This window comes from Amborella trichopoda, chromosome 10 (assembly GCF_054954075.1).
Source record: "Amborella trichopoda isolate Santa Cruz 75 chromosome 10, AtrichopodaSantaCruz75HAP2 v2.0, whole genome shotgun sequence".
Lineage (NCBI taxonomy): Eukaryota > Viridiplantae > Streptophyta > Magnoliopsida > Amborellales > Amborellaceae > Amborella > Amborella trichopoda.
The window spans coordinates 45,003,860-45,106,553 of NC_142345.1; the positions used below are offsets into that span (position 1 = coordinate 45,003,860).

Below are 102,694 nucleotides of genomic sequence, written 5' to 3' on the forward strand. Positions count from 1 at the left end.
GACGTTTCAATTTGAGACGAAACTCTGGGATACATATACTCCTATGACACATGAATGCCTCTCCATTAGATATTGGAAGAATTTTGGGTGAGATCTTTTAACCCAATAGTTAAGAATATGAGGTTTTATCATATAAAGCATAAGGGAAACCTAGCCATATGTTGATATATTGAGGTAAATCCCAAAAAATATATAAGCCAGGGTCTCATATGCCTTAAAGTCCAAGAGTGATATAATTTGGACAATATTTGGACTTTGGCTTAACCTGTATTCACATTCGCCGTCCGTTAAGATATGCGTTGACCGACACCCCAAAAACTTCATGTTTTTGGGATTAAGCTGAAACGCTCAGGGAACCATGTTTGAAGAATTATAACTCTCTCCCTGAAGTTTCATATCAATTGGAAGGGGTTTAACCCATCATCCGCATCACTCGGCAGTTGGAGTCTTAAAAGATTTATACCCCATGAGTAATAGCCATGATGATACCCGGTCACCAAAATTAAGATTTCTCCTTCGATATGAGGAATTTTCCCATGAGCTCAGAACCTTTTGATTCGTGATTCAATTCTTTATCATACTTAAGAGGTGTACCACCGTTTGATATATGCATTAAAAGTGGTTGCATCCGCAATCCAATGATTATGTTGATACAATTTCCAATAGGAATACTGTAACTTGGACAGACCATATCTTTCTCATTTGAGATCCATTTCAAGTGAGACTTGGACAATTGTTTTCTTGTATGGGTCATCTCTCACCTCTCCAAATTTTATACTCAAAAGATTTACCATTTGAAAGCGGTTGTACCCACAATCCATTGGTCTTGCTGGCATAATTTCTAGCATAAATAAGTTAATTTAGACAGATAAGATATCTCTCATCTATGATCCATTTAAAGTGAGACTTTGACTATTGTGTTCATATATGAGTCATCTTTCAGCTCACCAATTTTCAAATTCAATGGATTTTCCATTATGAATCGATTGCACCTACAATCTACTAGTATCATGCTAGCTCTGTTAATGCAATTTTCAGAAGAAATATGTTAACTTCGATGAATGATATATTTCTCATCTGTGATCCACTTAAAGTGAAACTTGGATGGTTGTGTTCATATTTGAGTCTTCTTTAATCCCTCCAAATTTCATGATAATGGATCTACCATATGAAATATATTAAAGAAATACAAAGACATGTCGAAATTACGCTGCAGAAGCTTAACTTAACATAATCCGTGATTTTGCTCATGGGGTGCCCTTTCTGAATCTGGGAATCATGAATTCAAATTGACGATGAGCATTGACTGAGATATGTGATTTTCATCAGTAGATACATGTACGAGCATTTGAAATACATAGTTATCACTATAAAAACTGGATTAAAAAGTTGAAGATGTATGATCAAAAGATGTGTGAAGATGGCACTTTTCGTGCTTATCACTTTGTGATTTTGAGGATGTAGACCAGTAGATGGATAAGGACTGAAGATTTCATGGTTAAGAGTTGATAAATCTATATAAACCCCTTTCCTTGAAGTAGAGAGTGGTTCGATTCTTTTGGATTGAGAGGATTGAACCAACGTAATAATGTGAAAGAGAGATAAAAAGTGGTTGTATCAACAGAACTAGTTCCTTCTATGACTGTTTCCTAAGCCATATATGATATTGAGAGATATATTATAGTTTTGTGAGCCCACTTGAAGCCCGATCTTAAAGAGGAGTAGAACATATGACAGTACCACTGTGTTTAAGGCCAGGTACACGGGCCCATATGCCTATGGTATTGTTTTCATTCATATATGATTGTATATTGTCCTTCCTAGAATCAAATTTATAGGTTTTAAGGCCCGAATCAAGGGTGTTCGGCCTAAGTCAGGCTGATGTAGATTGTAACAGATGATGAAACCTCTGGAACTTGTCTATTCCCAGTATATGATATATGAAAAACCAGTGTTTCTATTATATGGAATACATGGGCGAATTTGGCCTCGAATGTATTGTCCTCTGATTGTTCACTTGGAGTTTTGGATTTTCTTAAAACCATGTTTTTTAGTTGATTAAATATGGCAATCCACTTTTCGGAGCGGCCAGGGCTTTGGCCTTTGGATAAACTAAAAGTTCGGGTCCAGGCACCCGTCAGGTCGAGTATATCAGGACCGTACCTAGAACCGAGACTATCTGGGTATCCTTTATTAGACTCGGACCCTACTCATGGGTCCAAAACCTATGTCGGTTATACCCGACAGGTATGGGTTGGGTCGGGTCCATTGCCTCCCCTAATTTTCTTGGTCTGGGAGAGAATAAGAATGTTGACTAATTAATGAGTGTTCACGATGTAAATCGGAACAATCTCAAGATGAGATTCGACTAGATCCGAACCACAAACTGATTTTTTAAAAATGTGATAGAGAGTAAAGACAATCAAATTCTGATCCAATGCCATATCTACTAAAAAATGAGCAGATATGCTCTTAGATCAGTGACGGTGCCAGCATTGATCCAAAATACGAAATACAACATAAAATACAACATAAAATACAATAAAATTAATTTAATTCTAATAAAAATAAATAAATAAATAAAATAAAATAAATGCATAAAGAGTTAGAAAATACCAGACCATGCCAGTTGGCTCGGTACTCCCGAGGCTTCGAGGCCTCGCCTGTATCATGATCGATTGAGTTTATATCGTGTATTTGTCTCTCTTCAGGTTTTGACCAGGCCTTGGTTTGGTTGAATGACTTTCTTAACCTAAGGGCTGCAGATTTAATGACCTAAAGCTAAGGTTTTCATAGATCTAGGTTTTATCAATGTATCAAGTTTCTTGGCATACAATTTTTTAAAATCTAAGGAGTCTAAAGTTACACCCCATAAATGATCTTTTAATGGCTGAAAATCGGTTGGAGTGGGCAACTGCCAATTTCAAATGGATTTTCCAACCCGAGTTATTGTGGGTCAACATACCAAAGGGTCCATATTCAATGAATCTGCCCAGAAATGGTCGGGGAGTGGTTGACATGCAGAAATTGTCATTTTTTGGGGCAGTTGGGCTAGACGGTTCCAGTTCTATTGCCTAAACCAAATCTGCTCAGAATTGGCAGATTCCAGTTCTGGGGTGAAGAGTGATTTATGGGCTCTTGTGATGTTGTCTGTCAAAATTTGGGTCAAAGCAAGGTATTTTGCTATTTTTAATGATTTTTTTACAAAAAGATGGTGTTCTGCAGGATTTTGGATCACAGGGCAGACTGTATGGGCTATGGTGGTCTATGGTCTAGGGGTTTACTGGGATAGTGTGGTTCTAAGGCTGTCTATGCTTTAGAAAAACCATTGAATTTGCCAATTTTTCAAAATGGGGTGTCTACAATGAGATTATAGTATTCTTGTAAATAAATAAAAAAGTTTCTAAGCATGCACTTTACGTGCATGAGTGAAGCACCATGGCTCCTACCTAATCCGTATTGTAAAAAGATTTTGCAACGATTGAAACTAATACTAAAGAGTAGAGTGCTAATGGTGCGAGGGACTCTAAAAATACCAGCCAATGCATTGAAGAGCAGCTGAGCAGCTACTCCCCTGATAATTGAAGTCTATCCAAAATTAGAAATATTGTTGGGAACTAATAAATTTTCTATAAGTATTTTTATTTTAAAAAAATTTTATTTCAAAATGTTTTTATTTAAAAAACCGTGATCTTTGAAAAGTGTAACTTTATATTTCATAGATAACAAGTTATTAGGTTTTAGGCAAATTATCTATAGCCGAGAAAAAGCCATTTTGGTAATTTGTTTACATCCTTTAAACTTGAGAAATTGAGCATCAAACTCTTTTTTCCATTAAATCCTCTTATTTACCCATATTTTCAACTTTCAAGGAAAGCAGCAAAGAAATAATATCAAGGTGAAATCCGTCATTTTGTACGTCAGCCGGTCATAATGGAGAAGTGAGAGACTAAAAAGATCCCCAAATAAATCATAAATAAAACATTTTGAGCACAATACATGGGGGTATTTTCGTCATTTAAAGAGAGACAAATATTCTTTTTCTTTGATATTTTTAAAAATCTTAGGTCTGAATTTTAATTCTTTTCAGGCTGTCTTTGAATCTTTGGCAATTGACATACACTTTCAGTTTGAGCCATTAAGTATGGCGTCACCTAACGAAAGATGGATACGTGGCAGTCCATCAGTGGGCAAGGGGATCCCTTTCAAACGGTTCTCCTAACGAAATGAACATCACTACACAATGAATGTGTCCAAATGACTGAGCCAGGTTGGTCAAAGATATTCATCCAAAAAACCAAAAAACAAAAAATGTCGATCTAAGATGAATGGTGATGATGCACTGATGATTTGAATAAAATAGACCACTATTTCATAAAGGGTGCAGTTTGTATAAAGCCTTAGGATATGGATATCTCGAGTTCACATTGATATACATCATAATATTAGAATATGGATATCTCGGTTAATATTGATATACATCATTACGGATGTATGGATATATATTTCTTGACAAAGTTAAGTCTCTAGAAGATAGAGACCTAATTACTTGGTCATCAAGTTATCATACCATATTTATCTCATGTAATTGTCATCTATATATAGAGGTAAATATTCATCTAAAATAATGAAGATGTAGCCAGTTAGTCTTTGGATCCATAGACATAATGCTTCGGCCTAAACCTCTTGAACTAACCATTAACCACCTGAACTACGTAAATTTTGTGTTCTCTTCTTTTCTCTCCATTCTCTATTCAATGTTAAGCCTTTTCTTTTCTCTCCATTCTCTATTCAATGTTAAGCCTGAACCATGTGAATGTTGTATTCTCTTCTTTTCTCTCCATTCTCTATTCAATATTAAGCCTGAACCACGTAAATGTTGTGTTTTTTTCTTTTCTCTCCTTTTTTTATTCAATGTTTGTGCATGTATTAAGTGTTCTCTTTTCTTTTCTTTTTCTCTCCATTCTCTATTCAATGTTTGTGCATGTATACTCCCACAAATTCTAATTTAGTATCAGAGCATAAGAAATAGATCTATCTTCTTGTTGGAGTAACCCTAGCGAACGGCTAAGTGTAAAGAGAGGGGTGGCTGAGCGAAGAGATCTGTCTTCTTGTTGGAGTAGACTCTAATGAATGGCTAAGTGCAAAGAGAGGGATGGCTGAGCGGCATATTTTATAAGCTCTTATTTGTTCAGAAACTCGTGGTGGTGATGGTGCAATATAGGTGTAATTGATATGGGAGAGAAGGCTATAATTGGTAAGTTTCTCTCTCTAAAAAAAAAAGTTTCTCTCTCTAAAACTCCAGGAGCCTGGCTTCCATCGCGCAACAAACTCATCTTGCAAAACTCTAGAAGCCTGGCTTCTATTCCTCCGCCATCTGAAATCAATTTACTTGATAAAGTTGGGGGGCTTTATTTCCTCCATTCTCAAAGCAACCTAGTGTCGACTCCTCCCAAGACCGCCCAACTTCCTCACATGGATATTGAGCAAAACCCCAATAAGAGAAATGTTAGAGAGAGAAAGGTCAATTGAAGAGGCACCCTTTCTCTGGTCATGACATGCTGCTCTCTTTCCTCTTCTCTCAAGTGGGGTTTCCAAATCAAAGAAAGTGGACTTTGGCCTTCCTTGTTTGGGTGGATAAGATCCAGTTTGTTGGCAATGTCATCCAAATCCGTTTGTGGTCATCCAAATCTGACTTGTTGAATGAGTCATTTCCCTGAACCGAAGAAGATTATTGAGGGCGTGGAGGCGGCAAAACTGTGATCTTTTTGCTTTTCAAGTAGAAATCTTCCTCTTTTCTGTGACTTCTGCGACAAGAAGTTTCAGGATACTCCTGCTGCCAGGAAGCGCCACCTGGAAGGCCTCCACCACCAAAAAACCAAAGTCAATCTCTCTCCTCCCCACTCTCTCTCTCTAACTAGATGTGAGAGAGGTTGGAGAAGGCTTAAAAGACGCAGAGTTTCTCTCTCTGGTTAAAGATGAATCCAACGTGGTGGTAAAAGATAATCCAAAGCGGTGCAAAACAAAAAAAAAAAAGTGAAAAAATAAATAAATAAATAAATGAGTGATTTTTTTAAGACGTGGGTTATTATCTAGAAGCCCAATTTCATGATCAAGAGTTGCAGTCTCCAGATGAGGAGATGAATCGATCTGATTGATGATCAAGAGTTCTGTCTCTATATGAGGAGATGAAGATGATCGAATTTCTCAATCCTAGTTGATGATCAAGAGTTCTATCTCCAGATGAGGAGATGAAGATGATCGAATTTCTCGATCTTGGTTGATGATCACGTTTTTAGTTACTTGATTCCGTTTGATGATCAAGTTTTTCGTTATTTGATTTCGTTTGATGATGGAGTTTCCCTTTACTCCATCATGTGTGATGATCGAGTTTACTCGATCCTGTTAGTTCTAGATGCTTATGTTTCAATGATTGAGTTTTTCGTTACTCAATCATATTGGATGATGGAGTTTCCCGCTACTCCATCTTGTGTGATGATCATTTTCTTTTAGAGAGATAAAGCCTCTAGAAAGAAAAGAAGCTTCTGAGAGAGAAGATCTTCAAAGAAAAAAACCCTAGAGAGAGAAAGTCTCTAAAAGAAAGTAGAGAGCCCAAGAAAGTTTGTTTCTTGGAAGACCAAAGAATGTTTCTAGAGAAAGTAGAGAGCCCAAGAAATGTTCTTTCTTGTAAGACCATGGTAACCCATGAAATTTATCATGGATTTGATCATTACTCGTTTTTTGTGAAATTTATCATAGATTTGATCATTACTCATTTTTTGTAAAATTTATTATGGATTTGGTCACTACTCATGTTTTTGGCAACTTAGTATTGTTCAAACTTAATATTGTTCAAACTCCAGTTGCTTTAACTCAAAGCATCTTGAATTTGAGGGGGAGTGTTAGGATATGTATATCTCGGGTTCATATTGATATACATCATAATGTTAGGATATGGATATCTCAGGTTCATATTGATATACATCATTATGGATGTATGGGTATATATTTCTTGATAAGGTTAGGTCTTTAGAAGATAGAGACCTAATTACTTGGTCATCAAGTTAATAGAGACCTAGTTACTTGGTCATCAAGTTAATAGAAACCTAGTTACTTGGTCATCAAGTTAATAAAGACCTAGTTACTTGGTCATCAAGTTATCATACCATATTTATCTCATATAATTGTGTGATCGTCCTTTATATATAGAGGTTTAATGTAAAGATTCATCCAAAATAATGAAGATGTCGTCGATTAGGCTTTGGATCCGTGGCCATAAGGCTTCCGCTTGAACCACGTAAATACTATATTCTCTTCTTATATTTATGCATGTAGGCTCCAAAAAATTCTAATAAAAAATAGTATATATCGACTGATCTATGAAAACTTGAAAATCTTAAAAATTGACAGTCCAAAAATACGTTACAAAATACACTATTTTCAAAACCTGAAATCCAATTTTTTTCTCATGTCTGTGCATCTTGATATCGAGATGATCAATTTGAGGGTATTTGGGTATCAAAACAACCTCATATAGTGAAGATTTTGAGGTAGGCTCTAATTTGATTCTTTCGAGCCTCAGCGCTATATAAACTTTTCCCTTGCATAAATGGAAAATTTTATATAAGGTTGCAACTTTATACTATAGAAATAAGGTGTACTCTAGAAAATCCGGTAGAAAAGTGTTATGAAGTCAAAAACCTTCTAATTAATCACTTCGACATCGATATGTATGGATATAAAGAAAAAAGAATGGAAAATAATTTGATAGGGCTGCAGCCCTATCAAAATAAATAAAACATCACCTCATAACTCATCGAAAATTGCAGTTCAAGTATTAGAAAACCTTTACATCGATCATCTCATCTTGGACATTATAGTTGTAAAATAAGTTGGGATTTCAAGCTCTAAAATAGTGTGTATTATAACAAATTATCCAAACTGTTCATTTCGCCCTAAAAATAAGTATTCACAGATCCGCATGATCTATACCATTTTTTATTGTCGGTGTTGGAAATTGATTTTAGAGTCATCATGGAGATTTTTGTTGCTGAAAGTGCTTTCCAGACGAGGATTTGTACTGAGGCCTTATCTTGTTTTCATAAAAGACTAGGCCTTATAGAAACTTATTTCAAAAATAATTTCAAGTATTGAAAATATTATGTCTTGTAACAAGTTATCAAAACCATCAATTTTCAAGATTAGCAATTGTTATTAACATGTTTGATCTTCACTGTTTTTGCAATTTACAATTTTATAATTATAATTGAACATAGATTTTCAAGTCATTTTAGGTTTTCAGACTCTAGAATTAAATCTTCCCGCAAAATTTAAAAGTGTGCCTTACATATATGGTACAAAGTGGGTAACTTATACAAAACTCACCTTTCATAAATGCCCTGAACTAGCAATTAGTTTTGTAGTGATATTGTATAGTAAAAAATTATTTTTATTTACTTTAAAAACATAATAACCCGTAGTCATCAGATGTGAAATCTTACAGCATAGGGTGTATCAATTAGATGTTTTTCCAATATCAAAATAGGCATTTCCAACGGACTTTTGATATGCGCCTTAATTCTACAATTTAAGGTATCAACCTCATATCAACTTTTTCCTTAATTTTATACACTTCCTTTATTTTATATTGTCCCTTTGCTCTTTTCTGATAGGTATATACAATGTACGGTTTACATTTCCACTCGTTTGCCTAAATTCAATTGAAAGGGAAAACTTTGAAAAAAAATTACAAGAATTTGATTGGCGAACCTCAATGAAGTATGTGCTAGCATGTTCGTTTGGTTTAGATGTGATGGTCACTTCATATTGCAATTTACTTGTAGCACAAGTGATTTTTGCCAGAAAAAGCCGCCAGAGTGATCAGAATTCCAGGTTGCCAAAAAAACCCTCAAAATTGTCAGAATTTTATTATATTTTAGATATATTATTGGAATTGTCTATAAATAGATTATTTATCTTTTGTACAAGGAGGTCACAACTACTACCACTCATTATATGTCAAATTGGATGGTTTAGGGTAAGTCATGAAGTTCGAGTTTTTTTTTTTTTTTTTTTAGAACTTCGTATATTTAATAACACTCTTAGAACTACTCATTTTAAAATTTAAGGGATAAAAGTGATTGTAACCTCCTTGTACAAAAGATAAATTGTCCATTTGTAGACAATCCCTATTTTATTTTGTCTTTTTAAAATGTAGCTTAGTTCAACTCAATAATCGCTCGAGTCAGACCATGTAAATCGGAATCAAAACACTAGGGAATTCAAGTCTCATTTTGAGATTTTTAATCACTTACGAGAAGTAATAAAAAAAGGTAAAATATACAATGAGACTATTTATCTTTGGTACAAGGTGGTCACAATTAATATTCACCATTAAAGGTGAAATTCGATGGTTGTATTTATTCCGTTGACCAAGTTCAAACTTCAAACAAAAAAATCCAACTTTGTGACACACACAAGCTATCAGATGTTATATCAAATAGTTTTAAGTAATTATGACTTCTTTGCATCAAAGACAAATGGTCTCATTGTATACAGTCCTATAAATAAATAAAAAAAGGATTGTATTATATGAGAGTCTTTTATCTTTGTTACAAAGCAAAGCCATCATAATTGCTGCTACTCGTTTATATGTCAAGTGTTTGGTATTTTATTTTGTAAATTTTGAGTCTAGTCAATAAATACTATATCAAGAAAGATTGTGATATCTTTGTATTAAAAGAGTAAATGGTTTTGCACACTTTTCCATAAGGTAAAATACCATAAAAAATAAGGAGACAATAAGAGGGGTCCCTCTTGATGAATCAAATAAAGTTCACTATCTAATATGTTAGTTTCTTCCACTTTCTATATAATTTTATGTTTTCATCATAATGTGTATTAATCAATCAATTAATAGCAATCAAGCCAAGGAAAGTCCCTAAGCAAAGTTATTCTACTTATATATACTGTAAAGCTAGGGGTGGGTAGGATTGGGCTCGGACTTGGACCCAGACCCGACCTAAAAATAAAATAAAATATATATTTAAATATTATATTATATATGTGTGTGTGAATTATTTAAATTTATTTAAATATTTATTAATTTATAAAGTATTATATAAAAAATATTATTTAAATAATAATACCATTTGGGTCCGGTCCACATGGACCCGGACCCGAATAATGTTTTTAGATCCAAACCCAACCCGCAGGATCCAAACCTATATCGAGACCCGGTCCTGGGTCGGGTCCATTACCACCCGAAGCTAAAGCACACAATTTAAGAAGAAAAGCCTTAAACACGGAGTGCTTTTATGACAGAACAAAACGTGGATACAATTGGGAAATGCAACAAATGAAATGAGTGCTTGAAATCTTTGTCTTATATAAATCCATTCAGTCCCACCTCCCATTTCTTTCTAAAGCATATGTACTCTACTTTTTCACATTAACTATGTGCACTCCATTTGTTCTCTAGCACAATTTGGGCATGTAAGCAACTTTTTCAAAAAAAAATATGTCAAATATATGCTCACTATGGAGCACAATGCAAATTTGTCCCTCACAGGAAAAGCCCTGGCTATGCGTATTTTTAGAACTAAATTTTTTTTTTAACGATATGATAGTGTTTACGCTCCGATATGTACCAATCTTTGATATGATATCTGCTCAAATATTTACAAATCTGAGTTAAATTTGAAAAAAGTAGAGAAAGTGGTATCTCTTAAATTATGGGCTCAAAAAAATCCCTGATTTATATAGATCCGGTTTTTTTCTGAGTCCACTAGCTGCGCCAGCTCCAAATCCGTATTTTGACCTAAAAAACGCTTCTAAATTTAATCAAATATTGTGTCGTTGGAAAGCTCTCGGGGTTTACTTTAACTTGAGATAGGTTTTGGGCAGGTTTAGGTCAACAACATTGGGTCTAGATTGCCTATGGTCTACTAAGATATGTATGGCCCTTTAGACTCAGAATCGAAGTTTGTAGGAGTTCCCTTAACCAAAATTTCGAGAGGGTGTCTACGAGTAGAATAAAGCGGAATGGTGGAACATGAATCGTATAACCAATCCAAAATAGTTGGGATGAGGTTTGGATGATGACAATGACGATGACAAACTACTGAATAAACATATTGATTTTGGCTAAAATACTATAATCTAGAACTGCATAGATTTTTAGTTTTTGAACCAGATCAAAGTGTTTTAAGTATTGATGTTTTAAGTATAAATATGTATCCAAATCTAAATGAATTCTCTTCAGTCATTTGCCTGAGGGAGTAAATAAATGTTTTGCTCTTGCTGGAGCAAAGTGCCAACTCTTTGTAAAACTCATAACAAAATTTAATTTTTTACTCTATATCACTCTTTGCATATAGTGTGCTTCATCATTTAACAAAACAAAATGTATACAATGAGACAATTTACTTTTGATACAAGGATGTCACAATCATCATTGACCATTAGATTTGAAAATAGGTGATTGAGGATGTGTCGTTGTTTGGATATAAAATCCAAAATAAAATTTATCAAATATTGTGACACACTTTTATCTATTAGATTTCATATCCAATGACTAAAAGTGATTATGACCTCTTTGTACCAAAAATAAAAAGTCTCATAATATACAATCCCTTAACAAAAAAAAAAGGTGTTTTAACAATAGATAATGATAATGCTTTTCCACGCATCAACTAAGAGATAAGAGAGAATTAACTGAGCAATGGTTCATGAGCACTACGGGGTAATAATAGGAGGTCTAATTTGTTATCTTTTAATTCATCCCCATGACTTATTATTTTCTTTAATTGTCTTAAATTTCTCTAATAAAATAAGTTTACAAGTCCTGTATATCTCTCTTATCGCATAACATTCTCACTCTCTATTTCTAAGAAAAATCAATAAATATAGGAGGTCTAATTTGTTATCTTTTAATTCTTCCCCGTGACTTATTATTTTCTCTAATTTTCTAAAATTTCTCTAATAAAATAAGTTTAGAATTCCTATATATATCTCTTATCACATAACATTCTCATTCTCTACTTCCAAGAAAAATCAATAAATTTTATACTTATATCTACATCCCATCAACTGCTAGCATGTCTCTCAATAGTGTAGGCGAGGTATGACTCTCATCTCATGGCTTGCATAAAATTTTAAAGGAAATGTATATGATGAGACAATTTATTTTTTATTCAAAAAGATCACAATCATTATCAACCATTGGATATGAAATTAAATGGATAATGATATGTCACTAATTAAGTACAAAATCCAAAATAAAATTTCTCGAAAGTTTTAATACATTATAATATGTTAGATTTCACAGCCAATGACTAAAAAAAGTTGTGACCTCCTTGTACCATATTTCTTCTCCTTCTCTTCTTTATTTTTTCGGTGCACTTCATAAGTAGCCAACATTTCTCTCCAGACATTGGGTGGTACCATCAGGCAAGAGGGTGCATCTCTGATACCAGTTATATGCTTATTTATACGCTGCATATGCCAACATTATGCATATTATTACAAAACTTGTATGCTATCTTATTTCTATGGGTGTAGTTTGTATAAGGTTGCAACCTTAAACAATCAAATTAAGCCGCACCTCCAATTTTTATTATAATATGTAATTTTGGTGTCAAAAATTCTTAGGATGACCTGAAAATCCATTTTCATCTCTAATTATAAAATTGTAAACTCTAAAAATGGTTAAAATCAAATAGATCTATAAAAATATATATTGAAAATGGACGGTCCAGATAATTTGTTGCAAGATGTACTATTTTTTGGACTCAAAATCTTTTATTTTTTCATAGTCATACATCTTGATGTTGAGATGATCAATTAGAGGGCTTTCCAATATTAAAACAATATTTTCCGATGGATTTTTATGTTGCACCTTAATTCTATATTTTAAAGGTGCAACCTTATATAAACTTTTTTCCTATTTTTATTGTTTTTATTAGTCAAAAAGCTATAATTCGGACCCGATCGACTTCGTCCATTTGAACCGGAAGATGTGCTCAACAAATGGAATTAAGTACTTAAAACCCAAACATAAAGAATCTACAAAACCAAAATCAAATCTGGAATACATACAAGATGTAAAAATTCAAACCCAATCTTGAATAAAGTGCACAAACTAGAATTGCAATATTGAAAAAAGTTACTAATGGAAAACCCAATAAGAAAAGGGTGCGTTTTGTATAGAGCCGAGGCTCTAAACAATCAAAGTAATGCATACTTTCAAATAGTGTCGAGAAATGTGGTTTTAATACTAAAAATCTTTGTGATAGTCTTAAAATATATTTGCATCTCTAATTATAAAATCTCAAGCTTAAAAAATAGTGTAGATCGAGCATATCTATAAAAACTTAAAAATCTTGAAAATTGACGGTCCAAAAATGTATTACAATATGCACTATTTGTAAAACTTGAAATACATTTTTTTCTAATTTTCATGCATCTTGGAGTAGATATGATCAATTTGAAGATATTTGGGCATCAAAACAACCACTTCTAGTGAAATTTTTGAGGTGCACTCTAATTTAATTGTTTAAAGCCTCGCACTTATAAAAAATGCCATCAAGAAGCCCAAACACATAAGAACAATCACCAAAAAATTGAAAAGGAGCATTAATCTGAAAATCAGAAAACCTAAATCCAATCCTAGAAAAATGTTCATAAACCTAGACTGAGACGCACTATTGAAAGGGGCAGTGCAAACTCCAAACAAGAAAAACACAAAAACAAACATCAAACTTGAAATAACATATCCAAAACCTAATATTGAAAAGTATCAACAAACCCTAAAGACAATAAAATAACCTTCGGAAAACTAATCGAAGTTGGTAGGAATCAGTGAGTTGTAGTTGTGAAAACACCTCCTTGCACATCTCTTCATGTGTCATGCGATCTTTCTATCCTCCTTGATTTGCAAGAATTCACAAATGCCTAAAAAATATCGATCTTTCAAAAATAAAAATCCCTGATCTTATTCTTTGAGGGGCTTTTCTCTCACCAATAAGTTCACAATGCCTTAGGGATACTAAGGCATATATTGACTCCTAATGCACATAACAGTTTATGAGCAAGCATGCTTATACTATAGGTTAAACATAAGAACTTTAGAGGTCCTTTGGACCCCAATTCAAGAAAAAGAATAGCACATTTATAGAGCCTTGAGATTCTTGACAAAAGAGTTGTAGCTACAATAATAGTATTATCCAATTGTGTTGAGATCAAATGGGGTGAAAGTATGTTGAGATGTGGTTTAGCAAGGTTCATTTTTATTTTCCACTTGTGTTAGTAAAGAGGGTTCAAAGATGTGAGAAATTTTAGGGAAGTTGGAGGAATTTTTCTGTGCCATTGAAAAATACTGATAAAATAATTTTAAAAGTCAGCACTTCTATTCATTCATCCTTGATAATATGAATGGATATCATAGTTATAATTTATAAATGTATATAAAACAATTATGTGGTATATATTCACTTGGTATCCTCCCCTTGATTATTTGGAAATAATGATACCATCTTTGGAAAATTGAGTGCATTAACCTATGATTTGGAAAACAGCAATCCGGCCTGGACTTGCCAACAATCCAATTCGGCTTCCCGATCCAACTCGCACCTGTGTAGAGAATACTTTTGCCTCTCCTTGAACAAAGGCTGCCTTTGCTTCAAAAGCATCTGATTGTAAATGCAAAGATACAATGGTTATATCCATAAGATCTAAACCAAAGAGCACCATTTTTATTGGTTATGGTTATATTCATAAGATCGAAACCAAAGGACACCATTTTCATTGTTATGCCAAAGAGCAGAACTTTTATTGTTCTATGAAAGAAAAAGTGACATTTCATGACACTGGTATCTCAAATTGCTCTCCATTATTAAAGCAAATGAAAAGGTAGTTGCAGGAAGCAAAATTCGAATTCTTGCCCCAGTCCAACTCCTGTAGATGATCCCTAGAAATTATGACCATATAAGATGAAAACCAAGATTATTAGAACCACGAATGAAGAGCTACTAAGTGATGTTTAATCCATTTGTATAAATTTGGGGTTTCTTGCATGGAAAATTGTTTCATGCGGGCTGGACCACATATCTACAATATGCGATCCCAATGTATAAAGCATCCATTTAAAGATGGATGCAAATAGGTGGTCCATCTAAAAACAATTGAAACTAAAGGTCCAAAGGTTTTTTTTTATAAAGTCATTATTTTTATTTTGTAAAATTTATTTATTCATTTTATATTCATGATTAGAGATTACATGTCCTTAAAAATTGGGTCTGAAAATCTATCTCAAAAATAGATTTTGAAGAGGCCACTCATTTCTACATGGACTCATAGAAACCGGGTCCTGCTTGTATACAACCTATACAACTAGATATTTTATTTCTTTCCAGCCACATATGGCATGGAGCTCCCCTCATCGCAGTTCGTGGTTCAGTTTCATTTCCCCAGCTTGTTAAATAATAATAAAATAATAATAATAAATAATGATGATGATGATATTGTTACTAGTAGTCATTTTCAGATTCAGCGCAAATACAAAAAAAATGGAGGCAGGATTTAGTATAGAGCAGTTCCGGAAATACCAGTTCTTATGGTTTGTTGCCTTCCACTACAAAGAATCCTCAGCTTTCAAATAACCGAACAAAATGGGAAACCCCCTGTGATGACCAAAACATTTAAATGTAATCTTCAAGTTCAAGTTTTCCCAAAATTTTTTAATATAAAACAAATAACAGAAGGGCGATACTATGTCCAAGTAAATATATAGGTCAATTAACGGAATAGGATATCCAAGGGATTTCAGACATGAATCACAACATAAAAGATAATTCAAAAGAAGAGCAGTGTTGGAGAGGGTTGTTGGAGTTTTGAAAAGTAAAACAAATAGTCTATAGTTCTTCGAAACGCTTGTTATTATGATATGTTTTAGGAATCGGAATTGCATAATGTATCACATAATTCCTAATCTTGAAATCGTTGTCCATACAATTCAAATCATCGAATAGTATTTCGCATTATATCGAAATTGCGATCCAATAAAATAGGAACTATGTTTTCTATTTGTAAGAATCGGTATCCCATCAGGTTGGAATCGAGTTTCATACCTTTCAAGAATGGCACATGACCCAACATTTTTTAGTGGCTTCTGGAATCGCGATTCGATGATATTGAAATCGGTGTACCATCATGTTGGAATTGAGTTTCATACCTTTCAAGAATTGCACGACCCAACACCATTCTATGGTTTCTGGAATCACGATTCGATGAGATTGAACTCATGATTCCTAAATTTTTGGAATCATTGTCCCATCGACTTAGAATCGAGATTCTTACTATTCAAAAATCGAGATTCTCCCATTAAAAAGTCGTGCACCAATCCCCTCCAATACATAAAGAAGTACTAAGAAAATACTCAACCTTGTTTGCTATCTTTGTCAACATATCCCATACCATGGACTTGGTTTGGCAATTCCGCCTACTAAAAGCCCTGGACTTGGTCTATGACATACAACTAGTGAGAACAAAGGCGAACTCCCTCTATCTCCTTTCTTGAAAGTATAAAATAAGTACATGAAATAGAAATTCTCCTTTATTAAATGTACTTTTGAAAATTGAGTTACTCAATTTACAATATTTAAATATTAATTTAACCTAAAACACCATAGGATATCTTAGATTTAGCACACATCATGTACCAAACAATATTGCATTAGTACCCACAACATTTAACAAAAACTATTAAATTTCAAGTAACAAATTTGTTTTTAATAATATTTATGCTTGGTAAGTTGGAAGAGACTATTGTACATAGATTCATCTCATAAGTTTGTAAGGATTTTTTTGGCGCTAACAACATCACAGTCACAGTCCTGAAACCCAACTCATAGGTATTTAATTTTAACCTTGAAGAAATTGTACCATGATACAAATAAGATCCTGGAACACCTCCGGTAATATAGAATGGGTTCATAGAACTCCTCCAGCAACATACAATTTGTGAATACATCTCATTCATCATTTTGTGTTTAAATCTTGAATCTGTGTCAATAATTTGATTCGATATTAATCGAAACACTGTTCAATACATTTACGAACCATGCTTTTTAATGATGTGGAGCTTGCTTCCAAACAACATGAATTCGCAATTCCTAAATAATTGGAATCAACATCTCGCACACATAAAATCACATTGTTGTATAGCTAAGAATCACAAATTCTGCGATATGGAATCTTGACTCCAAGATTCCAGGAATTGAAATTCATATACTCAATTGAATCGCGTTTCGAAAAACTTGAAAACGTGATTCCTTTCTTCCAAAATCAAGATGCATCTTGGGAAACGCAAAACCATAGTTTCGAACCGGAATCGCAACCTCAGTAGGTGATTCGGGTAACTATAGTCTATACCGTGAATTTCTGAACTGTGACAGTGGGCATGTATATCATTTCTCTTCCTCATCAGAATCCGACTCTGCAAAAACAGGTTCTGGCTGTGTTTCCGCATATGCAGGAGCAATAAACTTGGGATCCTTTGCTGCAACATCTGCATATTTCAGTATAGCTTCTCTTGGATCTTCCTCCATCCATGTCTCCTTGATCAAACCCCCTTCCTGCAATTCATTGCATGTCAATGTATTCAGCAAAGAGCGTATATTTGATGGCATTACTTCTCAGCATCAGTTTATAAGTTTCAGACGGCATGATCGATATAAAAATAACCATACCTTGAGAAGGTATTGGGTCAGCAAGCTTCCTTTGGTAGAACCAACTCTACCACCAAAGCCAGGACCAGTAACAGGTAGATCCGGCCTTTGCGACTTGATTGGGTCCTTCAAAGATTTTTCACGTTGTCTTTTGCGGCTAGGCTGGTCTCTGAACAAAGGCAGTGCATGTGGGTTGTGAATAGCAGGCTTTACCTCGAAGTCATCGATCGACTTCTTCCTAGGTGCACGAGCTACACAAACAAGAGCTCCTTTCTCACTAAGAGAAGGATCATAGAGTATGTGAGTTCCTCCTTGCTTTTTGTCTCCCACCGTGGCAAAGACCTTCAAAACCCACGGGAAACAATTTGGTTAGAGTTGGAGTTAAGTATTGCAAATAAAAAACGAAGTAAAGTTTAAAGAAACAACAAACATAATGCAACACAAACATCCATATTTTCTGTGAGAAATAGCACACCCACCAAATTTTTTTTTTATTTACTTTTTTTTTTTTATAATGTTAACCTTAAATTGATAAGAAAGAGATTTTTTTTTTTTTTGAAGCTGCTAACTGTGCACACCCACCAATTGAGAGAGGGTTTTCATCAAACTCTAAAAGAGCCATGCAAAAAATTCAAAATGGAAGATAGACAATTGACAGAGCAAAACTCATATCCATGTGCTTCCATAATAAACACAAATTCAGAATTGAATTTTCCGATACATATAAAGAAAGTAACATGCTTCCTATATTGGAATGTGAAAGTAGGTCAGTGATAATTCAAGTCAAAATTCAGAAGTTCTATTTCAATTCTAACTTTCACCTCTGAATTTTGACATGTTCTAAAGTTCAGCTTCAGGCCCAAATCAGAAATTTAAAATTTTAACAAAAAGCTAAAACCATCCCTCAGGCATTAGACTAGGCAGACATCCCAACGGCATGAGCAGGAAGTCAATGGTTTTAACACTTTTAGGTTGTCTCCTAAAATAAATCAAAGCTAACGTACGCATTTTTCAATTGAAGTTCCAACCATGTTGGATCTTAACAAGAAAGAAAACCAAGACTTTCTCTGATGGACGTTTAATCTTTGAGTAAAGATACCTCAAAATTGTGCTGTTTCAGAAACATCAATGTGATACAGAAACAAAGTTGCGAACAATATTTGTTACCTGATTAAGCTTTGGATGCCAAGCACAACGAACAACACTACAAGTTGGAGAGATCCCCACCCTCGATACAAGCTCGAGTTTCTTCCTATCATAGAAACACAGCATGCCTCCACTCTTGCCATCCCTTTCGACAGAGGTTCCAGTGAAGAACAATTCTTCATCAGGACTGAGTTCTACATTAGTGTGGGCATAGTTATTTGGAAGATCCGCAAACACATGAACAGGTTTTTTAATCTGTCGCAAATCCCATACCTGAGCACAGGAATATTTTGCACATTATAATGTTGCATCAGATTTCAGGACCTCACAAAAAATTCCCAACACCAAAATTGAGAGTTTCACACTAATCAACAAATACACATACAAGATAAGGGGAAAGACCATGGTCCGTGAGGTCATCACTATCGATAGAATGATGGATGGTGATGAAGCGAGTGGGAACCATCAGAACATGACATGACTTCATGATGGTAACAATCAAACATCATCCATTTTAATGGATGTTGACAACCCCATGGATTATATCTCTCCAAAGCCCAAAGGATCATAGCATACTTTCCCATAGAAAAGCAACTAAACGAAAGATACCACAAAAACCAAAAAAAGAGGAGACAGATACCTTCAATGTACCATCAGTACTTCTTGAGAAAAGAATTTTCCCATCACTAGAGAATTTTAATCCTGTAATATCATCTGTATGTCCTTTCTCAACATAGATATCTGGTCTGCTTCCCCATCCAGGCTTCAGGTTCCATAACTGCATTAAAAAAGAAAACATTATGAAATTACAGCTGCTCAAATTCAAAGAGCAAATCCATTTTCAAATTACCATTTGGTGCTGAGTAAGAAATAATAAAGCTAAGCTCGAGATATGAACACCAACAGTGAAATACCACTTACCTGGATGGAACCATCACCGATACCACCAACAATGCATTGGCCCTCTCGATCCCAAGCACATGTAGTAACAGGGATTCTTGCAGGCCTTGCAAGCTTGGGTTTGATAACCTATTCAATACAAGGTATGAGGCTTTCTATCATTCACATGTGTGTGGGCACAACCTTCCATCATATCTACACTAAATTCTACCCATTACAACATCACAGAGTGGAAACTTCTAGAAATTTAGAAGCAGCATTAGAGCTACCACAATAAGTTACAGTTGGATTGTGAAAAAAACAGTCTAATTTATTCACAAATCACAATCAGTATTCCAATTATAACTTTTTTCAACAAAATGTGTGCCTTTTAAAGAAAGCATCCCTGTTTCCTTCATAATGAGTTATCCCCTACATTAGTTATTATTTGCGACTAAACATTCCCGTATAACCATAGAGATATTTTAGTTTTTCATTACTGAGTTCTTACAATTTAATAAATAATAACTCAGTAAGAGCACATTGATGACACAAAATTTTGGGTTAAAACTGCACCAAAATGCTGCATGTCGTCATCTGTGAGCACTATCCAAATCAGGATGTGAAAATAGATAATAATAAATGAGAAGAAAATGATTAAAAATGCCTAACTAATAAGAAAACCTACTGACCTGCAGCACTATCCAAATCGGGATATGAAAATAGATACAATAATAAATGAGAAGAAAATGGTTAAAAATGCCTAACTGATGAGAAAACCTACTGACCAGCTTCTGACTTTTGAAGTCAGACACATCCCAAGTACGCAAGGATCCATCTTCTGAGGAAGTTAAAACTGTCTGCTTCTCACTTGGGTGCCATTCTCCGCAGGTTAAACCTGTTATATGCCCTTTTGTATTCTTCAAGTCACGTATATACATGTCCCCCTTTACAAACTCACCTAAAGTGAGCCCATCGCGGTCATAAATCTGTGAGAAGAAGATATTAAAACCTTCAGCACCATGTGTATTGACAAGAACAAATTTTAGAAGGCATGGTATAATCCACTGTTCTATGAAAAGACCATTGTCCATTGCATAGTCACAGTCTTTTTTTTTTTTGGAGTAAAGTTCTGTGTATTTCATAAACAAGGAAATATACAAGAAGTGTGGTGACCCCTAAGGGTCACGAACGATATACAAGCTTAAGGATATACAATATGAGCCCATTCAGGGTCCGAACGATATACAAAAGATTAAGGATAGCAGAAAGAGCCAGGGAGGCGAAAAAGCCTTTAGCTGGAATCCCCCTCCTTCTAAATGGATGACAATAAAAAGAGAGATGGACCCAACAGAACAAGACATGACTAAAATGATGTAAGCTAGATTGGCACTAATAATGGGTGCTTGGATGATGCAAGCTAGAATGGCACTAATAATGGGTGCTTGGATAGGAACCTTAGCCTGCGCAGAGCCTGTTACACAGAGAAATCGATCTGCAGTTGGACTCCAACTTAAACTGCGGACTTGATGGCCCTCAAATGGCTCTAGCTGCCTGAATGAAGACAATCGAGAGTTCATCCCTTGGAAATCATACATGCGAACAGTATAATCATAACTGCCTGATAGAACTCTGGACCCTGTATGGTCTACAGCAAGAGCTGACACGACCTGCATTGAGAAATCACCATGAAGATCAAATTATCACTAAAATGCAACTGAAATAAGGTTATCAAAGTGTGAAATTAACTAAAAATTTCCAAAAATTTCATACTAAAAAATCGTTGTCTCAATTAAAAGGGGCATTCAAAGGCAACACACAACAATATTTATACTCCCCAATCCAAATATAGTTTCATAGCCAACAATACGCATTCTTAATAAAGCCAAAATTAGCTATTAATTGCTTCGCAAAGATGTAGCCCGATTGACATTTTCTCTTTCCTAGCTGAAGCTCTTAGATTATGTAAATAGAAGTTATGCTTCTTTTTTTCGTCTTTTTTGAATGTTCAAATGGGCTTCATATTGAATCCCTAAGAATGTATTGAAGAGTCCTATGAAAGAAATAAACGGTTAAAGGGATAGATCACATCCCTTCTAATATTTGAAATGGAAGCCCAAGATATAAAACTGCAAACAATGGTACAATTCACTGTGCTGGTCAAGCTGGAAACCGATTTTCAGCTTACAATGATACACTTATGTTAACCCAAAGGTTCACAATCACGACTGAAAGTGCAATCGTCTATAATGGAAGTCGTGGCTTAATAGTTCAGGTCACAAGTCAGCAAAAGTGCAAAATGCAACTGGTCAGCATGCAAGATCTAAATGCAGTTAGATGGATGCTTCCACGATGAAAGGAGGTATAACATATTTAGAATAGGAGGCAATAAGGAAACAAGGATTGGATTGGACAGTTTCTCATCGGCAATACATAAGAAATATTGTGGGACAGGACTTACAATTATGTAAAAGTTCAAGAGGCATTCTACCATAGAGAAAAAAAAAACAGAGAAACATATGCCACCTGTATCTCTCTCATTCCAAACATGGAAGGGCAATTTAAAAATGGGTGCAGTTTGCATACGGATGCATCCATAGTGCACCTTCAAATTTTATCATGGTATGTAATTTTGATGTAAAATGTTCTTAGGATTATCTCAAAATCTATTTTTATATCTAATTATAAAATTTTAAATTTAAAAAATGATTAAAATCAAGTAGATCTATAAGCATATGAAAATCTTGAAATGGACAGTGTGGATAATATATTGTAAAATGCACTATTTCTGAGACTTAAAATCGTTTTATTTTTCACAATCACACATCTCGATGTCGAGATGATCAATCAAAGGGTTTTTCAACATTAAAACTACCTTTTCCGATGGATTTTTGAGGGGCATCCGTAGTTCTACATTAGAAGGTAGCATCCTTATATAAACTTTTTCCTTTAAAAATATCCAGCAGCTTAGACCAATTATCCAAGAGGGTAGATTGTGGAGAATTGTTGTTAAGGTTAATGCATTAGGTAATGCATGGTGCAGCAGGAGTAATTTTATTTGAGTAAATCTATTTGTAAGTATAATACCTGCATTTTCTATATTTGTATGTATAATACCTGTATGTTTTATATATTAGTTTCCATCTAAATATTATGTAAAAAATTGTGAGTAATATTTTATTTTTAAAAATTTCTCCATTAATAAATTTTGTATCGGAGCTTCCAAACTTATGAACTCCTAGAAAGCAACAACCCCCTGCTCCCACTTCCAACAAGTACGATTTTGAGGGTATTACGACACCCAAAGTCGTCATGAACATATTAGAGAGAAAGATATAGAGAGAAACTCCTCAAAAAACAAGATTTGGGATTTCTTCTTCTTCTTTTTTATATATTGAACATTTTTGGGTACTTTTGGATTCTTGAGAAATTGAAAAGCATAGTGACTGTTTATGAGACATGAAGAGGTGTCAAATGAGGTGTTTTCACAATCATCGCTCACCAATTCGAGCAAACTTTTATTAGTTTTCAAAAGCTTAGCTTAAGGTTTGTTGATAGTTTCCAATATTGGGTTTTGTAATTGTTTTCATTTTTTTCAAGTTTGGTTTTTGTTATTATGTCTTTTTTATTTAAAAAAAAAAAGTGTTTGGCTTTGGATTCATTTTCTGATGATTGTTCTCAATACTTAGTATTGGCTTAGTGAATTTTTCCAATATTTGGGTTTTTGTTATGTGATTTTTTCTCGTTTATGTTTTGTAAGTTTTCTATGGTATGGATTTGGCTTTCTTGATGACATTTACTAAGACTGGGTTTTAGTCTAATAACTACTTTAATATATGGATTTTAGGTTGTTTATTTTCTTCAAGATTGGAGATTCTTTTTTTCTTTTTGTTTTTTTGTTTTTTTGCATCTTATATTTATCCAAGTTGTAAATATGCCATTTAACCTTATATAAAAGTGATATACATAGGGTGGCATGCAAATTTTATAACAACATTTACAAGGCTGGTATACATCGAATAAATAAATATTTGACCAGGCATTAGATATGAAGTAGCCTTACGCACGAACATATGGCCCAAGCTAGGAAAGAAATGTTGACAAATTTGGATATCAGTGCACGAAGAAAGAAGAGAAGAGGAAATATGAGAATATTGTGAGGTTAACGAGTATTTTTGAAGAGGAACAAGAAGCTTCGAGCAAAGGGGCTTATTGATTCTTATATTCCACATGATCCTAGAGATAAAAAGCCAACTTAGAAAGAGCTCCTTCAAGAAGGAAGATAGAAGTAGCATGCTTCGAGCAAAGGGGGTTATTGATTCTTATATTCCACATGATCCTAGAGATAAGAAGCCAACCATTAGAAAGAGCTGCTTCGAGAAGGAAGATAGAAGTAGCGTGTATCAAAACATAGACCGACGGATGTACTAAGCAGGCAGTTCTTCCAATGTTGCTAGCTTGAAGAGCTTCCAAGCTATGTTGGAAGCCATCACCACCTGACCCTCCCTCCCTTGCAAACAGTGCTCTATTTAACGAGGTGTGAGTATTTGTGGTTCGGTTGGTGTCCCCACAGAAAGCTTGTTGGGATATCTATATAGTTTTTATTGTGGCAAATGGTAGTTAGAAAACAGCGCACCAATGATTGGGGATGGGGTCAGACAAGATTAAGTAAAGTGAGGCGAATGTGGTATGAGAGAATTTCGATTTTCCATCCTTTACTTTGGTTTTTTTTTCTGTCGAGGGGTTAAGAAGATTATGGGTTAGCCTTCCTTGAAATAGTAGGAACCCCAGATAGATGAAAGGTAGATCCATAATGATTGCATTTTAAAAACCCACCACCCCAGTTTTTGTTAGAAGTGATGGAGCTGAAACATGTTCGCTTGGTTGAAATTTTCCAAGACCAGAATAGGATTGAAAGCATAAAGGTGTGTTTTAAGGAGTGGGTTACAAGAATTACATATATGTTTTTCCACTCTGGGTGAAGGAGACCACATTCTTCATGTTAATTATAATGACAAAATAACTTGGTGAGATGAGAATGGTCCAAACTACAGGTCTCTGGTTAAAATTTCTTTTTTGAGTGGAAAGGCAGAAAATATTCTAATAGAAGGTGGAATTTCTTAGAAGGCTAGTTGTGTGCCAAAGGCTCAAAGCAGTGTAGATATTAGAGGAGACAAAAGTCATAATTTCAATAGACTAAGCCATGAACTGTTTCTTCGAGTTTTTGTGGCAATAACACACACTGTACATGAGATTTTTCTACATTATTGAGATGTAAAACACTAACACAGATACACACAAAGCAAAATTTCCAATCTATAAGCAAACAATAACAAGAAAAGATAAGGAGGATTGCGGAAAAGGAGGATCAAAGAAAATAATCTGGCCTTGCTATGGTGGTGGAGGTTACAACTGGAAAGAAGAATCTTTGGGAGGAGGTCATTGAAGCCAAATGCAGACTGGGTAATAGTGGTTGGCTTCCCAACTTCCCTAGGCATAGAGCTTCCAGGGCCTGGACTAGTATTGCCAGAAGTAGAATTACCTATAAAAATAACATTAGATTCAAGGTCGGCAGCGGGGAGAGAATAAGATTTTGGAGAGACCACTGGTTGGGGAATCAGCATTTGGGAATTTCCTCACCTTCTCTCCATTCCATTGCAACTAATGAGGAAGCAATAGTGGCTGAGTATGTAGAGCAACGGGGAAACTCCTTAGTATAAACTCCCATTTTCAGGCAGGGACTCACAGACACTGAAGCTTCATCCCTATCCACTTTACTATAGCCCTTACAAGAAGTTTTTATCCCTATTATTGATGATGATGTTATGGGGTGGTCTCCCTCTCCCTCTAGTATATTCGATTTCATTCTTTTAATCATCCCTAACCTCTTCACTCGGCTCTTGTCCATTATTAATAACATTTGGTTGGCCCCTGTGCCACAAAAAGTCCAAGCTTCTGCCTGGATCTTAGTGCAAGGTAAGCTCCTAACTGTTGACCAACTTCAAAGGTGAAGTCTTCAACTCCCCAATTATTGTTCCCTATGACACAATAATAAGAGTCTACCAATGTAACCAATCACCTTTTCCTCCATTGCGAGGTTACCTACTCTATGTGATCTAGACTGCTTCAGCTTTTTGGTTACCTTGGATTAACCCATTGTCCATACCCCAACTCCTTATGGCCTTCTCCTCTCCCCCTTTTTCTAAAAATCGTAGGCGTCTTTGAGTTGCAGGAGTCTTTGCTCTTCTTTGGAGGGTCTAGAAGGAGATAAATGTGTGGATCTTTCGCAACTCTCCAACTCAAACTCAGTCTCTAAATGATTTCATCATAGCAGAATCTTTCTGGGCCCAAAAACTGCCTGTCTGCAACAACACAGGTATCTCAAGTTTCCTCAACAATTGGGAGAGTTTGTTATCCTCTCGCCCCAATTTCACTTAGATTTGAGAAGTATGGTTGCCCCCCCCCCCCCCCCGACAAAAAAAAAATCCCCCACCCTCTTCCTCCTCCCTCGTTTGCTCAAACTCAACAGGGATGGCTGCTCCCTATGTAACCTTGGCCCCTCTCGCTTTGGGGGTACCCTTCCCAATAGTGAGAAGGTTCTCCTCTCATTCTCTGGCCTCATTTGTTTTGCATATTCAACTACTGCCAAACCGGTGGCCCTGCTAGAGCATCTTAAAAGGTCCATCTACCGAGCTTTAGAACACAACAGCCCAATAGTCGAAGCAGATTCCAGAAATATCATCACTTGGGCATCAAAGGCTGCTCAACCTTTTCGAGACTAGCTCACATATTTGAACACGTATTCTTCTTGTGCAAGGTTATCCCAGTGACCTTCAGTCTTCAGACTAATTCCCAGAGATGCCAACACAGCTGCAGATAGCTGGTGAAGGATAGTGCTTCAGGAATGGTGGGATTGGCAGAGAAAACCTTGTGATCTCCCTCCTTTCTCTGGTGCCAGATCTCTCCGCTCTCTACTTAACCTCATTTCCTCTGGTGCCAGATCTCTCCTTTCTCTACTTAACCTCATTTTTCGCTCCCCCTCTTTTCTCTAATTTTGACTACTTCTATTTGTGTTCTTCCTCTTTCAGCAATACACCTTCCCAAAGCTTTAAGTGTATTTCACTCTCCTAACCTCTTTGCCTAAATACACTCTCTACATAAACTCTTCTACACTCCTTACACTGCGCTCTTCTCACGACCTCTCCGCCGCAATCTAGATTTCTTCTTTTACACAATATGGACCATTCTTGTCTGGCGTCGAGGATATTTTCTTCCCATTCACCCCTGTAATCTTTCTAGAGTTCAAAAAGGTAACGAAGAAGAAGAAGATAAGCAAAAGGGGGAAAAAAAAAAAATCTTTTGATTGCTTGATGCAGGATAGCGTAACTGTCCAACCCAATACAGGTTCTTTGCTATACTTCGAAGCCACACCAGAATTTTGGCTCACCCCTATTTTGGAGTCCTGGTGCCCAAGAGTTAAAGGGATCACTTCTACGGTGAATTGCTAACCTATTAGACACGCTTTCTGTTGCACAGGAACCAGGTCGTGAGCGCTGACTCTTGCTGTATCGCCTGCACTTCTTTGTCCCAAGACTAAATGATCTTTCTCTTTACAAGGGTCGTCTCCTTTATTCTATCTCCCCCTAATTTTACCTCGCTCATCTCCACATCTCTTGCACTCTCTCTACTTTTCTATCTCTCTTTACTTTCTATGACTCTGCATTTTGCTCCCCTCTCCCTTGCCGGCTCTCCACTGACGCTCCAATATTCTTTCTCCTCTCAAGCGCCTTTATCGTTCTCACCCCTCTCTCAAACTCTCAGCTCACTCAGCTATTCTTTTTAAGGCTATCTTCTCTTCCTCCCAACCTATAGCAGACCCCTATTTTATATGCTGTCGTTTCTCATCCAAAACCTCCTTCTCAGCCTTTCATCCCTCTGCCCATTAATCCCTACTCCTTTTGATCTACTCTCTCCATACCTTTTGCTTATCTCTTTTAGGTAATACAGTTATTCTTACTGTCTTACACTTCTTTTTCCTTAGTTTTTACAGTCTGAGCACCTGAGGTGTGGTTTGCCTATATCCATTTCTTTAATTCTCCCTAATTTTTGCTTGTACAGTCTGAGCACACAATGTGTGAGTTGCCTGAACCCAGTTCTTGCAGTTTCTGTAACTACAATTATACTTAATAGAGTTATCCTTCTGTCTCAAAAAAAAAAAAAAATACTTGGGCCGTATCCTTACATATTGTAACAAAAATTTAAGTTTTCATATATTAAATAATAAGGAATATATCCAATTACTGATTCACTCTCAAACCAAACTTATCAGAACACAAAATTTCAAACTTATCGTAAATTTCCCAACCAAGCCAAAATAACATTAAAACCCAATATTTCAAACAACCATATAAACCTTGCTATCCATTATAACACCTAATTATCACCCTGGAAAATGCAGAAAGTCAATATATTTCCAATTAGAGAGAGAGATTGAGTACCTTTGTATGCCCCTTCAACACAATTTCATTACTCAGAGGAATCCTATAAGTATTCTCATCTTCTTCATCGGATTCTGACTCTTCCAAATCCGATGGCCTTGGAGGACCGATCATAACCCCATCATCATCATCCTCACCATCCCCACCGTCCAAATTCTGCAATCCTTCATGCTCAGAAACATGTATCTTCGACTCCATTTGTTCCTCCCTTTTAAAATTAGGGTTTTTCTGCTCAGGCAAATAATTGGGGTTCCTAGCAACCTGTGAAAACTCATCGTTTTTTGGGTGTTTCAGAGAATTAAGGTTCCTAAGTTCACTAGAAGAACTGGGGTTTGGCGAAGAGGCTTCTTGGCGCCTGGTTGCTCGGTGAATAGCCTCTAATGGAGTTAGCGTTTTAGATTGCTTTCCAAAAGAGAGTGGAAATTGGGCCCTAATTCCGTCGTATAAGTCGCCTTCATCCATTGAAGCCAACCTGTTTTCACCTTTTTTTTTTTTTTCTTTTTTTTTTTTTGAGAGAGACCTGCAACTGGGTTGAGAGAGAGCCTGGAATAAGACGCGGATCTGTGGAGAGGGAGAGAGGGAGAAGCGCGCTACCGCGTGGTTTTGAAACACGGAAAAAATTTATGCAAAGTGCGAGGCTCCGAACAATCAAATCAAGGCGCACCTCAAATGAATGCATGGACATAAGAAATAAAATAAGATTTCTAAGCTTTGAAAATAATACATTTTTAGATCGTCAATTTTTTAAATTTTTAAGTTTTCAAAGATGGCTTGATCTATACTATTTTAAAAACTTTGAATTTTATAATTATAGATGGAATTTTTTTTTTAAGGCTATCACAAAATTTTCCCATATTAAAATTACATCTTTCGACATTATTTGAAGGTACGGTTTACTTTAAAAGGCCGTTTGGATACCTGGAAATATATTGTCCGTGAAATATATTACTGGTATAATATATTATTACGTAATACATTATCGATAAATATATTGTTACTATTTGGGTAGTATTTAGATGCAACTTGGGAAATATATTGTTATTGTTTGACCATATATGGAAGAAATATAGGAAATGCATTACCAATATTTTATCAGCATATGCCTATATACTATCATTTCTTTCTTTTTTATCACAAAATTCCACTAAAATACAGAATTTTCATTTCGTTCTTTTTTGTCACAAAATTCCAATAAAATACTGAATTAAAATCATCATCACACCATTTTAAAAAGATTTCTAATAATAACATTATCACCATTCCAAAAAGATTTTCTAATAATAACTTGTACCATTTTACAGTCATGGCACTATTTCCTACTTATTTTAAGTGTTTTTGGTACTTATATGCAATCACATGTTTTCTAACACGATATTGGTTTCAACATGATAAGTCATTGGAATAATATGATTGGAATAACATGATTTTATTATGATAAGCCTTATTTTTATTCATTTTTTATGGAAGTCTTCTAAATGTCTCTCTATATAATTTCAAATAAACAATAAATTTATGATACTAAATTCAAAATCTATAGGGTAAGAGTTAAAAAATGAGAAGAAATTTGATTAGTAAAGTAGAAGGTTTGGTATTTGCATATAAAATTTTGAGGTATTAGAGGAGAGTATATATGTTATTTCAATTGAGATTTTAGTAATCTCTTATGAGGATTATGTTGTGTGAAATTTTTTATTATGATTGTGTTGTGTAATTTATCATTGATTACTGATTATTATTTTAATTATTTTTGTTTTTATATGACACTGATGCCTATAAATGAGGACGAGCTTAAAAAAAGAGGGATCACATTATGTTGTATGAAATTTTTTATTATGATTGGCTTGTGTAATTTATCATTGAGTACTAATTTTTATTTTTATTGTTTTTGTTTTTATATGACAGTTGATGCCTTTAGATTAAAGGACAGGTACGGATCAGAAAAAGCTTTGAAAATTTTTTAAATCAGGGATAGGGTAGGCAAAAACCTATGCAAATGATTTCCCAAAATTACCCATCACTCTCGTAGTGCGTCATGGATTTCCTGATTTTTTGAAAAATTTCTCGTAATCCTTACTATATTTCATTGTAATTTATTGACACGTAATAGATTTATTGATTGTGTAATCTTTTCCCATTTCCTTACTATATTTCATTTTAATCTATTGTCATGTAATAGATTTCTAGATACCCAAACGGTCCTAATTGTTTAGAGCTTCAACATTATACAAACCGCACCCTTTGAAAAAATGGTTTAAACAAAGGGTATATTGGAAGTGGAAATATATTTAAGGTTATTACATAATTTATATATGGAATGCGAACAAACGTATATTAAAAGTGGAAATATATTTCAAGTTCATTACATAATTCATATATGGACAAAATTATATATGGTTGACATCTTAAATGGTAGATTTGAGAGGCACCTCAAAAATCTATGGCAAGAAGCTATTTTAACGTTGGAAAATCATCTCATAGATCATCTTGACATTTAGATGGATGGATATGAAAAAAAGAAGATTCTAATTTCTTAAAAAATAGTACATTTTGCAACGTATTATTTGGATTGTTTATTTTTAATATTTTTATGTGTCTATAGATATTCTTGATTTGAACTATTTTTAAAATTATAAAATTTTATAACTATTCAAAACATTTTCGACATCAAGATTGCATCTCATGACAAATTTAAGAGGCATGTCTTTGATTGTTTAAGATTGCAAACTTATGCAAACTTGACCCTTTATATATATAGAGTAATGATCTTATATAGCTCTCCTCCACTCATGTGTGTAGAACTTCTAAGGATCATAATTAAAGTTAGCACGGATCTCTAAAAAAATTATTATATGGATGTGGGATTTGACTTTTTATAGATCTATATCAAATTTAATGATGATCATTTGAGGTTCTATACACATGAGTGGGGAGGGTTATATATATATATATATATATATATATATATATATATATATTTTTACTAATTTAAGGTTGACTGGCTATATAAACTGTACGCATCAAAAAGGTTGAAGGCTTGTAACGGAGACCAAGGGCACTTCTATGGAGAGACATGGTCATTATTTAAAGGAAAATTTTCATATAAGGTTGACCCATAAACAATAAAGCGCATCTTAAAAATATACTAGAAAAAGTTGTTTCAATGACGAAAAACCCTCAAATTTGATCATTTCGACTTTGAGATATATGAATGTGAAAAAAATAGACTTCAAGTATCGGAAATAGTGCATCTTGTAATGCATTATCTAGACCGTTAATTTTCAAGATTTTGAACTGTTCATATATATGTTTGATCTATAATATTTTTTAAGCTTTAAATTTTATAATTAGAAATATAAATAAATTTTCAAGCTAGCATAAATATTTTTGGCACTAAAATGATATTTTTCTATGTTATTTGAAGGTCTGTCTTACTTTGATCATTTTGGGTCTCAGCCTTATACAAAACTACACCCTTATTTAACATTTTAATTATTTTTTGGGTGTGATTTCTATAAGGTTGCAACTTTAAACAATCCAATTAAAGTGCACCTCCAAATTTTATCATAATATGTAATGTTGGTGTAAAAAAGTATTAGGATTATCTTAAAATCTATTTTCATATTTAATTATAAAATTTTAAACTTCAAAAATAGTTAAAATCAAGTAGATCTATAAGCATATGGAAATTTTGAAAATAGACTGTCTCAATAATGTGTTGCAAGATGCACTATTTTTCATACCCAATTTTTTTTTTTTTTTTATACAATGTCGAGATGATCAATTAGAGGGTTTTTCAACATTAAAATAATATTTTGCTATGGATTTTTGAGGCGCATATATAATTCTATATTTTAAGGTTGCAACCTTGGATAAATTTTTTCCTTCTTTTTTACATTGAATTTATGTTAAATTGGCATAGTATTCGGGAAAAAATAAATAAAAATAGACCGCCATTAAATTTATTATTTAATGCAATATTAAAAGCATAAGTGTCAAAATTGAGGGATATATAATTTTGAAAAAATAACTAAAATATCTTTGAATGTTTTTAGGGCATTTTGGGTAATAAATTTTAAAAGTTATGTTTCAGGAGCGTGCCTAATTGAGAAACATGGTTATCCAAAATTCTAAACTAATCCAATTGGTAAAAAAATTAAAATTCTTCTCATCTAAACAGTGTAAGTACACTTTCAAGATGCCATATAATATGTCCACCATACTTCCCTCTCGAGCATTTTTTATTATTTTTCCATTTGTAGGTGGGAAAGTTCAAATATTGCATGCTCGAATCCGCTGCTTAAAGATTTTTCGGTGGGAAAGTTCAAATATCGGATGCTTGAATACGTTATTTAAAAAATTTCGACTTTGGACATTTAATATCGGACCCATCTTAGTGTTCGAATAAATTTATAAAAAATATCACATGTAAGCCCTTTTATTTAGGGTAAATCATATTTCAACCCTTGAAGATGGAATCCCAAAGAAAAACATCCATTGATTTCAATTTCAAGCGGCCTCCAAATTTTGAACCTTAGATCTTTTTCTTTTTCCTCAAAAATTACCCCTCAAGCCAATTCCAAGCCCTAAATCTTATCAGCACTCTCTCATGCCCTCTCTTTCTAACCACCACTTTTCTATTTTCTCTTTTCTCACCATAGCCATCTCTCTACTCCCCTTTGCTTACCATAATAATTGGGAATATTTTTTGAAGTCTTGACTGAATCTAGAGTGAAAGTATTGAGGACCATCTGTGAAATATTTTGAAATATTTACAGTGTACTTCTTTGATTGACAAAACTCATTCAAGAAATTCATCTAAGAGATGTACTATGTACCATTTTAATCCAATTTAAAAATCCTATAAAAAAAATACATACAAATATGAATTGGAATAGTTGAAAAAGGATAAAAGCTACATGGTTGAGAAGTTCATTGTATTTTGATAAAACCTCATTCAATTTGAACCATAGAAGACCAATTCTAGGGTTACATTCAACTGGAAGTTGGAAAACTAGGAAGTCTGGAGTCTAGAGGCTGGAAAATTTGAATCTGGATATCAGTGTTTAAAAGATGTGTCGATTTTTAAAAAATCAGCTGACTAACCCGGGATCGGTCATTGGTCGATCCCGATCTGGCCCGATTCCAATGGTCATGTATGTAGGAATTTTTTTCAGTGTACTAATCAACCGACTAATTTGACTAATCGGCCTATTAGTGTACTAACCGGCAATTTGTTCTAAAAACCAGACGATAAGTGCAATGTCACAGTGCGCAAAGTTGTCCTAATAACATTTTTTATATATTTCTCCTTTTTTTTTCTTTTCCCCACTCTTCTATGGACATGGTTTCTATGCGGCCAGCCCGCCGCATATTGTAAGAATGCGGGCTTGGAAATAAATATATTTTAAATATAATTGGATCCTAATTTTTAAAAAATACATAATCTTTAACATGGAGATCATGCATATGAAACAAAAAAATTGAAAACTAGAAATAATAATTATATTAAGAAAATATTTGGACCATTAGTTACACTTGTATTTAGATGGACAAGATGGATGCATATGGATGCTTTATACCTCTGGATCGCATAATGTAGAAATGTGGTCCAACCTACATGAAACAATTTTCCTTCTTCTATTTCTCTATTTAAAACTTTATATATTATTCTAAATTTTTTATTTGCTAACTACAAGATTTGCTGCCTTGGGTGAGTAAATTCAGACGCACCAAAGTTGATCAGGCCTGACAAGGTGCCAAGCCTATGGGTCCCTAAACTCTGGGGGATATAAAATTTATTTGTTGTTCATCTGATTTGATCTTCAATCTAATACCATCACCACCAACCCCCGAGGGGCACATAGACATACACATAAACACAAATATTAGAGAGAGATGGAAATTTATCAAAATTGTCACAAAGAGACAAACAATTTTATATTTTACCTACATTTTTAATTGAATTCCAAAAACCCCAAAAAACAAACATGGTCTTCAATAGAAATATTAGAAAATTTTATAATATTATATCATATTGTATTATATATTTATATTTATTTTTTTATTTTTAATGTAATTTATATTGTATAGTATATATTGATTTCATATTGTATATAATATATGCTATTAATATATAATGATCACTGAAAATTTATTACTTTACGTGCCTAAACATTTTTTCCAAAACCCAATTGTGCTTATGATATTTACTTTTTTTTTTACTTTTTTTATGTGACAATATAGAAAAACAATACATATAAATTTTAAATATTTTTTACAATTTTTTTTGGAATTTTTTGGGATTTTTTTTCACCAAAATTGCATTTTTTTTAAAAAAATCGGTGCACCAACCAGCCAATATAGTCGGAATCAATTGAACTAATCACATCGGGCCAAGACCGAATCTTCGGCCCAATCCATTATTTTGAACACTGCTGGATACAGAGAATATCATGTCTCATTGACCAACAGGTGCAGAGGCAATTGGACATATGTTTTTTTTTTGTTTTGGTACTCCTCGAGCTGCACTCTAACCTACCCGATATGTTTAATATTTAAACCCAAACCGGTTCAATGGATTCATAAAATGAATCTGAACCCAACCCGGGTAAAGGCAACCTAGAGACTCAACCCCATTGACAACATTATGTTAGAAAGAGGCATTAGAGAGGGGCTGGAAGAGAGGGAGAAGGATGCATGAAATAGGAAAAGAAAAGAGAGCAGCTCTATCACCAATTATCGCTCTGGAATAGATGGGGATATTCAATTTCTTCAACTCAAAGTTGAAAAAACTTATTAAAAAAAATGTTCTTAACATAGAGAGAACTCCAACCACTAGTTTGATTTTGACATTAAGAGCATGTTTGTTCGTCAAAAACCTCTCTTTAAAGAGTTAAGGGCATGTTTGTTTCACCGGAAAGCTCTGTTCATTCCAGAGAGAGCTTTCTGTCACAAGAGAAGATTAAAATGAAAGAAACAAGTCCTTGGAAAGTATCAACAAACAAAAGAAAGATAATTTTTGAGACCTAAGTTTCCTCTGGCCACAAAAATTCAAGTGGCGCTGCTTTACAAGTTATCAACTGAAACATAAATAAATTACAAGCCCCTTTCTTCAAAAACTCTTTAGTTGTCATTTGGTCATGACGTATGTGAGAAACTAAATGAAAAATAGAAGGTACGAGCTGGTTCACTTCATCAAATATGAAAGATTAACAATCTCTTTTCTTCTGAAAGATTAACAAAGGGCATAAGAGTTACATCAAGTTACATGGTGCAACCAAAGGAACATTAACTACAAAAAAAGAAGAGAACATCATCTTCAATGAAGTGAATGTTCTGGTCGTAGATCATTCTATTTACACATCTCCCATCTTCCAGAGGCTGTTACAAATCTGGAAGTCAGATGCCTCTGTGGGATGAAATTGGAATCTCTCCACAATCTTCTTATCTCTTTCAACAACATCTGAAACGACTTGTCAAGGGAACATAAACAAAACTAAGTCTGCCATTTTTCAATATCCAAGTTATGTCATGAATTAAGCCCATTTATTCAATCACCATTTGCTCTATTAACAAAAATAAGCTCACTTGGTAAAGGATACACCCAGATACTCTTGATTTCTCCTCAAAATTTGGTAATATCCTTGTGACAGAAGCATACATGGAAATCTCACTCCTGCATCAAGAAAAAACACAAATTTCCTACTCATTTGAGAAACCAAAATGCTTCATGACAAAGTAGATCACTTCCAAACTCAATTACATATCATCAGTATATGATTGAGAATGCTACATATCAACATTGCAAAATAAAAATACATCTAGGGCCAAAAGAAAAGCCAAACAATTCGTTACTGAAGTAATGCAACCCAAAAAGAAGCCTTTACAACATCACGTGAAATTTTCTTATCATTATTTGGCAAGCCTTAAAGTAAAAAATTTAAACCTAGAAAAGGGATAAGGGCAGGTGCTTTCTCAAGTTTACAATATTTCTTGTCACACACCCTTTGGATACACCAAGAGAAGCTTCTATGTCTGTGTATATCATTATACTATATAACTAAACAACAAGGGCTACTCATTTGAGCTATGCGTTTGAACCCATCAAATCATGTATGTATACTATGTGCCTGTTCATCCCATTATCAAGAAGGCAAGAACTATAATTCTATAAAACTTTCATGATATGCAAACTATTCAGTGGTTTTCCTCTGTGATTTGATCTTGTCATAGGAATAGAGTACTCAACGAATTTGCAATGCAACATTTGTGCCTTATCATACACATTGGCTGAACGCACCTTTCCATCTCTCTTTCATGCACAAACATGGCACATGGAGACACACACACACACACAAAACTAAAACGAACAATCTCTAACATAAAGTAAACCTTCTTTTTTATTGGTAAAAGATGGGTGGCTAGGGGGGAACAATAGCCAACATAGGTGAACCCTAAGACCAAGTGGAAAAGAAATACACCCAATAAACTACACAGGGTAATCTGATTTAAGGCTTTAAGCAACTTCTTCAGAAAGTGAGCAACTCCATCAAAGGGCACATCAATGGGACACAAGCACACTGAAGGGCCTGCCTCAAGAACCCGCTCAAGGCTTCAGCCTCATAACGCCACTGAAACAGAGCTATGACCTCTCTTTTGCATTGTAGCTTGTCTGCTGGACCCTCCGCTATCAACCATGTATAAGATGACATCCATCAAGATTGATCCTATGAACTTGTCTCCTCAAAGGAGCAGATGTTTCATTTTATTCAAAGCCCATATGCTCTCAGGGCTATCATGTTCTTCTTGTGCAGCAGTCTCCCCTTATATTTGTAGAAACCTTCCTATCTGATAACCCAATCCAACCAACTATAATGAATAAGTACCCAAAGACCAGATCCAGTTCCAATGACAGTGGTTGCTCTCAGATGGCTGGCCTGTCGTAAAAACATTCTTAATAGGGAGTGGACACTCCAGGTGCAAGGCCATGGCTTGTGAATCCCTTATATGTGACAATGTGTCAGGAAGAGGCTGAGTCTTTAGACCATCTCCTGATTCATTGAGCATTTGAGAGGCCAGTATGGTCCCTTGTCTTGGATCACTTTGGGTTTACTTGGGTGACACCTATATAGAATTACAGATTGCTAGTTTGTTAGCTGGTTTATTTATGCTCCCTAGCAGGGCCTGCTTGGAGCGGCGGCTCTGTACTAAGGAATTCTTCAAGGATTTGGAGGGACAACAAAAAGGGATCGTGAAGGAAGACAATGGAAGCAAATTCAAGACCAGGTGATAGTCTGGACTTCAAGTAGAATGGATTTTCAGTTTTTTTTTTATTTTTTCACATTGGCCTTTTTGCCAACAAGGGCATGGCGTCTGAGACCAAGGTGGCTATATCCACCAGCAGGTTGTTTTGAGCTGAATTTCAATGGGAATTCACGAGGAAATCCGTCTCCAAGAAGGAATGGAGCATTTTATAGATGCATTGGGGAGGATGCTATTATATTTATCTGGATCCTTTATCCCTGTTTGGTTAGACCATTTACAGCAACGCTCTCTGTGTATTTAGTAGTGAAGAACAGTGCAGCTTGCTCCACTCTACTATCCATGGGTAAGGCCCTTCCATGACCATGCTTATCAACAATACCATCCACTAAAAAACAACTGTTTTCACATACTCAGAAGCAGATCTCTTACATGGTGGAGTTCTTGGGATGACCAAATGGGGTGACCTTAGCTTTTTGTGACCCTTCCATAGCTGAAGCGATGACATCATTGGCAGGCCTAAATTCGTTCCCTCAGGACCTAGAGATGGGGAGACTCAATGATGTTATGTAGGGAACTGGGTCTGCCCCTCCATGCTGGCATCCAGCTGTGAACTTTGAAGGTATATCAAATGTGGGTTCTTCTCAAATGTTCTTCCGTCATGTTAGGAGGCAAGCAAACTTTGATGTGGATGCACTTGCTACACCCTACTGTGGCATAACATGTTGCCACGTCCACTTTCCCCCTTTGCATTTGCTTTCTAAGTTAATGAAGTTAGCAATGAAAAAAATAACCGCGAGGTACCCAATAACAGAGCACCTTCCCACTTATTTGGCTCAGCTCCACCATCATGCATAAGACTAGCTTCAAGGTGGGCTGAAAACCGATGCGAATATATGTAAGAAAAAAAAGGGATGGTTCCTTGGAGAAGAAAATTAAAGCCCTTTAGTTCTATGGAAATGGGAAATGCAAATAGCAGCAAAAAAAAGTGAGGGAGAAAAGAAGGTTCTACTCAAAGGATAAGAGAAAATAGCCGGTGTTGAAACTTTGATATCCTCAATCTTCAATATAGCAATATTTTTGTCCTAGGAACCTAGGAACTACTAGTTCCATTAATATTTTTTGGAAACTTAACTTTATTATCTATAAAGTTTATGAAATAATTGCATAAATGTTTTAAACAAAAAGATCATTGAAGCAGAGAAAGAGAAAATGGTTTTGCACTGGATATTTAAGGATTACAATAATACATTTGCAGGTTGGACACCATAAGGATGATAGATAAGATTGAGAATAGGGTTTTGTACTGCATAATTTAGTTTTACTAGACAAATGACAGGTTTATATTTTAGAACATAATAAGGTAAAATTTCACAGCACATGAAAATACGAGGCCATTAGGCAAGAGTAAATGCAGTCCTAATCTGGGGTTTAGGAAGAAAGAAGCTGCATCCATGAATGCGTTCTCCAGTGATCCCATGTATGAGAGGTGTAAATACTTAGAGAGGTGTGGGATCCTTTCCTTTTCAATACGAGATTATCTGACAGTTTTTGTACTGCATAATTTCATGTATGAGTAAAACACCCAAGCATCCTTAGTTACATATAAAAAACAATAATAAAGTGAAGATAACAAGTAGTACAAGAATTTGTCTCTTATCATTGTTAGAACAATCCAGGCACATGCACATACCCTCTTTTTTCTTTGTCGTTAGCAACTTGAGATGTACCATTGCTAACATCAACTATTAACAGCTCAAGCCTAAGCCCAATTCCTCACATGCACATAACCTCAAATAGACAGAAATATGATCTGCATAGCAATAGATTGACACGTTATTCATAGGTCCACAGGCATTTGACACGTTTCGTCTATCATAACCAGGATTAGCTTTGCATCATAGATCATACGAGCAAGAGGCATTTGAAATCCATTTAGCATTTGCACAATAACAACCTCGAAATCTGGTTTAGAAACAGCAGAGGAATGGAATAATGAAGTTTATTATCTGCCTTGAGAATACATTCTCAAGTACCCTTCTGCAAGAAAATTTTGCAAGGACATGAGATTTTGCCATTTGACACCACCAGAACGATGAACTGAAGAATCTGATTACAAGTATGTCACGTGAACTTTGCACATGAATGGAATGTCCACTCCCAAAACTAGCATTCCCTTGGTAACTTATAATCCATTCCTGAAAGAAAAGTGTCTATGTGGCAATGTGTCCATGATCATTCTTGTCCTGCTACATGTTCCCTCGGTGTTTTGATAACTATAACCAAGAGAAAATTAAAAGATATACTCCCATACTCCTAGAATGAAGCCAAAACCACAAGAATGTCAAAAACATCAAATTCAAAATCATTGAACAACCAAGACATTACCCATCAAACGAACTTTCCCTATATCAACTTTGTAGAAAATAGGACAAAATTTTTCTTGGGTCAGAATCTTCCACTTTGCATAGCCATCTAGTTGATGTCCACTAAGATGTAGTTTGATGCACCATCCTAACCAATATACTATTACCATTGAGATTAAGAGATATGGATATATCATATGTCGAAATATAACTTATTTTCTTAAATTAAACAATGTTTGAAGTTTTATAAGTTCTTAGTATAGTAACAGACTAATTTGTATTGGATCCAAAATTTTATGGGACAGGGATTTGGCATCAAGCTTGAACTTTACATCATAGATCCGAATCCATTTCTAGCCTACCCTAAAGAAAAAGTTGATAGCACACATGTAGAGCACCGAGTACTGAGTTATCAGACAATGGAGAATAAATTGTTGCACGTTGACGGTAAAGAACAAACATAGGACCATGAGTCAGAATCTTACTGTGTCTTTTGTAATTCTTTCTTCATTTTCTTTTGGATCTCCCGACTCCCTTCAATACGAATCCTTTGGCGATCTAGATCATCTATTTGCTCTCTCACCTTAGTGTTTAGAGACAATATTAAATAGAAATAAGGATGTCAACAAAATCCTGAATGTAATCCACTTATGAAGGGGAATGTACACCATAATCCAATGGAGTAGTTCTCCAAGAGGGCAAGTACCACCCCTTCCATTGACGAACGGGTGGAGATTAGCTGAACCTGAGCAAATGTCAAGGTCAATGCCCTTTGAAGTGAGGTATATTGTACTCCTTTGGATTTTAGTAACCAGACCCTCACTAATTTTCAGATATGTACTTATCTAAGTTCCTGATGCAGCAGTTCTTCATTTTGTAGTTCCTGTTGGAGTTCTTTTTGAAGAGATTCCACATCAGGTATGTCACTCTCACTTTCCGCCTTTATCTTTTCCTCGCATATAGCTATCTTTTTCTGAATTTCTGTGGATCAAACAAATAGGGTTCACCAAAAACTCATATTGTGTGTGTGTGTGTGTGTGTATAGGAAAACACTTAGAAACATTCATGAGTGAATTTCCACAGTATTTTACTAATGTCTCATCACTACCCAAAGTCCATCAGACGGTCACCATTGTTTGATAGTGTTTGAATTTTAATAATTTTTCTACATATTGTATTAACCTCAAGTTTTGAAAGCATGTGTATCTCAATGAGACGCAACTAAATAAAATACAAAAATAATTCAAATAATAAAACTGACCAAATCACCCCTAAAAATATTTCAGGGTTATTTATTTTATTTTTATGAGAGATGGTTAGATATACACACATCCCAATGAATCCAACTAATAGAAAAATTATTAAAATTAAAAAATTACCAATACCAGACAATTAGAGTCGTCTAATGGACTTTGGATGGCGATAAGCCATGATTTAATTATTGTATAAATTCACTCATAAGTGTTTTTTAAGTATTTTCCATGCACACATATACCTATCAAATTACTTTTTGCTAAAGAAAGTATATATATATATATATATATGAGTAAACCTTACAATAGCTGGACAACTATAATGAATAGTAATATAGGTGGAATCCCAGCCGTCAGATCTTCATCACATGGTTCAGAATGCCTATTACTATATGAATTTTAATTTTTTTTCTGTAAAAACATTATTTTCAATCATTTAAAATGACCAAATTACTTCCATCATTTTCAGGGGTATTTCGATCATTTTATATTTTGGGAAATATTTTTTAATTGTGCGCCCTAGTTTTTAGTACACACATCTAAAATTTCATTACAATCCGATTTCTAGAAACAATATTAAAATTCATAGAGTGATATGCATTCTGAACCACATGATGAAGATCTGACGGCTGGGATTCTATATTACTATTCATTATAGTTCACACACACACACACACATATATATCACACAAATGAAATTACCTTTTGCTAAATAAAGTGGTACAAGAGAAACAATCAAAAGCTAAGCCAAAAAAAGAAAAGGCAGTGAAAAACATAAGAAACCATATAAACTTCTTGATCTAGTAAGTGTCTTTGAAGGTGAACCTTTCCTATGGCAGTGATAAATTTACCTTAAATTTCCTACTCGTCTTGTAATACAGCAAGAGGATATATGCAGAATGAAGTCCGATTTCGTAACGCATAGTAAGTGGGGTTTTACAGTTTACATCAAGATCTCAAGATTAGCCTTTATCCAAGGGATTAAATTTACTTATAGGTCCTGCTTTATGCTTTCAACGTTTGAATTGTGGTTCATTTGTCTCCCTTCTTATCCAAGGCCAAGTTTTGGTTCATGTCCTGATTATAAAACCACAAGTTTTGCAAATCCTGTTTTGTGGAAGAATGTTGTTTGGATAGCTTTTGGATGGAACCAAGGTTATACATATCCCCTATTTGGTTCACTTGTCTGTAAAACCAAGATTTTCTGTTTCAATATATTTTCAGGCCAGTTTTTTTTTCTTTTTTTTGCTCGTATAAACTCATATTCTACATGTTGGGACCTACTTAGAAGGCAATCATTTTTATATTAAATTTTCATCGAATACAAATAAGAAAGGGTATGTCAGCTTGTCTGAAATTATTTATGTACATTTTATAAGAAAAATTGGTATTTCCTCAAACTCAAAAGGAAAAGGCAACCTATGGTCCTGTTTAAAGTGAATATTGTTATATGTTTATTACAAAATATATATTATATACTTCTTTTTGGTTGTAAAGATATTATAATCCATCGAAAAACCGCTAGTTCATAGAGCACAGATACCAATAATCCATTCAATCTCATCCTATGTAATCAACTTATTTGGCACATCAGTTGGCATATCAATATCATGTTTCACGGACACACATCACAATACATGTCAAATCACCATAGTCCCGCGTCTTGTTTGTATCTCAACAATAACTCTCTCTCTCTCTCTCTCTCTCTCTCTCTCTCTCTCTCTCTCTCTCTCTCTCTCTCTCTCTCTCTCTCTCTCTCTCTCTCTCTGTATAGAACATCAACCACATTGTCATGTAAATTTTTTCCAAAGATAGAGATAAAGTTAATCAAATTGTTATGGAATAAAGATAATAGTTATCAAATTATAGCGATAAAAATCATGAACTACTTTGCAATTTTCCAGGTTGTGAATGATAGTATATAGGAACATGACCGGTTGTTCTTCCAATGATACCCCAATGGTATCATGTATGCTCCCTCTCTCGCTTAGAATGTACATCAATCGGAAGAAGGCCTACATACCAACTGATCTGTATTTGATTACAACAAAGGACATCGCTGGGGATTTGAGTTTGTTGGATAATTTGAGGAAGTCTTCTTCCTCTTGGCACAGAGAGGTGGAGGTTCAAGAAGCTTCAATGGGAAGGAGAGAGAGAGAGAGAGTGACAGAGAGAGTGACAGAGAGAGAGTGACAGAGGGGGGGGACAGGCAGTGCATGTGACAATGTGCTTTTGCCTTACATACCCAAAAAACAGGGGCATGCAAATGACCTCCTTTATATTGCAAATATATTGCAAAGCTATGACCCCTTTTTGGGAAACCGATAACATGATTCGGGGCAAAAAATTGTGCCAAGCATGATTTATGTCAGATATCCTAGATATGATAAACGTGAGTTTGCACCCTATGATCCAAATGTCCTATTGTGGAAGAGAATCAAAAAGTCATTTTCTTGCAATATTTTCAGGAACCAAGTGAGATACTAACTCTTTCTTTCCAATGAAGGAAAACTGATTTGTACAAGGGACAAAGTTCAAGTTCCTAATTTCATGATGAACTCAGCATACTCTGTTGGTCCAAAGACTACCATGAAACAAGAAAGAGAGAAGGTTTGAAGCTTGGAATTTAGGAATACATTATTCAGATGTAAATTGTGGCTTTAAGCGAGAGGTTGAAAATAAGGACTCCAGTCGGGACTCACTAGGGTCCCGAGCCCGAGTCAGAAACCTTGGGCTTGGACATGTATGTTAGAGAATCGGCAGAGTCCTAATAAATTAATAAAAATTTATTGGGGACTGGCACGACCCTACTGAGGACTCACTCGAGTTCTTGGTTCTGGACTGGGCAGCCTGCTGAGTCCGAGAACTCACTTAAGTCCAAGTTGAACTCCCTGAGTTTGATTTACTGCTTCAAGCTTCAAAGAAAGAAGCATTATTCTCCCCTAAAATGGATCATCCAAAGATTGAGTACGAAGCACAAACGATTGAAGCTTCTCAAGAAATATGAAACTTGCAACCTCCAAACTTAAGACCTATGATTCACAATCTCTACTATAATATTTTCCACACCAGAATTAAAGTCAAATGCCATGAAAAATGAACATCAAATGGTTGAAAAATAATAAAATAAAATAAACCTCAAACTTAGAATCAATCTCTCCTTTCTTTTCAGCTACAGAACATGAACCCTGCTTCTCACTAAACTAAATATAAAAATTTACAGATAAATGGGAATTTTGATACATATATTGACCAAAAACTATTAAAAAAAAAAAAAAAACTGCACACAGAAAACGGTCCACAGAAATGATCATGGGTAAAGTTTTCTGTGCCATTAAATTAAACATATAAGAGGAAAGCTAAATAAGTAATTTTTATCGAAAAAATTTCCTCTGATAACACAAAAACAAACATTGTTCCCAATTATTACCAAGAATACTACTATAGGATCATATTAAAGCACCCATCACATAAGCTAAAGAACCAATCAGAGAGCCATGTATTCACATAGATACTGAAAAAAATCAAAAAAAAAAATCGGGTAAAAATCAAGAGGACCGACCATGTAAATGGGACAGAGAATCAGAGAGATCTTTCTGAGTGGAAGAACGAAGGCTGCTCGCCCCTTCCAGTGAATGTGTCAATATGGTAATGTCCTTCTTGCTCCTGAGAACCCTAACAAGGTCATCAGTGTATGAAATTAGGGCTTCAATGTTTATCTGACGAGACGAATCCGCCATTTGTGAGCACTTGCAACAAAGCAGATAATGGTTTCCAAACCCTAAACATGAAGCATACCGTAACCCAAACGAGAGAGAGAGAGAGAGGAGAGGAGGGAAAGTAACTTTCAAAACTCGAAAGTATTGAAAAACCGACTTTTTAAAGGAAAATGGTTTGATAGGGCTGCAGCCCTATGATAATAAGTAAAACCTCACCTTATAGTTCATCGAAATATAGTTCATCGAAAATTTTATAATTCAACATTGGAGAACCTTTACAACTATCATCTCAGCTTGAACACATTACTTGTAAAAAAAATTAGGATTCTAAGCCCTAAAAATTGTATATATTGTAATATATTATTTAGATCGTTCATTTCACCCTAAAAATAAGTATTCATAGATCCACAGGATCCTTGCCTTTTTTGAGTTTCAAAATTTATTTTTGTTATCGAAAATTGATTTATATCCACTAGGGAGATTTATGTTGTCAACAGTTTGCGGTGAGGTTTTATTTTGTTTTCATAAAGCTTAGGCCTTCTAGAAACTTCATCATTTTTTAAAAATGACTGTACACAATAGGATGATTTATCTTTAATACAAGGGGGTCGCAATTACTTGCAGGTATCTAATGTGAAATTTGATAGCTTTGATGTATTACAAAGATCAAGAAAATTTGAGTAAAATTGTAAAAGTGGTCAAATACATTTAGCGGTTTGTTTTGTTCGACAGCTGGAAGCTTGTTGTTATCTAGGACTTGGAAGTTCCTACTCCCTTCGAAGCTGGATGATTTAGATACTAATATTGGAAATTTTTGTGGTTGGTAATCCGTTTAGAAATTAGAGGGAGCCTGGTCATTTTGTCGAAATTTCACTTTGTATTATTGATTCTACTTCCCTTTTAAAAAAGGAAAATATTTCTACACTCCCCTTACAGCATAGAATATCTATGCTTCCCCTACCATCCAGCTGTCCAAATTTTGTTCAAGAGAGCAACTCACCATTTGATCTTAGATGATATCTTAAAATATTTTATTTTTAGTTTTTTTTATACAAATTGTATGAATTTAGAATTTGGTATGTGTCATCTTCTCATTGGGGCACATCTATAAAAAATATTAAAACTAATTTTTCGATAAATTATAATGACCAAAATACCCCTTGAAATTTTCAGGGGTATTTTGGCTATTTTTTATTGAAAATATTTTTTTTTTTTTTTTTGCCATTGCAATTTTAATAGATGATTGGGCGTCCAAAATTTGGTGTCAAAATAGTTTATAAAAAAAAATTTAAAAAGAAAATAGTGTAGTGACGTGACATTGTGATTGGGGCAATCTTATTCCTCGATTTAAAATGGACGGTTGGATAAGGGGAAGTATATAAGTTTTAGGCTGTAGGGAAAATATAGAAAGCTTGCCCTTAAAAAAATACTTATCACATTGCTTGAGAGTATTAAAGTATAAAACTTGCACTTTTTTAACTAACTCGCAACCCATGAGAGCATTAAATTATAAAATTAAGTCTGCTATAACAATTTAAGGGCCGTTTAGATACCTGGAAATAAATTGTCTATGAAATATATTACTGACGTAATACACTACCTGTAAATGGATTGTTACTGTTTGGGTAGTATTTAGATGTAACATGACAAATCCATTGTTATTGTTTGGCTATGTCTAGAATAAATATAAAAAATGCATTATCAACATTTTACCAGCACGTGCCTATAAACTATCATTTATTTCTTTTTTGTTATAAAATTATACTAAAATCCATAATTACCATTTATTTATTATTTGTTACAAACCTCCACTCAAATATTGAACTAAAATTATCATCAAACCATTCTAAAAATATTTATAATAACAACATCATCACCATTTCAAAAATATTTTTTAATAATATCTTGTACTATTTTACAGCATCGTGACACCATGTCTTACTTATTTTACATGCCTTTGACACTTTCATGGAATCACATGTCTTCTAACATGACATTGATTTCAAATGATAAGTCATTGGAATAATAAGATTAGAATAACATGATTTTATTATGATAAGCCTTATTTTTATTTATTTATTACATAAGTATTTCAAATGTCTTTCTATATAATTTCAAATAAACAATATCTATGGTACTAAATTCAAAATCTCTATGGTACGAATTAAAAAATAGAAAAAAGCTTGATTAGTAAATTAGAAGGTTTTGTAATTGAGGTATAAAATTTCGAGGTATTCGAGGAGACTAAAAATGTATGTTATTTCAATTGAGGTTAGAAGTTTCACAGAGACATGAGAGAAAAGGAAATTCATAAAACATGAGAGAGAATGAAAAAACACGGAGGAGGAGAGAGAAAATGGGTAATATGACGAGAGAGATAAGGGGTTTGAGAAGAGTCATGTTGGAGAGAGAAAGAGAAATTAGGGAGAGTCACAATGGAGAGAGAGATAAAGAGAGCAACCAAGGAGAGTCACGATGGAATTGAGGAGAGTCATTGAGAGTGGAGAGAGAGAAATTAGGAATAGTCGCGGTAGAGTTGGGGAGAGTCATGGTGAGAAATAGAGAGAAATTAGGGAGTTAAAGTGGAGAGAGAAAAAGAGAACAATTATGGAGAGTTACGGTGGAGTTGGAGAGAGTCACGGTGAGAAAGAGATGAATTAGGGAGAGACACATTGGAGAGAGAGAAAGAAAAAAATTAGGATGCGAGAGACAGTGAGAAAGAGAGGAATTACGAAGAGACACATTGGAGAGAGAGAAAGAGAAAAATCAGGACGTGAGAGAGAGTGAGATATACGGAGGGGGAAAGAGAGAAAAATGGGAAATATGGTGAGAGAGAGAAGGGGTTGGGAAGAGTAACAATGGAAAGAAAAAGACAGAGAAATAAGGAAAATATGAGAGAGAAAGGATTGGATTTACAAATGGTTATTTTTAAACAAATTGTTTAGATTAAAAAAAAAAAGAATAAAGTGAGTAAAATTAGTATAGAGAGTTAAAAGATATAAAACTTAAGTTTTTTATCATTCAAGATATGTTTTAAAATCTTGAGTGTATTGAGATATGAAACTTAAAAATAAAGGGTATGGAGATATTCTCCTTTTATTATTTATGAAAACAACCCAATTAAATTAAAAACAACCCATTGAGATTAAACAACTAAAATATAAACATGCCCATGCCCTGAAATGTGAAAGCTTCTGAATAATAAAAAAAAAAAGACCCACAAATAAATCACTTGTAGATGTAGAAAATTACTATAAGGTAAAGAAATCGACAAGGAAGAGGGCAATTTGGCAGGTTAGAGAAGAGAGCTAGAATAATAAGTACAAATTATAGGGGTATTTTAATCCTTATAGTCATCTTATTTATTTTAAATTATCATTTTGTATATTTTTTTTTACAGGTACATGATAATACAAAGTATGGATATAACAACTTTAAATTTCCAAAAAATACAAGGTATAATTATGTAAATATTCCACGAATTTACAAGGTGCAGTGTGAGAAATTATCCAAGGGGTGATATTATCCAAACAAAATAAAATTAACGGACAAATCATGAATCCTTTTAAGAAAATAGAAATATAAATACAAGAAGGAAACTCTTTTTTAATTTAATTGATTTAAAAATTTGGGTCCATTTAGAAACGAAACTCTTTTCGATATTTAAAGACACGACAGATTTTATACAAGAAAGAGGTCCCGAGAGTGAAGCTTTCATGGGAAGTGAAAAAAAGGGAAGTCTCACTTCAATACAAATCACTAGGCTCTCTAACTAACTGTGTAACACCAACCAAAAGAAAAACAAAATGAGCTAGATCAACATTGAATGAAGACATTCAGTGTGGGAAAAGTTTATATAAGGGTAGGAAAAGGTTGTTTTGATGCTGAAAAATTTTAAATTCGATAATCTTGATCTCAACATGTATGAACACGAGAAAAAATAGATTTCAAATATTGAAAATAGTGCATCTTGTAATGTATTATCTAAGCCGTCAATTTTCAAGATTTTAAAGTATTCATAGAACTATTTGACCTACATTAATTTTGAACTTTAGAATTTTTTTTTATTAGATATAAAAATAAATTTTCAGGCCATCATAAAGTATTTTATATTAAAACAACATACTTTGACCCTATTTATTTTGGTTGTTTCAGGCCTCGCCCTTATACAGGCCACAACCTTTCATTATCAACCAACAAGATCTCATGCTCTCTTTGAGAAAAATGACTTCTAGGAGTAGTTTTGGGACTTCAATTGTTTGGTAACCCACTCAACTTAGAGACAAACCTCAAGAAAGAGAAACCAATATGTAGATCACAAATGTCTAAAAGAATTAACATCCTAAGATTGAATAGAGATAATTCATTATCTAAAAGCTAAGCTTTTAGGAACTCAGATATGACTTTTAATAAAACAGAATGACGGATCATGACTCGTACAGCCCACACTAATGAATTAAGAAAAGATTTTCATGATGATGATTGCGATTTTAAATGGACATCAATATTTCATATTGAAAAGATCCTCATAACTAGTTATTTCGCTCGAGTGAGCAAGTGTATAGTATGCTTTGTGAGTTCGTATCCCTTTGGTGTTTATATCCTCTATTTTTTAAGACCAAAATATTGAATAAATAGTCAAATAAAAAGAGCTTACTACATGTGAACATCAACCAGTTTCACACGATTACTCTTTCTTTTTCAAGGTTTATCCACGCTTGAAGTATACGCTCGTCAATTTTCAACTTTTTCGATCTTCTAACCATTTAAAATTCAGTCTCAAGCTACCTTATTGTACTGATTATTAAAAATGTACCTCACCTCCAAATTGCTTAATGAAATTTATTGAGTCTCGTACCTATAATTTACCACTTTCTGACTGTTTTGTAGTAAATGAACATGTTATTGACTCGGGCACCCACCAATCCGAGTTGGGAGCTGATTCTTGAGTCGTCTCGTCAAGTATGTTGTGAGATTGTGAGGGAAAAAAGCGAAAAAACCAAGGAAAAAAAATCAATTGGGACCCAAAAAATTGCCCAAGGTCCAATGATGAACTTGGCAATCCATTACCATGGACCCTGGGTTTTGACAATTTTGGGCAATTCCGCAATACAAGGCCATTCAGAAACCGGAGGATCTCAACGTTTGAGTTGGCTCAGGTGATTCTGAATTCAGCTTATCAACTATTATTTCTGAGGCCTCCATCAGGGCTAGCAATCGGCTGGGTTTGCCCTGGTTGGATCGAGCACGAGGAGCCCTAGAATAATAGAATCAAAGAAAAAAAAAAAACATAGGGTCAGTGAGGTCGGCCATGCCATAGCCTTGCCCCAAGCCTGACTCTCAGACTATAGTGGCCCAACCCTTGGACACAGTTCATCACCCAGGACCTAGTTTTGCATGCCCAAGCCGACCAGTCCGCCCTAACTTCTACCACGCATGAAATTGTTTTCAACAATATGCTTCGATATGGTCTTAAATCGAGTGATCTCTTAAGCTGTGCCATCCTTTTATTCGCCCAGAAGGAAAATGGTTTGATAGGGTTGCAGCCTTATCAAAATGAATAAAGCCTCACCTTATAACGTATAAAAAATTGCAATTCAAGTGTTGAAAACACATAGATATCGATTATTTGAGCTTGAAAATTATGGTTGTGCAAACAAATTAGGATTTCAAATTCTAAAATTTTTTTATATTGGAACAAATTATCTAGACCATCAATTTCGATCTAAAAATAAGTATTTACATATCCACATGATCTATACCATTTTTTGAGTTTCAACTTTTATTTTTGGTATTGGAAATTAATTTTAGATCTATCATGAAGATTTTCGATGCCGAAAGTGCTTTATGGATGAAGATTTGAGGCGAGGCTTTATTTTGATTACATAAAACCTAGACCCCATAAAAACTTCATCCAAAAAGAATAGAGGTATCTCAAATTTCCTTACATTCAAACAAGAGATTTAGATGCCCTTAATTTCTCAAATTTTCGTTATCGACGAAATTTCGGCGATTAAATGCCGACCTTAGTGGCGCTAAAAAATCGGGCACATGCATTTCCTCGTCTTACGAGCTTAACCCATCCCCGTGGTTAAATTAACCACAGGTGTTGAACCCGGGTAAAGAAATCAGTTTAGTGTTCTATAATTTCCTCGCATTTTGGCTGACCGGTTGCTCTCTCTAGTGCTCACATTTCCCTGTAAAATTAGGGCTTCGTCAAATTAGGGTTTATTTTGGGGGTTTCAGACTCGTTGAGATCGATTGAAGTGCTGCGGATTCAGGTGAGTATCTGAAAACCCTATATCTTTGATTTATTGCTCAGAGATCTGATTGATTTTTTATTTTTCCTTTTTTGGGTTCACATTTTTCTGCTGTTTTTGCTGGTTCAATTTATTCAATTCTTGAATATAGATTTTAAAGGTGTCATTTATTGTTAATGCAAACAAATTTTCAGCATTGTTTTTGTTTTTGCTATTATTTGATTTTTCATGGAATATTAAGGGAAATATCTTTGCGGTTAAGTTATACGAATCCGACGAGTGTTTTGGGCTTATTTGGCCTAAGTCAAATATCTTCTACCATTTTAGCCCTTTCTATTTGGATTTCATGAAATATTAATAAAAATTATGTTTTACTTCGTGTTATGGGAATCCAGAGAATTTCGTGCCCCAGATCTGTGCTTTGTATCCAAGAGATCAGTTGTCATATTTTAGATTGGGTTTCCATGGTATAAATTTGGGTTTCCATGACCTAAGTTAGTATTTTCACAGTACAATTTAGGCTTCCATTGCTTGATTATGGTATTTTAATCTATTTGTGTTAGCTGTGATGCATTTCTCATGAAATCAGGACATTTAGTAAGTATTTAGTTGCAGATACTGTGTCCAGAATTTTGTAAAGTTGGATATTTCATGGTTTTTTGGGGTGAATAAAAGTGGTATGTCCGTGGGGATTTGGGCCCCTACCCTTTGATGAGAATAGAGTAGGAGACCTCACCATGGGGCTCAGCAATACTACTGCCAAGTCACCAGGCCATTCTCAATATTTCATGGTTTATGTTTGTCTATTTGTACAACAATTCAAGTATTTTGAACACGACACTTATTATTTGAAGCTCAAACATAGGGTTTTGATTGTTTGATTTTGGATTCGGAATTAGTTTATTCTAATGTAAGTGTGTCGTTTGATAGTGCTCTTTTCTGTAATAATATCAGCTTTATATTGAATCTGCTGCACCTTTTTTTTTTGTGTGGGTGTGTGTGGGGGGGGGGGGGGGGGCGGGGCAGGGGGGTTTACAAACCTTTAAAACCTGGATCTGTTAATATGATGTCAAATTGGAGCTTTCATGGCTGATTTCTTTTGGATTTGTAAACCATGTTCCATGTAAAAAGTTTTTTGGTTGATACTGTTTCAAAAAAGAGTGTTCTTTGGTTGGTATGTTTCTGCATTTTGTTCTGTATCACGTGAAACTGTTTCAGTTTGGGTCTTGCATTTCTAGGGAAAGTGTGATTTTCATGGAGGTAGTAGGCATCTGAAGCTTGTTATTTAACCATAGATTTGTCTTTGAGTGCCTTTTATTTATGGAATGCATTTAGTATCTTGGTTGAATCTTTTTTCTGTTTTTCACATTTCTTATGTTGAACTTGGTCTAGTTGTATTAAGTATTTGAGCTATTCATGTTTTGTAATAAGTTCTATGACATTTGGTGAGAGCATTAGATTTGCTGTCATACTGTTGTTCAGTCATTATGACTGACATCAAATGCAACTGAAGGGAAAGCAAGTTTATTTTGTTGAGGTTAAATGGATTCAGGGCCTTATTTCTGGCATTTTCAAACGACCGAGGTTAAAAAATAAGCATGGAAAAATGAACATTGAATAGTTCTCGCACTAGTGTGTTAAGAAACTAGAACTAAATGCGTTTAGTGGCCCAAAAAAAAAAGACTCAAGTCTTTAAATTAGTCAACATTATGCAATGTTGGTGATTGTAGAAAATAGAAAGAAACATCCCACAATGTATGATGATTGTTTTTTTACTTGTTTATTTTTATTTATGGAATGTGTTTAGTATCTTGGTTGAATCTTTATTCTTTTTGTCACATTTCTTATGTTGAATTTGGTCTATTTGTATTAAGTATTTGAGCTATTCAGGTTTTGTAATAAGTTCTATGACATTTAGTGAGAGCATTAGATTTGCTGTCATATTGTTGTTCAGTCATTATGACTGACATCAAATGCGACTGAAGGGAAAGCAAGTTTTTTTTGTTGTGAGGTTAAATGGATCCAGGGCCTTATTTATGGCATTTTCAAACAACTGAGGTCAAAAAATAAGCATGGAAAAGTGAACATTGGATAGTTCCTGCACTAGTGTCTTAAGAAACTAGAACTAAATGCGTTTAGCGGCCCAAAAAAACAGGACTCAAGTCTTTACACTAGTCAACATTATGCAATGTTGGTGATTGTAGAAAATAGGAAGAAACATCCCGCAATGTATGATGATTGTTTTATTACTTGTTTTTTTTTTTGAAATTATATCATATGTTCTGAAGTTTTTTTATATTGTTATAATGACTTTTTCCTGATATTATGGGATCTCAAAAAGTGCCATGAATTGTGAATTGTGGTTTCAGCATGTTTTTAGCTAAGACATTGAATGTTCTGCCAAACCATAGGATCACTTAAATTTAGTTTTGCTGAATCTATTTTTGGCTTTTTAATTGATTCGTTAACGATATGGTATTATGTGTGCATGTGCCATTGGCATAAAGATCTAAAGTATTATCAGGTTTGGCTGTTGATGACTTGTTTAAAATTAATAATGCAGTGTATACATCTGTTTGATATCATACATTCATGCATAGTATTATTTCAGTCCTATATCATTGAAATATATAGATTTGTTTATTCATGGTTGTGATGAATGTTTTGAATATAGGATTGCGCATTTAATTATGAGGATTGCTTTCTTCGCCAATTTAGAAGTTGGGGGTCATATTTTACTGATGTGAAATTAGAACTGAATACCAGCTCAAGTACCTGAGGCTTTTTCAGGCTGTTGCATAGGTTTTAGGAGACACCCTGGGGATCATGCTACAATTTTCAGGACAGTCTTCATCTGTAAATATGATGCTAACTTCCTTTGCCCATTCAGTTTTTATTCTGTTCATATCATATGCCTGTCTTTGTAATGGCTTCTACTTACCTGGAAGTTATATGCACACATACTCAAAGGGTGATGATTTATTGGTGAAAGTGAATTCCTTGACCTCAATTGAAACTGAGCTTCCCTTCAGTTACTATAGCTTGCCATACTGCACACCCCAAAAGGGGGTGAAGAAAAGCGCTGAAAACTTGGGTGAGCTTCTAATGGGAGACCAGATCGATAACTCCCCTTACCGTTTTCGCATGTCCAAGAATGAGTCGATTTTCCTATGCACAACCAAACCCTTGACGGAACATGAGGTGAAGGTTTTAAAACAGAGGACCCATGATCTCTATCAAGTGAATGTGATATTGGACAACTTACCAGCCATGAGATTTGCCACCCAAAAGGGCATGACCATCCAATGGACAGGGTTTCCAGTTGGGTTTTCCTCAGGGAATGAAGACTATATCATCAATCATCTGAAGTTCACAGTCTTGGTTCACGAATATGAGGGAAGTGGGGTGGATATTATGGGCACTAGCGAGGAGGGTATGGGGGTGTTTACAGAGGTGGATTCAAAGAATGCCTCGGGGTTTGAAATCGTGGGGTTTGAAGTTAGTCCATGCAGTGTTAAGAGGGACCCTGATGCCATGTTGAAGCTCAAGATGTATGATCCTGTCCCACCTGTGACCTGCCTCTCCGAAATCGACGGGTTTCAAGTTATCAAAGAGAAAGAGAGGATCTCCTTTACTTATGAGGTGGAGTTTGTGCTCAGCAACATAAAGTGGCCTTCTCGATGGGACGCATATCTCAGAATGGAGGGAGCTCGGGTTCACTGGTTCTCTATCTTGAACTCTCTCATGGTGATCTTCTTCCTGGCTGGCATAGTCTTTGTCATTTTCTTGAGGACAGTGAGGAGAGATCTCACCAAATATGAAGAATTGGACAAAGAGGCTCAAGCCCAAATGAACGAGGAGCTCTCAGGTTGGAAGCTCGTGGTGGGCGATGTGTTCAGGGAGCCTTCTCACTCGAAGCTTCTCTCTGTGATGATAGGAGATGGGGTGCAAATAGCGGGCATGGCAGTGGTCACCATTGTTTTTGCAGCTCTAGGCTTCATGTCCCCTGCATCAAGAGGAATGCTTCTAACTGGTATGATCCTTCTCTACCTCTTCCTTGGAATTGCTGCTGGTTATGCAGGCGTGAGGCTTTGGAGGACCATGAAGGGCACATCTGAGGGTTGGAGGTCGGTTTCCTGGTCCATTGCTTGCTTCTTCCCTGGCATAGTTTTTGTGGTCTTGACTGCCCTAAACTTTATTTTGTGGGGAAGCCATAGCACTGGAGCTATCCCCATCTCTCTATATTTCGTGCTCCTCTCTCTATGGTTTTGCATCTCTGTGCCTTTAACTCTCTTGGGCGGGTTCTTGGGTACAAGGGCTGAACCCATTCAATTTCCTGTTAGGACCAACCAAATTCCTAGGGAGATACCAGCTAGGAAATATCCGTCTTGGCTTTTGGTTCTTGGGGCTGGTACCCTACCTTTTGGGACCCTTTTTATCGAGCTCTTCTTCATAATGTCAAGTATTTGGTTGGGTAGGTTCTACTATGTCTTTGGGTTCTTGTTGGTTGTGTTTGTGTTGCTCGTTATTGTGTGCGCTGAAGTGTCGGTTGTGCTCACGTACATGCACTTGTGTGTTGAGGATTGGCAATGGTGGTGGAAGGCCTTCTTTGCGTCAGGTTCGGTCTCTCTATATGTTTTCCTGTACTCAATTAACTACCTGGTCTTTGAGTTGAGCAGTCTCAGTGGCCCTGTTTCAGCGATCCTCTACCTTGGGTACTCTTTCATCATGGCCTTTGCCATCATGCTTTCAACTGGAACCATTGGGTTTCTCACATCTTTCTACTTCGTTCACTACCTTTTCTCCTCTGTTAAGATTGATTAGGCATGGAAAACTACTAGGATTGAAGGGGAAGTGTCAGAGAACCCAACCCCAATTCCCTCCCCCCCTTCTGTCTCTCTCTTTCTCAATCATCAGTTGACATTAGACCAAAGAAAAAGTCTTAGCTGATATCTCATGGATATGAGGAATGCTCCTTCGTACGTTTTACCAATCTCTTGCAACATCTTGCTTTCATCCCCAACATTTCAGTTCATAATATATCTGCCTTTCTTGCATCCACAAGCGCACACTTTCTGGTATAATTAGAAAGCCTTTCTTGTTATGGACCCAATACGCCTTTCTACCACACCTCTAGTATGAAGGGTTTTGTTCTTTTCAGTGGATCAGATGTTGTTGCCGATACTATCTCGGGTTTTGGTAGTTATATGTAATTCAGGGGTGTCTGGTCCACTACATCTATGGGTTTTTGACCTTTTCTTGTTTGAAAGCTTTGTTGCATATTGAGTAATAACTTTGTACTTTAAAAGAAAAGTGTGAATGGAGGGTTAATACTGTGCACCTATCTGCTACAATGAATGTTTTAGTTGTCATTTGCAGCAATGCAACTGTTATTTGATTATGGTTGTATTAGAATCGTGATTCTTATTGGCCATTTGTTTCTATGGTTTCAGAATTATATTGTTTTTTAATTATTAGTTCATGTGGATTGCTGATCCCAAATGATTGGCATAAGGCTTGGATGAAGGTATTATTATTTCTTGTAGATTCATTACTGCGAACTACTGGCAATTTTCGTTTCTATCTCCTTGACACTACGACTAATTTGTCGTCGTTGATTTGGATGATGGGTACGTTATGTAATCTTTAATTTTTTGTTCGTTAGAATTTCAGGGATTAGTTAATAAAAATATCGGGGATATATATATGGGCAATGATTTCATGCAACGGTTTGCAACGGTTGTATAGTAATATGATGCAACCTTTAGAAATCATGTTATAGCCATTTGTTTGATCCAAATTTTGAAATATACATTATTTTTTTTAACCCAATAAACATAGGCCGTTCACTTTGATGAGATGTTTAGATCTAGACTTTAGAAGGAATTTTTTCATTTCCAATTTTTTTGGATGGTTTTATTATCATTAGATGAATAATGTGAAAAAAGAAAAAAAAAGATTTTAAGTTTATAAAGACTAAGATCTTGAAATTCACCGAATGAATGGACTAGATTTGTTTTCGGAGGGAACTCATTTTGACTTTATCTAGTCGTATTGAATTTTTTTTGTTTTTTTGATTAATTATTGAGATGAAGACAGTGTGTGTGTAACATTTTGGGTCATACAAATACCAAAAAAGAAAAGAAAAGTTCAATTTGAACTCTAGATGAAGTCAAAATGAGTCCTTGCCAACAATGAATCTTGGCCATTCATAGGATGAATTTTAAGATTTTAGCCGTTACAAACTTAACATCAATATATATATATATATATTTTAACATTGTTATGTTAATAAAGCCATTTAAAAGAATTGGAAAAGGAAAAATTATTTTAAGACTTAGATTTAAGCATCTTATCGAAATGGATGACCTATGTTAATTGGGCTAAACAAATACTTTATAGGTTGTGCTTTTAAATTTTTATTTTTTGTGGTTGTTCGTTAGAATAAAAAAAGTGTATATTTCAAAATTTGAAAAATGCATGTATCGTGCTTCTGATTTCTTTTTTGATGAACTCCTTCACCTACACAAACCCTCTCTAGTAAAGTGTCCATACTTTTTTAATTTATAGAGAATGTTTATCGATGAAATATGAGGGTACTATTAATAAAAAATGAGAAATATGAGATTGTCTATAAAGAGGTATTATATCTTTTGTATATGGAGGTCACAATCATTCACGCTCATTATATGTTAAATTGGATGATTTGGGGTAAGTTATAAAATTTAACTTTTTTTTTTTTTTGTTTTTTGGAATTTTGAGTCTATTCAATGATACTCTTACAACCACTCATTTTAAATCTAAGAGACAATAATAATTATGATTTTCATGTGTAAGATATAAATAGTTCCTTTGTAGATAATCTCGAAAAATATGAGTGGTATTGCTAAGTAAAAGATCAAATATTCCTAAACTAAAGGAAAGATGACAAATATAAGTGATATTGCAAAGTTAAAGATCAAATAATCCTAAACTATAAAAAAGGTGAGCGCGTATGCTATACTCCCATGGTAGTAAAGGTTTACTGCGGACGAGTTTTTTCATCTAAAATTTTGTGAGCCACTAAGATCATTAGATAATTATTTTTAAAAGAAAATACTTGGATTTTGAGTTTAAACATTTAGGTCTTGCCCTTGATAACGAAACAATCTCTATGTTATCTCAAGACATTATCTTTATTTATTTTTCTTAAAGTTATGCTCAAAATTTGGGATCCTGAAAGTATTTTTAAATGAGTTTTTATCATCATCATTATATCCTTTCTCTAATAATATATTTTTATAAAAGCTGAATGACGGTAGCTGATCGAAATAATTGAGAGAAGATATGATGAAGATGATAGTTTCATAAAAATAAGAAAAGTTCTGTTAAAAAAAGATAATTGAATATCACTGTGGGCGTTAGATGTTGTCCAACAATGCCATCATACCAGCCATATGGGCAAATATCGCTACACAAGCAATACAACCAAGTTTCTACCGATTGTGGGTCCTCGTTTAGATGTTTGTCCAATATGAGCCAAGCCCGCATGTGTAGAAACGCGGGGCCTTTTAATAAATATACTTTTGAGATGGATTTTAAGACTTAATTTTTTAAGACATTTAATCACTAATATGGAGATCATAAATATGACAAGATAAATAATTTTTAAAAATTAAAAATAATAATTATAATAAGAAAACATTTGAACAGTTAATTTCTATAGATTTTAGATAAAACACTTACTTGTATCTATCTTTTAAGATAGATGCGTTACTCTTTTTGGACCCCATATGTACAAATGCGTTCAGCCCGCAACAATTTTCCTTAAATATATTAAGGGAAAGTCAGGGACCTACCCCAACTACAACATTATGAGGTGGTTGAGGTCTAAAAGTCGCCAGTATTCATTATCCTAAAAGGCTTTTTTTCTTCCCACTTTCATCTTTAAATTGTTTCGGGACAAAAACACCTTTTTATTGAAGGGATTATCGGTAAAGGGGCTATTTATTTATTTTATATAGAGGTAACAATCATTTTTATCTTTTAAATTTCAAAATGGGTGATGGTAGGAGACATAAAACTTTGAAAAAAAAAATCTTAGATTTCATGGCGGGAATGACTCAAACCATCCGATTTGACGTACAAGACTTATCACAATATTGGTAGACAAATTTTTTTTATTAAATAAGATCAAGAATTTAAATTAAAATTTACCCCTTTCTTTAACTCTCCCGCTTTTTCTTTTCTCTCTCTCTCCCTAAAACTCGCTCGCGAAGTTTTCTCTCCCAGTCTCCTTCTTCCCCTTTCTTAGTCGCCGGCTCCCCAGGTCACCAATCTGCTGCCCCTCTCTCTCTCTAAAACCTCCAAAGCCATAGTGCTGCTACCCCTTTCTCTCTCTAAAGCTACTAGCGCCAATCTGATGGCTCTTCTTTCAGCTATCATTGCCACTCTGCTGCCGGATTCTTTCTCTCTCTAAAGCCACGGGTTCCACTCTGCTGCTGCGCCTTTTTTCCCTGCCCTGCCCTGCCCTGCCCTGCCCCTCGTGCAAACCACCACCGCCATTTGGTCTCCGCTGTGGGCCTCAAATTGCTTGGAATTTGGCAGGTCCCCCGGGCATTTAGCCGGCACACGCTGTGGTTCTGTGCTCATGGAGAAGAGGAGCTTCATGTGGAGAGAGTAATGGCGTGGAGAAGGATAGGTTTGCCATGGGTGGAGGGGACGGGGGTATATATGAGAAAATAAGTGATTTGGGGAAATATATAAAATGTAACGGTCAACAGGGGGATGGTTGTGTGGGTTCTTGTATCTCAGGGGGATCCTGTAATTTTTCCTATATTTTGTGTGCTTGGGGAATCCCAACCATCAAATTTTAAAAAGTTGGCAGGAAACTAACAATAATATCTCACTAAATAGTGCCTGCTAGGAAATATCAATTACACATTAGATCTAACCTAATAAACATATGCTGTAACCTCCAGTTACTTACTAAAGAATAATATTTAATGTAACTTAAAATAGTTTATGATATTTTTGTTGATTTTAATGCTTTCCAAATACACTCATTATATGTACATACGGACTTCAATAAGTTTCCTCGAATGATATATCCACAATTTTCATGTTGAGATTCCACAAAAATCTTAATCCCTCCTACTACCATATAAGGTTGCAACATAAGGAAAAGGTTTATATAAGGTTGCAACCTTAAAATAAATGTACGATTGCAGATTCATCTCAAAAATTTATTGGAAAAAGGTGGTTTTAATTGATTATCTCCACATCGAGATTGTATGAATTTGACAAAAAAAAAAAAAAGATTTTGAGCTCTAAAAATATTATATCATAAAACACATTATCTAGATCATCCATTTTCATATATTTATAAATCTATTTGATTTTAACCATTTTTAGAGTTTAAAATTTTATAATTAAATAAAAAAATAAAATTTGAGATAATCTTAAAAATGTTTTACACCAAAATTGTATTTTATGATAAAATTTGGAGATGCGCCTTAATTGGATTGTTTAAGATTGCAACCTTTTAGAAACCACACCATTTATATATATATATATATATAGTTTGTGCCATAAAATCATCGATAAAGTGACCATGCATCTAGAATAACTTTAGCATGTGTTTCATGTTATAGCTCTATAGAACAATCAAATTAAGGCGTAGCTCTAAATTTTATCATAAGATGTAAATTTGGTGCCAAAATTTTTTAGGATTGCTTGAAAATCTATTTTTACCTCTAATTTAAAAATTTTAAACTCCAAAAATGGCTCTAATCAAGTAGATCTATAAGTATATTAAAATTTTGAAAATAAACCGTCCAAATAATGTATTGCAAGATGCACTGTTTTTTAGACTCAAAATCTTATTTTTTTCATATTCATCCATTTTGATATCAAGTTAATCAATTAGAGGATTTTCCAACATAAAAACAACCTTTTCCGATGAAATATTGATATGCACCTTAATTCTATATTTTAAGGTTGCAACCTTATATAAACTTTTTCCATTAAATAATGTCGAAACAAAGCAATGTATAAATAATCACAATGTGTGATGAAAACATGCTCTTGTTTATACAATCTCAACGTACGATGGAAATGAAGCAATCTTTATACAATGTGGCTTGAGCACAGATCTGAAAACATCGAAGCAAGTTTTTGAAAGCTTTATAGGATCCAAACTTGCGCTTGATTGGCTATAGCGTTCACCATTGCAACAACACATCTCACGGTAAAATCCCAAGATTAAATCAAGTGTTTCAGATTGTCATCGATAACAATTTTCATTCGTTGCATTGAGAATGGCCTAAAATAATTCAATCCTCATGCTTTAAATACACTCATATTCTGTTTTAATATTAGAAACTACAGAGAAAGTAAAACTTCCAGAAAAATAAAAGAATATTATTACAGAAACTCAGCTAGGCTGTTAGATTTATACGTTAAAAATACAAGAAAGAAAAAATGAACAGCAAAGATCATCACCCTTCTGAAGCATCATCTGGTTTCACCACACCAAGAAGTCTCCACCCACCGAGGCCGGTAGAGAATGCCTGTACATGAAATGTCTGATGAGAGAAAGAGCGAGCAATAAGAAAATAAGTAACAATATAATTATTAAGCAAGGGGAGTGATTTCAATGGTTTCATAGTAACAAAACAACAGCTCCAAGCAAGAACCATGTTAGAAGCATTTGTATGATGCTATAGTTTGCACACACACACATACACATACACACACTTTATCTCAAACATCAATCTCATAAAAAAAAAAGGATTTACACCATAAAAGTCCAAATAACTCAAAATGAATGTAGGTTGCGCATTTGGGGGGCACATACATCTGGACCTTTTTTTTTTCCCAAAATTATTTGTCGATAAGAATTACTAGAGCAGAATGGCAGAATGGTGAAACAGGTATAAGATTCATGCAGCCGATCCCAAATTGTTAGGATAAGGCTTGGATGATGATGATGATGATGATGATAATCCATCAATAAAAATTGTTCATCGATATGGTTATCTACAAAACTTGGAATTAAAAGAAATCTCCCCAAAGCCGTGATCTAACTGTCCCATCAAATCTACCTACATTTCATTGGGTTAAAAAAACTACTTTAAGAGAGTGTTCATTGGGAAGACAGGAGTATATATTTAAAATTAGGCGTCAAATAAATACCCCTAATATGGATTTTGATGGAGTAATTTCATTTATCACTATGAAATATAATAAAACTCGTGCGCCAGATTAACTCCCCATAAAGTGTAGTGTGACAATAGAACACTCGTCAGCTTTAATAAACATAATGTCATATATGCCCCGTCTAAAACCATTCTCAATTTTCTTTACACAAGCATCCATCCATTTATCCATGCATGCATCAGCGATATACACAACCAAATCAAGGGCTGACATTTCTTGAATGTAAGGGGTAAGAAATAGTTGATAGTACACAACAAAGAAAATGTATAAAGGAAAAGCCAACAAAAATTGGGTCATCAGCATCATTGAAGTGATGTTTGATAACCCAAAGAGTCAAGGTTTCCCATAGTTCATGGGCTTATGGCATTCCAACGCTGTAACAAATCAATCTAGTTTCTTACCTCCTCCCAAGATCTTCCAGAAGCTTCTAAAAGTGCAGCATTACATGTCTTAAGTTCTATTGGGGTGCCAGACAACATGGATGCGGCTTCTTCCCACCCTCTATTATGACCCATACACCTGCATAAATAAAATGTGTTATGATCATATTCTATTTTTCAACAAAGTAACTTAGTAGTCAAGAAAGTTATTTATTACAATTAACTTGTGTTTATGGTTTCTTGGACGGAGCGTTCAGATTCCGGTGCCCTTCAATGAAACATTGGATTCAAGAAGCTATTTTTACAACTGAGAAATCTGAACCAGCCATTCAGAAACCAATCAGAGAACATGGCAAATATGAAATGCAATATTAGGATAATATGGGGATATTCTGCCTCGAGGATATAGGTTAGAATAAATACCACGCATAAACAATTTCACAAAAGTATTTACCATTATCTTTCAACAGAGTTAACTGTCATTCTGTCTACAAAACAAAAAAAGCGAAAATACATTTCCATAATTTACTATAGTTAAGATTTATGGGTTTCATCTAATAATTTTTTTTTTATGGGTTTGATTTTTGAGATTCGCCTTCATCAATGCCTTCAATGCATGGAACCAACCATTTCAAAACCCTTGTAGACAAGCAAGAAAAAAATATTCTTCAACAATCACGAAAAAACAACAACAACTATAACAATCAAAGCATAACACGTGTACAACAATTTAGTTTCTGAGGCTGGGAGTATTAATGCAGTAGACAAACAACTTTCTACAACAATCTAAGCCTAAGACCCACACATACGCCAATGAATTACCATCAGACATTATACGAGTAGTAGTAATGTGAAATAGAGAAGCTTACAAACCTCGAAACACATTAATCCAAAAGATGTAATTCTTCCATATAGCAAGAGAGAATAGACATGAAGTCGGATTCCAATAGTTGGCCACTTTCCCCATAAATATAATAGAATATAACGATACACCTTATGTACATTGAGAAAGAAAATAAGCAAGAACTCTTCAATATAGACAATGTTGGTTGGTTGGTTCTGTGAGTGGGTGTGCATGTGTTCTTCCTTCCTTTCATCATACTTTAAGTATGTTTTCTTGTAGCTTTCTTTTATTTTTCTTGCTTATTCTAATATTATCATTCTTAAACATTTTATCATTTATCTTTCTTCAATATTTGACAGTAAATTTTCTTTTTCTCTTATGATAATTTTATGCTCTTTTTGGTTTTGTGTATTCTTCGTGTTGTGGTGGCATTATTTTCTCTTTGAAAGGTTTGTTGCATTATTTTCTTTTGTTCTTCTTAAATAATCATGTATTGCTTTGTTGTTTTGGTTTTAACAAGCTTTTGAAAATTAGCAGCTAGTAATGACATAAGAATCATACTTCATACTTGAAACACTCACATAATTGTAAGTATCTCATCCCTTGAAATTTCGCAAATAACCTCTTGCAGATGCTCTGCAGTCTGTCCATCCATGGCTGCAATGGAGTAGAAGCTCGCCACAAAGCGCACCTCTGCTTCTAAAAACCCTTGAACATGCTCCTGCATAATCTGAAGTGTCTCCCTTGTTCGAATGGCATCACTACAATATAAATATGACAAACTTTCAGTTAAGATTACCAATATGATAGCCATTGTATCTGGAGATTTTACATGGTTAGTGATAAAGTTTATGCCCAGAGACTTGCTTCCTCAATTCTCTCTTTTTTTTAAAAAGAGTTTATGCTTTCCAATTAAAAAAAATGATGAAGGAGTACTGTATTGGGATCGTATGATCCCTTAGTAAATCCTTATGCAAACAATAAAAAGCATCCACTTTCCAGCTTCCATTAAAAAATATAAAAACATTTGGGCTCAATCGAATCATGTGGTTCCACCGGCCTCTCCAATACTTGACAGACTCAAATGTTTGTCGAGGTTTGCTTGAGTCTGCATTAGTTAAGTTTTATTATGGGATTCAACTCCAGTCTCTCTTAAGTCAAGTTGAACCGAGTCTTTAAAGACTCGCTGGAGTTTCACATTATATTTCAAAATTAAACCTCTGAAAAGAAACAGTGGCTTGATCTGAGTTGGCTACTCCCACTTCACTGTTAGAATTTAACCTAGACCGGGGACAGCCAATACAGTTCCAGAAGTAGTGCGATCGATGTCATCCCCAATCTCAACTCATAATAATCATAGATGGACGAAATATGGTTTACAGCAAAGATCCCTAAAAGTTAGGTGCTCATTAAGAACTTTACCACTAAGAAATTAAAATATTTCAATAAAAATGCCATATGATATCCTTATTAAAAAAGAGCAGTCTTATTAGAAGCCTATTAGTAAAGCTGCAGCATAAAGTATAATATAATACAAGATAAAGTCCCATTAAGCACAAAGCATAAGACCAGTAGGTCCAGTACACAATGCCATCAAGATCAAAATCAACTAAAGATAATTCTCGGGCTTTAGTACACATATCAACAAATGCAGATTCTACAAATCATTAAGCATATAGAAGAATAGGTTTTTTGCTTGAAATAAAAAATATGATGTTATAAAAGAAAAAGAATAACTCATTTTCTTGTAATATAATGCAATTTAGAATGCAATCTAACCTAGAAAGAATGAGTTCAGGCACCCAACCCATCCGATGAAGCTTGTGCGAAATGTTCATGGCATCCACACGACCTGCTTTACTTAAAGGGCGATCATGGTCTGTATATATCGATGACAATGGCATCAGGATCCGGGAAAGTACCATATGAAACATTATCATCCAAAAACTCTCCATTAAACACTAGCCAATCCAACAACAAGAAAGAGGATAATCAGTGGAAACGGGATAAATGATCTTTACACAAAAAGTAATATTTTCTATGTATCTTTTTCATAATGGAATCTTAGAGTTCTTTCTGAAATCATATATAATTAGTAAAAAACGAACACAAAATATCGCCAGCAATTAGACATAACTAAAGACACCTACTTCTATAAAAAAAAATAGCTAGCAGCCCAATTCAAGAGAAAACCAACTAGAAAATTTGAGCTTCTTTCTTGAAGAACCTCATCCTCATCCATTTGCCATTTAAGGAAAAAAAAAAAAAAACATTCAATATGCTTGAGAATATGTCAAATTTTCATCTTAATTTAACTGACATTTTTTGTTTTGAGAACAATTTAATTGACATTTTTCAACACTAGCATCAATAAACTCAAAATTGACAAACAGACGGATAATATAAACCGAAAACCAGGTAATATCTTAATCTGACAAAATTTCATAGCATTTTAAGAAAAGGCCATTAACAATGAACACAAAATTCTTTCAATAGCATAAATCCATGATAAAACCCCTAAATCACCAGCCTTCCATCAACTTACACACACTAAACCCCAACCAAAACGACCCAAAAATACAACAAAAAAATCATCACAACCAAGGGAACAGTTTACCGGCAGTAATTTTATATTTTTGAAAAAGTAAGACAGTAGTAAATAAACACAATTCCGCAGAATAGTAGAGATGAGCAACAGATATATTACAAAAAATGGAGTTTTTGTTAGGGTCAAATTACCTCTTAAAGTACGATCTTTCCATGAGCTTTTGGCATGGCGGAGAAGAACAAGGCGACGAGTAACTGGCTCTTCTTTTGCCGAATCATTTAAAGTCTCTCCCTCTGTGTCACTAAACATAGATTTTACTCTGAGTTTCAATGGCTTTCTTCTGTGAAATTCGAAGAGATTAGGGCAGAAAGAGGAGGAAGAGAGGGTTCTTCTGCAAAAATAATGGAAATAAGGGAGGGAAATAGTGGCGCAACCCGTGTCACTCATACTCGGCTTAGCACCTTCCTGATATATGAAAGCTTTCCACTCGCACCACTCTCTACTTATATATGAGCTAAAATGAAAGGCTGGGTTTGTACACAGCCTAGGCTCTAAACAATCATATTAGAGCCTACCTTTAAATAGTGTCGACCAATGTGATTTCACTTGAAATGTTTGTGATAGCTTTATAATATATTTTTATTTTTATTTATAAATTTTAAAGCTTAAAAAATAGTGTAGATCAATCGACCTATAAAAACTTGAAAATTTTGAAAATTGACGGTCCAAAAATGCATTACAAAATATACTATTTACAAAACTTGAAATCTATTTTTTTTCTCATGTCCATGGATCTTGATATTGAGATGATCAATTTGAGGATATTTGGACATCAAAATATTTGCTTGAGAGGAGATAATCGTTTATGAAAATTGTTCTCATTTGTTGAGTAAGGGAATTTTTTTGAAAAATAATAAGGGAATTTTTTTGAAAAATAACCCACCCATAATAGGATTAACAAAAATATTCAATCTAAAATATTACGTTCTTGATCTACGGATGCCCCTAAAAAATTGTAGAACTACGCATGCCCCTCAAAAAAATGCAGTTTGCATACGGACGCATCGGTAGGTGTAGAGGTAAGGTGCACCTTCAAATTTTATCAAGGTATATAATTTTGATGTAAAATGTTTTTAGGATTATCTCAAAATTTATTTTTATATCTAATTATAAAATTTTAAATTTAAGAAATGGTTAAAATCAAGTAGATTTATAAACGTAAGAAAATCAAAAAAATGGACGGTGTAGATAATATGTTGTAAAATGCACTATTTATAAGACTTAAAATCTTTTTATTTTTTACCGTCATACATCTTGATGATCAATTAAAGGGTTTTTCAATATTAAAACTCCACAGTTCTACATTATAAGGTAGCATCTTTATATAAACTAAAAATATTTTATTCTATTTTATTATTACATGAAAAGATTTGTGCTCCCATGGGAGTTACAATGCAAGTTGTTCCCTTGAGCAAAATTCATTTGAGGAATATTTTTTGAACTCAAAATTTGAGTGTGGCCTCTAGAGCCTAACAACCAACCAACCTTGAAGGAAAAAAAATATAGTACTCTCCATATGCCCAAAAAAATTAACGTCCCCAGAATTAAAAAAAAAAGAAAATGACTTTTGGAGGACAGATCTAGGTATTCAAGAACTTAAAATCCAAATTTTTTTTCTTAATAATAATTAAATGGATCCTAAAATTCTGCATCAAAGGAACCCTCCCAAGTTACTCTTTTGCTCAAGGGAGTTGCTGTACAATATATGCTCCCTTAGGAGCATGATATATGCAGCCTATTACTAGTAAGCTATTTCAATCAAAGCGGTTAATTAGAAGGACATAACTAACTCAAGCTTGGTCTTTCTCCCTATGCATATTTGGTTCTCCCTCTCTGGGAGAAAACGAACTTTGGAATCTAAAATTTTGAGAACTACATCAGAATAAGTAGATATAAGTAGATAGAAAAAGTTGAAAAAAGGCCTAGGCTTTACAAAAAAAGTTAAGCCTCATCTCAAAACTTAACTAAAATTGCAATTCTAATGTCGAGAAACCTTCAAATCGATCATCTTGACCTTGATTGAAGGATTTCGGACCCTAAAAATAACACATTCTAGACCATCCATTTCTAGTGTTCACAGATCCACAAAATCTGTATCATTTTTTGGGCTTCAAATTTCATATTCAGCAATGAAAATTGATTTGAGAGCCATTATAGAGATTTATGATGCTCAAAGACAGTTTCGAGTTGAGGCTTTACTTTTTCTCAAAAAACCTAAACCTTATAGAAACTGCAGATGATCATTTCAAAAGAGAATTTGCATTTTAAGTTTTCTAAGATCATTTTCACAAGAGAATTTGCATTTTATGTTTTCCAACATTTAGACCTGTCCCTTAAATAATTGGATAGTCCCGATTCAATCTTGAGATATTATCCTAAAATTGCTCCAAGATTGAGTTTGAACAATGTGCTCCTGTGAAAGCATGAAATCACAGACATATATATATATATATATATATATATAGAGAGAGAGAGAGAGAGAGAGAGAGAGAGAGAGAGAGAGAGAGAGAGAGAGAGAGAGAGAGAGAGAGCCCAACTCCATTACATAAGCTATGACGGCCAAACTTACTCAAGATCATGACTGCAATTGATAGCATATCCACACTTGTTCACAGCATAGTTCTCAAAATGACTACCAACCCAATACCACCTTCAATGATCTATGATTTCACAAATAGGTAATTGTCGATGACAATGTGGTTTGCAGTTATCAATTCAAGGAGAGTTTAAATCGTACAATATCCTGGAAATATCAAGATAGTGTATAAAATTAAATAGGCCCCTTGAACTTTCCTTTTTTCAAGAATGAGCGAAATTAGGCCTCTAAAACTCCTTGTAAACTTGAAACCTACTCTTCCTCTCACATGACCAAGACCTTCTCTCTAAACTTATTGAGACATCACCAATTGTGGTCTTCTGCCTCAACCTTTCCCTCTCTTTCTTTAAGGTGGAAAATACCTAGCATAATTGAAATGATTAAGAAGGCATAAAACTCAATGAGAAAAACTCTGAAAAGAATGTTTATTAAAAGAAAAGTTCAAAGACTGAATTTTGTTAAAGGCTGAGAAGCAGGGGGGCTTTTGGGTTTCAATGTTCAAAAGTCGATAAGCTTACAAAAGTAATTCAGTAAACATATTTGAATTCTCTCTCTAAAATTCAAACTTTTAAGCGCTCTAGTCTCTAGAGTGAAATACCCTTGCACTCTGTTTAGAAAACTGAATGCTGTTACCCCTTCTACTGTCCTTTTGAACTCAATTTAGGCACACACACATACACCTATACACAACCAACATATCCGCTTACACTTACACTGAGAGGGGGGGAGATCTCAAACATGAGCTCCTTTTATAAACGATAAGGAAGATGAAATCTTAATCAAAAGGAAGGAACTCACCTGGCTTCAAAGAGATCGACTTGGACAAGAAGGGCCAAAGGAAGAATCCATGCATCTTCCTTCATATAGATAAACCATGGAAGACAACCCCCCCAACTTCTCCATGACTTTCCTCATGGCTGTCAGAAAGAAGATGAGTCCTTTCCCATCATACCGTACCTGAGCATGATACAGGACAATGTGGTGAGAAACATCGACTCTCCAGAACTTCTTTCAACTCAAAATTCCTTCTCAAACCTAACATGACCTCCAAATTCCACCACCTTATCCGACCTCTTGAGAACATGTTTCAAAGAAAGGTACCTTTCAGAGAATAGTGGAATCATGTGCAAATAAGACAGAGTTTATGCTTGGCAAGCTCATGCTTTCTAATTCGATTCTCTGCGGTTCATAGCTTACTTCATATGGAGCTCATGACAATTTGGAGTTCAAAAGGGTGATCGAGAGGCTTTTTGAGCTTCACCTTAAGAAGATCGGCTCTTTGAATATATATGTGGATTTAGAAGGTGGATTGGGGCTGGCAGAATGAGAAAGTTGATGAAAAGTGTGGTTAATAAGCAATTTAAGTTGGATTGATATAAAGAACAAAGTTCATTCATGTGTTCATGATGTAAGATAAGTTGCGTTCTTAAACAATATATATGATGAACAAAATACTAACTTTTAGGAAATATGGGGATGCTCAAAGCTTATATAGAGTGAACAGGTTGTATCATGTCTATGTTTGAGAAGTTTGACTAGTGGCAGGAACATGAACTTGGCTAAATTGTCCATCTTTATTGGTCGGTAAATTTCACATCAACGTAACTAGTTTTGAGTTTCACCAAATTAGTGAATTGTCCATCTCTATTGCTTGGAGTTTGAGTTTCCCTTGAGTAGCTTGAGTTGCATTTCTTCTTTCCTTCTTGTTGGCCCCCAAGTAACAGAGCTTAATTTTGGGCAGGTCGCAGATGTTGCTGGCCTCTGTCTCACACGCCCTGACATCAATGTGGTGAGAAACATTGGCTCTCAAGAACTTCTCAATTCAAAATTCTCTCTCAAACCTATCATGACCTCCAAATTCCATCACCTTATCCAACCTCTTGAGAACATGGATCGAAGAAAGGTACCTTCCAGAGAATACTGCAATCATGCGCGTATCAGATGAGTTTATACTTTGCAAGCTCATGCTTTCTAATTGAATTCTCTGCACTAATGACAGTTTGGAGTTCAGGAGAAGGGTGATCGAGAGGCTTTTTGAGCTTGACCTTAAGAAGATGGGCTCTTTGAATATATATGTGGATTTAGAAGATGGATGGGGTTGGTAGAGTGAGAAAGTCGATGAAAAGTGTGGTTAATAAGCAATTTAAGTTGAATTGAGATAAAAAACAATGTTCATACATGTGTTCATGATGTCATTAGGTTGCATTCTTAGACAGTATATATGATAAAAGAAATATTCAGTGAGGCTATAAGTCCCCATATAGCTACTTCCAACCACGTCCTTCTGGCCTACCCCTTGCCCTTTCAGTTTTAGGAAATACTCACTTCTGAGAAATATGGTAATGCTCAAAGCTTAGATAGAGTGCGAGGGTTATATGGTCTCCATGTTTGGGAAGTTTGACTAGTGGCAGGAACATGAACTTGACTAAATTGTCCATGTTTACTGGCTGGTAAGTTTCACATCAACGTAACTAGTTTGAGTTTCACCGAACTAGTGAATTGTCCATCTCTATTGCTTGGAGATTGAGTTAACCTTGAGTTGCTTGAAGTAGCCTTCTCTTGCACATTTTCTTCTATCCTTCTTGTTGGTCCCCAAGTAACAGAGCTTAATTTTGGGCAGGGTGGCAGATGTTGCTGGACTCTGTCTCACATCCCCTGATGTCAAGCCAACCCCCACCCCGCCACCTCCCTCCTCTCTTTCTCATGTGTATCCATGTGGATTATTTCTAGCAGATGGAGAATTCATAGAAGCAAACCATCAATCCGCTATGCCAGAAAATTTCTTTTGTACATATGAATACCTCAAGGATTCTCTTAAATGCTCAGTTTTCTACAAATGTTCATTGACATGAACAGAATGGATTATTTCTTCAAAACAATGACTTTCTTTTGGTGGGAAGGTCACAAATGGCTGATTTTACATGTTATATGCCTTTGTACCTTGGCTGTAAAACAAAGGTGAGAACAACACTACTAACTCAGCAGTAAGAACAAGTCTCAAAACCACACAAATTGAGAATTTGATGCAGATCAATAATGTGAATAAATTTGAGAATTGATTAATTATTATCATGCATGGAGAAACACAAATTTCTATCATGTTCTCCAACAGTAGATCACTATCCAACCAAAATGGACAACTCTCACCAAATTCATGTTCCTATTACTCATCAGCCATCTCAAACATAGAGGCAACATAACCTGCTCCTTTTGTTTGAGCTTCTAGCACTCTCAACATTGCATATATTTCATTTGTTTGAGAATGCGACCTATCTCTCACCATAAACACATGAATCTGGTTCTTAATCTCAATCCAACTACAACCTGGTTGCTTTATAATCCCTCTCGCTCTCATCAATTTTCTCACTCTACCAGCCTCTCGCCATCTCCCCAAATCAGTGAATATATTAGATAGAAGCACATAATAGCCTGAGTTCTTTGGATCAAGCTCGAAGAGCCTCTCTGCCACCCTTCTACCCAATTCTACATTTCCATGAACTCTACAGGCTGCAAGCAATGACCCCCATAAGATAGAATCGGGAGGCATGGGCATGCTAATTATAAACAGTTCTGCTTCGTTTAAAAGCCCAGCTCTACCCATGAGGTCCACCATGCATGTATAATGATCCTTCGTGGGTACCATGCCGTGCTCTTCGGTCATGGATCGAAAGTACTTCATTCCCTCTTCGACCAGGCCAGCATGGCTACATGCGCATAGAACCCCGATCATGGTAACATGATCTGGCTTCTCTAATGATGAGATCATCCTTTCATAGAGCTTGAGAGCTTCCATACCATGCCCATTCTGAGCATACCCCATGATCATCGCATTCCATGAGATCCTATCTCTCTCTTTCATCATCTCAAATGCTCGAAAAGCATCAATAATGCACCCACACTTTGCATACATATCAACAAGTGAGTTCCCTACAAATATGTCTGAGTCATGGGGCCCGGACTCGAAATGAAACCCTAGCTTGACGACATGGGTGTGAATTTGTCGACCATGTTCTAAGTCAGAGAGATTAGCGCAAGCTCCAAGCACATTGCCAAAGGTGTAGTGTGTTGGCTCGATAGCCTCGCGTTTCATGAGCTTGAAGAGACCAAGGGCGTCCTCTTCTCTCCTGCTCTGTGAATACCCCGCTATAAGAGCATTCCACGATATCACATTCCTTTCAGGCATCTTCTCAAACATAAGATATGCATCCCTGACACTCGAAAGCTTAGCATAACCTGAAACAATAGAAGTCCCCGACACGACATCTCTTACTGGCATCCAATCAAACACACGTCGAGCCTCCTCTACCATTCCGCATTTTGCGTACATATCCACCAAAGCATTTCCTAACACCAAATCGTCGCCATAGCCACACACAATTGAGTGCCCATGCACTTGGGTCCCGCACTTTGCTGAGAGGCCTGCACACGCGCTTGCTAGGCTTGCTAAGGTGACCTCATCAGGGCCGACCGCGACACACATTTTTAAGAACAAAGCCAACGCTTCAACTGCACGATTGTTTTGAACATAGCCTGTAATCAAACTATTCCATGACACCACATTACGCTCTGGCATTGCGTCAAAAACCTGACGAGCATGGTCAACAGCCCCACATTTTGAGTACAAATCTACGAGTGCGCTCCCCATGTAGACATCAGAGTAAAATGGGTTCTTTGCTATGCTCCCATGGATTTGTATGCCTGTTTCTAAAGCCATTAGCCCTGAACATGCACTCAAAATGCTAGCATATGAGAAGAGGTCAGGCTTGAAGCCTTCTTTGCGCATTCTCGTGAAGAACTCTAAGGCTTTGTTGCAAAAATTTTGCTTGGAGAGCCCTGAGATTATGGCATTCCAAGAGACCTCATCAGGTTGAGGCATTGAGTCGAAGAGAGAGAAAGCATTCGTCAAGTCATTCGATTTGGCATAGCCAGTGATCATTGTGTTCCAAGAGAAGGTATTTCTCTGCAGCATTTGATCAAACAGGGAGCGCGCACTATCAATGCTGTGACATTTGGCATATGCATCGATGAGGCGGTTGACAATGAAGACCTCGGTGGAGAACTGAGTTTTGAGGAGTCGAGAGTGGGTGGCTCGGGTGCCACTAATGGACTTCTGGTTGATGCATATTCGCAGGAGGTCAGCGAAGATGGTCGAGTTTGGGGGAGAGGGCGGGTTTCGAGAGAGAATTGTGAGTTGGGAGAGAAGTTCTTTCGAGCAAAAATTCCTCAAACTCATCTCTCAGGTCATGCTTGGGCAGGGGGTGATGAGAGAGAAAAGGTAATGTGACCATGTGGTTCATGAGCAAAGATTGGAGTCCGTTTTCGACGGAAAACCGACAGACCCAAACTATCTCTTGAAGCTCAAGGAAGCTGCCTGCCTTCTTTTGGATTGAAACTCATTACAAATTTCAGATTAACTGTGGCAATAAGTTCTCTCTAACTGAGAACTCCGAGCCTTTCTCTTAGAGAGCAAGAAGCTGAAGATCCCCGCCATTTTTCTGAGAGAGAGAGAGGCATGATGAATGAGGGGGTTTGTTTAAAAACTATTAGCCTCTCTCTCTCTCAAACACGATTTCAGGTCTACTGCAACTCTGCAGGTGACATTAGATAGAAGGTTGGGTTTTGGGGGCATTGGGATTGAAATCTGAATATTGCAGATTAACCACTACCGGACACATTCTTGCGTGAAAAACGAACTAATACATTACATTGCCGTCTTCTTACAGAAGAGAGAGAGAATCCAGGTATCTTCTTTGAGAGAGAGGATCTTGATTAAGCTTACTTCTCTCTCTCTCTCCACATTTGACTTCTCTCTCTCTCTCCACATTTGACTAGTCTCTGGCACCCCTCTCTCTCTCTACTGAAACTCAGAAACTTCAGCAAAGCTCGCCCTCATGCTCGATCCCTCTCTCTCTCTCTCGCTCTCTCTCTCTGTCTCAAACTTGCAAGCTGGGAGTCCCCGTCATTTTATGTTTTGCCACCTTAATCCCTAACCCTACCCGCCCTTTTCAGGGAAAGGGCAAAATAGTCATTTCGTTCGGGCCTTCCGCTATCGTAGTTTCGAGACCCAACAATATCTTATTTTTTAATCATTTGCTGCAAATGTAATTCACTCTCAAGTCTCAACCAATATTCGTTTATTTTCAATCTCTGAGCCAGTAGAGAGAGAAAGGTCGCGCAATTGTGCGGGTTGCAGAGTAAAAGGGGAGGAGGAATGAGAAGGAGATGAAGAGAGAGAAAGTAGCATCGCTGGTAATGGAGGAGAATCACGAGGAAGAAGCAGAAGAGGCAACTGGCACGAAGAAGAAGAGGAAGATGAAGAAGAAGAGAGAGAAACTAGAAGAGCATCCAGCTCAAGGGGAAACCCTAGCTCAAGAGGAGACGTCACGTGGAAGAACGAAGAGCAAGACAGAGAAGGGGAAATTGAGGGCTCAGGATGAAGCCCTGGAGAGAGGGTTGCACAGAGGAAGTGCAGGAGAGAAGTCCACAGAGAAGAAGAGGAGGGAAAAAGGCAATTTAATGGGTCATCGGGAAACCCCAGAAAGAGAATTGAGGAGTTGCGATACAAAGGGAAAATCCAAAGAGAAGAAGAAGAGAGAGAAAGGGGAACGAGATGCAGTTACAGAGCAGAAGTTTGAAAAGAAGAAGACAGAGAAACACCGAATGCTCGATCAGCTGGAAATCCTAGATAGTGGAACACAGGGAGCAGCTGCGGAGGACGAATCAAGAGAGAAGAGCAAGAGAGAGAAAGGGGGATCTTCGGCTCATGTTGAAACCCTAGCCCGTGAGATTCACAAGGAAGATGAAGAGATGAACGAGAAGAAGAGAAAGAAGAAAGAGAAACGAGAAAGGGAAGCTGGGGAAGAAACCCTTGCTTTGGAGTTGCAGAGAACAGATGCAGAGGACAACTCTGAAACTACGAAGAAGAGAGAGAAAGGTCACATTTTAGAGAAAAATAATAAGAAAAATAGGAGGGGTAAAGAAAAATGTCCAAGCCAAAAGGAAACCCTTCCCTCTGAGAACATTGAAAAGAAGAAGAAGAGAGAGAAAGAAAAATCACCAACTGAAATGGAGGGCTCTGAAAAAAAGAAGGGAGAGAATGGAGAATTTTCAGTTGAATTGGAGACTTTAGACAATGAAATGACAAGACCGACATCAGACAGGAAGAAGAAGAGGAAGATAAAAGAGACAGAGAGAAAAGAGTACTCTGAAACCATATCCAATGAAACACATAGACTGAATGCAGAGGAGGAGATGGATACAGGGCCAATTGAAAGCTTGAGTGAGAAAGACCGAAGATACAACATGGAAGAGAAGATTGAGAAGAAGAAGAAAAAAAAGAAGAGAGAGAGAGAAGAATTGAAAAAAAAGAAGAGAGAGAGAGAAGAATTGAAAAAAAAGAAGAGAGAGAGAGAAGAATTGAAAAAAAAGAAGAGAGAGAGAGAAGAATTGAAAAAAAAGAAGAGAGAGAGAGAAGAATTACCATCTGAAGGAACCAAGAAAGCCAAAAAAGTGAGATTTTCTGATGAAGTAGATATGATAGAGATACCAAACAGAAGTGGTCTGGTTCAAGGCAAACGTTTCTCTCCTGAGGAAGATGAACTAATAAAACAAGCTGTCTCTGATTATATCGAGGTACATAGTAAATTTTTAGCCAGTTTTAGCACTCGGTTTTGTGTTATTCATAATCTATTTATAATTGTTTTTTTTGGAATGACCTGAAGTTTAAAGAACTTGGCCCTTGGGTGTTTCAAAAGTTATAGCCCAATAGAATTTCAGCAAAAACTTGTCAAATATCAGGTGAAACACTATAACATAAATCAAAGTTTAAGGAACCATGAAATAATTCCATGAGAAACACGTAGTTTTTGTTTTTGTATTATTTGGTAATTTTTTTCATTTATGGCTCTTCCTCACTAAAAGTTTGCAAAATGACGAGAATTCACTGTCTTGAGATCTATGGTAATCATCTCTTTTAAGGTTTTCTTGGAAGAAGCTTGCAAAAATCTTGCAGAGTCCTCTTGACTTGAACTTGAAGTCATATTTTAGGGTCCCAAATGCCTTAGTTTCTAGGATCTGTTTATGCTTTTTATACTGACTTGTTTCTTGGTTGATATTCCATTCACATTGTTCATCCTAAAAGCTGGCATTGATGTGTTCATTTTCTTAATTTTTATAAAGGATGGCATGCAATAGCACACATTGTTTAATTGATGCGTTTTTGTATTTTATGGATGACATTCTTAAACTTTTGAGGTTAAAATGATGGAATGTTATCTTCTAGGAGCGTGGATTAGGTGAGGTTGGTGAGGATATGGTTTATAATAGTGGACGCCATAAAGAGACATGGAACTGTTGGAAAGAAATTGGTGAGCAATTACCTTTTATGCATTTTATTGTCATGTGGAACACCTTTGCTTTTTGGACAAATACATCTTGGGCATTTGTTATCCTTGCTGTTTGGATCTCACTTGCTAGTAGTCATATAGAGGTTTTATTCCATTTGCTTTCTGTGCATTTTGTGAGAAATATATGAAAAGAATGCGTTGAGAAAAATGGACAAAGGGACCAAGAGGAGGATGGCGTTTTATTCTGTCATCTCCACATGTTTCATGTCATGGGAGCTGGTTTGGATAGGGTGGGTAAGGCTTTCTCTCTCGAGAAATGAGGACACTTGGGTCCTAAATTAGGGTTTCTTTATCTAAGCATGTCTCTCTCTCTCCCTCTCTCTCTCTCTCTCTCTATATATATATATATATATATATATATTTATATATGTAAAATTGGGTTGATTATGGAGTTAAGATGGACCATGGGAGGAAACTAAAATGCTAGATGATCCATGGGCGGATTATCAAATTTTTGTTTTGTCATTATTGAAAAGGGTGCGTTTGTTGGGTGTTTTTTGGGGAAATTTTAAAGGATTACCCTTGGAAGCTTTGGGGGTTCAAATACCCTTCCCTTCCGCTGTTATTTGAACCTTTTTTTATAAATTCGTGGCCGTTTTGGCTTTGTAAACTTGTAGAGGATCGAGCTAGGACCATTTTGCCTCAAATTTCATTAAAAGAACTCTTTTGTGGGTGCAGATCACTTTTTTTACAAAGTTTTAACCTTCAAAATCACCTTCAACCTTCATAGGAACCATGACACATCTTTTAGGGTGTTCATGGGTCGAGTTGGGTTTGGGTTGGGGCCAACCCTGACCTGATCTGGAAGCTGAATGGGTGGACATAGACTTGGACCTAGACCCGACCAGGTCTAAGGCACCCACACATAGACCTGACCTAGGATAAACTAGAGAGACCTAGACCTCACCTAGGCTTTTTATATTTTATTTTATTTTTTTTAACATTTAATTAGATACAAAGAAATAAAATTTATTTTACACAACAAAAAATATTTATTAGAAATATTTTATACGACAAGTTTGATATCATATTTAATTTTATGCATGTATATTATATATTATAACATTGTCATGATGAGCTTGGTGAGCTCTCTCTCTCACTGTTTTCAGCTTGTTAATGATGTTAATGGATGGTGGGATGTTATGTTTAGGCATCAGCCCCCCTAGGCACCAATGCTCCAAACCCGGTCCCATATGTGTTCTCTCTCTTTCTCTCATAAGGAAGACCTCTCTCTCTCATGGAAGAACTCTCTTTCACACAAAACTGTCCTTCATACCCCTCCCCTTATTATTATTATTATTATTTTTGAAACGTCCGAACCCACTTTATTTTATAGTGTAGTGGATGAGTGAAGCTGTAAATATGAGTTATGCGGTTGAAGGCTTCTAGCTATAAAATATTATATCATCATCATCATAATCATTTCCCAAATAATTGGGGTTGGCAATATGAATCCTGGTCTGTCATTATGCTCTATTAAGGGTCATACTCTTAGTGAAGTCATAAGTCCCCATATCTTTTCAGACTACTTCCAACCACATCCTTTTGGGCCTACTCTTTGCCCTTTTAGAGCCTTCCACTTAAACTAACTCGCAGCTCCTAACAGGTGCTATACTGGGTTTGCACCACACATAGCCAGCCCACGTAAGTCTACTTTCTCTCATCTTATCACCTATGGGTGCCACGCTTAAATTTTCCCAAATGGATTCATTTCGAATTCAATATCTTCGTGTCTTGCCACTCATCCATCCCAACATCCTCATCTTCGCTACATTCATTCTATGGATATGTTGTTTTTTGTCTTCTCAACATCCCGTCGCATAGAGCAAAATTGGTGTCACAGTTGTCTTATGGTACTTGCCTCCAGCTTCATTGGTATGCGACGATCACATAAAATTCCTATTGCACATCTCCAGTTCGTCCACCTAGCTCTAATTATGTGTTTGACATCTTCCTCAATCTCTTCATTTTCTTGGATTATCGATCCAAGATATCGAAAGTGAGGTCCTTTTGATACTTCCTAGCCGTCAATCGTAACTACTTTCTCCTGTCTACTTCTATTATTACTAAAATTGCATTTCATATATTGTCTTAGTCCGGCTAATTTTAAGACCTTTAGATTCTAGAGCATCCCTCCAAAGTTCTAACTTTGTGTTGATGCCATTTTGGGTCTCATCGATCAAAACTATGTCATTTGCGAACAACAGGCACTACGGTACCTCATTCTGTAGGTGCCTAGTTAAGTCATCCATAACTAAGACAAAGAGATAAGGGCTCAATGCTGAACCTTGATGTAGACTTATTGTCACTGAAAACATACTCATCTCTCAACTAGTTGGTCGTACACTAGTTAATGTTCTATCATACATATTTCTCACCAAGTCGATGTAGTGACTGGAGACTCCTTTCCTTTCTAATATCCACCAAATCAAATCTTGAGGTACTCTATCATAAGCTTTCTCTAGAACAATAAAGACCATGTGGAGGCCTTTTCCCTTCACCCTAAACTTCTCTATCAGTTGCTTAAGTAGGAAAATAGCCTCGGTTGTTGACCTACTTGGCATAAAACCAAATTGGTTGTCAGATACACTCATTTCATGTCTTAGTCGTTGCTCAATCACTCTCTCCTAGAGCTTCATAGTACGACTCATAAGCTTGATTCCTCGATAGTTCATACAATTCTGTATGTCTTATTTGTTCTTGTAAATAGGTACCACAATACTTTTCTTCCATTCGTATGGCATTTTCTTTGTTTTCAACTCCTTGTTGAGCAACTTCGTTAGCCAGTCAATGCTAATCTCCCCCATGCACTTCTAAACCTCTATCGGGATACCATCTGGTCCTAAAGTCTTTCCTATAAAATATTATATAATAGTAAATTATATTATAACATATATTGTATAAAGATATAAAATGAAATGATAGTAGATTGTGTAATATATAATATTATTATAATAAAGTAAATAATTATATATTATAATAAATAATAATTATATATTATGTATTATAATAAAATAATTTAAATAAACAATTATATGATAAATATCATTAATTACATATTAAATATTTAAGTTGGATTGGGTCCTTACTTTTGGACCCGACCCAAAGATATTGGGGTTCTTACTTTTGGACTTGGACCCGACCCAACGATATCGGGGTTCTTAGGACCTAGATCCGGATGGGTCGACCCGACCCGCTAACCACCTTTGTATATCTTATATAGATGGATAGGGGGTTGAGTGAAGAACTTGTTTGCAAAATTTCAGCTTAAGATTCCTCTTGGCTTGAGAGAAATCAACCACGGATTGGCTCGATGTCATCCAGGCTGCAACACATGAACTTTCTTCAACCACCAACTTTATGCTTTGATCTACCCATGATCGACGCTAGAAAACCCCTTGATAGGCAAATGTATGGAAAGGGCATTGAACAAGGAAAATCATGTTCCCAATTTCTGCCAATTTCCCCATGGGAATTAGAAGAAATGGGCAAAAGAAAATGGGAGTATTGACCTCTTTTTTTGTTGTGTTTTGGCTATGGTGAATAGTACCTGCAGTAGCATTTGAATATTTTTCTACCATAAAGAAAATGATACCAAATGATGAGAGGAGGCATTGAATTTTAGATTTAGGTTTTCTGTCATCGTGCAAAGTTTCAGCTCCGTCGGGTACCATTTTCGGGGGTCCTTTGACCCACTTTTTCCATTCTACCAGGCCACTATCTGTGCTACAAAGGTTTCCACTTGCATATCTCGGGCTTCCTATATCGGAATGGCCTGATTTTTGGGGGGTAACTTCGGAGTCTCTTAGATTAGATTTTAGCCCATCTCGATACCCGTTTGCAACTGTCTTGGTACAGTTTGACCCTCGACCCTTATTAGCTGTCCAATCGTGCGTTTTGGATCGCAACTGAGCCCAAAGCCCACCAGCACCAATAATGAGGTTCCTCCAAAATTGGCCCTGGTGTGTATTAGTTGGAGGGGTTTCCTGGGAATTTCTGACTTTTCCAGTAGTTTCTGGCGTATATGTTACTGGTTTCTTGTTGGAGTGGACGAACATGCAATTTCGCAGTTGGCACTTGCCTTTGATTGGAACCATCATCTCTCCGTGCCTCTTAAGGGTTTTTCAGGCAGGTTGAAGCCCCCAATCCCTGCCCCTAGGTTTTAAGCCTATTCTCAAGAATAGGTTGCAATGTACGGTTGGTGGATGCTTTGATATAGATATACACCCCAAATGATGCAAGTTTCAGTCACACTAAGTAGATTATGTAGGGCCATCTATTTTTGCTAGTCATATTGCCATTTGGAACTTTCTCTACTACTTAAACAGTAATAGATGAGACAAAATGCCCATAACTTTGTTAAATCATTGTTATTAATTATTTACATTTCCTTTTCATTGTGACTCAAACGCTTGAGTACCTTCATGGTTTTTCTTATGGATATGCTACACTCTTTTTTGCTTTCCATTTGTGGATAAGCTGTTTGTATTTACCTTGTTAGTCATTTTTCTCTTTAAGAGTTTTATTTTGATGTTGTTAAAGCTGCAAGTTTACCGTGGAGACCTGTAAAGAGTGTCTATGTGCGGGCACATGTTTTAAGAGAAAGGTCTGAACTGCGCAAATGGAGTGCTGAAGAAATTGAGACCCTCAAAAGGTTTGTCCTTCCATTTTTAATGATTAGTGATTAGCCATTTCAATTTGCACACTCTTTTGGCTGGATATTTTAATTTAATTAATTTGTCTGAATTGATTGCACCTAAATAGGCTGCCTTTAGTAATTATACGAACTAATTTCCACTTTCTAGGCTCCACCAAGAGCATGGAAATCAGTGGAAGAAAATGGCGGTGGAGCTTAGCAAACATAGGTGTCATGTAAAAGACACCTGGCGGAGGATAAGGTTGGAAAACAGGAAAATGGGTAATTTATTCTTTTCGTCAACCAGTGGTATTTGACCATTGTCCGTTAGTGATATGCAATGTTTTTTATTTTCTATGATTATTTAATTGCATTATTCTATTCAAGCGAATGCTTTTCTGACCTGGCTTATGCATTGTGTCAGTCATTGATTATACGAGCTATTTATATCACTCTGATGCAGCTTTTGAATGCCTTGTTGCATCTTCCATTGGATATGCCAATCTTGTTAAGTGTAAGGCGATGGTTTGACATGTCTTTATTGTCAGGTTTTCTTAATGCCATTGTATACAGTTTTGAATCATCTTGCATTTTAGTTATTTACATACCAATTTCCAGGTGACTTCAGTTATCCAAAATCACGAGAGTTTTCTTTGTCACATTCTGTGTTGCAACTTGGCTTTTCACGGACATTTAGATTTTCTTTGAAGTAACTTATTTACATCTCCACATGAGGTTTCATACTTCCAATACTGGACAAGCAACCCATTCATTATTTTTGTTGAAAGGCCAAAGGTTGCTCCTCATTTTACCTCACTAGTTGATGGATATCACTTACCTGAACTTGCTGGTCGGCTCTGGTTTTTGGTCAAATAAAAACCCTTTCTTAAAACCGTGGTGCCTCCTCTCCTTGTGCTCTAGAAAGAGTGACGCGGAGAGATGACGTGTGTGTGGTTCGAACCAACAAATGAAAGTTTGTGAGGTAAGGCTTACCTCACGAGGTGGGGTCGAGACACACCTGGGCGTAAAGCCCTCTTAGATCACAATTCGGAAAGCCCATCGACCTCTCGGCTTGGTTTGATTTCGGCTCCCTTGCATTGAGCTGCGCTTTGATTCACACGTTTTGGGATGGCTTGAAGAGGGTTGGCGACCCTCGGTTCGTCTTGAAGAGGTTGAAAGTGATAGGGGGCTGGTTTAAAGGGTTGGGTTTATGGGCTTTAGGGGTTAAAGGGTGGGTTGAGGGTTAAAGGTTTAAGAGGAAGAAGGAAATAAAACAAGAAGAAAAAGGCAAAGGAAATGAGAAAACGGGAGAAGGGGAGGAGATCACTCGTCAATCTGATAGCCTTCCGACGTTAGGTATTACTGGAAGCAACAAAAAGAGTATTAGACCGAAGCCTAAATACCCCAGACGATTCTTAAGGTCCTCAGAAGAGCCTCACAAAGAGTGTTCGAGTGAGTGATAAGTGAAGAAGTGATTAAATCAAGTGGGAAAGAGGAGTGAAACAGATGAAAAAGAAGCACAAAGAGGTGAGAAAGGAAGAGGGGACTCCTTAATGCTCGGATGGCCGTCCGGCGTTCCCTCCCCCATGAGGTATTATCGGGAACGACAGAAAGAGTATTAAACCGAAGTCTAAATACTCCGGAGGAGTCTTAAGGTCGCTATGTTAGGGGACGAACCTACTGCACCATGCGCCTCAGAAGAGCCTCACAAAGAGTAGTCCGAGCAAGAGAAGTGGAGTATGAAGATGAAGAGAGGGATGAAGTAGAAGAGAGAAGAAGAGAGAATGAGAGAGTGGGAAAGAGTAAAAGGGGAGAGAGAATGAGAGGATAAGAGAGAGTAAGCGAAAGGGGGAGAGAATGAGAGAGTGAAAGAGAGAAGAGTCGGAGATGGAGATGGAGAGGGAGAGGGAGAGGGAGAGGGAGAGGGAGAAAGAGAGAGAGATTTGGGGAGGAGAAGGGTGGGAGAGGGAGAAAGAGAGAGAGATTTGGGGAGGAGAAGAGTGGGAGTGGGAGAGGGAGAGGGAGAGAGAGAGAGATTGGGGGAGGCCAACCGGCGGCTGAGCTGCTTGTTCGTAGAGGAAGGGGGGGAGAGAAAGAGGGGAAAGTGGGGGAGAGGCAGGCCGGTGGCTCTCTAAGAGAGAGAGGGGCGAACCGGCGGTTCGGGAACGAGAACCAGAGTAAATTAGCACATGGCTCGGTCGACATATGAGGCAGGCATTTCTTTCAATGTTGTTTGCCTAGGCAGCTTCTACACCATGTGGAGACAATTGGCCAATGTGGGCCGCAGATTCCTTAGCCAAAGAGGAGCCTACTAGAAAATTTTTTGTAACTGATTTGCCTTAAATTCATGAAAAGAAGACTAATCTGCCTTAGCACCGGTTAAGCGAGGCCTCAGTTTTTGAAAAAAAACTGCACCTGGCTTTTTAAGTGTGAGTGAAACCATGTGAACGGATAAGTTCTATACCATACAAGTTGTCAATTTTATCAAAAAAAAAAAAAAAGGAACGATATTTTCAGGGTGGCAGGGTTAGCAGGGTTGAAAAATGGTTTCATTGCTCAATTGTGTCTACCTCAAGTTATGGGTTACATTCAAGAGTAATTTAATTTGAAAGATCCTGAAATTTGTGTTTTTGAGTAACGGTTTGAAGGTCCAAGGAATTGAGGTTTTCCCTTCAAGCTCTTAAATAAGATTCAAGGGATTGTATTTTTCCTTCATAAGAGTTGGTTCTCTGAACATTCTTAACGAAACATATTAGCACACCATTTGAAGATGCATATGTAGGGCTGAGAATTTACCCAGTTTGGATCTGAAACCCGAATTTTGGATCCTATTCGGATCTGGGTATGGATCCAAGATTTGGACCATAGTTAAGGGAACCGTGTGGGTAGGGGTGACGATCCCGCTTCGGAACCTCGATCCCACGGTTTCTACAGGGGATCTTGTAGGGTCCTCGGTTTTTTGATTTTGGGATCTCTCTCCCAAAAAAAGGGGACCACTTCCATCCATCAGTGGAATCCAGTTTCATATCGAAATAGATCCCCGCTCCCATCAACCATGGTCCAAGGTTTTGGTACATTAAAATCTTGAATTCCATGTTTGTGAGATCTACTTTCATTAATGGATGATACCAGGTTAGAGATTGGCATTGTCCCAAGTTCTCATTATTTTTGGAATCAGAAGTTCCATGATGGTAAAATCTAGTGCCTTTTTCGCATAGCACGTAGTTTTATTATTTTAGATTCTTAATTTGAACTAGGCATAGTCTAGAGCGACCTATTGCTTTATTAAGTCCGTGTATTCCATCCCTCTTACTTGTGAGAATATATAATGCATTTAACCTCTTATATTTATGATGTCCTATTGTTTTAGATTCTTAAATCACAATGATGAATGATGAATCCATAGATATTCTTTGATGTTTTCTTTTATTTCAAATAAGCCATCCCTCTTGGTTGTGTGATGAGAATATATGCTTTCATTTCAATCTTTAAATTTACAGGAGTCTTCTTTAACATCAAAGAGAGAGAGAGAGAGAGAGAGAGAGAGAGAGAGAGAGAGAGAGAGAGAGAGAGAGAGAGAGTAGTCCATCTTGTCCTTGCCCCTTTGGAGAGTCAGCCTTTGAGAAACAATGGAAGCAGAGGAGACTACGTTCGAAGAAGATGACCATTGAGTGGTAGGATTTTGGTTTGTCGGGGATTTATAGGGAATGGTGCATGCCAAACTTGTGTCATGGCCTAAAGATGTAGTGAGAGGGACTTGCCTTAGTAATGAAGCGCTTTGACGAGCCCCGTCATTAGCATCAAGGTAGCCGCCCAATGCTTCTAATGCCCCAACATCATCCTCGAGGTGCTTAATTCCTCTAGATCAAAATCCCATCCTTGAGGTGGTCATCATCATAAGGACCTTAATTCCTCTACTTGAAGAATCTTGATATTAGAACACGAGGAACCCTGTTGTAAACAAACTTAAACCTCGATTTCCTTAACCAAAGAAAACCGTACTAGCTCTACTTGACAACCTCGTTTTATGGATGGTGGGGCTTAGATTCATGCTAGTTAAAACCTCGAACCCATTGACATGGGATCTTACTCCCATAAACCTAAGGATCTCGTTCCCTATCTTGTTCATTGTATGAATGCCGATCCAACCTCAGGGAGCTCCCGCGATAGGGCGGTTCAGCGATTCCTGAACTAATCCCAATCCTGTTTTCGCCTCCAACAACTATGATTTAGACCCAACGGGTCGAATCCAGATCTAAATGTTGTATCTGACTTACTGTTCGGATCAGATCCGGGTCCAAATGTTTGCATCTGAATTACTGTTCGGATCTGAATCTCTGTGCCAAGCCACCATTGCAATTGGAACTGGAGGTGTAATGGGGTTTGGCCAAAAGCTACCTATGCCAACAAATTTGATGGTGACTCAAGCTTTTGATCCAAATTTTGGTGCACCAATGGGTAGCTTAGGTTTCAGGGGTGATTTAATGGCTGCTCAGCCTCCATATCTAGGAACATTTCAAGGGGTTGGCAATGTCGGTTTTCTAAGAGTAGCTGCACACTTAAAAATGCGTTTCTTGGTCGTGGAATGGGAAGTACTGCGATGGTTTTGCCTAGTGTTAGAAAAAAACGGATCGGTGACCCGAATCGGTCACACCCATTTTCGTGCCGGATCGGAAAATCGGTGGATCGGATTGGAGAATCGGCTGAATCAGCAATTTTTGTCCCAATTGTTTTTCAAAAAATCACTATAAATCTCTAAAAATTGTGTTCTTTTATTTTCTGAAAGAAATTACAAGGGGCGCATTATGTACTTTCTAAAAATAGGTGAATACTGAGAGTCTGAGACGCTCTTTTCCTGTTTGGATGTCTGTTGTATTAACCATTCATTCATATTACTAAAAAACAGAGCCTATAATAATCAAGGATAGAAATATAGAGTCCAAATAGAGTTGTATAAAACCCCTCTCTAGATATGTGGCCTGCGTAACTGGTTGTCACTTTGGGATCTCAAAGCCTAGATCCAAATGGGCCAGGCTTGGGATTCATCCACCAACTTACATTTTATCAATGTTTGAGGTGTTGCAAATATGAACGAAATGGACACATCAATCAAAGAAGAGAAAACACGAATAAATTAATAATGCGTAGAGAAATTGCTCAAAATGTTAAGCTCCCAATAATTTGATTTTTGTTCCATTAGGATCATTTTGCTCATTTCAGCTGTATATTGAAAGTTTGAAACTAGGAAAAAAATATAAGAAACAATGGTGTTTAGTTTATCTATTATTGTTCCATTTTGTAATTACTGGGAACCGCTTTATTTTTATAATGAGCACCCATCCTATGGGTAGCCTCTCTTTCTTAGTCATAAGTTAACAATCCTCTATACTGAAGTCAACAGTTGAAAAAAAAGAAAATAAAGAATACTGAGAACAGCTTTGAATTTCTTAATAATCTTGTCCTTGTCTATGCTCTGAGAAGTACAATGACCCAAGTGTTTCCATTTCTTTGGGGTTTGAGGGTTTACATGTGAGCATGGATTGGAGCTCTTGTCTAGGATTCAAGGTTGGGTTTGAATCTCATGTCTACCAAAGGTAAAAAGTACCTTGGGATTTTAATTGTCTGTCTCTGTCTTAATGTCCTACGCCCCAGACACATGCTTTGTAAAATAAGGGAAAAGGAAGACATGCTTTAAGGAAGGACATGCTTAACATATGCCCATCTGTAAAACCCGTGGTCCAAATTCCTTCATATCTGGGCTTATTTACTTGTCATTTTGCAGGGCACTGGTCTCAAGATGAGTATCAAAAGTTATTCGATTTGGTCAATGCGGATTTGGAAAAAAATGTCCACAGGGAAAAAAATACGAAATATGGCATGGTTCGCATACTCTTCTTCAATTTTGCCTTTTTAAGTTTGTCTCAGTATATAGCTTTTCCTCTATGATAATAATGGCAATACTAGGCTTTTATTACATTCTTTTCTTTGTTGTTTCTTGAGGCAGTTGCGAGATAATATATCTTGGGGAGCGATTAGCGATGAACTTTCTACTCGAAGTATGTGCTTTTGTTGTGACAAATGGTTTGTATTCTCACTTCAAAAGTAGCATTTTGTTATATGCATTTTGCCTCCGTAAACTTTTGCTTAATGGAAGGATGAGAGGGTGTACCTTTGTATGATTGATGATGGTACAGAACCATGGCATCTACCATTGGTTCTCAGTATTGGACCGTGGAGATAAATAACTATACGTGCGTGAATCCGTGGACTATGGTCAATCTCCACCATCCAACATTTAGAATAGGTGGTAGATGGCCCATCTCTGTCCCAAATTCGTTAAACCAGCTGTATATGTGATATACTTTCTGTGGAAATAGTAGATGATATTCTAGCTTATGCTAGTTCATCTGATAATTTATTTTTCTTTTACCTTGATTATCTTTCCAGGTATGATCAGTTGGTGTCTCGCATGGTAAAAGATGGGATTTGGGATAATGCAGATGATCAGAGATTGCTCAAAGGGTACTGTTTTTCATTTCTGTGGATTCTGTTCACCGTTTTTTATTTGTGTTGTACCTGTGTCCGGGTGACACATCTTAGTCTGTGATATTTGCCAATGAAAACCTACCCAATATTAAAAAGGATCGCTGAGCAAACTTGTGAGCTGCCCTAGCTCAAATCAGGAACCTGGTGAGTCTGAACTCTGAATGCAAAACCCATGGACTCGTCCCAAGTCTTACCATATTTTGACATTATCAATTCTTTTATAGACATGGCCAAGTCAAGTTGGGTGACACGGGCTTGGGATCCTAGCAAGTTATGACTTGAGTCTGGTTCTTAAAAGCTGGGTGACTCAGGCTTAGCGTGGGGTTCTTCTTTGAAATTTGAATTATCAATCATTTGAATCAGAGACTTATTGACTAACTGGTAGGAGGAAATAATTTGTACCAGCCAGTGTTCGCAAAACTGGGCGATCTAATCGTTAACCGCCCGGTTAGATCAGAACCGGTTTTGGGCGGTTTTGGTTATCAACTGATATTTAGAAGAAAAAAATTCAAAAAAATCTATATAAATTACAAAAAATATGGAATTTGATTGGTTATGCATTTTTTAATATTCTTGATATTATGGTAAAGATTAAAAATTGTTTTGGTCATTAATACTCACTTTTAATCATTATTTATATGCTTTTCGTGTTTTGTTTTAATCATTATTTATATGCTTTTCGTGTTTTAGTATATTTTTTTTTTGTTTCTTTTTTATTTTTTTCAACACCTTTTTGACCGCCCGGAACTTGCCAGGTTAGAGCGGTTGAATCGGCTGGTTAGGCCGGTTAAACCGCTTCTGGGCCCATGTCCAGTTAACCGTTCCGGTTCAATTTTGCAAACACTGATTTGTACAGATAAAAAGGATGGATAGGATAGACCAATAACTTTTATTTGTTTCGCTAACTTTTCATACTTAAATTGTAGACTTTTGGAGTCAAATGCTTGTTGTGTGGAAGAAGTCGATTGGGATGATCTTATAGAGAACAGGTACCGACCACTGGTTTTCTTCATGCTTGTTGAGAGAGATTCATACTTGTTGAGAGAGAGAGAGAGAGAGAGAGAGAGAGAGCATGGCAGTGGTGTTCTTGTATTTCAATGATACTTGGCTTTGGTTCATCTTGAAAGCGGTACACTTCTTTATAGATGTGTTTGAGTGAATTTTAATTTTATGTTTTGCAGGGATGGCCAAACTTGTCGTAGACGTTGGCAACAGATGACGAAACACATTGGGAAGAATCGGATTAAACCATTCCTAGAGCAAGTACACCTTCTTGCGAGCCGATATTCTCCTAAGCTATTGGAGGACCCAATTGTTTGAGAAATCTCCCTCTCTCTGTTTGAGAATTCTCCCTCTCTTTCTCACATGTTACATGTGTATGAAATTCTAATATGTGGATTCATGTGCTCAAACACACACACACTCATGTTAGATGCAATAACAAATGCGAATTTGTGTTAATGTGCTCAAGCACGAGCAGATGTGTGCGTTTTTCAAATTCTCCCGATAGTGGAATGAGTAATGTACATTTTCGGATGAGAGCATATTATCAACTGTAAATTTATTTATCTATGTGCTCAAATATAAGTACCTGGACGCTTCTCTCTCTCTAGATGTGTATCAAACTAAATTGCAAATAATTTTTATTCGTTTCGCAAATTTTTGGGACTTTCAAATGAAGGCGATCCACATTTTCTTGCCAAAAAAAAGAAGAAAAAAGGGATTAGGTATATTTCAACACGCATATGCAGAGCTTCCATGTACCATATTGGCGTGATGATCGATACTCAGTACGAGCTTTGATTTGGTTAGTCTAGGTTCTAAGACATGAGAGGGAGAGATGGCCACCTCCCGCTTCTTAGATAATCCGTTGAGAGAGAGTATGGTCAGCAAGTATCTGTTTAAAACATCTTTTTTTCAAAAAATTTCTTATTTTCCAAAATACGTTTAGAACTCTGAGTTTGTTTTTTTTAAAGGTCTTCAAAAAATCATTTTTTTTTTTATTGTCTTTTTTCCAAAAGACTTTTAAAAAGAACTTCTTCCCTAGGATTTTATTTATTCATTAATTTAATATAATTGAATTTCGGTTTAAAGATAAATACATTAAACAGTGGGAACAAATTAAGAATATTGATTTAACAAAGTATTTTATATGGAAAATTGTTTCATGCTAACTGGACCACATTTCGACGTATGCGGTCTAACAAATGTAAAGCATGTATTTTAAAGATGGATGCAAGTCGGTATTTTATCTAAAAACAATAAAAATTAATGGTTCAAATGTTTTATAATTAGAATTATTATTTTTAGTTTTGAAAATTTATTTATTTTTTCATTTTTATGATTTTCATGTAAGAGAATACATATACTTAAAAATTAAATCTTAAAATCTATCTCGAAAATAGATTTATCAAGAGGCCCGCATTACGTGGGGTTGGCCGTATAAAAACCGGGTCCATCCAATGGGGGTTTTTTATTTATTTTTAATTTTTTTTAAAATAATCGTTTACCTTGGTTTCACCGTTCTTGTCGGTTGCGTGCTCTCGGGAAATCTACGATATGTTCGGTGATAGAGCAACCAAAGTCAGCGCGAGACTTCTCTCCAACAAAAACCATTGTGCTCACTTCTCTCTGCTACTGTGCGCCGTTGCTCTCCGCCCGCATTCTCTCTCTCACGCCAGGACCACAGGTACTCTTCCTCCTTGGATGTTTTAGGTCAAATCTCTCTCCCTATTGTTATGGTCTTTGTCCTGCACGCTCTCTTCCTCATCCCACACGCCACACCCTCTTTCTCTCTATCTTTCTCATCCCAAATGCCATACGCTCATATCTCTCTTTCCCTCAATCTAGTGTTCTGTCTTTTTTTCCCCCTATTTCTCTCCTCATTTGTAGGCCCATAAATTCTATCAAACCAGAGGAGGAGGAGAAAATCCCATAAAAAATCGAAGAAAAGACACACTGGTTCAATATGTGGTTTTGATTAGAGACCTCATTGATTCATGGCTTCTTGGTAGTGTAGTAACTCTGGGTTGCCACGCCTCTGTTTTAGCCATATAGTGTTCAGAGACGACCCATTAACCAGTCCATATTGTGGCCCTGATATTTGATCATATGCATAAGGCCTCTCTCTATAACATTTCCCATCTTTGACATACGCACTCTCTCTATAATCCTTCTCTTAATGTCTCTCTCTATAACAGGTTCGCCGAGCTCTGTGAAAGGTTTATGATTTCTGTGATATGGTTTCTCAAGTAGTGTGATTTATTATGAATATCAGTGGCTAGTTCAAAGTACTTGATTGTGGTGAAGTTATTAGTGTTTTTGGCATTAAATTTGAATTTTTTTGGAGAATTTTAGGGTTCTAAGATTTATGATAAGTTTTATGAATTTGTCTAATTTGTGCCCGCAAGAAAAAAAAACTGTTTTTGTTGCTTATTGGGAGTAATCCGATAATTTATCATTGAGTGTTTTTGTACATTATCAAAATTGAGTCCAAATGTTTGTTGATGATACACAGAATAGAGCTTCAATCACCTTCTAATCTTTGATATATTAACTCTTAATTCAATCACCTTCTAATCTTTGATATTGGTTTCTTTGGGATGCAAGAACGGGACAGTGATAGAGAAAATTTGTGAACTATCAACAAGGAAAGAATAGAAAAAATGGTAGTGCATTTTCCTTATGTTTTGTGGAATAAATAAGTAGTATAACTTTGGATATTTAGTAAAATGAAAATTTGAGCTGGGCCTCATGCCCCAATTGTGACCTCCATCTACAAAAAAGATAAATGGTCTCTTTATAGACAATTTTTTTTTTTCTTTTTGAGTTTGGGAGAAAAATTAAGTATTTGCATCGGTATTCAGCTTAGCGGTAGACATTTTAGTTTGGGCAAAGAAGGTCAAGGATTTAGATCCTTCAAGGGGACGGTGGAAAAAAAGAAGAAGAGGCACATATGACTTACCCTTTTTTAAGAAGTGGATAATTAGACCTTTATTTATTTATTTATTTTAAGAATCAGATTTAGGCTCGAGTTGCTAGTACATTAGTAATGTTTAATTTCAAGTTCGATTCCTGCCAATAAGTTACCCCAAAAAAATTGAGTGTTTGTCATTTTATAACTGAAAATCTTTGTGATGGCCTGAAAATTTATTTTTATATCCAACTATAATATTTAAAGCTTCAAAAATAGTGTCGATTGAGCAGATTTACAACTACTGAAAATCTTGAAAATTGACGGCCTAGAAAATGTATTACAAGATGCACTATTTTGAAGGCTTGAAATTTGTTTTTTCTCATGTCCAAACATCTTGAGGTCGAGATGATCAATTTGAGAATTTTTGGGCATCAAAACAACCTCTTCTAGTGAGTTTTGGACGTGCCCCTTAGTTTGAGTGTTTAGGGCCCCACGCCCTCACCCTTATATAAACTTTTTTCCTTTTGTAATTCGATAAAAGATGGGCTTCAATGTGTAAATTGGAATTGCAAATGCATAAAATTGCAAAATTTTGAGAACAGTGATAGTTTGTCATTTAAAGGAAGTGAATGGTGTAGTTTAATTTAAACAAGGAAATAAGGGGTGGTTTGTCATCCTTCCTCGTAAGTCTCAGAGCTTAGGTTACAAGTTCTAAAGCGCCAAGTTCCAAAAACTCGCACGTTCCCCCTCTCTATTTGTTTTTTCACGAATAACCAGGTAAGTATATATTCTTCTTTTGTTGCATCAACTTGAGTCATATCATTGCTTCATTTTGCACCATTTTTTACTAATAGATCTTGAGTTCCTCATTAAGAATTTTCTCTGCAAATTAGGTTACTTTTTTTCTGCTTTTGCCTAAGCTTGTCACCAAGCTCACTGTTGATTGAAGTTTTGATCTCTTGTCTGAGTTTTAGTGCTTTAGTGCTAAATTTTTCATGTTGTTTTTATTTGGTTGCTATCAAGAACTTCTCGATGTTAGTTCATGGAGCTTGACTCATTTATCTGGTTGGGTTCATCATTTATACCTTGTCTGGGCATTTTGGTCATTTATACGATTTTCATTGAAATTATCCTCCATTTGGCTATTTTCTTTGTGCTTGAGTGCTTATTCGAGCAATTTAGTATTTGTTTCATTTCATGTGTCACAATTTCTCTTCTTAGAAACTTTAATTGAGTTGTAAGCAGCATTTTTAAAACTCGGCTGGGTCCGGGTGACTCTTCTGAGCCCAACGCGCCCTTAAATACCTTTAGGAAAATAAAACAGCATTTTTAAAACTCGGCTGGGTCCGAGTAACTCTTCTGAGCCCAACTCGCCCTTAAATACCTTTAGGAAAATAAAAAATTTGGTATTGTAGTTAAAAAACACTGATAAACGATTTAGAAAAATGTTTCTAAATGATTTTGATGTTTTTTTATGATGATTTATGACACTTTTCCTATCATATGCTTTAATTTTTTTTATTTTTCTGAAATCAAGGTAGTTATCATATTTTTCAATAATTCATCTTCTATATACTTCTTTTCATCTTTTGTGGAGTTTTAGTGATCTTTAGTATTTAGTTTGTTCTGATTTTTAATTAATTTTAACAAATATTTATATTTTCTTTGGATTGTTGTGCCCATTTTGTGCTTGTGCAGGATGTGGCCACGTCTGCTTGGATTTTGCCAAGTAACTCAGCTTGGGTTAGGGCCGAGTCTGAGGTGTGAGCCAAGTTATAGAACCTTGGTTTTAGAGTAAAGAAAAGGAAATTTCATTAAATTTCGTCAATTATGGCTATTATGGTGGGTTCTCTTAATATTAAATTGCATTTTGGTTTTCACATGTTTCATTTATTTTTGTAATTTTGTTTTATTTTATTTTGTTTATCATCCATTTTTTTGGACAAAGGAAGGCAAGGCGTTCTATTGTTTTGACGTTTTGGGAGAAAACTTCTTTTCATCTTTTTTGAATAGTTATAATGAATATGGATAATATGTAGAGCAATTTTTTAGCAAAATTTTCTTCTATAAGTGAAAAAATGTGGGAAATTATGGGACAAAATAAGTGTTATATACTATGTTTTACACGATAATGCAATAAATATGTATTGTCATCGATGTAAACTTTTAAACTTGTAATAATATTAGATCTCAATCACTAGTTATTCTACGCAAGAAAGAGAAAATTTTAAATATTTCAAGAACATTCTGCATACATAACATTAACTCAAACTTAAGTATTGTTACCATAAAAGAAAGTAGACTTGAATCTTGTAAAATTTTTCTGTTTATAAAAAATGTGCTATGAAATAATGAATACTACATTGTTATTTATATATTATCTAGTATACTGTATCATGGAAAATGCACTGTGTATTAAATCATGCTAATGAATGAGTATTATGTGAACACATGAATCAAATGATTATTTTGTTCACTTGTTGAAGGCATATTGTATACACATATTAACCACAAACTTGAACTTCTCTATTCGTGCATGTGTGTGTGTGTGTGTGTCTGTGTTTTCATGCGCATGCACGTGTGCGTGTGTGATCATGCTTGCATTTACTTTCTTCGGAACTAACTTACTCAGTTGATGTCTCATTGGACTCATCTTCTGGTATTAACCAGGCTAGCATTTTTGCATTTGGCAAATGGCTTTTTCTAGAAGTGTTAAACGTCCCATAGAGTGTCTTTTGAAGCAACATTCCTATTCTTCATGGGCCTATGGATACCATGGACATCAACTACCAGAAGTTAGAGATAAAAGTTATAGAAGTCTCTTCTGTCATGGTGACTTTCAAGGCTCTTATGGAGTCCCCATACTGGTGCGAAGATTCAGTGTTGAAGTTTCAGCTTCAGAGCAAATGAATCTTATCAAACAATTGAGGGAAAGGACTAGCGCACCTATAAAAGCCGTAAAATCTGCTCTTGTTGACTGCAAGTGGGACATTGGTGAGATCTTGTTTTGTTTATGTGGATCTCGTCTTCTTACCTTTGATTTATGCTTTTTACACATTCTTTTGTTCTCTTTTTCAAGTTGCTGTTTGTGAAATGTAGAGGCTGCACAAAAGGATTTGAGGAAAAGAGGGATTGTTCTTGCATCTAAGAACGCTTTAAGGACTGCTACTGAAGGTTTACTTGCTCTAGTCCAGGATGAAAAGAAGGCGGTTGTTATTGAGCTTAACTGTGAAACTGACTTTGTTGCTAGGAATGAAATATTTCGATACTTGGTAAGTAAATATATATATTTTTAATTGTTCTTAAGCAGGGTTGTTTTTCTCTATGTACAATTTACCCTCTCTTTCTCTCTCTTGTGTGTGTGGTTTGGGGGTTGAAGGGAGAAGGGTTTGGCATGGCATATTTTCAATGATTGAGAAGGGTTTTGCATAGCATAATTTCAATGTTTTGTGAGCTGGGGTTTTAACTAGTATAAGTTTGAAATTTCTTATCAATATATCTTTTTCGTTACGTATCCATTCGGGATAATTTAGGTGTGGCACCAATAGGAAATAAGATGAGAAAGAGTCGACTTAGGTAGGCTGGCCATGTGTAGGGCCGACCAAGTATAACATCTATTAGGAGGTGCGGGTTAATTCATTGGAAGGACTACAAAATGCAAGGGGTAGGCCCAAAAGGATGTGGTTGGAAGTAGTCCGAAACGATATGTGGACTTATGGCCTCCCTGAGGGTATGACATTTAATAGAGTAGAATGGCGGACCAACATTTGTGTAGCCGACCCCAATTAATTGGGAAAAGGTTATGATGATGATGATTTCTTTTTGGTTAAAGGGGATGTGACTGTAAAAGGCTAGGGTAGCCATCGCCAGAGAGCGGGTTCTAGTCTTGAGAGCGGCCACTTTGTGCATAAGCCAAAGGTTAGGACGTTTTCCAGCCCACCCCTCCTGGGACCCTGCGTAAGCGGGACCAGCACCGGGTTACGGCCTTTTTTTTTTTTACGTCTTATCAATTTCGTTTCTCATAGATTGCTAGTTGCAAGTCTTTTACAAATTATGAGTAAATTTCTGCAAGTTCTATGTTGTTTATGGTGCAAACAGCCTGATATTCTGATTAGGCAAACAATTGTAGGCACTGTCTTTGGCAAAAAAGGCCTTGTCAGTTGAAGGTGCTACTTCATCAGTTTTTCTTCCAATTGGACCAGAGATCTTAGAGGTGAGACATTTATTTTTCCTTTATTTTTTGAATGTTAACTTGGGACATCGTGAGAATAGACCTCTAGATGTCATGTTGCCGCACCTACCATCTTGGCCACCTCTGCCTAGAGCCCGGTTGTCTTTTTCTCACATTTCTATGCAAGACATATTTCACCTTTACAGCGGTCTTCATTGAAAGAAATATCGATTAATTTTCTCATGCATTTAGGAATGAGGGAATTTTTCTGCACTCCAATGAGGTGATTTTTTTTTCTCATGGAAGGTGTTGTCTAATGCTTATGAATGGTATTGTATCTACGCTTATGGATGGTAGGGTACTGTTGTGAAATGCTTAATTGTTGTCAATAAAGTGGTCCTTAATTTTGTCCACACTTCAAGATTTAACATCATCCAAGCTTTGAGAATGAAATGCTCCCAGTTGGACCATTCAGACTGGGCTCCAGTACACACAGTCCCATCCTAACTTTATTTTCTGAGAATATGGTTAGAAGCATATATTCTTATCCTTATAGAATTAAGTGGAGAAGCTTTTTACACGAGAAGTGGGCAAAATTACTCCGTTCTGTTGATACTTGTTTATTGAATCGAGCACCTGACTTGTGGGTCTTTGCAATACTCAGTGTTTCAAAAAGCGCTAGGCAGGTCCTAGGCAGTCGGGGGGGGGGGCTTCCAGGCAGGCGCCCAAAACCTGAGTGGCCCAATAGAAATATTTTTTTTTTGGGTTTTCTCTCTTTAAAATAGCCTCTAATGGGTTTTAGGTTTCAAATGAACCTAAAACCCACAATTTTACCTCTTTAGTATTAAAAAAATGATCCAAAAATACCCTCAAGGAGCCGCAGTTCCGCCCATGGGTGGGGCGCAAGCCCTGGGCGGCCGCCTAGGCAGGTTCAGGTGGGCGTCCAAGAAAATCCGCCTAGGCGCTGGGTGGTCCACTTTTTGAAACAATGGCAATACTTATACAAATTATACAATTCAAGTATTCTCAAAAGGGGAAAAAAAAGAAAAGAAAAGAAAAAAGAGTGGGCAAAAATAACAATTTGTTTTGGAAGTATTTATGAAGTACCTTATCTTTTTGTTTTAAGACCTTTCTCTCTGTCATAAAAAAGGATGGCTGAATTGGTATTCTACTCTTCAACTGAATAATTCTTTTTATATGCTTTGTAGTTTTTACATTCCTTTTCTTCATTGCCAGGATTTGTAATACATTTACTATCTTTGGGTTTAAGGACATGAAAATATCTCTGGATCATCCAAAATTTAATGGGGTGACAACAGTAAAGAGTGCAATTACTGAGGTTTCTGCAATGGTGGGGGAAAATGTGAAGCTTAGAAGAGGTTGGGCTTTGTCAAGGTCTTCACATGGTGTTGTCTCTTCATACCTCCATACCAGTCCCCAACCAGGTAACCTTATTCTGAAGTAACTTTAGACATTTTCTGAATGATATACGTTCTTGTGCTTCAGAGGATATTGGTTCTGATAGGATGTAAGGTTTCACCATTCAGGCTTAGGTCGTATTGCTGGAGTTTTAACACTCGAAGCCGAAGATCCCAATGTTGCATTGGATGCTCTTCAACGAGTTGGTTCCCCACTGGCTATGCATATTGTTGCATCAAAGCCTCTTTTCTTATCGAAGGACCTTGTTCCATCAGAAGCATTAGAAAATGAAAGAGACATCTTGAAAACTCAGGTTTGTTAATCATACCTTGTTTCCAAATTGCAATTCACCAAATATGTGATACCTTTGTATGGATTATGGAACAATGTTCATATCAGCCAAGTATTCTGCGCACTGTGGAATACCTCATATTTTTGTTGTTGTTGGAGATAGAGAGCTTTTAATTCCTGTCTGTTCTCCTTTTGAGCAGCCCATTCTATGAAATATTGTTTGAAGAATGATCAGGTAGAACCAGATTTACCAAAACTATGGTAAGACTGCCCTAACAATATCCAATTGATGTGATCCAAGTGGTAGGTCCTACAACCTCTCCAGTGCTATCTGTTGATTTGATGGTGATTGGGCTGGTATCTTTTGTATCCTGGTAGAAGTGGTTCTATATGATTGTTTTTCTTACTGTATACTCTAGAACACATTGTCCATACGTCTCACTAGTCCTGCTTACATGCTTCCTGTTAGTTTTTATGATTTGTAGGTCCTAGTGATAGAAAGAAGCATGGTTCTCATGCTGATTACTCTCTTCTCTAGGAGGTCTGGAGTCATTATAGTGATGGTGTTCTCGTGATCTTGTAGGTCCTAGTAATATAAAGAAGCAGGTGTTCCTATTCTGATCATCAGCTCTTCTCTAATAGGCCTGGAATTATTGTAGTGATGATGTTCTCATGCATGCAGGTGGCAGTCATAGGTTTATATTGCAAAACATGCATCACGATCCTTCCCCCTGGCTGTCTTCCTAGCTTGAGATCCGCAAGGGGGTCTAAGTAGGAAGTTCATGCAGAAGTTATTCTTGTTCCAGCTATATCGAACAATTGCCTGGTCTTTTGCTGAGGCTTTTGGTAGTTTTCTTACTATTAATCACGTTATTGTCTATGTCACATGGTTTTTTCTACTTGGGTGCCATACCTGTGCTGGACCTGTATAAACAAGTATACCCAAAAAGATTCTTCTGGATTCTTCTTGTTGCTTGCTAACCATTGACTACATTTTAGATTCTGGATCTTTTTTCTTTTGTCCTGACTGGACATGAATTTTACAATGAAAGTACATGTGGGTCAGCAAGGTGTATATTTTTTGGCTACTCATCATGAAATGATATATTGGAAAGCAGTTTTGTATTTAATTGGCTCATCATAATACCATCCTGTTTCAGAATCTTGCTATTTATGTTCCGAGGAATCTGATGCCTTGTTCCCGTATCTGGCACTGACATTTACCAGTATCCATGCAACATGAATTATTGTATTATAGTGGATAAACCAATATGGATGGACATCATTGGAAAAGGGAAGTGGAATATGGGTCTTTAACTAGAATCCCTGATGATAAAGGATAAAAATGCCTTTCCACTTTTTAGTCAAAAAGTGGATTGTTTTGTTGGAGGATGCTTGTATGGATTGTGAGTTAAATTGTAACCATTTTAGATAATTTCAGCTTTCCCCGGCATCCCGCCTCTGCTGAAGTTTCTGAAAAAGAAAATGTAAATAAGGAAACATACGAGGAACCAGGAAAATAGAAAAGTTTAATTTACCAGAACAATTGAAGTTCATCAATACCTTTTCTTGAATTTATTCTTTGTATGTCTGAAAGATTTGCACATGATAGTTTTTTTTTGGCAGATCAATGTGGAAAGGGTCGTCTATCTATGGTAGGAATGAAATTCAAGACGTCATATTGTGATACCACTACCTATGCCTTGAGTCCATTCTTAAACATGATGATGGTGCTTTGTTGAGCAATTTGTATGATTGATGAGATTTCATTATGACATGTTTGAATGTTAGAATGCTGATTGTTGTGTTTAGTGATTCATAGAATGTAATGATATTAACATACCTGGCCAGGTTAAAATTATGCACGCTTGTTTACAGTGTTATTGGTTTCCTTGAATTAGTTGCCACTGAAATTTCGTTATAATTGTGTATTAATTATGTTTCACTCTTTGTAATGTCCATTTTCTAAAAACGTTTTGAGTCATTGCATATATGTACGCTACAAATTCTCAACCTTTATCTTTGTTGGAGCAGGCAGCAAATTCAGGAAAACCTCAGGCCGCTATAGAGAAAATGGTGGAAGGACGTTTGAAGAAGTATTTTGAGGATGTTGTATTTTTGGAGCAAAAGTTTGTTATGAATGACAATATCAACATCAAGGTGTGCAAGGAGTCATTTTCAGTTACTTTTAATTACCCCCAAAAATTATTAATTATTGCTTGCCTGTTTGTGTCCACTATGTTTACTCTTTTTGAAATTTTTATCTTGACCTCTCTCTCTCTCCCCACAAACATGCCTGCCCACCATGAACGTATGCCTCTCTCTCTCTCTCTCCCCACGAATGTATGTTGAATCTCTCTCTCTCTCTCTCTCTCTCTCTCTCTCTCCACGAACGTATGCTTGCCCACCATGATAAAGCTTGTGGCCTCTGCTTCTATGGATGTCTTCATTCTCCAGTTTGGGGCTGCTAGGAATGGATTAGGTGTTTGGGATCTCCTTTGTATCCCTATTTTCCTTTAACAACTGATATTTCTTAATCATCATTTAAGGTGAACTAACAAGAAAGAAAAATAAAAAGAGGGAAAAGAGCAATTGTTGTATATCATATATATCTTACTTCATTTATAAGCTATAATCTTTATTGTTTGGCTTTATTAGCAATAGTTTTATATCACATATATGTTACTTCATTTAGAAGCTTTAATCTTCGTTATTATTTGGCTTTATTAAACGACTTTACCGACTTATGCTTGCAGTCAGTGCTAAATGATCTATCAAAGGAAGTGGGTTCATCTGTGAAGATTGGGAACTTCTTCAGGATGGAAGTTGGAGGAGCTCAAAGGTACAATTTAGATTCCTCTAGTTTGTTTCATTATCTCTTGATTTCCTAAAGATACTATAGTTGTTAGCCTAGATATGGTATTGCAATGAACGGGTTATTATTCTAAGCCCTCCTTCCTTTCTCTCTCTCTCTCTCTCTCTCTCCCTCCTCCCCCACCCCCACCCCCACCCCCCCTCTTCCTCTTTTCAATGTGGAACTTCACTTCTATGGATGGGACCAAAGTAATCACACTTATATATTTAGTCTGGAGTAGTTTTTATGCATAATGCGTACCATATTTTAGTAGTTAAGAAGGCAAATAGATTCATGCATGACTTATACTACAATTCTCTATTTCTTTTCCTACAGATCAGAACCCTCTACCTCCCCTGAAACTGCAGCTCAAGCAGCATGAGCCTTACTTGCCATAACCCTGGTCAAAGGCATGATTTTTCCGTTGATTCACTCATAAAATTCGAGCATGCGAGCTTCTTTTGCAACCTATAAGAGAGAATAAATAGGATGCATGTATTTTCGCTCATTTTTATGGGTGTAAATTAATTGCATTGCCTTGAGGAATAATGTACAATTGAGAGTCAGGTATTTGTGTCGAGTTCTGCTGGTTTTGTTCTAGCAATTTTTGTCGCTCTTTTAAGTGGTTTAGAGGATTTCTTATATGTGCTTCTTTGACACCATTGGTGACTGGTTCGAAGGTATGTCTTAGAGAGAACTTCGAAGATAAACAATCTGCTTTTCCTTTACAATTAAATACGCTTTGGTAAAAAGCAATTTTCTCCTAAAAAAGGGAGTTTAATGGCAAATACGAAGGTATGTCTCAGAGAGAACTTCGAAGATAAACAATCAGCTTTTCCTTTACAATTAATTATGCTTTGGTAAAAAGCAATTTTCTCCTAAAAAAGGGGGTTTAATGGCAAATAGAAAGGAATTTCTGATTATTAATTCGTGTATTATTTTATTTTGATTAGTATGTTTCGTGATCAACTATCAGCGGAAACTTTTTCGAAATGTATATAATAAGATGATTCACTTTTGGTACTGTCATTATTCACTATTAGATGTGAAATCAAGTGGTTGGGGTTGTGCAATTGATTGGTACAAAGTCCAAGAAAAACATTTTTTGAACTATGATGCAGTTTAAGTTGTTAGATTTCACATCTAATGGTTAAAAGTGATTGTAACTCCATTGTTCTATTGTGCTAAAAGTGATTGTAACCCCATTGTGCCAAAAGTGAATGGGCTCCCAACTTTTCATACATGGAACCGCTTACTTTGCCATTGTATACATAGATTTGTTATGTTTATATATACTGTATTTGGATGTTCTATTCTTTGGATTTCCTTGGATTGTGTTTTATGTTGGATGGGACATGTAAACTCGCCTCGGCATCTGCCTGAGGCTGAGTAACTTGGCTGAGTCGTACTTGGACCGAGCTATTGAAACAGCTATGAATAAAAAAAAGTGCATGTCCAGGCTGACGCCTCATTACATCATTTACATCTTATCCTCATAAAGAGGTTTGAAAAGATGCATTCTTACCATGAACAACCAATATATAGAGGGAAAGTTTATATAGAGCCTACCTCAAAACTTTTACTAGAAGACGTTGTTTTGACATCCAAATCTTATCAAATTGATCATCTCCGTATCAAGATGCATGGACATGAGAAACAATCGGATTTCATGTTTTGAAAATAGTGCATCTTGTAACGTATTTTTGGACGGTCGATTTTCA

The 102,694-nt window shown here is 35.9% G+C and overlaps 7 protein-coding genes and 2 long non-coding RNA genes across 32 annotated transcripts; 3 read left to right on the forward strand and 6 right to left on the reverse strand.

The window, feature by feature from the left end:
- Window positions 1–14,388: 14,388 nt before the first annotated feature.
- On the reverse strand, window positions 14,389–15,682 carry LOC148780276 (uncharacterized). The gene is made up of 2 exons (XR_016042357.1): window positions 15,606–15,682; window positions 14,389–14,690 (listed from the first exon to the last, which is right to left on the reverse strand). It is a non-coding gene; the product is annotated as an uncharacterized LOC148780276 (long non-coding RNA).
- Window positions 15,683–17,040: 1,358 nt separating this feature from the next.
- Window positions 17,041–28,911, reverse strand: LOC18447434 (Transducin/WD40 repeat-like superfamily protein). The gene is made up of 8 exons (XM_006857531.4): window positions 28,250–28,911; window positions 21,209–21,421; window positions 20,540–20,740; window positions 19,794–19,901; window positions 19,513–19,650; window positions 18,894–19,145; window positions 17,748–18,068; window positions 17,041–17,633 (listed from the first exon to the last, which is right to left on the reverse strand). Exons 1-8 carry the CDS (start codon window positions 28,709–28,711, stop codon window positions 17,466–17,468), a joined length of 1,863 nt encoding a protein of 620 aa, XP_006857593.1. The 5' UTR covers window positions 28,712–28,911; the 3' UTR covers window positions 17,041–17,465.
- Window positions 28,912–35,410: 6,499 nt separating this feature from the next.
- On the reverse strand, window positions 35,411–44,983 carry LOC105421678 (kinetochore protein SPC24 homolog). 3 transcript variants are annotated; one of them, XR_016042358.1, is made up of 6 exons: window positions 44,692–44,977; window positions 40,722–40,857; window positions 40,362–40,463; window positions 39,204–39,323; window positions 35,851–35,924; window positions 35,411–35,711 (listed from the first exon to the last, which is right to left on the reverse strand). XR_016042358.1 is itself a non-coding variant. In XM_020675482.2 (5 exons), the coding sequence occupies exons 1-5, from the start codon at window positions 44,867–44,869 to the stop codon at window positions 35,601–35,603; spliced, it is 624 nt and encodes a 207-aa protein (XP_020531141.1). In that variant the 5' UTR covers window positions 44,870–44,983; the 3' UTR covers window positions 35,411–35,600. The 3 variants fall into 3 exon arrangements, 2 of the variants coding, with proteins under 2 accessions (XP_020531141.1, XP_020531142.1); XM_020675482.2 differs by lacking the exon at window positions 39,204–39,323 and having other exon boundaries at window positions 35,411–35,720; window positions 35,837–35,924; window positions 44,692–44,983; XM_020675483.2 differs by lacking the exon at window positions 39,204–39,323.
- Window positions 44,984–51,021: 6,038 nt separating this feature from the next.
- Window positions 51,022–56,542, forward strand: LOC18447433 (Endomembrane protein 70 protein family). The gene is made up of 2 exons (XM_006857530.4): window positions 51,022–51,129; window positions 53,783–56,542. Exon 2 carries the CDS (start codon window positions 53,935–53,937, stop codon window positions 55,930–55,932), a length of 1,998 nt encoding a protein of 665 aa, XP_006857592.2. The 5' UTR covers window positions 51,022–51,129; window positions 53,783–53,934; the 3' UTR covers window positions 55,933–56,542.
- A 4,827-nt stretch (window positions 56,543–61,369) lies between these two features.
- On the reverse strand, window positions 61,370–68,477 carry LOC18447432 (Phosphoglycerate mutase family protein). Of its 8 annotated transcripts, none has more exons than XM_006857529.4 (5): window positions 66,271–68,477; window positions 65,311–65,410; window positions 64,113–64,292; window positions 62,709–62,826; window positions 61,370–61,658 (listed from the first exon to the last, which is right to left on the reverse strand). In XM_006857529.4, the coding sequence occupies exons 1-5, from the start codon at window positions 66,524–66,526 to the stop codon at window positions 61,587–61,589; spliced, it is 726 nt and encodes a 241-aa protein (XP_006857591.1). In that variant the 5' UTR covers window positions 66,527–68,477; the 3' UTR covers window positions 61,370–61,586. The 8 variants fall into 8 exon arrangements, with proteins under 8 accessions (XP_006857591.1, XP_088705452.1, XP_088705450.1 ...); XM_088849326.1 differs by having other exon boundaries at window positions 65,339–65,410; window positions 66,271–67,609; XM_088849324.1 differs by having other exon boundaries at window positions 61,370–61,673; window positions 65,339–65,410; window positions 66,271–67,608.
- Window positions 68,478–68,707: 230 nt separating this feature from the next.
- Window positions 68,708–69,692, reverse strand: LOC148780277 (uncharacterized). The gene is made up of 2 exons (XR_016042362.1): window positions 69,534–69,692; window positions 68,708–69,097 (listed from the first exon to the last, which is right to left on the reverse strand). It is a non-coding gene; the product is annotated as an uncharacterized LOC148780277 (long non-coding RNA).
- Window positions 69,693–70,866: 1,174 nt separating this feature from the next.
- LOC105421677 (pentatricopeptide repeat-containing protein At2g13600) lies at window positions 70,867–73,968 on the reverse strand. Its single transcript, XM_011629918.3, has one exon. The coding sequence runs from the start codon at window positions 73,966–73,968 to the stop codon at window positions 71,899–71,901; it is 2,070 nt and encodes a 689-aa protein (XP_011628220.1). The 3' UTR covers window positions 70,867–71,898.
- Window positions 73,969–74,849: 881 nt separating this feature from the next.
- LOC18447429 (myb family transcription factor) lies at window positions 74,850–89,890 on the forward strand. 5 transcript variants are annotated; one of them, XR_016042359.1, is made up of 9 exons: window positions 74,850–76,367; window positions 77,017–77,101; window positions 81,683–81,794; window positions 81,946–82,058; window positions 87,559–87,656; window positions 87,781–87,832; window positions 88,224–88,298; window positions 89,249–89,311; window positions 89,504–89,890. XR_016042359.1 is itself a non-coding variant. In XM_088849319.1 (9 exons), the coding sequence occupies exons 1-9, from the start codon at window positions 74,958–74,960 to the stop codon at window positions 89,640–89,642; spliced, it is 2,172 nt and encodes a 723-aa protein (XP_088705445.1). In that variant the 5' UTR covers window positions 74,850–74,957; the 3' UTR covers window positions 89,643–89,890. The 5 variants fall into 5 exon arrangements, 2 of the variants coding, with proteins under 2 accessions (XP_088705445.1, XP_088705446.1); XR_016042360.1 differs by having other exon boundaries at window positions 81,946–82,038; window positions 87,781–87,857; XR_016042361.1 differs by having other exon boundaries at window positions 81,946–82,038.
- A 960-nt stretch (window positions 89,891–90,850) lies between these two features.
- On the forward strand, window positions 90,851–101,367 carry LOC18447428 (translation elongation factor Ts (EF-Ts)). Of its 11 annotated transcripts, XR_016042364.1 has the most exons (11): window positions 90,909–91,011; window positions 93,937–94,080; window positions 94,909–95,232; window positions 95,338–95,510; window positions 96,368–96,451; window positions 97,680–97,854; window positions 97,957–98,141; window positions 98,802–98,965; window positions 100,154–100,279; window positions 100,876–100,961; window positions 101,310–101,367. XR_016042364.1 is itself a non-coding variant. In XM_088849330.1 (10 exons), the coding sequence occupies exons 3-10, from the start codon at window positions 94,932–94,934 to the stop codon at window positions 101,353–101,355; spliced, it is 1,176 nt and encodes a 391-aa protein (XP_088705456.1). In that variant the 5' UTR covers window positions 90,877–91,011; window positions 93,937–93,999; window positions 94,909–94,931; the 3' UTR covers window positions 101,356–101,367. The 11 variants fall into 11 exon arrangements, 9 of the variants coding, with proteins under 9 accessions (XP_006857587.1, XP_020531252.1, XP_088705456.1 ...); XR_016042363.1 differs by lacking the exon at window positions 93,937–94,080 and having other exon boundaries at window positions 90,854–91,011; XM_088849330.1 differs by lacking the exon at window positions 98,802–98,965 and having other exon boundaries at window positions 90,877–91,011; window positions 93,937–93,999.
- The last annotated feature ends 1,327 nt before the right edge of the window (window positions 101,368–102,694 follow it).

What these genes read in the sequence shown, in the direction of transcription:
- LOC105421677 (XM_011629918.3), bottom strand. Translation starts at nt 73,968, where the DNA reads ATGAGTTTGAGGAATTTTTGCTCGAAAGAACTTCTCTCCCAACTCACA.
- LOC18447434 (XM_006857531.4), bottom strand. Translation starts at nt 28,711, where the DNA reads ATGGATGAAGGCGACTTATACGACGGAATTAGGGCCCAATTTCCACTC. An exon ending in TCGGTGATGGTTCCATCCAG is followed by an intron (nt 19,651 to 19,793) that starts GTAAGTGGTATT and finishes TTTTTAATGCAG; the next exon opens with TTATGGAACCTGAAGCCTGG. An exon ending in TGACCCAATACCTTCTCAAG is followed by an intron (nt 17,634 to 17,747) that starts GTATGGTTATTT and finishes AATGAATTGCAG; the next exon opens with GAAGGGGGTTTGATCAAGGA.
- LOC18447433 (XM_006857530.4), top strand. Translation starts at nt 53,935, where the DNA reads ATGCTACAATTTTCAGGACAGTCTTCATCTGTAAATATGATGCTAACT.
- LOC18447432 (XM_020675487.2), bottom strand. Translation starts at nt 66,526, where the DNA reads ATGAGTGACACGGGTTGCGCCACTATTTCCCTCCCTTATTTCCATTAT. An exon ending in GAAAGATCGTACTTTAAGAG is followed by an intron (nt 65,411 to 66,270) that starts GTAATTTGACCC and finishes CGATATATACAG; the next exon opens with ACCATGATCGCCCTTTAAGT. An exon ending in GATGAGATACTTACAATTAT is followed by an intron (nt 62,827 to 64,112) that starts GTGAGTGTTTCA and finishes TTATTTATGCAG; the next exon opens with GTGTATGGGTCATAATAGAG.
- LOC18447429 (XM_088849319.1), top strand. Translation starts at nt 74,958, where the DNA reads ATGAAGAGAGAGAAAGTAGCATCGCTGGTAATGGAGGAGAATCACGAG. An exon ending in AAAATACGAAATATGGCATG is followed by an intron (nt 87,657 to 87,780) that starts GTTCGCATACTC and finishes TTCTTGAGGCAG; the next exon opens with TTGCGAGATAATATATCTTG. An exon ending in GATGATCTTATAGAGAACAG is followed by an intron (nt 89,312 to 89,503) that starts GTACCGACCACT and finishes TATGTTTTGCAG; the next exon opens with GGATGGCCAAACTTGTCGTA.
- LOC105421678 (XM_020675482.2), bottom strand. Translation starts at nt 44,869, where the DNA reads ATGGCGGATTCGTCTCGTCAGATAAACATTGAAGCCCTAATTTCATAC. An exon ending in TTCTCTGTCCCATTTACATG is followed by an intron (nt 40,858 to 44,691) that starts GTCGGTCCTCTT and finishes TTTGATCCACAG; the next exon opens with AAATTCAGAAAAAGATAGCT. An exon ending in AAAGAATTACAAAAGACACA is followed by an intron (nt 35,925 to 40,361) that starts GTAAGATTCTGA and finishes TTCTTGATGCAG; the next exon opens with GAGTGAGATTTCCATGTATG.
- LOC18447428 (XM_006857525.4), top strand. Translation starts at nt 94,932, where the DNA reads ATGGCTTTTTCTAGAAGTGTTAAACGTCCCATAGAGTGTCTTTTGAAG. An exon ending in ATGAAATATTTCGATACTTG is followed by an intron (nt 95,511 to 96,367) that starts GTAAGTAAATAT and finishes AAACAATTGTAG; the next exon opens with GCACTGTCTTTGGCAAAAAA. An exon ending in CCATACCAGTCCCCAACCAG is followed by an intron (nt 97,855 to 97,956) that starts GTAACCTTATTC and finishes TTCACCATTCAG; the next exon opens with GCTTAGGTCGTATTGCTGGA.